At 48.0% G+C, this 140,135-nt stretch overlaps 8 protein-coding genes and 1 long non-coding RNA gene across 15 annotated transcripts; 8 read left to right on the plus strand and 1 right to left on the minus strand.

Moving 5' to 3' along the window:
* The first annotated feature begins 4,167 nt into the window (after window positions 1-4,167).
* HOXB8 (homeobox B8) lies at window positions 4,168-6,693 on the plus strand. 2 transcript variants are annotated; one of them, XM_074979299.1, is made up of 2 exons: window positions 4,168-4,988; window positions 5,573-6,693. In XM_074979299.1, the coding sequence occupies exons 1-2, from the start codon at window positions 4,568-4,570 to the stop codon at window positions 5,875-5,877; spliced, it is 726 nt and encodes a 241-aa protein (XP_074835400.1). In that variant the 5' UTR covers window positions 4,168-4,567; the 3' UTR covers window positions 5,878-6,693. The 2 variants fall into 2 exon arrangements, with proteins under 2 accessions (XP_074835400.1, XP_074835399.1); XM_074979298.1 differs by having other exon boundaries at window positions 4,174-4,988; window positions 5,570-6,693.
* A 162-nt stretch (window positions 6,694-6,855) lies between these two features.
* On the plus strand, window positions 6,856-12,178 carry HOXB7 (homeobox B7). 2 transcript variants are annotated; one of them, XM_074979178.1, is made up of 3 exons: window positions 6,856-6,967; window positions 8,182-8,471; window positions 11,268-12,178. In XM_074979178.1, exons 2-3 carry the CDS (start codon window positions 8,234-8,236, stop codon window positions 11,519-11,521), a joined length of 492 nt encoding a protein of 163 aa, XP_074835279.1. In that variant the 5' UTR covers window positions 6,856-6,967; window positions 8,182-8,233; the 3' UTR covers window positions 11,522-12,178. The 2 variants fall into 2 exon arrangements, with proteins under 2 accessions (XP_074835279.1, XP_074835278.1); XM_074979177.1 differs by lacking the exon at window positions 6,856-6,967 and having other exon boundaries at window positions 7,010-8,471.
* A 6,431-nt stretch (window positions 12,179-18,609) lies between these two features.
* On the minus strand, window positions 18,610-42,260 carry LOC142002557 (uncharacterized). The gene is made up of 2 exons (XR_012642686.1): window positions 42,122-42,260; window positions 18,610-19,103 (listed from the first exon to the last, which is right to left on the minus strand). It is a non-coding gene; the product is annotated as an uncharacterized LOC142002557 (long non-coding RNA).
* HOXB6 (homeobox B6) lies at window positions 20,115-25,205 on the plus strand. The gene is made up of 2 exons (XM_074978744.1): window positions 20,115-21,263; window positions 22,417-25,205. Exons 1-2 carry the CDS (start codon window positions 20,852-20,854, stop codon window positions 22,674-22,676), a joined length of 672 nt encoding a protein of 223 aa, XP_074834845.1. The 5' UTR covers window positions 20,115-20,851; the 3' UTR covers window positions 22,677-25,205.
* Window positions 25,242-27,847, plus strand: HOXB5 (homeobox B5). Its single transcript, XM_074978741.1, has 2 exons — window positions 25,242-26,041; window positions 26,756-27,847. The coding sequence occupies exons 1-2, from the start codon at window positions 25,486-25,488 to the stop codon at window positions 27,001-27,003; spliced, it is 804 nt and encodes a 267-aa protein (XP_074834842.1). The 5' UTR covers window positions 25,242-25,485; the 3' UTR covers window positions 27,004-27,847.
* On the plus strand, window positions 29,017-70,803 carry HOXB3 (homeobox B3). 3 transcript variants are annotated; one of them, XM_074978737.1, is made up of 4 exons: window positions 50,303-50,358; window positions 61,554-61,616; window positions 66,719-67,265; window positions 68,420-70,803. In XM_074978737.1, the coding sequence occupies exons 3-4, from the start codon at window positions 66,839-66,841 to the stop codon at window positions 69,181-69,183; spliced, it is 1,191 nt and encodes a 396-aa protein (XP_074834838.1). In that variant the 5' UTR covers window positions 50,303-50,358; window positions 61,554-61,616; window positions 66,719-66,838; the 3' UTR covers window positions 69,184-70,803. The 3 variants fall into 3 exon arrangements, with proteins under 3 accessions (XP_074834839.1, XP_074834837.1, XP_074834838.1); XM_074978738.1 differs by lacking the exons at window positions 50,303-50,358; window positions 61,554-61,616 and adding an exon at window positions 29,017-29,036; XM_074978736.1 differs by lacking the exons at window positions 50,303-50,358; window positions 61,554-61,616 and adding an exon at window positions 46,052-46,181.
* On the plus strand, window positions 41,984-46,077 carry HOXB4 (homeobox B4). 3 transcript variants are annotated; one of them, XR_012642685.1, is made up of 4 exons: window positions 41,985-42,458; window positions 43,209-43,542; window positions 45,464-45,535; window positions 45,951-46,011. XR_012642685.1 is itself a non-coding variant. In XM_074978743.1 (3 exons), exons 1-2 carry the CDS (start codon window positions 42,038-42,040, stop codon window positions 43,520-43,522), a joined length of 735 nt encoding a protein of 244 aa, XP_074834844.1. In that variant the 5' UTR covers window positions 41,984-42,037; the 3' UTR covers window positions 43,523-43,542; window positions 45,951-46,077. The 3 variants fall into 3 exon arrangements, 2 of the variants coding, with proteins under 2 accessions (XP_074834844.1, XP_074834843.1); XM_074978743.1 differs by lacking the exon at window positions 45,464-45,535 and having other exon boundaries at window positions 41,984-42,458; window positions 45,951-46,077; XM_074978742.1 differs by lacking the exons at window positions 45,464-45,535; window positions 45,951-46,011 and having other exon boundaries at window positions 42,023-42,458; window positions 43,209-43,537.
* Window positions 70,804-71,240: 437 nt separating the features above from the next.
* On the plus strand, window positions 71,241-76,480 carry HOXB2 (homeobox B2). Its single transcript, XM_074978739.1, has 3 exons — window positions 71,241-71,353; window positions 73,582-74,460; window positions 75,389-76,480. Exons 2-3 carry the CDS (start codon window positions 74,082-74,084, stop codon window positions 75,985-75,987), a joined length of 978 nt encoding a protein of 325 aa, XP_074834840.1. The 5' UTR covers window positions 71,241-71,353; window positions 73,582-74,081; the 3' UTR covers window positions 75,988-76,480.
* A 9,473-nt stretch (window positions 76,481-85,953) lies between these two features.
* HOXB1 (homeobox B1) lies at window positions 85,954-88,376 on the plus strand. Its single transcript, XM_074979083.1, has 2 exons — window positions 85,954-86,685; window positions 87,292-88,376. Exons 1-2 carry the CDS (start codon window positions 86,061-86,063, stop codon window positions 87,615-87,617), a joined length of 951 nt encoding a protein of 316 aa, XP_074835184.1. The 5' UTR covers window positions 85,954-86,060; the 3' UTR covers window positions 87,618-88,376.
* The last annotated feature ends 51,759 nt before the right edge of the window (window positions 88,377-140,135 follow it).

Raw genomic sequence — 140,135 nt, forward strand, 5'->3', positions numbered from 1 at the left:
CGCTATAAAACTTTACAGGGTATAAATTTCTGAAGGTTAAAGAACTAAAGGGCTGTAAAGCAAACAGTGCAGGAAAACTTTTCAGGAGCTCCTAAATTACTACAACTACTTGGGGATGTGAGGAAACCCAACATGTAAATAGTCTTCTCTCGGCTTCAATCACAAAGTTTTTTACGTTTTTTTTTCCCTCCTTCGAAGGGTGGGGGGGGGGGAAGGGAGTATGTTCATTCATTCTTCTTTATTCTTTCCTTGCAGATGCCGTGAAAAATCCAGCACGCTGGATGCTTCCCTTTGTTCTTTCTTCCTTAGCAGTTCCAGGCTGCCAGATTCCCCCGTCATAAACTCACAACAACAACAACACACACACAGAAGTTCTGGCGAGACGTCTGGGCTTGGGAAGCTCTTTATCTGTTTACAGCCTCAAGCCTTCCCCCTCCAGAGGAGAATGCCCAATTGTTTAGTCTCGGGTTTTGAAACAATAGTGGGTTTCAAAAGCACCCCCCCCCACACACACACACATCCTTTATTACTACTGAAAGGACAGGATGATAGGGATGCTTTGCAGACAACTCGGGGGGTTGAGTTTAATTTTATAACCACCTATATGAAAAATTTCATGAACCGTTTGCTGATTTCCAGGCTCACCCTCCGCCCCCCCCCCCCCCCCCCCGCGGCCCATAAACTTTGTCCTCCCCCGCTCCCACTGAACCCCGTCCCCTTTTTACGTCTGTCTGTACTGTGAAGGAGGATTTGAATTCAGATGGTCGCTAGATGGCGCTGTTGCTCCACGTTAAAACTCACAGGCGGGCGAGTTCTTTTAGGACTAAGGCTGTTTACTAACACCTTGATTTCGTTAGAAACAGCAAACTGCATCTTGCAGAAGAGGCTGAATAATCCTCAGAGATAAAATATAGGGTCAATTATAGCTATTTTGCCGATTTTACAGGTTGCATCTATTTTTTCCTGAGAGCGTGAATTATAGGATATCCCAAAGAAGGTAAATCTGGAATTGTGGATGCTCAGACAATTTGGGATGAAACACACATTTATTTTAAACGTACCTAAAAACAGCTATTTTGTCTTCTACCGATTTGTGATACAACAAGTTTTTAATTAGACTAAAATGAGAGATTCACATGCTCAGCACTTAGACATGAATCAAAGGGTTTTTGCTTTGCTCTTTGTTTTGTTAAGGAAACAGCGTGGTGTTTTTTTCCCTTTAAAATGGCTTATACAGTACACTTTCTCATCGGTTTATTTAAAATGGTTCACATTCATAGCCACTAATTAATTTAAAAATAACGTGTTTTATGGCTATCAGACCACTGTATTTTTCGTATATTTGCTTAAAGATTCAATTCCATTGTGGATTGCTTGCTCAACTGATATGTAAGAAAAAAATAAAAAAAGAGATTAACCAAAGCATTAAATTAGTCCAAATAGTTAATTTACCCGGTTGAAATACTCTGGAATTATTCCACTGGTCCTGCCTCAGCAACGATATAAAAGTTTGCGATCTGTACATTAATTTTTATTAGGATCTTTCTTCTCCAAATTAAGAATCGATAACTGTTAAAATAGAGCCACACGAATACATATCAGAAAGAAGAAAAACAAGGAAACGCAAGCATACAATTTTAATATAAGATTTCTTTTAAACTTTGGTATCAAAGCGTTTCTGGGGTAAATACTCTCAACAGAACCAAAACATTTATCACTTTTCAATATGTAATTTTTTTGGAGTGTAATGTAACAAAATTAGAAGGATACACTGCCAAAGTAACAGTTTTTGATAAAGAATGGAATATGTTCTTTAGAACAGGGAAACTAAAATAGCTGTAAATTGTATTTAAATATTCTAAAAACCCAATACACATTTAAATAGAAATACCTGTACAATTAGTAGAAGTCCGTTTTATACACCCAATAAAATGCAAAAAATAAAATAAAATAAAATATGGTTTCTCTAGTAAGAATTTTTTCTATACAATATCCTAATAAATCTCTCCTCTACTACCTATTTATAAATTATCCTCTCTCGCTCTCTCTCGCTCTCTCTCTTTTGTTTTTTCTAATAACAGAAACATTTTCTTTTTATCAGGAAGCAGAAGCACAATATATGAATGATTTAAGATCAGCCATTGATTTCTGATGCATTGATGAATTAGTACCACAATATGACCATAAAATTCTACTGCACTGGATAAAAATGTTAACTTCCAAGACCAACTGAACTGTCTTCTTCTCTGCCTCTATCTTTACCAACATCTATAATATGTTTTATTTTATATAAATCTATGCAACCACAAGAACATAAGTTCCTTTCCGAAAAATAATCTATTTGGGTTTTGTTTGTTGCTGAAAATAACCATCCTAATTTATCAACAATGTATCCTGAGATGTTTTGCTGTGTTTACTCAGCAATCTATCTATCTATCTATCTATCTATCAGCTTCAACAAGGAAATCACACTATTCTTAATCGACAGTAAAATCATCTAGAAAAATAAAACCTTCACTTGTTTATGAGAGAAAAAATCTTTATACTTCTTCAAACACTCTACAACCATAATTAATTGAGACTGATTTTGGATTAGGACAAAATTATCCCTATGCAAAATAGAGGAGAAGAAATATTAGGACGGTTTAAAACTTTTATTCTCTGATTCTTTCTTTCTTTCTTTTTCTTCCCTGAGTTTTTAATGTGGGTTTTTATGCAAAACAATAGAAAGAGTGACTGTCTAGCAGCATCGCTTTAACTTTTTTCTTATTAGCCTTTTGGAAGCAGATGTTTGAAAACCGCTCCCCAGTTTGAGGATGGTCAGAAAATAGCAGTGTAGTCACCTTTTGTGTGGAAATATAAGGTAGTCGGATGGAATGGAAAGCAATTTACAGGTAGGCAGGGCGGAAGGCGAGATACAGATGTACTGAAGTGTCTCTTTATGTCCTATTAAAGGTTGAAAGATTGAAAAATATGGCTGGAAGTACAAATGGGGCGTTAGGAGAGGCGAGTGATTGTCAAGAAACACTCCGAAGCGTTTAAGTTGGGAGGGTTTCGAGTAGTTATTATCTGAAATATGTTTCAGCAATATTTGCTGACTGCGCTAAATGAATTTCCGAATCTACCCCCTGTGTGTTTACATGGTGGAAAACTGCAGCGCTGGCATGTCAGGGGGCAACTTCGCTCGGTTGTTACCAAATGTCAATAAAAAGCGAAAGTCTCCCCGTCTCGTTGCCCCCCCCCCCACCGGACCCCCTCTTCTTCCCGTCGTGTGGGAAAAAAATAAAAGTTGAAGTGGGTGGGGGAGGGGGATGCGGGGCCAGACCTCAGTTAATGTCCATACGGGCTCTGTTTGGGATGCGATAAGCGAAACTATTCTTCCGTTTCCCAGCCACATCTTTAACACATCCTCTACGGTGGGAGGGAGGAGGGGGAGGTGGTGAGCGGGGCGGGGGGAGCCACAAAAAGTCAATGTTATATATGAAAAACTATAATCATTTTAATTCAATATTGACACCCCCCGACATCTCGCCATAATGCGAAAGGTTCCAATCGAACCCTCTGCTTTATAGCAGTAGAGGAAGAAACTCGTAAAATCCTAACAGCTTTTATGTAGTGCGGTATAAACAACAACAACATCCCGGGCTTTATGGCGCTTTATAGTTTGTTAAGCCGTTTACAGCCTTTTTTGAGGCTATTACAAATGCAATTCCCTTCATGTGATGGTTAAACCTTTATCAATAATAAGGAAATTGATCATTAAAATGTTAAATATGACTACCTCGTTTGTTTTAAAATATGTTTAGGATAAGAAGCTGTATGATTTGATAACTTGTATTAAAATACCAATTACATTTATAGGACCTTTTAAAACGGGTAGCAATTAAATCGTGTTCTTTTACAGTTTTCCAAAGCGACCCTGACATTTAAAAAGGCTAAAACTGCCTCGTTAAAATTTTGAAATTAACGACGGAGAGCGCCTCTCTTTAATTTTCCAACACTCCCGAAAAGTCAATCTTTTGGGTGGTCTAGGTACTTGATTTGTTGTGAGACGAGAGATATCTCATTAATGTAGGTAGTTAAACATATTTAATCCGTATATTCACCCCACCCCTCTCTCTCTCTCTCTCTCTCTCTCTCTCTCGCTCCCTCCCTCCCTCCCTCTCTCTCTCCCTCTCTGGCTTTTCCTTCTTTATTCTCTCGCACTCTTCCTTTCACAATCATGCAGTGCAGAGTCCGTGTGGAGTAAGGAGAAGCCAATAGGATGAGGTTTTGGTAATAGATGCAAATGATCATGAAAAGACACTGCAAAATATGAAACAACTCATTTGCGCCGAAGTAAATCACTGAAAACTGTTTATGAACTGGCACCTCTTCTTGGAAATGTAAAGCGAGAACTCTATAAGTGGCGATTTTTTTAGGGGGGGGGAGGCAGGATTCAGTAACATGCAGGCTTAGAGTTTTGATTACATCCTCCTTTGATATTCCTGGAAATCACAAACTGTTGTTGCTCAGCCGCTTAGCTCTGCCTGCGCTACTCGATTCCCGGGGTTAAAAAAAAATTAAAATGAGCTCTTATTTTGTCAACTCACTGTTCTCCAAATATAAAACCGGGGACTCTCTGCGCCCCAACTACTATGACTGTGGCTTTGCTCAGGATCTTGGAGGTAGACCCACAGTTGTGTACGGAGCCAGCACCGGTGGTGCCTTTCAACATCCGACTCAAATTCAGGAGTTTTACCACGGAGCATCCTCTCTCTCCAGCGCCCCTTACCAACAGAATCCCTGCGCCGTAGCGTGCCACGGGGACCCGGGCAACTTCTATGGATACGACCCATTGCAAAGACAGAGCCTGTTCAGTGCCCAGGAGTCGGACTTGGTTCAGTACACGGATTGCAAGCTCGCTTCCAGCGGCCTTGGGGAGGAGGCGGAGAACTCAGAACAGAGCCCGTCTCCTACACAGCTCTTTCCCTGGATGCGACCGCAAGGTGAGGCGAGATAGAAAGGGCAGCGAGAAGGCATTTCCTGAACCCATAAAGTATCCCCCTTCCACTGTTACTTTTTATTGCTTTAGGGGGGTAAACTTTTGCACTTGTAAATTGCTTTATAGTTTAATTGCCCTGAAGGAGACCTTTTCTTCTCCGGGCGAAGAGCCGGGCTTTCAGTGTGGGGCGCTGCCCCGAAAGTTTATGGCACTTTTATAACCTCAAAGCCCCTTCCGTGGAGGGTGGTTTTGTGGCGGTTGGGTTTGGGTTTCGCCCCAGCTCCAGCCAGCCCTGCATTCTCTGCGCTGTCTTGACTACAAAAGGGGGGGGGATTTTTTTCTTTGCAAGTGAACAATTTTTTGCTAGTGGGGCTTGTGCGCCCCCACTCCTCGCGCTTTCCTGGCTGTCCTCCCCTTTTGTAATATTACAGAGGAGTGAGCTCTGTCTGTTTCTTTCGTGCTTTAGTTTCTCTCCTCTCCTCTCCTCTGCTGCCCCCCTTCAACCTCCGCTTTCTATTCCGGAGCCTGGTTTATGTATCTTTCAACCTCCTTCTCTTCTCCCCCCCAACCTTTGCCACCCCCCAGCAGCCGCTGGACGCAGGAGGGGGAGGCAGACCTACAGCCGTTACCAAACCCTGGAGCTGGAGAAAGAATTTCTCTTTAATCCCTACCTGACCCGCAAGCGGAGGATCGAGGTGTCGCACGCGCTGGGACTGACAGAGCGGCAGGTCAAAATCTGGTTCCAGAACCGGAGGATGAAATGGAAAAAGGAAAACAACAAAGACAAGTTTCCCAGCAGCAAATGCGAGCAGGAAGAACTGGAAAAACAGAAAATGGAAAGAGCCCAGGAGGGAGACGAGGAAGGGGAAGGACAGAAGGGGGACAAGAAATAAGATTTTTAAGGACAGAGAGGCGAGCACGGAGGGTCTGCCGAGATCCTGACTTTTACATTAATGGCAGTGAATGTGGGGAGGGGGGACAATGCATAGAAAAGAGAAAAAGAAAACCTTTTATTGCTGTCACACAATATAGCTGTAAGCACCCACTTTTCCTGATTGTCCTTGGGTACAATGAACAGTATGCAAAAGAGATCCGGAGGTCTTTCGAGCCTTTTGCCAGTTATTAACTAGTGGTAGTGTATCGCAATAGCTTATGTAAAACATGACTGTGAATTCTCTCTCTCTCTCTCTCTCTCTCTCTTCTTTCTCGGGGCGGGTTAACTGCTTTCCCTGCTATAGGAGTTTATGTGAAATGACATTGTGCACTTTGGAATCATCCTCCTTTTTGTTGTGGTCAGCTGTATATAACCGGAGGTAGCTATTGAAATACCCAACAACATGAAACTGCCTATTTATGCTGTAGTTATCTCTTGCTACCATCCCCCCCACCAGCTTATGGGTTTTCTTTTGTCACTTTCCTCGCTTCTGTTCTCGGGGTTTGATTTGGGGTGGTTTGGTTTGCCTTTTTTTGGGTCACAATTTTGTCTTTTTAAGCGTCTCTTTCCTCTCCTTTAGTTAGCATGCGCACCGTGGAGCAAGTTGTAAAGTGATCCTTAGGTTTACTGTGAAAAAAAAAGAATGTATACTGTATACGTGAATTACTTTATGGGGGAGGGGGCAATGATATATTTTGTTGTTCTTTCATCACTTTGTTCTATTGTCTAAACCTGGAAGCGGCGGAAGAAAGTTACAATAAAGTTTACAAGCGCGCTTGCCGTGACATCATTCTTTCAGCCCGCTGCATTTCCTCCAGGACGACTCTGAGAGAAAGGAAGTAAAAGTCAATTGTGTCAGAATCGCAGCCTCGGCCGTCCGAGGAGGCTGAGAACTGGTGTCTGTTAAGCCTGGAGGAGGCCGTGGCTGAAGCGAGCCGGGGCCGCCGGGAAGCGGGGGGGGGGGGGGGGTCGTGCTGTTGTGGTTGTTCTTTTCTAACAGTTCATCTGCGCTGACAGATTAGGCGGCTGTGTGGAAATCCTTCCTCAAGGTAATTTTTTCTTTCCTTGCTTGCTCCCCCCGCAGCCCCAGACGGATCCCAATCACTCCGGAATGAATCACTCCCCTCTCTCATCTGCCTGCAGAATTGTCACTCGTGCTGCTGAGTGGCTGAGACGCCCTCCCTGCTTGCGCTGCCTGGTGTCTTCCCCCATGGAAAAGCGAAAGGCTGCGGCCGAGAGAGGGACTATTGCCCCTTTCCGCACTCCACGGGAAGGCGGGGGGGGGGGGGGTATCTGAAAGCAGAGAGGTGGCTGCAGCCCGACCTGCTCGTATCCCAAGTAAAGCCGGCACGGTGGAGCGAGGGAGGCAGGTTCCTCTACGGGCGAGCTGCCTGCTCCCTGCAGAGCGCTGGGAACGCGGTCCCGGCCGCTGCAATTGGCTGCCGAGAGGCTACCCAGGCCAGCCTTACCCTCTTTATTCTTTGCAGGCAGGGTAGCCAAGGGCAGCGCTGCGCGTTAGCCCACGCAGAGCACACAGGTGCATGAAGTGGGGCTTGGTTTTATTTTGCCCCCCCCGCCCCCCCAGTGTTGGCTATCAAGGAGGTGTTTGTCTTTCCGCGGGCTGGGGCAAAGGGGGGTAGAGACCCCGGAACAAAAACCATGACAAAGACAGACAAATCTTGAGGGGGGCGGGAGAGGTTGTCGACAGAATCGGGAAAGGAATAAACAGAGCTCGGGTCACGCGTGTCTCCCGGCCGAGAGAACAGAGGCTGCGATACCCCCGGCGTGTTTCTCCCCGCCCCCATCTCTTCTCTTCCTCTCAGCTGAAAACTGATTACAGATTTCTTATCGATCCCCCTCGCCCCGCCCCGCCCAGATCTCGGAGTTTTTCCCCCCCCGGCCCATAAATTATTTACCCTATTTTATAAACCCAACCGTGCTACAATTCCTCCCCCCCACAGTCGACCAGAAGCCAGTGGGGAAGCTGGCTGCCGATTGGAGAGGGCAAAATCACGTGCCCCGGAGTCACATGGTCCGGGAGGAAAAAGGGGGTCCTTTTTGGTGTAAATCTGGACTCTAATTCCGTAATATATCACGGTACCTCGTAAAACCGACACTCACACGTCCCGGCCTACAAATCACCCGGCCAAATTATGAGTTCATTGTATTATGCCAACGCTTTATTTTCTAAATATCAAGCCGCAAGCTCCGTTTTCCCATCCGGAGTCTTTCCTGAGCAAACTTCTTGCGCTTTCGCCTCCAGCCCCCAGCGAGCGGGGTATGGGTCGGCCTCCAGCGCGTCCTTTGCCCCGTCCATGCCTGGCCTGTACGCCAACGGCAGCAACGGGCCCCCCCAGCCCCCCAGCATGTACTCCTCCAGCTACGGCCTAGACACCCCGTCTTTCAACATGCACTGTTCTCCCTTCGAGCAAAACCTCTCCGTCCTGTGCCCGGGGGATGGCTCCAAGCAGGCTTGCAGCAAAACGGATCAGAGGGACTCCGACCTGCAAAGCGACAGCAGCTTCCGGATCTACCCCTGGATGCGGAGCACAGGTAAGTCGCAAGGCTCCTTCGAGAGAGGCGCCGGGGGGCGGGGGGGCGTGCGGAGCAGGAGGGGGAGGGGAGGGGAGGGGGATTGTACCCAATTCCTTTCGTGACGTTTCGCCGAAGAGGAAGCTCGCTCGCTCGCTCGCTTTCTCCCTTCCAGAGGACACCCCCCCCAGCCACCCTTCTAGCTTTAAATATTTATTGCAAGGGCTGGGGCAGCGCAGAGCTGCAGAACAGCTCCTGGCTTCTTCTGCGCGCTGCTTTTCACGGGGTTTTGTTTGCTCCCTGAGACACTCACACGCGGGGCGGGGAGGGGGCTTGTTTTCTTCTGGGTTCGCGTGTTTGATTTCCGATCGCTGGCGCTTCCCTGCTAGCCCAGCCCCGGAGCGCAGCTCAGGCCGGAAGGTTGGCACTGTTCGAACTGAGACGGCCCCGCATCACTCCACGTGCCCGTAAACCCCCGCGCTCGGAAGGGGAAAATAAACGGAGACGGGCTCTGGTACCACCGCGGCGGCGGGATTAGCTGGTCCGTCGGGGGTCGGCCCGTTCCTGCTTGTCCGCGGCCTGCTGGGGGGACTCTGCTTAGGGCTCTCATCAGCGGCAAGGGACCCAGCTGCGCTGAGCTTGTCAGACGAAGTGCCTGGACCAGCTTCCAAAAGTTGTGAGGCGCCCAGGAGGCTGCCAGAGTGAAGGACAAACTCGGTCCCTGGAAGAGTGGGGTCTGCCTCCCCGCCACGAGATAGGGAGAGGGTCTCACTAGGGCGGACGCCTACTTAGGGGCTGTAGTTAAAGCACAGAGATGTCCGTCCATTTCATCCACAAACACGCTTCCTCTCAGTGAATTAGTGCCAATTAACATTTAATGCGGACCCTTATTCATTGCGAGAGAGGGCGTTCTGGCATCCCCCTAGTTTGCTAATACACGGAATTAATTTAAAGGGTTGAGAACTATCTGGGTGAGAAGGAGTGGAAAGAGCCTGGCCACCCCTCTCTCGCGCTCTCTGTATATGTATATACAGTTATTATTTATATAATTAAATCACTTCCGATTCTTGGACGGCCTTTCTCAGGTCACCCCCCCGGAAATTTAAAATACCAGCGCTGCATTTTGGTTCTGAGTGGGGGGTTTAAAATGAAAGGTTGCTACTGCATTGGGAAGAGTGGAAAGTGCGCACATTTGGCTGTTACACCGAACTGTGACTTGGTGGATCGCCTCCCTGGCTCCGCAGCGGACTTCAGCCAGAGAAGCGGAACAAGGCTTGTGGGGGGAGCTTAGGGGAGAAAGAACTCCTGGCCAAGATGGGGGCAGCTGAAGGCAGCGCAGGGCAGGCTCTCGTGCAGGCAGGCTGATTGGTGGTCGCTGTGTTCCATTGCCTGGTCAATATTCCAGTCCCCCTTAGAGCTGAGGTGTCAAAGAGCGAACATTTCTGGTTGTGAACGCTTCACCCCGGCTTTTCCCTGCCTTCAGAGTTAAGGACCCCCTCCCAACCCGCCCCTACCCCCTTCTGATATGCGCCATTGTATAACAAGGCCAGGGGGATCCGGAGCCCGCCGGATTCCTGCGAAGACAAGCCCTCCGAGAGGCCTGTTCTGTGATGTGCAGAGCCCAAAACGAAGCCTCTACCTGCTCCTAGAGATTCCCCTCCCCCACCTTTGCCCACTGTGTAATTGGGCTTGTGGAATTTCCCCAGCGAAGAGGACACAGTGCAGTAATTCCCATTCAAGAGCAGTTTATGGCTCTGCCCTCCCGGATTTTACAACCCGCATTCCACAGAACTGCACATTTTACTTCCTCGCCTCTTTTACAGCTAGCCTGGTCCTTTCCCTGTTCCTTCCTTTGACAGCGCAGCCTTTTCTTCCTTCAAAGAGCGCGCACGGCCTCCCCTGGAATGCTTGGCAGCGATGCTGGGGGCTGCCTTGGCCAGCCTGGTTATCCTCTGAAGAGAAAGATAGAAAACCACAAACATCATGTTGCTGCGGAGTTATTTGCCATTCAGTTCCAGCAAACGGCACGAAAATGTCCTCTGGTTGCATCCCAGAGCCCTTTCACAGTCAACGAAATAACTGTGGCTCACGCTGGATGACTGCGGAGGGTTTGTTTTCGCTCGTTCCCATGCAGATAAAAATATTTCCCTTCAAAAACTTGTGGCGAGGCGGCCCCATCTTTCTGGCAGGATTTTAAAAATGCCCCACTTTCATCCCAAGGAAGCGCCACGACCCATGTTAACCACCGACTGCGCCTTGCCAGTAGACCAATGTAATGCAGAGAACATCCCCTTTAATAATTAAGACCATTGCGCAGTTCACAAACGGGCCTTAATGATGACAGCTTTAACAAAGCACGAATAATTGCGACGGTATATTTAGCAGATGCTTCTAGCTAGCTGTGGAAGGTATTTATGAATTCATTCGTTTGTTTACTTGCTTGAGCGTAGCAAGAATCTGAGGTTAAAAACTAAAAAAACCCTCATGTGTTAGTGCTCCAGTGTGAGCAGCCTTGCTGAAGTTCTTCTTCCACTCCCTAGGGCAATCTGAAAAGGGATAACCCCTTTTCCCAGGAAAATATAAACTAAATATGTGATGGGGAGCGTAAGAGACACACGTTCCTTCCAAAGAAAAAGGGCCCCATTCTTAGCTGATATAAAATTGTCAGTGCGCTGTTGAACTGACGGGGGCCCTGCAGCTGATGTGTTAAGTAGCTCTGCTATTAAAGACAATATTTAGACAATGCTTAAATAACACCCCCGCTAAAAACGCATGAAGCACCCAGCGTTTATCGGATTCTTCCTTATCGTTTCACAGGGACTGACAGGAAGAGAGGACGACAGACCTACACCAGGTACCAAACTTTGGAGCTTGAGAAGGAATTCCACTACAACCGCTACCTGACCAGGAGAAGGCGCATTGAGATCGCACACGCCTTGTGCCTGACCGAGCGGCAGATCAAGATCTGGTTCCAGAACCGGCGTATGAAGTGGAAAAAAGAAAATAAAACTGCCTGCGCCGGTCCCAACAGTCAGGAGAAACCAGAGGCTGAAGATGAGGAAGAAGACTGAGCTCAGACAGGGGACTTGAGTCCGGAGAGTTGATCCAGGAAACGGGAAAACTAAAGGACTTTATATATGAAAAATAAAATCAAACCTAGGAATGATGCATTCTCCTTCCCGACGCTGAAAAAATACTACCTATATTCCAGTCCTTTTTTTTTTGTACAATAGAATGGATAATAATATCTACCTATTAAATGTGGCTTCAGAGTCAGAATAGATACATTTTTCTATGTGGGTCTTCATCTATAGTACACGTATTTGGAAATCTCCCTGTTTGTATTGCCTCGTGTACCTTTTCGGGGGGGGTATGAAGTAATGTGGTCGTGTTAGCACTTTTAATTAGAAAATGTGATCTGAAAATCTGAAGGGAAATTATACATGGAAGTATATATACTACTCTGTACATAATATGAATTATGGCCGCTTGGGCTGTTGTCACCTTTGTGGTTCTTTTCTGGTCGGATGCTGTCTTGTCTGTGTGTATTTTTTACCTGGACCACTTCCTTGTTCAAGTCATTAGAAAAAATGAATTAATAGTGTGCTAAGTAAAGCCGTGTCTGTCAAGGTAGCAGTTTATTTAACAGCGGCGCGTTTCTTTTTCCTGGTTTGTGATTTCACCATACCAATAATAACAATAATAAAAAGCCCACCAAGAGTCTAAAACTGTCTTCAGTTCATTGCACTTGCCTCCTGTGTTTGCGCTATCATCATTCAGTTGTTTATTTCAGGATATAAAGAAAATACCCCTTTTTAATTTCCCCTGATACGGTTTTTTCTTACCCTCTAATTCGCAGCATAACAGTTGCTTGTAACATTTGAATGATATTTCTGCAGATGTTAATACTGCTCAACATTTTGCAAGCTCAAAACTCATCGTCGGGTGTAAAAAGCAATTGCCAAGGGCAGGGCTTTGCAGATTTCTCTCTCCTCTTTTACCGAATATATGCACAGAGTAATCTACAGGGGAAAGATGGGAAAGCTCAAAACAGAGAAGCAGGAAGCAGGTAGATAAGATATACCCAATAAACTATTTTGCTAGTTTTTAAAGTGCTACTTGACTGCTTTTTGTTTTGATAAATACAGTATGTGTAATATTCATGTGTGTGTCTCTCTCTGTACAGACAGACAGACAGCAGAATATGACTATTCTGACTATATTCCCGTTGCGATTTGCCCCTTTCCCAAGGATATGAAATATTTTGCCGTGGTGGGAAGGCTGTTGCTGTTTTCTCGCCCTCTCCTTTCGATTGCCTTATTGTGGACTGTAACGATTTCTTTAGCGCCGAATAACGTTTAACATCAAAGCCCACATAAAATAAAGTAAACCAATTAAACTCAGGGAACTCAGCGACACAAAACAACGGTCACTAGTTTTAAGCATTTGCGAGAATCTCTCTCTATTTCCATTTCTCTCTCGTTAACACTTCCCATGCGCGCAATCAAGGCACGTATTCTTGGAGTGAGAGACGTAGGCAGTTTCAGAAATGTGTGCGTAATAAGAGTGCGAAGAAAGCAGACCGCGTGGAATTCCGGGTAGCTGTTAAATTCTCTCTTTCTTTCATTGTCATCCGGGAGATTGAAACATGTCATAAAATATGTTTCTTTCATTTGACCCGACCCCTGCAGAACAAGAGATTCCCACTTATTTATACCTCAGCATGGGATACCGAAATAAGCCTACAAAAGCTTTTACATAGAACAATGCAACGTGTTGCTAAAAGAAATCGGGCTGGCAGCCCACCTATTACAAGTATCCAACCTTATGGCGTTTACACAGAGATCCTCCTTTGTCGGCGAACACAATAAACTAGAAATATTCAGTGTTCGAATTTTTCCTTTTTCCAATTTCCTACTCGGGCTGGTTTTCACTCGCTCGCTTTCCAGAGCGAAAACTGAGTTCCAGAAAATTCCTACTGCTCCCGAAACGTGTTCCTCTGCACTGGGATCTATTGTCCCTGGGACGTGCACCTCTGCTAGCGCCTGGCACTTCGAAATTAAGAAAGTGCGTTAAAAATATGTATTGCGCTCGATCTATTGAAGCAAATCGCATTGCTTAATAGAAAATCTTACAGCGTTGCTGGTGATTTTCACGCACAAAAATTACCTTGTGTCAGGTTTTCCAATTAACGTGGGGTTTTGTTTGCGGGGGGGGGTTGGGGGTTGGCGAATGACCCTAAATACGTAGTGGAACTTACATACATAGGTTTAGATTATGCTATGGACACAGATAACATTTCCCTTTATCTTATTGTATTCCTACATACCCTGAAGCTCGCAATTGCGAATTTTCTGTGTTACCAGAAGAATTACTAATTACACAGCTCTATAATGTTAGAATAAAACCGGGTACTTTGGCGTTGCTCAATTCTTTAAAAAAATCTTCTTTTTTTTTTCCAGCCTGATGTGTAAGGTGTTATTCGGGCACAGCTCTTAAATCCCCCACCGAGAAAAAAAATACCTTTGCCTATTCTTTTATTTTTGTTTTTTAAAAAAAGATGGCGGCTAAGAAAAAGGCTGCTGCTAAAGCCGTCATGAAGAAATGCAATAAATTCCTTGTTGTTTTATGAAAATTTACAACTTTGTGATAGAACTTTATGAGTGGCTGGGTTCTGGGATTGGCCAGAGCCGGTCATGTGGACTGCTAACCGTGAACATGAACTTTTTATGATTTCCCATGTGGCTATATTGCACCAGTCTTTGGCCGCTGCACCTTGGGTCGGATCAGTGTCCTCTGTAGGGCTCTTGCTTCTTTACATTTTTTTACTTTTGTGTATAAACTCGATAGGGCTAAAAGGAGCAGGCGGTGGGGGTTGGGGGGCAGATGCTCACACTCTCTTCCCAAAAGAGAGAGAGAGAGAGAGAGAGAGTTAAAAGATTTTTTTTTTTTTTTGCTTTTTAATTCCTGTGTTAATTTGCCTGCTGATTTTGGAGTCTCAGTAGTAATGGAGGAGAAATGGAGAATCTGTGCCGACTGGAGCCTGATATCATTTTTCAAAGAAGGAAGTTACTCCATTTTCTATGCAAATGACAGCAATGCAAGAAGCTATCACAAGTCAGACAGACAAGCGACGGCTCTCAGGTTGGGACAATATTTGTCAGCTGTAAGATAAAACAAACTCTATTTGCTTTTTAAAAAACACTTATGTCACAGAAACGGACGTCAAAAGGTAAGCGAATAATCTATATTTCTCTTCATTTTATTTATTTATTTATTTGCATTGATAGAATTTCCTCTTTGCTCCCCCCGCCCAAGAAAGGAAGGGAAGAGAAAGGAAGGAAGACTAACAGAGACTATAAGACATTATTATCACCTGGATGTAGTAGATACCTGACTTGGAAAGAAGGCTGCTTCTGGACTTCGGTGATGGTGTCTTTTCCATGCTGCCCTTAAAACAAAAAACAAAAAGCAAAAACAAAAAAAAAACCCAGCAGCCAGGCAAACCCTATGTGGGTTGTTGCCGTGGAGGTATTTTTTACCCCTCCCGAGCAGAATTATCCTGACAGTGTGCATGTCTTCACGCGAGCCCAGTAATTTGGCGAAGTTTGCATAGAAGCCAGCTGGGTTTTTCTGTTGCTCTCCGGGGTCTTTATGATGTGGGTGGTTTCTTCAAAGAGGGCAGTCCACAGCAGTCCCGGAGAATAAGGTTCGAGAAACTAGAAAACATAATCAGAATAACAGCAAGGACAGGGCTACAAAGTGACGGGTATATTTCCTTTTAAAGTGAAACCCTCAAATGAAAGAGGACGCGGTGGCAGAACAGAGAGGAGGTGGATTTCATTGCGTTCTGCGATGGCCCTGCAACTGTAACATGTCTGTGGATCTGTAGATCCCTAAATGTCGTTTATTGTTTATTTATGTCTTCCTTTTCCTCCCCTTGCTACCGTGTGGCGTGAAAATATCCTTTTATTTCCCTCTCCCCTCCTTTACACCAAATGGGTTGCTTGATTTTAAAAATACTATTCGTATGTTCCTTCTCGGCGTTTTGGGGCTATTAAAAGACACACGGCTGTTGTTTTCTGGTGCGTTTCAAAAAACTGTGGTATACGAGGCTTGTGCATGGAAAGGGACGTTGATTAAAGAATGAATTGTACCTAAGAGTTAAATACTAGAACATCTGGGAAAGGAGACTTTAAAAAGCACCTGGTTTGTCTATTCCCGAATATTGTGCGGGCAAGAGTAAATTATAGCAAGGGTGGAAATAACAAACACAGCTTGATTTTCAAAAGGTGTTCTGTGGAATGCTTATACATAACAGGAAAAAATGGGCATCTGTAGGCGTCAGCTGAAGCGGCTTTTCTTTGACCTCCACAAAGGGCGCAGAATCTTTGACTGCCGGTGTTCTTTAGAAAGGCAAACGGTCATTTTATTTCATTGAAATCATCCAAGGCCCGAACCTATTCCTGCTTTTAAATGCGGTGAGAGAAACCACTTGTAGAACCCTAGAGATCCGTGTTCCTCTAAGTGTCTTTTTAATCACTTTCCCCGGGCACCCTCTCCCTTGTGATTGTCTATGAAGTCTAACTGGTTTCTCTGGAAGCCAGGGCAGTGGCTAATTACGGAATGCCTGTCCTTTACACATCACCGCGTTGTTTAGTTTTTAAAAACGGAAGGTCTAGTTCTCAGCTCTTTTTCCCCTGTTCTAACTGGCTTTCCAGTTCATTTTATGCTGTATGCTGCCATCTACCGTCCAATGCCAGAAAACTTCGGGTTGCTTAAGTATTTCTCGGTGATTAATATCCCTTGAAAATGGTTAACAAACTCCATTTCTACTTTTTTTTTTCCCCGAGTAGTGGATGATAAACGCTCTGCACATGTGTGTCCCCCTGGAAACGAAACAGATGTCACTTCTCATTCGGGGCAGGAATCGCAGACCTGCTCCATTTTCAGTCTGAGGCCTGCTGCCTTGCCCAGTTACACAGTGTTATGGCCCAGGACTTGTCCATTCTGTATCACAAAACCAAAAGAGGAAAGAAAGCTCGTTAAGTGCTGACAGGGAACCCAGAATGGGGCTTTTAACATGAGACCCTAAATGAGAGGAGGAGACGGGAGAGTCCAGACAATTATAAAGTCCGAGACCTGCTTGAGTGGTGTGTGGGGTGCTCCTTTTGCAGTGGTCTGTGTGAGAGACAGGTCCAGCGGTGTGCTGTGCGGCGGGGGGCGGGGAGAGCTCATGGAAGAAGAGTCCCTTTAAGATACAGTAGGCTTTGAAAGGACAATGCACGCCTGTTGTTTTAAAAGCTCTCTCTGGCTCTGCCTCGTTTTCTCCTACTACCACACAGTTTCCTGGCAACTGTTTATGTCTAGACCAGTGACATTCCGCTGTACGAAAGCGAGATGCCCAGAGACTGTGTTAAAATAAATACAGAGTTTCTCCTTTTGAGTAATAACAGCCATGATTAACTTGTTCCATTCTGTAACTCGGAACTCTCTGCAGCGCTGGCCAGGCTACCTCCATGGTTCGCGCTTTGATCTCTCTTTCACCCGCGTCTCCCCCTCTTTTTAGTTTCCTCAGCAAGATTTCTTTCCCCTTCACCCTCCCCGGGTTTTCTTCAGCGGAAATCATGTAGGACGGATCCATTTTTACTCTTCCAGTGTCCTTCGCGCACCCCCCTCAACACCTTTTTCTTTTTTGTTAATTATTAGCTTCACTCTTTAATGGAACACGGGTATATTATTATTGCTTCTTTTCAAAGATCCCATTAACGAGGTTATTGCGCCCTGCACGGGAAGTCAGGTAAATTAAACTTAAATTGCTGGGAATTAAGTTTCAAATGGTTATGTGCGGAGGGAGAGAGAAATTTTTAAACACCTTCAGGGGTCATCGTTTTAAATACGCCAACAATCTACAGAAAATAATCCTCGTGGCTTTTTTTTTCGTTGCTAATAAGAATTTGAGCGAGGGTGTCCATTGCAAGCACAATCTCCTGTGCTGCTAATAGCTTCAGATGTCTAAGTACAGTAACGAGGCTTTTCAAATGTTGTCCTAGTGCTAGCTCGTTTTTATGACTGCAATAAGTCCCTGATTGGGACGGTCCCGCTGTGCTGTCACTTCAGAAGGCTGAAGAATCCCGACTCCACACGAAAAAAGAGCGACCCATTTTTTTTTTCCATTGGAACCAGCTCCAGTTAACTTTCTGCAAAGTTCTTCACTCGCTTCGCTTTTGCACAAGCCGCGCTCTGTTCTGTTTGCATTTGGAAATATTTGTGGGCTGCTTTAATCCCCTCATTTATCTGGCGCTCTCTGCTTTGTGGAGTTGGCATTTGCTGCCCAAAGAGCAGAAACCGGAGAAAGAGCCCGACTAGCGCTCTTCTAAGCTCGACAACTGCGAATGTGCAAGTTGCAAAAAAAAAAAAAAAAAAAAAAAAAAAAGTCCCTTTAGCCTCTATTTACACCCTTCCGGCAGAGGTGTCTCAGTCTGCGGGGAGAGGTGGATTCCCGGGGCTAAATGAAACATGTTGTCTATAGCAACTACACCACCTCTGGTTTCTTTTCTTTTTCACAAACCCAACCGAGGCCCAGTGCTGAATGAAGCTATGCAGGAAGACTCAGTGACTACCATGTAAACTATCCCAACAGCCGTTATGTTTAGGTCTTTGTGTTCCACTCCTCTCGCCTGCTTGCCCGTAGAAATATCCTTAGACAAAATATTTTCCACCCCCCCCCTCTGCCCACCCTCCGCACAGAGTTAACTTAAAAGTAGAGTGAGCAGCTTAGGGTATCAGCCCAGGTATCTTCCCGATAAAGACGAAGGTAACTTTTCAGAAAGCTTTTAAAACGGTATTAGAGGGACCCCCTGGAACACGAAGCACAGAATTCTACCGGTGATCGAAAGCCTGCGGAATGCGCTGGTGCCTATGACAGATGGTAAAAATGCCATCTGACAGGTCTGCCTGTGAGGATGACGAGCACCTTAGGCTCCGTGCATTCTTTTTCCAAAAGTGAGCACAAGCTTCAGTCGTGTTTTAAACCAAGTTTTTCTGTATTTTCCCCTCCCACTAAAAGCCCCTGAATATTATGGAGTGAAGCGCTATCTGCCTGTGTAAGATCCCAGTCCCAACGACCGTTCCAGTACTCAATAATAATCAATTGGCGAGAGGCGAGTTTCAATGAGTGGGTTTTATTTTTTTTTCTTTCTTTCACAATAGAAATAAAAAGGACGACAGCCAAAACAAGTTAGCTTCAGCCGCAAAGGCCGGGTAAATCGAATTGCGACCTACAGCCCCATGTTGGGAGAAACACTCTTGAACCAGACTTCGGGAGTGAGCATGTGCTCAGCTGCCATCATTAAAAAGATGTAAAGAAAACGTTTTCAGCAATTTTACTCACTCATTTAATTCTCAGGCTTTCAAGCTCCATAGCCCAGATTGCGCAGGCTGTGCTATTCATCCCAGATGTTCACGGTTTTACTCTTACACACATTTTGCGTAACTTTCGAATCAAACGTCTTTGCCTCCTGCAAAGCAGCTAACCTCGCTGCGTTCCATGGAAGGGGTTTCCCCCCTAAATCTCTCTTTTAATCTCATGTTCCCAGGCCAATAAAACAGATCTGCGCAGGTTTGGGTCCACTCCACACACAAAGGAAAACTCTGCAAGAACAAATATAATAGGTATCAGTCAGAAAGGAGGGGAGGGAAAACCCACTTCCTTTGCATGTTATTTCCTCGAATTATAAAGCTTGCTCTCCATCCAGTCTCCATTGCAGTGATGGCATAGAATAAATAGCCTTGGCTTTGCTGCTGTGAACATGAGGTTTAAAAGAAATTAGCGCCTGGGAAGGTAACAGTTTCATAAATATTTAACCCTGGTCAGGGAAAATAGATCTGAGCAGTCCTGCAGTGACCTCGTAAATGGCGTGTGATTCCAGACCAGAAGCACACACAGACGTGTATGCGTACATAGGTGTGTAGACTGTGTGCTGCACACATTTCATTGCGCAGGACAGACAGACAGACGGACAGAGACAGACAGACAGGTAGGGATGAGTTTGAAAATGTGCCTTAAACCCACCACTTGTCCATTTTATTGCTGAGGAAACCTCTGCAGACCATGACTCTTCCCCGCAGCATGGCAAAATATTTAACCCAACTATACCTTCCGCTAGGAAAATCTGAGGAGGGGGTAACTAGCTATTGCCAACCACACCTAGTTCACAGCTGGTGAATCAAAGCAGAAAGAAGGGCCGTCAATCCCTGCCCAAGTCATCTCATTTGGTCTTTCGCCCCAGTTTGCTAAAAAATAAAAATAAAAAAATAATAAAAAACCCAGGATAAGGGATTTCGAGTTTCCTCCTTGACAGGCTCAAACTTTTCTGACACCAGATGCCTGGCGGCGGGGCCAAACGCCAGGGCGGGGGGTGATACAATAGGAAAGCAGGAGTTCCGCTCACCTTCTAGGCAATCGACACGCCACATACCCCCCCCCCCCCCACCCCGATGGGTGACAGTCAATCGAGACAGGTCTTGATCGTAACCGAAGCCTGCCTTGAACTGCGAGGGGTCGGGAGTAGATTTGGTATTAACCATAAAACGCAAGAGGGCACAATTCAGTGTCTATGTCGATAGCTGTGGAAGTAGCTAGCCCGGGATCAAGGTACTACCTCGACGCCCATTCATCTCCTCCCGCTGTACCTCTTGCGGCAAATAAATACTTAGCGTCCGGTCTGATGCTGCAGGCGCGTGACACTCTTCTCTGTCGATCTCTGCTCATTAGACAAACACGAGAAATAAGTTACCAGCACCGACTCCTCTTCTCCCCACCACCTCGCTAAACCCGAGCCCCTGCAGCAAATCAGACCCGCCTCTTGGGGCAAATAAATTAAAAGTTGCTTTTCTTGGGGGTGGGGGAGAACTCGCATCACTAGGACCCCAACGCTCTGCAATCAATAACGGGCACCGCGGGTCAACTTTTTAGAATAAAGGGATTCAACTTTATGTCCATAATCCTGAAATCTGGGTCTGCGGCTGGTGTGGGGCTTTTTTAAATGATTGTTTTAAAGACTTCAAAACGCCCGGGGATTTATCTCTCGCAGATGAGACGTGGCTGGTGAAGGGGGTGCGTTTTGTTGTGGGAAAGGGAGGGAAAAGGGGGGTCGGGCGGTTTGTTCTGGGGGTCCCCAGTGCACGGCGAGCCCCTCATGGGTGCTATTTTGCAATCTCAGACTCCTGCTATTGGTCAGTCCATGATCAGATGGTTCTATTTCCTTGTGTCCTTCGCTGGCACCCAGCCATCCCCTTCAGCTAAAACCCAATCTCCGATATACTACTAATAGCTCAGGCACTTGGACTATAAAACACAACAAATCATAAAGCCCGGGAAGGACGGCTGCCTCCTCTCAATGAGTTCTTATTTTGTCAACTCTACCTTCCCGGTGAGCTTGGCCGCTGGGCAGGAGCCCTTCCTGGGACAAATCCCCTTATACGCCTCGGGATATGCGGATCCTTTAAGGCACTACCCGGCTACCTATGGAGCCAGTGGCGTCCAAGACAAGGGTTACCCTTCCTCCTCTTATTACCAGCAAGCCAACGGGGCTTACAGCCGGACCTCCGCCTGTGACTATGGGGCAGCTGGCTTTTACAGAGAGAAGGAGCCCACTTGTGCCGGCTCCAACCTGGAGGATCACGTTCCGTTTGCCCCGGACCAGCGGAAGTCAGACTGCGCCCAGCACAAAACTGTTTTCGGGGAAAGTGAGGAGCAGAAGGGTCCTACCCCCGTCTACCCCTGGATGCAGAGGATGAACTCTTGCAACAGTGAGTGCCGCTTTTTGCCCCATTTATTTATTTTCCCCTTCGCCCTCTCCCCCCCGCCCCGCCTTCTCGTATTCGCAGCAGAAAACAGGAAAAGCTTAGTTTAGCTCCAACTTCCAGCGGAGGAGTCAGGCAGCGCACGAGCCTCCAAGTTGTTCCTGCCACACACCAAAACTTTAGGGCCGTCCCGTTGGCTAACCTCCTTCTTTAACCGGATCCAGTTTAAGGGGTGGGGGAAAGTTTGGGCCCTACTTAGACAGGCACGTTTCTGTCTTTCTGTCTTTCTTTCTTTCTTTACACGCTCTAATTCGTCTGCCCCTCCGTTTCAATGATTTATCTACCTCTGCGTCCTCCGCACAAGCAGAGAGAGACCTATTCACATCCAGGACAGGATGGTTACACACACACACACCGCGTACCCCCTTTCTGGAGTTAAATAATAGGAAATAACTTAAATATTTGAAAGGAGAGCGCTGCAGTTTTAATGAAACTCACCCATAGGGAAAAGTCTGCCAAAGGAGATCCCCCCCGCGCCCCTGATGTATAGCTGGTCTAAGTGCCATCTCTACGCTCAAAAAAGTAACAGTCCTTCCATGTTTACATTCATTATTTGTTGCCTTTTAAGTTCCAAATTGATGTCCATTAGCGCAGGGACATAAAAGGTTGAATCTCCTCTAATGCGCAGAGTTGGTCTAGATCGATACACTTCATTATTGCTTAAATGCCCAGATCTATTACCGCTGCCGGTAGGGAGGAAGCACACTAAGGTGTGGGAGGGTGAGGGTGGGGGCGGGGGCGGGGGCGGGGGGGAAAGACACCTTGAGATTTTACATAATGGAATAAGGCTGATCTGGCCATTTCGCCAAGGCACTGCGGGACCTGGTACCAGTCGAACTCTTATGCAGAAATTAACAAGTCTGCCAGGCGACCTAGCAGCTCAGGGGGGTGTTACGGGGCTGCCTTTGCGAAAAGGGGCGTCCCGAGCAGTTTGCTGGAGGATTTGGAGGTAAAAGAATTTAGCGGGGAAGGCAGAGAAGGGTTCCACCACCCCAGCCACGCAACGCCCCCTCCCATGTAAGTGGCCGGCTTCTGCGGCACTGCTCTGAGCTAGAACAAACCTTCGAGTATCTCCCCACCTCTCTGTCTTGCCGAACAGGTTCCTCGTTCGGGCCAAGTGGCAGAAGAGGCCGACAAACCTACACCCGCTACCAAACCCTGGAGCTGGAGAAGGAATTCCACTTCAACCGCTACTTGACCCGCCGCCGCCGCATTGAGATCGCGCACGCACTTTGCCTGACCGAGCGGCAGATCAAAATCTGGTTCCAGAACCGGCGGATGAAGTGGAAAAAGGAGAACAAACTGCTCAACTCCACGCAGCTGAGCGCGGAGGAGGAAGAGGAGAAAGCCGCAGAGTGAAAGGGTTATCGAGGAGAGAGGGAACGTGCCAGGAGGTGGAGGGTGGGGGGAAGGGATTGGCGTGGGCAAAGCCACCCCAAGGGGTGCAGTGCTTGTAAAATAACCGAGCCAGCTGGACGGGGGCCTGCCACCAACCCACATTTGCGCGGCTGGACTCGTGTTCGGTTAATCTGTCGTGTCAAAAAATCATCTTCTAGTTGAGGTTTTTTGCTTTCTCTTCCCCCAGATATAATATAATATAAATAATAATAATATTAATAATAATAATTTGCAACTCTTACCTGTGTTTCTACCCTTGGTGTCACTGTTAGGAACCTGCTAACTCTTGTATTTAATGGAGGTGCTGCAATATATGTCATTTTGGGTGTTTATTGTCTTAATTTTGTAAAACGTTTCATGCACGACTGACTTAGAGATTTCCCTCCTCCCGGTTGTTTTCCCCCCCTCTCTTTTGGTAAATGAATCCAACCCTGGGGTCTTTGGAATTAGTTTCATTTAAAAGAACAGAGCAAACCTACTGAAGAGAGAAGTACTACCTAGAAGGGTGCAAAAGCAACAGCCACAAAATACTCTATTTTATTAATTTTTGTACGTGTTGTGTTTGTAGTTTGTCAAGGTTATGCACACGGAGTACTCTAATAAAAGCAAAGGCTGGGTCTCAGCCTGAGCCTTTTGGTATCATAAGGACGTTGTGCTGGTCTCTGCTCTTCCCGTGCAGCTGAGAGGTTGGTAGAGAAGCCGGCGGTGGCTTGGCCCTTCGTGTGACACTTGTCTTCTAATCAGGAAGGACAAGCAACTCGCGGCATACGGAAGTTACAGTTGAGAGATAAATCTGCTTTTCCCCTTTTTTGCCTAATCTTAAATGCAGGACCTTTCACCAACCATATCTCCGAGCTGACAGTCTGCATGGAGATCGCGCTATTTTATTGTTACAGTAAAAAGAGTTATGAGGGAAAGCGCTCCATATCCATAATCAATCAAAGAAGGGAAGCAAAAATAGGCTCCGCCGAAGATACGTAACGTATGTCTAGCATCTTTCAAACATCTGGCCCCTTATTTCACTTTCCAAAATCAGAGAGATGGATACTGTAAACAGAGCTCGGCTTCAGGCTTTTGTATATGTATAGTTTTAGTTGAAACTTTTTTTTTCCATGCCAGGGAATTATTTAAACCTGAAAAAAATAATCTCAGCAAACTAAGGAGGGTTAGATTGATTCACAGCTGTCTGCATTCACACAGGACACACACCTTGGCAGCGGCTCTCCTTACAGGGTCTTTTCACTTGGAGCTAGTGAAAAAGTGCTTTGAAGAACTCACAGATCTTGTCCACTTTCCTTGGGTTTTACAAATTCCAGATGAACGAAAAGAGGCGGTTTTCTCTTCGGGATGAGCAGGTTTAAAACAAAACCTTGCTCAGCTCGATTCTAACAACACTCCTGATGCTTCACGAGAGAGAAAAAATGCTTTTCAAAAGACCTCTTCCCTTCCTCTCTCCACCAAAATACCTACATATGCATCCATTTCCTCATGCCACAAGCTGTTTTAATGCCAGTCACTTTTAACATCAATTGATGCAGGAGCTCCACAGCTGTAGGACATTTACTATTATTGCCACTCTTTTCATTGCCCGTAATTATTATAATTATATGTCACTTTCAATATGGCGCATAATTTCCAATGAGTTGCAGACAAGCTTTGGAAATTCCTAAACTGCCAAGGAGGAAAAAAAACAAAAACAAAAACCCACGGTAGCGCTGAACAAAGCAAACCCTGGTCAAATTTCAGGTTTTCATTGCTACCTCATATTTCTTTCAGGTTTGCACTGGGGGGAAGAGCACTCTGCGTTATTTAAAGGGTGTGTGTGTGAAAGAGGATATTCAAGATCAAGAATATCTTAAAAACAAGATTGTTAACCAGTTTCCACGGCTGATCTCCAGTCCCCCTCGCTTTCCCCCCTCCAGAATTACAAGGTGTTACTGTGTACTTGATAATCTGATGAGAAGGTGGAGAAAGCCAAACTCTCATTGTGCCAATGAAAATAAATACATTAAATAAATAAAGCACACATGTTATTTCTTTCAGCAGGCTCCGTTTCCCCCTACGATATTGAAACACAGAAGCGCCCCTTCCCTAGGTGAACGGTCCCCCCTCGCCCCACCACAAAGACCATTATTATAAAAGAGGGGTAATCATTTAAAGAAAATAACAGCCCCATGCAAAGACCCCAGAATTAAACTAGATTGTTGACAATAATCCGAGTTGGGTCTGATCAGCATTTTTTCCCCTTCATTAGCAAAATAAAATCTGAAAGCAGATGCCCGGGTTGAAAATGGAGCGGGTACTTTTTCGAGAGGGGACGGGGGGGGGTTCTTCACAAATATATGAAGAGTGCAAATTGCTGCTAAATGCCTTTAAAAAAATATTAAGGCTGGGTCGTCAACCTCCGCGCCTGCAGAATCAGCCGGTCCCCAGTAGGTGGCGCACTCAGCCAACCTGGAACAAACTCGCTCTTCTGACTTTTTTTTTTTTTTTTTTGAAGCCTTGCATTGACTTGGGCCTAACGATTCTCAGATCGTCATTATTTGTAACCATAGAGCATGAATTACCTCTTGAGGTCATCAGTGAGAATTTACGACTGGTCAACAAAAGCACGTGATTCCCAAACGCCCCCCCACCCCCCATATTTGGCCGCATACATAGCAAAAACGAAGTACAGTGCATTGCTATAATTCATTAATACATCATAAATCGTCAAGCACCGGGTTATAACGACCACGAGCCACAAATCAAGCCCTCCAAAATAACCCAAATGAGCTCTTACTTTGTAAACTCGTTCTCAGGGCGCTATGCGAATGGCCCCGACTATCAGTTGCTAAATTATGGGACCAGCAGTTCCATGAACGGTTCTTACAGAGACTCAAGCACCATGCATCCCAGCTCTTATGGCTACAACTACAATGGGATGGACCTTAGCATCAACCGCTCAGCCTCCTCCGGCCACTTTGGGGCGGTGGGAGAGAACTCCCGCACCTTCCCAGCACCGCCGGCTCAGGAGAGCCGCTTTAGACAAGCCTCTAGCTGCTCCTTGTCCTCGCCCGAGTCCCTTCCCTGCTCCAACAGCGACAGCCATGGAGGCAAGTCCGCCCCGTCCCCCTCCGACCAGGCTACTCCTGCCAGCACCGACACAAATTTCACAGAAATAGACGAGACCAGCGCGTCTTCGGGAACCGAGGAGGGCCACCAAATAAACAGCAGCAGCAGCGCTGCCAGAGCGCAGACAGAGCCGGTCGCCACCTCCACAGCTGCGGCAGAAGGGCACACGCCACAGATCTTCCCTTGGATGAGGAAGCTTCACATTAGCCATGGTACATGTACTTTTTCTTTTATTTCCCTCCGCCCTTCTCCTCTCTCCCCTGCCTTCCTGTCCGCCCGCCGGTCCGCCTTCCCTCCCTGCCCGGCTTCAGCTCCAGCCCGGCAGGCTTCCGAGAAGAAACCCAGCCCTGGAGCGCCTTGTATGTCTGTCGCTGCGAGCTGATTTAAAACCGAGGGCTGGGCTGCCTGTGAGGCCGCGTCTTTGTCACCCCTGCTGCGAAACGCGGGGTTATTTAAAGCAGATATATAGAGAGAAAAGGTCATTGCAAACTGCGGGGGGATTTGCCGCGGGGGGCGGGTAAGTCGGGGGAGAACTGCTCGCTAAAACGGGCATTCTCTGGACAGATGGGCCCCCGACCCTTTCCTGGGGGGTGTCGGCTGGGCAATCTGCTCGTTCCAAGCTCAAAGCCACCCGCAGATCCCTGGCATCAGCAGCCCGCGGTTGGAAAAGCACAAAGGGAAGCTGGATGTTTAACGCGCGCACCCAGAGGTGGAAGGACGCGAGTTTTAGGCTGAGGAGTTAAATTGCGGTTATTGCGTTGTATATGCGGGAGCTGGGGGACAGAGGGTGTGGGGGGGGAGAATCCGCGCGTGGGGGAGGGGTGTTATTTGGAATTAACCATCCGCGATTGTCCTGGGAAGGGTAAGACCGGGCCTTGCTATTTAACCAACCCCCCCGCAACCCAAGTGTTGTCCCCATTCTCCAGACATGACTGGACCGGACGGGAAAAGGGCCAGGACGGCGTACACGCGCTACCAGACCCTAGAACTGGAGAAGGAATTTCACTTCAACAGATATCTCACGCGCAGGAGGAGGATAGAAATCGCCCACGCGCTCTGTCTCTCCGAGAGGCAAATTAAAATCTGGTTCCAAAACAGGAGGATGAAGTGGAAGAAAGATAATAAACTGAAAAGCATGAGCGTGGCCTCTGCGGGCAGCGCCTTCCAGCCGTGAATCAGAGCGAAGGAAAGAAAAAAAGGAGAAGAAATGGCGGGGGGGCGGGGGGATACAGAGTACTGTACAGTGAGGCACCTTTTTTCGGCATGTGGTTGAGATTGTAAACAACTCCCCTGGTACTGTTATCCCGGGACTGCGTTCCTGTCGTGGTCGCATTTTTTTAAGTTTATTTTTTTAATTATTATTGTCTTTTTTTTTTAAATTTCCAGATGCCCCCTCCACGCCCTTGGTGTTCTTATAAATGTTTGTGCCCGTGCTCTCTTGATGCTTTCTGGAAAACTAGCATGTCTTATGTGAGCCCTTTAAATGTTATAACTTATTTATAAATTGATAACAGAGACGGTGGTTTGTTTGGGTTATTCTACTTTCTCAGTTTACAGCTATTGGGAGGGAGGGGGGATTTTTTTCTCTGCCTAATCTGACGTCGGGATTCCTGCACTAAAACAGCAAAAAAAAAAAAATGAAAAAACAAAAACTGTAAAGAAAAAATAAACAGGAAAAATCAAAAAAAGCTCTTGTATCTTTTTGTCTTAAAATTGTCGAGTCTGTGGTTTAGTTCCCACTTCACACCCTGCTTTCTAGCCCCGGCTAAGCCTGAGACGTCTGCTCAGACGCGGGGAGACTTCACCATTAAGAGAAATGTATAAAATTGGACCAACCGCAGCGTGTTCCTGTGTCTGTAAATAGCAGGACTATTCTGGTGTGACTCCTAGACAGTTTGTAGCGGGCAGAGTGAATGCAGTGTTCTGTGTAAAAATGGCAGCTGGCAGTAGTTGGCCAATATGCTTTTTGTATTTGTTTGTAGCTTTACTTCGAGTCAAATAAACATGTCTCCTATTCACAGCAGCCTTCCGCTCGTCTTTTCTCCCCCCACGCTTACCGCGCACAGCTCGCAGCACGCGCTAACCCCGGCGGGTAACACGGCTGGCGCGGAGCTTGGGCTGTGGACGGAGCATTTAAAAAACGGGCCACGCTCTCCGAAGCCAACCACGCAAAGTTCGCGTAACAGAACCTTACTGCCGAGGAGGAAAGCCAAAGCCGCCTGCGGAGGAAATACACCCTGCGATAATCTCTAAACTTGGCTTCATCCCCTCCAAAAACATCCAAATCTCATATAAGACACAATGTTTTCCAGCAGCTAAGGCTACAGCAGGAAGTTACAAATGCTGCGCAATGTCCATCTGGCTAGCTGCGCATTTCAGGACCTGGCAGATATTACTTTTTTAAAAATAAAGCGATCTGTCTGGCTATAGGTGCGCGCTCACTCGTCTATACCCTTCTCTTCACGCCATACTCGCAGCCTCCTGTGCATGTTTTGATAGCCTAGTCTCTGGCTCGACACGTAAATAACATTTCTACAAAGAGTCACTTGCGCCGCGGACAATGTAGCTGAATCGAAGGTGGCAAACATTTCCATTTCCCTGCTCTGGGATCCTCACTAGGCACAAGACACTTCAGTTAAAGTCGCCCTGTTGGCAAAACGCTACTGACATATAATTTACAAGCTAGCTCCGTTTTTTGCTCGAAGTAAGTAAAGTTGGATCTTATAAACTTACCAAACTTAATCCCACACTGTTTAGGTACTTCTTAAAGAATAGGAGGTGAACTGTCAGCTCCCCAACCATTTGCTTGCCTTCCCTTGATATATCACTACATCTACAGACAGACATATTTACCAATAGCAAACTATAGCAAAAGTAGGTATGACATTTAGATGTCAAATGGATAGGGGTTTTATCTAGAAGTTAGATCGTAAAAATCGCCCAGACCTCAGACAGATACCCCTCACTGGCTCTCAAAAGTCACGTGAGGTCCATAAAGTTAGTTTTATGGTTTTGGGGAGTTGACAATGTACAATATATTTCACATTCTCGAGAATGTTAAGTGACACTTTAACTGCTTGGTTTGGCTTGTAAGGGGCAGAAATGGGTGAGCACTTTTCCAGATGAGATAAACCCTTGCAATTGCTGGTATCATGCTTTGCTGGTCCAGGGTTCAGTCCAGAGGACCACTAGCTTGGGCTCCTGAAAGTAAGTCCTTCTGAAATCTTATCTGATTAAACTGTTTTAAGGGTTAGATTTGCTAAAGACTGAGCGGGGTGGGGGAGGAGGGTTTCTCTCTCTTTCTCTCCAAAGCCTGATTTCTCACTTTTCAAAGGTCCAACATTCTTACACTCCCGAGATTTGATGTTTCATTAGGTCTTAGCAAAGCTTTGAGGCCCATATGCAAGCAGCGTAAACTTTGTGGAACGAGGGGAAATGGAATTCCGTAAAGATTAATTAGGATTGCATTGCAAACGCCATCCCAGCTTTTTTTTCCTGGGGGCAAATGTACTTCAGACAAACTCTGTTTTATTCTTAGATCTGTCAATGGAGACTCAGTCATTGGAGGCTCTTCAGTGAGTTTTATACTGAGCGCAGTCACGATCAAATATGGCCCAAGTTTTGGCAGTTCAAGGCGCTTTTTGTCTGGTACTATTTCTGGTTTTGCTCACTTCCTTTAAGAACTTTATTTTAAAAAAAATCCCTGAAAAATTTTAGCTTTTTCCGCGGCTGGATGTATACTAAAATAGCCCCGCTGGGCTTTTCTTTCTTTCTGTAGACCGAACCCTTACAGCTCCCTGGTTTGTTTGTACAATATGTGGACACTGGATAGCTGCCGTTATGTCTTTCTTCGGTTTGCCTGTGAGTGACTACAAAAATAGTAAAAATAATAATAATAAGAAAAGCCCACCTCAAACATGCTTCTGTTTGCATGTTTGCATAGGGTGGGTTCGATTAACTTTAAACCCAATGTATGTCGAGAAAACGCCTTCCACAGGTATCGGTTCTGCTTCATAAAGAGGGGGCAGTTCTGAAAAATTCATTACAAAGCTTTTTTTCTGTGGGAAAATAAACAAGTTATCAGAGCAGGGCGTGCAGCAGAGATGCCGGGAGTATTTACCCTCGCTGGTCCATCCGCCAGCGGTGGCAAAGTCCTGGTGAGGTGTCTATTTTCCTGCATATTTATGAGACAACAACCCAACACGCCTGTCACAAAGTCGCTTTCAGGTGTCCCTTCATTTGCACCCAAACTGGCTAAACATAACTTGGAATTATTTTTAGTTCAGAGTTTTTTCCCCTCAGTCAGGCTGATTGTTTTTCAGCACAAACAAATAGACCGATTTTATTCTTAATTTTGTTTTATTTTCTAACTCTCAGGTGTTGAAATCTGTGCGGGGGAGGGGACTCCAGATCTGCCACCCACATATGCAAGTCTGTGCCCATATCTTTTCCAAAAGTTAAAAGGGATAGGCTGTGTGTGTGTGTGGGTGGGGGGGTATTTTCTCCCCTGGTGTCCCAGAATCCTGCTGCAGCAATGAATGCTCTTTTCCCCTCTTAAGCAGAAGGCTTTTTTTTTTCTAATGGTGGAGCAACATTTGGTGGACACATGTCCGTCTCCTTCACACAGCGCGAAAGAACGCCACCCTTTCCAGCAGCGGTTTGGGGATAGTTTTTCCTTCCTCGGGCTGTTTCCCCTGCCCTTCTCCAGGTGTCCGATGTCATCTTTATTGTCACAATTTCAGCTTCTAGATTCGATCTGACCTACTTGACTGACAGTCCTGGAACTCCTACTGTTCTGAGAGGAGTCCTGACCACCGCTCCTGGGACGTTAACAAATACGACTGCAAAGAGAAACTCAAAATTCTGGCAAGGCAGACTTGCGCGGGGGAGGGGAGCCTGCTAGTTAGTTGAGTCCTTTTAATTTTTAACACTGTCTTCTGATTATCTGACCGAGGGCTGTGACTCTGTATCGGTTATTCATAAAGCCATTTGCTGGCTTCTGGACACTTGGAGGGAATGGTTTTAAAGTGGGGATTTTCCGCTCAATGCACTAGAGATTCCAGAAATCCTGTGCAGCAAGAGAAGTATTTACTGCAGGTAAAGGAAGGGTAGACGTGCTGGGGTGGTACCAGGTTACTAACCTGGATATTCTTTAACCCTCTGGTTTGTCCTGAAGTTAAGAAGTAATGTTGAGTGTTACACATTGTTAGCAGCAGTCTTGGAGTTTATAGTACCTGAATGACAAGAAAACTGAAAGGAAATATTTATTGGACAGCCTATTTGCTTTTAACTTTTTTCAAGATACAGGGATAGAATTACAGATGTGATTGCCATTGTCAGATAGATAGATAGATAGATAGGATTAATGTTTATATCTATATCTATGTCTATATATGCTATTGCCATATATATGACTTTAATCCCATCTATCTACCTAGTTATCTATTTTTGGATTAATGCCATAATCCCACATCCTGATTCGAAATGGGCAAGGGTTACACATGAGGGTTTCAGTTTTTGTATCTTATCTCAATCAAACTTTCCTTTACAATCAGGTCTACTGACCCAAAGTATACAATATATCAAAGTAAACCATCACCATTTTTAATTACATGAAATATGCAACACGTTAATGAGATGGAAAGAGCAATCAAAGACAGATAGGGTATGCAGAAAGTCCATCCACACTCAGCAAGTCCGTTTGTGCTTCCTGCATAATCCTTCCTGTCACTTGGCTGATATGAAGGAGTGTCTTTAGCCAAGGTTAAAGCTTGTATGATTTCCATTTCTATCTCAGTCAGTCATTGGTATAGTTGCAAGTAACCCCGTTTATTTCCCGAATGTCAAGTTTGTTACAAACGCCTGAAGTAGGTCTGGGGCTGGGCCTTGTCATATCACCTAACCACGTTGTAAGAATGATAGTCCCGCCATATTAAAAGCATTTCCCATTCTTCGGCCCTTTCAAAACTCCTGCCTTGTACCTACATTGCTTTTTCTGTCGCTTCCAGGATGGTTTGTTTAGGTATGAACTGTCTCCCTTGCTTCCTGGGTGTCCAGTGTGTGCGACTGGCAACCACTTTTTAGCAAGGAAGAATTCACTGGCTCGGAATCTTTCCCCTTTTCCTACACCCTGAAAAAAACAAAAAACAAACAAAAAAAAGCAAAACAAAACAAACCACCTCCCTTTGCCGGGGAGCTGAGGAAGTGTAAGCAGAGGAAACAGGAAAACAGAGCTCTGACCGTTCAGCCGGGTGAGGATTCCCATTGCATTTCTCATCCTTTCCCTGCCTCTAATGGCATACATCAGACAGTAAACAATTAGTCGGCCAGCAGCTGTAGAAGATAGAATAGAGATGAGATTTTTGCTACTAGGCCTGTGTGTTTGCGTGGGTGTGTATGTTTATTTCTCAGGGAAATGGCAATTGATTTTTAAAAGAAAACAACCCATATATTTTTATAGCTTCTCTTGAGATTCTGTCTATTTCTCTTTACAGGTTTACCACAGCTCTGTGTGTGTGTGTGGTAAAAATGTAAATGGGGGCTAGTAATAAATATTTGTCCGTCCAGCAACGTAAGGACTAGACCCAAAGCCCAGGGAAGTCACCAGAATCCAGTTGGGCCTATAAGTAGCCCATTAATTAACTCCATCCACTGCAAATGGGTTGGACATTAAAAATGGGCGCATTGCGCTACCTTTTGTTCTGTTGATGGGCAGCTTTAGAATTTGGTTCCACTCAGGAAGGATTTCCACTTAATTTGGTAAACAAAGAAAAGTGGTTTCTCCTCTTGAAATTAAAAAAAATAGTCCTCCTACCTGGCCGATTAGTGGAGGGCCTAGCGCTTGAGAATGCCCGTGTTCGTGGGCTGGGTGGGGAATGTTCAACCCCGGATTAAATAACGCAGCCGACCCCCGCCTTCATTGCCTCTCAAAAGTGACTTTTTGGACATACAGGGAATGCGCATAAGTGTATGCCTCGACATTCGCTGCATAAACAAGGCGGACAGCACACAGGAAAGCCTTATCTCCCAAAGAATCTGCTCAGCGGATCCCTCCGCTATTTAAAAGAGACACGCCAAAGGAAAAAAAATGGGCAGCGAATAAAAATTCACTGTTGAAATACCCTGGTAACCTTACCTCTGTGGTTGAGCAGTAAGTAGGAAACCCTGGCAGAAACAGCTCATAGATAGATAATATAGCAATAGAAACCGCTCAAATGCCAAAAGCAATTCAATATCACTGTGTCCTTCCAGACTACCTGGAATGTCATGGCACAGAAGTGCTGATTGTTTAAAACAAAACAAAACAAAACAAAACAAAAAAAACCCTCTAAACTCAGCGTGTTTTGTGGCTTTTTTAGCCTTTTCCTGCAGGCGTGTTTTAATTTGGCTGTAAAACGAAAACAATAGAGATGAAATAATCCTCTTTCACACTTCTTCTTAAAACCCACAAACTTAGAAACAAAATAAAACTTCCCCAAAGTAACCTAGCTGCAGATGTGTATGAGGGTCTTATTTTATTCACCAAAAAGTGATTAAAATCTGTTAAAGGATTTAATTAAGAGAATTAAATGAAAAGGAAGGGACACAAATGAGTTGGGGGGGAAGCAAAGCTATTCTAAACGATTAAATCGCCATTTTAACAGTATAATGGGGTTTGCATGCTGAAAAGAGAAATCAGAGCTCATATCTCATCAATAATTCATAGGAACCAGGGATCATTCCGAGGTCAGCAGACTAGGCAGAGCTGCTTCTATATTGGGGAGCTAAGACACCCTATCAAAATACAATAGTTATATCTCACACGTACGAGAGGGTCTGCGGGTCACCTTTTTAAGAACAACATAAACCGCTTGCTTTTTTTTGAGGCGGTGGGGGTGGGGCGGGGAAGAAAAAGCCCCGACTATGACTCACTAATCAAATATATTGGTTGTTAACACTAAAAGAGGGTTTGAGAAGAGCTATCACATTGGAGACGGGAATATTGCTCCAGTCTCGTAGGGACAACAGTTACCAGCGTGACAAATAATTCCGCCCCCCCACCCGGCAAACCACACTGGTCTTTTTGCAACTCGCCACCCTAAATTTCCCTCTCTTTATTTAAAAAAAAATACCAGCGCGTTGGAAACCAACGCTGTCTAGCCCTCTGTGCAGGGCTTAGTGAGAAGCGGGGTTAGGAAAGCCGAGCCGAAGTTCACTGTGTTTTTTTAAATGATTATTTATTTGTCATAGTCTTGTGAACACCCCCACGCACACCCACACCAAAATGATCTGCACCTACACGGGTCAACAGGAAACTAACCCCCTAGCAAAAAACATTGAACAATAGCATTTCAACGTTGCAGTGAAATTTCTCATGACTTTCCAGCGCTTTAAAAATAAAATGATTATTATCATTATTATTTAGAACGGAAGGGAGTTGCGTTACCGCATTCACGTGATAAATAGATCGCCCTACGATTAGGAAGCCCAAGAACGCTGGGGAGTTCGCAGCGGTTCTCTCCCAGCTCAGGGCTTTCACTGGAGAATAGACCTTTTTTTGAAGGGCTCCGGGAAGTTCCCATTCATGGCGATCTCTTAGCATCTTTCTGCGGCCCTGTTCAACCCCGGGCAGTTTAAAGGGGGCGCAGCCGCTTGTGGGGGTGTCTAGCCTGCGCGATGCTTCCCGGGTCCCTTTGCCTAACCAGATTTCAAGAGCCACCCTTTTCCCGGGAAGCGCCGAAAGAGTCAGGCTGGGTGAGTGTGATTGCCGCTCGCCCTCCTTTTCGATGTGCTCCTTTTTAACGCACACCCAGTCACACCTCCCCGGTACGAGCCCTTCCTGGCAAAACCAGGACTTTCCAGCTTTTAAAAAGGGGCGCCGTAGTTCACGGGGAGGGGGATCCCTTTTCTTCCTTTTTTTAAAGGTTAGAGTCGGTACAAGTCGGTGGGAAACAGGCTAGTCGGTGAAATCCTGGAGCCTGTAACGTCCCCAAGCAGCCAGCAGAGCTCGCTTCAGACCAAGTTCACAGTCATGCCGGGGTCTCGGAGTGGCTCGCCGCCTTGGCTTTTGGTCTCTGTAGGTTCTTTTGGTGCCGCCGCGAGTTCCCCTCCACCCCCACCCCGCTCCAACACAGCCCCCCCCACTTCTCTCTCAGACCTCCAGCCCCCCACAAATAACCTCAAACTCCTCTAATCCCCCAGCCCGGAGGGGAAAAAAAAATAGAACAGGCTAATTACGGCAGCCAACAACTCATCTACTCAACAGCTCACCTATTTGACATCCCATTAGGCAAATAAAACAGAAATCATTCGAAAGCAGATGAATCCATCTGGAGTCTAAGGGACATTTTTTGCTCTCTCTTTTTCTTCTAAACCCACAGAGAAAACAACGAAGTGTAAAGGGGGGGGGGGAAAGGTAATTCCGCCCGTCTATGAACCTGATGGCTTGATGTGGAGAAACACGTGCAATATATGCAAAGCCTGGAAATTTTGTCCCCCACCCCCGACAAGGAAGGAACCCAGCAATGCTACGAGCGTTTAGAAACCAGGGCAATCTTGTACAGCTTGACTTTCTGAGGACGTAGAAGGTGGCTGTGGTCTTTGGGGGGCTTGTTAGTACAGCATTAGAGCTCCAGGGGTCAAAAAGTTGAGGGTCAAAAGTTTACGCAGTGCGTGACTCAGTCTTGCGGATAGCCAGATAGACGGGATGTCAGCGTTCAAAAAAAGTGGTGGTTTGGTGAAGGGGGCGGGGTGGGGAGAGGAAGGGCCCTTTTCTTATGGGCAGAGATGAGAGAAAATGATAGCGAGGTAAGAGACGCTGAACTAGCTTAACACGCTGCCGAGAGAGAGAATGAGATTGTCATTCGCCAGTTCCGAACGCGGTAGATGGGAAGGTGGATGAATGAAACTTGGGAAAACTTTTTGTTTGTTTGTTTGTTTTAAAACAAAAGATAATCTCTGAAACGCCACAGAGAACCTACTTAAAAGAACACACGGGCAAGATCAATGTAGTAAATCCAACTACACGGAAGTCCTTCTAGTCTATTAACTATTGATAGTTAAGATCACATATGAATGCTGTTGACACGGTACATATGTGTGTATGAAATGAGACTGTGGACTGAACATTCATACTTTCCTATATACGTTCTTTCTACAGTTGTATTATACATAAATAGATATAGAAAGAATGTTCATTCTACAGTCTTTAAGCCAAGTAGCCCCCAAACTGAATTCTCTAACACTATCTAGATAAATGATGTTTATTTTTCCTTTAAAATCTTCTCAAATAGTATTTTGATTTGTGATTTTACATACACAAACCATAAATGAAAACGCTATTTTAAGAAGATGTAAAGGGGAAAATTAACGTGGTTCGGGGGGTGTAGAAGAAGTGATGGCGTTTCCACCTCAACAGCATAAAATGCACAATGCCTCCGGACAGACATACCAAATAAAACGCTGGTTAACAAACTCTTAAACGTAGCCCTACACTGAGGCTTCGTGGGAAGCGTGTCCGTTTTGCCGTTTGGTTCAGTTTAACGATCTAATTTTGCCCTTCCCTGGACTTTTCCTCTGAATCCGAAAGCACTGGGTTATATTTATTGCTAGAACTGTGAATCCATTCTGGCCACTTGCAACAATTTAATGAACTGAGACAATAAATATCTCCCTGGGCGTTTCAGTTATTGCCACACAGACGGCTGCACTTTGCCTCCCCAAACTTCAAATATTATTTTTTTATCGAGGCTGCGGGGGGAGGGGAGAAGCCTATTTTTCAATAGCCTCTAAAGCAAATGTTTGAACCGGTGTGGACCCTTTCAAAACATCGCACCTTTGCTTGTGATCTCTCTTTTTAAAGATCTGGACTGGCTAAATACTTATTACAAGATTCATTTTTTTCTTGGAAAAAAAGCTAGAGAGAGTCTTAGAGTCGTGGGAAAGATACCCTTTGCTTTGGCGGTTTGGATTTGTTCATGCAGTGGGTGAAATTTGAGAGACTGCAAAGCGTTTTGTTTGGCGTGATAAGGCGGGGGTTTAATTAATTACGATGAATTTGCTTGGTATTTATAAAATATCACTATACAAGAGCTACCGTTTAGTACTAACTTGGGCCATCCATCTCTTCGCTCTTGTAATTACCACACTTATCTCTATAGAGCAGTCATTTCAAGTGCAGGTTTATATTGCAGGTAATGGAGGAGAACTGTCATTTGTTTTCGGGATATTAGAACAAGCAGGTATAATTTCAAGGCAATAATAATAATAATAATAATAATAATAATAATAATAATAATAATAATAATAATAATATTTTCGCTTTCATCATAACGGTTAGCTTTCAGGTTAGGAATGCACATGTCTATAGCCAACTCAAACAAAAAATCCTAAGGAAAGGAAATTAAGATATTATTTGCAAGGATACTGCTAGTTCATAAACCTTGACCCATATCTGAGTGCGTGGATTTGGTTATAACACAAAAGCAGTCGAAATACTCTTAAATAAGGTGATTTCTACAAAAACAGTAGATTAAAATCTCCCGTTTTCTTTTCAGAAGACTTGTTCTGTCATTGGAACAATCACGACCCTACATTTTGTGCGTGTGTGCGAACCACAGATAGATAGATAGACAGATAGATAGATTTTAAAAAATCTTATGTAGCCTATTTTTACTCAAATATCCTGGAGAGTGTTAAGTTTTGTCCCCTTAGTAGTAATTCACACTATGACTATCATTTGTATTTGGGTACGTAAGGGATGGAAAACTGTTGCAGCTCCTTCTTTAAAACACAGATCTTGGCATTTTTTCCCCAAAAGCGTTTTAGAATAAAATCATACGCACAATTGGTCAGAAACAGACGCTTAAGATCTTCTCTGAATCGTTTGCTCATGGGGGAAACAGGAGTGGGCTGTTTCCCGTCTAATCTTCCATTCAGCCGACTTTTTTTATTATGACTTTTTTCAAAAACTGTGACCTAGATCAAGTTGCCGCTTAACAGAAATCTCGTCCTCCGGTCTCAGCTCAGCGCCTCGTGCTCTTTGGAGGAAGTCTCCGCTCATTAGGAGAAAGCCAAACGTTTGTGCTTGGGGTGGCAGAGTGCACAGGACCGGCCATTCTAATGCCTGGAGGACAGGACTCCTTTAAAAAAATCTTCAAAGGGGGATTTACAAACAGATCGACGCGCACCCAGCTCGCTTGGAATTTCGAGCCATGGAGGGAAGGGCTGAATAAAATTCTCTGCCCGGCCATTTTTCTCCAAAGTAATGACCTGGGTAAAATTCAATATGACCGAGAGAACTATGCAAGCGTATTATAGACAGGCAAGCGAAGCGCCCCCGGAGCGGGGTGAAACTCAGGTCAGAGCGTCTAACAAATATGAAAATGTTCCGGGCGCTCGGGACACGCCTCGCTGTTTAACAAAGACTGACAAAGTATGAGATTAATACGAAAACTTGCGGGTTTCCAGCCCCAAAATGCTCAGAAGGGCCTGTCGCTCGCTTCCTGCCGGTAGCGGGGGCTTGTTTGCCTTTCAAGACAATAGGGGTGACTGCTGCGGGGAGGGGGGAGATCGAAGGGGCTTTATGGGGAAATAATCCCTCTTCGGGGGCACCAGAGTCGAGCGGAACTGGGCTCCGGGGTGAGGGGATTTTCCTTGTTTGGGTCGGGGCCGGAAGCCTTTGCCAACTTGTGTGGGAGCTTCTTCGGGTCCTCTTTGGAGCTGGAGGGGGGAGGAAGGTTTCCCTTTAAAGGGACTCATTGCTGTCCCCCGCCGCACCTAGCGTGGGGGATGGGCAGGAAGGGGGTCGGTTTCAGAGGTCACGCGCCGCAACCTGTAGAACTGAAAGGTAAGAAAAGCCTTTAATGGAATCCGGGGCACAACCGGGGTGGGGAGCGGGTAAGACCCCAGATGCTCCGCTTATAAATTCGGTTTTCAAGGGAGGAGGCGATTGAGAGGAGGGGGTCAGGCAAGGGGCCGCCCAGGCAGGTCATTAAGGCCTTGTCTGGGAGGTTTTTGCCTGAGCAGGTGTCTCGCCAGATGAGCCACCCTCTGCTTTTACCTCCTTCTTTTGCAGAGCCTTAGCGGTGCCTGCCTGTCTCCCGCCCGCCGGCCTTTTATTGCACAGTCCCAATAAAGCGCGAGGCGGCTGCGAAGGGGCGAAAGGGGCAGAGGTGGCTTAGGGTGGGGTGGAGGCGGCTTGTCCCCTTTGAAATGCAGGGAGACCTCGGTGGAGTCAGATCTGTCTTTCCCAACTTCGGAACCCTTCGACGTTTTTATGAGCGGGATGGAAAGTGTGAAAACTTTTGTGTGCGTGTGTGTGTGTGTGTGAGTGTGAATGAGTGTTGTGTGTGTGTTGGGGGGCGCTGAGAGGGCCCCATCTCTTTTCTTTTTAGTTCGGGACCCGAAGCTGCGGAATGAGACTTCTGGAAAAAAATAAACAACCAGTTTTCTGGCAAACACTAGGGGAGCTGGTGCTACCCAAACCCCTTTGTCTGTCATTGCACAGGGAAATTAAAACGCGATGCTTGCGGGGGACAGGGGGCAGGCGTGGGGGTGATGCACGCAGAACAGGCCTTACCTAGTTGTTTAGGGAGGTGTAGGATTTACCGGTGTCGGTTGGGATATTGGTGCTGTTGGGGAAATTAACAAGAGCACGGAAGGAGACGGAGTTGAAATATAAAAGTCTCTTCCGAGAGGACTGGTTTGGTGCAATTGGGTTTGTTGAGGAATCAGACTTTCAGGGGGTCTAGCAGCTTGGATTCGGACTGTTGTGCTAGAAGGCGGTCTATTTCCGATCCACGGTTCCCTTCCCCAGGACAGCTGAGGTGCTGGTGGGGGGGGGGGCGCATTTATGCAGCGTGGAACACCCTTGGCCCCGAGATCTGCTTAGTTTGCAAGAAACTTTCTGTGAGCGTTAGGCGCGTGGGAGGTTGCAAAGCCTGGGTCTGTGGCAGCGGAGCTGGCTCCGAAGTGGTCTCGGTTGCGTTAGTTGGGTGGGCGTTACAGTCGGCTCACCTTTAAGCAGCCGGAAAATCTTAGCGGTACGCGATGTTGCTTCATCCTCTGCCCTAGGAGGGTCTTTTTTTTTTTTTTTTTTTTTTTTAACGCAGCGCTCTCTGAAATACATTTCGATTTGTGGGGCGGGGGGAGACAGTATTTCCGGCCAATGAAGGGGGAAATGTAGCATCTTTATGGAATCGTCTCTGACTGTGTGTTAAAATATGATTATATCTTGAGACACTCTTGGTCCCTGCTGATTTCTCTCTTCGGGATTGGTGGGTCTGCGCTGGAGGAGCATGTTCACTTGTTAATCTCTGGAGCTACTGTAATTTTAGCCGAAGTCTCGACAAGAGGCAATTCTCATTCGTTCATTAGCTAGACAGTATGAATATTTCATTGCTTTCGGAAATGAAATTCCTTTGATCTTTTTCTCGGGTTATAAAAAGAATTGCCCGTCATAAAAAAAGAACATCGAACCATCTGCCTTTACGTTCGACAGTTACTTTCATTTGCTTCTCTTTCTTCGTAATTTACTTTATATATCTATATCAAGCTTTGGGTGAGCTACAGAAACTGAACCAAAAATACCTCAAATGTTTGTCACTGTTCATCAGTGGATGATACTGAAAAGAACACATCTGGAGTGAAATAAACTACCACATTTCAATATGAAAAGAATGAACATTTGGGACTCTTGTTATGGTTTTAAATACATTACAGGACTAAAATTTTTGCAACATAGTTCGATGTGTAAATGAATGGGTAGGAGCGTCCTGTATTACTTATGTAGTCTTACAATCACCAGCATTGTGTTTCATTATTTGTTTTTTCCTCTGGAAAGTGCAAATTTTAACCCTGTTTATCCATAAATTAATTCTATTAGTAACAAAGATTTCTGTATTAAAATAAAAATAAATTAAGTCGAAGAGAATTATTACCGTTAAGTGAAGTTGGAAGATTTCTGAACAAGAAAGACGCATCTGTCTTCTATATGTACCCTGTAGATCCGAATTTGTGTAGCGGAAGTTGTGTCACAAATTCGTGTCTAGGGGAATATGTAGTTGACACAAACACTACAGTCATTCTCCCTGAAGATAAAAAAGTAGCTAAATCAAAGGATGAAAAGAAGCTCTGGCCAGAAGATCCCCTTCCAACCGAAGAGAAATGTTCGGGTGTTTACCTAGGCTCCCAGCGCCAGTACTCCTGTGGTCAACTTTATCGCCTCGCTGAACTTTTCTGTTAGTCTATAAGGTGCCACAGGACCCTTCGTTGCTGTTACGGATCCAGACTAACACGGCTACCCCTCCGATACTTGCGCTACAAATGGGTGTCAGAAGCATTACGTCACTGAGATGGGGGGGCTGTTACTTTAATCTATATAATTGCTTAAATTACACTAGATATGAGCAACCCAGCCGCACGCCGCCCTGTTCCCTGATTTTTATGAAGGGATTATTACGCGCTTCGACACCCGCTCAAGTGTGGCTTTTTAAATCACGTTTACTACACTGGGGGAGCAGACAAGTTAGTTTTCTCTCTAATTGTGCATAGAGCCCTTTATTGCGCATTCAGGGGAAGGGTTGTCTTCCACCCGGGGCTGGCAAGCGGTCGATGGACGCCCGAAGCTCAGTGTAATGCGGGAGGCTGTGTACCCCGAATTAGCTGATGAATTTTCTATCGATCCAAAGAAGCCCTATTTATCTCTGCCAGCCCCTCCGTGCAGGGGCGCGCCGCCTCGCCCACCGTCAGAACGAAATTTAAACCCCAGCCGGGGGGGTCTCCGGGGCTCAGCTGCCAGCGCGCTCATTGGGGCCCCCCTCCCGCCCCCCCATTTAGGGCAAATCGTCCATTTTTCTCTTTCCACACACCGCTAAGCCCCGACGCAGCCGGGAAGGGAGCCGCGGTTGCTACCACGGGGGACGCCGTGGGGTTCCCAACCCGGGCTGGGTAAGTACCAGGCTGCGGCATCCGGGGCCGCTCACCCCGGCGGAGCGTATGTAAATATTGGCCATTAAAAAAAAAATCCAAGAGGCGTCCGAGCCTGTGCACATTTCCTTATCCGGGACTCGCCAGGAACCTCGCCATTGGCCGCCGCTGTCACATGGACTCCCAACTTTGTTCAGTTGACAGTATGTAGGAGGGTTTAGGGACCAGGGAAACGAGCGGGGGGGATAGGAATAAATTTTAGCAATTTGGGGGGTGTGCGCGTGTGCAATTCAAAGCAATTAATGGCCATGAGCTCCTTTTTGATCAACTCCAACTATGTGGATCCCAAGTTCCCACCCTGCGAAGAATATTCTCAGAACGATTACCTTCCCAATCACTCGCCGGGATATTACAGCAGCCAGAGGCGAGAGACCCCTTTCCAGCATGAAGCGATGTACCAGCCGCGGTCAGCTTGCAACGAGCAGCCCTACGCGGCTTGTCAGGGCTCCGGCCACCAGCCAGCGGTGCTATCCCCAAGGGGTCACGTTCATCCTTCGCCCGGACTTCAGAGCCACCTCTCAGAGCCAAACCACCACTGCGAGTCGGTCACCCCCAGCCCTCCACCCTCCTGTAGCCAAAACTCTCTGAGCCAAAGCCCCTCTCGAGCTTCTTGCAAAGAGCCAGTAGTTTATCCCTGGATGAAAAAAGTCCATGTAAGCGCGGGTAAGTGAACTAAAGTGGCTTTTGCTTTATACTAACTAGCACCTCAAAGTCTGGTGGCGAGCCTATTGCACCCGTTGTAAAATAACCATTCGTGGAGATTTACGATCGCCTGTTTGCAGAGCACTATAATTACATCCTCCATAAATTTTTATGACTCTACTTGGCCAAGTGCCTTTGAAGTCTCTGTTACCATCCTTCTCCAGTTTCTTGCAGGCTACTTTTTTATGGCCGTTGAATCTTCATACGTTAAGTTTTATGCTTTTGTAATTTGTATTTAAGTGGTGGGTTGAGTAAACTTTTAGTATTTCACTGTGTGCCTGCCTTTTTCTTTTTTTCTTTCTTTCTTTCTTTCTTTCTTTCTTTCTTTCTTTCTTCGATATGTTACGAAAAAGAAAAGATTTTTATTTGGATGTACAGATGAATGTGTAGATGGATGTATAGATGGTGGTTTTAAACTACACACACACGTACGTATATATGCACTATCTGTGCTATCCAGGTCAGCCTGTGTAAAATATGGCTAGGGAGATATAAAACACACTCGGACATGGATGTACATCAAACAATCAGGCTGAAGCGAGGGGCGGGAGGTAGGTTAAAGGTGTATTTTTGGCAGACCGTGGTGCATCTTTCTGCCTCGAGGAGTTTCCCAGCAAAACAGTGGGTGACACTTTAAAAAAAATTAAAGGGGCAGCTCAGTAATTCTTTTTTTTTCTCTTCTCCTCCCCCCTCCCCTTTCTGTTTGCTCAGTAAATCCCAGTTGCGCAGGAGGAGAACCAAAACGCTCCCGGACAGCTTATACCAGGCAGCAAGTCCTGGAACTGGAGAAAGAATTCCACTATAATCGCTATCTCACGCGGAGGCGCAGGGTGGAAATAGCCCATTCCCTGTGCCTGTCCGAGCGCCAGATCAAAATATGGTTCCAGAACAGGAGGATGAAATGGAAAAAAGATCACAAATTACCCAATACCAAGATCAGGTCTAATTCTTCCAACTCTTCTGCAGGCCTGCAGATACAAGGAGGTGCTCACCCCCGAGCCAACGCACCGGCCTGTAGCCTATGACTCTTTCGTGTGTTTTGTTTGTGAGTGCGTGTGTCTGCAGCAGACACTTGATAATTTTTATATGTTCCAAAGGGCGCGAGTGGGACGTGTTTTTTATTTATAGGCGAGGAGAGAAGCTCAGCCACCAAACGAACAAAAGCCAGGGACTTGCTGTTGTGCCTGTAGATGGTAGTTTGCAAACGTGGCTCAGATGAATCCTTGTTTCATCTTTAATCACACCAAACTCTGCCCCATTTGTCATGTTTACTCTCCCGTACAAAGGAGGGGCCTTATGCTCGCTCTCAGGTCGACAACCAGCGCTCCCTCTAATAAATGAGGCTCGGTTTCTTCAGGACCAACTGAATTCTCTTTTCTTTTGCTGCCTACAAAGAGAAGGCTTCCCTCCAGCCACCAAGGGCGCGCAGCCCTACAGACCAAAGCCAAACAAGCTCCTGCTCCGCGCAGTGCGAGGAGCGGGGAAGCTGGCAAGATGTTGAATATTGTCATAGTCAGGGGCACAGCGGTGGAGGAAGAAGCGGCTGGCACCATTAAAGCAATCCCAGTGAAAACTGGGAGGTGGGGGGTGGAAAGGAGACCCGCATAAGGGAGCGTAATGAACGAACCCCCTCCACGCATTTTTTTCGTCCAGCGGGTTAATTACCTCACTTGTAAATCGGGGTGGGGGTGGGAGGGGGGCTTATTTAGTTTAGAGACTTGATCAAGTAATGCTACCGGAATTTAAAGGTTCGTGCAAGGGAGCGGCGGGAGGGAGAGCTCTTTGTACACACAGGGCGCTGCTCCATTAGGAGTCAGTCCGGTTTTGTACTGAGCATGTGAACAGGCACGGAAGGAGGCAAAACCTTCCGCTCTGGATGAAACAGGACATGGGAACTTCGGTCAGATTCCCCCCACTCACCCCCGGGTTCCAAAGGACTTGGCATTCCGAGCGGGTGTGAGTTCTCAGAACTTTTGGCATCTCCCCCCCAGTTGTTCATTGGAATTACCTCCTATTGTTCTTTGTGATGCTCATGGTAACTTGTACATAGCAGAGCGAAAGCAGGTAGAAATAAAATTTTCGTTGTGACTATAAACCGCGTGTTTTCAACTAGATTTTTTTAAATGAACTTGTGGGTTAGTTGCGTAGGGATTTCTGCCAATTATACCTCGCTAATGAAAACAGAACATGTTTGACTAGAGGCTATATCAGCCTTAAGTACTGCTAAGCCTTGCCTGTTATGATTTATTTATTCTAAGCACATATTAATATGGCAGTGTGATGTGTTCCCAAACTGGTTTCAACTGTGTTGGTCTTTAAAGCACTGCAATGTATTCGGGAATGAAAGCAGCAGTGCAGCCCTCAGGAGGGGCTGCTTCATTTTTAAAACAGCTTCTTCTCCAAGGTATTTAATACATTAATGAGTATAATTTTTGCACAGATGTTTCTCCGTGTTTGCAGGTTTTCTGTGTATTTTTATATTACAAAGGAGCTGGCTACTGCAATAGCTCAAACCCTGACAAGCAAATAGATAATCAAGAAGACAAATGGGTTCTTTCGCGAGCCACAGCTCTTGTATTAATTTTCATTTTCTTGCTCATAGAAAGTATCGAAAATACTGTTCAGGGCGAAATAACATTCCAGTTCTAAGTCAGGGTTTTAAAAAAGCGGGCTGGGGGGAAGGAGGCCTGGAAACCACACAAAAAATTGTACTTTTCGGGTGTATTTCCTATAAGAAAGCGAGTTTCGCTTATTTGTGAGGTGTTCGGGCTTTCTTCCAGCCTCCAAGGAATGAGTAAAATATCCCAAACGTTCTCAAGAACAAAGACCTGGCTTAGGAATGTTTGAAGTGACCCTTCCTACTACCAACGTAACTCAGACCTCGCAAATAAACTGCGCTCAAAAGTTGTCCCTGCCGCCCCCACATCAATCGCCCCTTATGTCTTTTATTCTGTCTTTTTTAACAGTTTGTGAGAAATATGTCTATGGTCATGTGACGCAGAGCCGCTACACTTCCTGTGCTGGAAAAATGGAGTTGTGTATGTATGGGGTGAACTTGTGCCCTTTTAAAGGCAAAAGGGGGAAAGCTTCGGAGTTTTTATTTCGATGAAGGGTAGTGGGGACTGCATCTGTTTTGGTGGCTGTTTTTCCCCCCTTTGATCTGCTTCCTCTGTAAAGGCGACGTAATTTTCAGATAGAGGCTATGCCTTTAAGGGTACCAAAAACAGTTCTTAAAAAGCATATGCTGTAAGGAATGTCACTTCTATAGAACTAAATCAAAGCTGGAAAGTATGAATAGAATTGAAGGGGGAGAAAAGAAGGTTTCTATAGGACCTGAAAGTTCACAGCCATTATAAGCAGACAGAAGCCAAGAAAAATGCGAGAATTATACAGAAAATCATTAATCACTTCTTTTCTTTAAATACTTATCCTTTCCCCATTGTTATTCAACAGCAAATGTCCGCAGACCGTCTGTTGGGAAAAAAGTACCCGGAGTCCTACAAAAATCTTCAAGGGGAGTAATAACAATAAAAAAATCTGGATCACAAAGTTGATTTTTTTTTATTTTTTTACCTTTTTTGGAAAACAAAACGGAACACACCACAACTCTCATTTGGGAAGAACCCACCCAAAGCATGAAAACCGTCTGTGGGGCATTGGAGAAAGAATGTGGAAAAGCACAAGGTAACAGAACCGGCGCTTTGGCATGCATTTGTGATGGTTTTATTGCCTCCTTCTGAGCTTAAGCTGGGGGGTGGGGGCAGCACATGGATCCTGTGCGAGATTTTCCTCCGGTTCCTTATTTTACCAAGCGGATTCCATAGAAAGGGACTGGCTAGAACCCCGGGGTTTTGCATTTTATGGTGTGAGTCCTACCCAGCCTGACTCTGGAGGGTTAATTCTGTTGTCAGGCAGAGGAGAAGCAGACAGCTAAGAAATTAACCGGGCTGTGAGCTAGGCAGCTTTGCTGTTTCAGACTATGCTCTGGGTTTGCCTTGCTGGAGCTTCGAAATCAGAGTTAAAGGGCTTTGTCCAAACGTCACGTGTGACTCTGGGCAGCTCAGTCTGGTAGATGGTTTCTTTTTCAGCGTGTCAGATGTTCCTTTGAGGAATACCAGTGTTCGCATCCCTCAGCCAAGCCAGACTTTGGTGTTTTCGTTTCTGGTGAGAATAGCTGTTCTGTGGAAGGGTTTTGGCCTTAGAGAGCGTGTTTGGGTGAGTGGTGCTTGTCTCAGCGCTGCTAGTTTCAAGACTTTTCGCATTTTTTTCCCGGGGAGGTTTGAAAGGCAACATAAACAAATAAATCCAGGCAAAATTCTGAGCTGCCTAGCCCGGGCCGCGCATAGGGTTCACCCAGAGGACACGTTTTCTGACCGATTAGCGGAGTATTATAGCCAAGGACTGACCTCTCGAACCCCTTGACCTTTCCAAGACTGGACATTGTGCTGGGTAACATTTCCAGGGTAGCGCTGGACCGGGCCAAGGCAAACTTTGCACCTCGGGGAAGAAATTGTTCAGCCACTTCGTTGTGAAAGGGGCTACGCCGGGCGAGGGGGCGGGGGGATGCGGACAGAAAGAGGTCCCGGACGAGCGGAGTTTGGGGTTGGCTCCTCTTTAACTGCTGCACCGTGCTCGCTTCACGGTCTGCTCCCCAGCAGCGGTTTAGCTCCTCGGCTCCGGGTGTGATCTGCGAGCTCCGAGGTGTCCTGTGGAAGCGACAAAGGGCCGTTGAGTTGTCAGAAGCGCAAAGCCTGTCATCAGCGCCCCGGGGAAGACCCCGAGGCTGAGTGGGCCCCCGGGGTTACACCCGCCAGGAGGGCTCCCCCCGAGGGACCCCAACGCTGCCCCTTCCAACTGGTTCTCGCTTTTCTCCAGCCCCACTCGCTCGGTTCCCGTCTCCTTTCCAGGCATCTTTTGTTCGGAGACACCCCCGCTTTCTCCACTGCGCTCCCCACAGCCCTTCGCGGCTCCCGCAAGGAAGCACTCAGGGATTTCTTTCGGGGGGGCGGGGGGGGGCTGCCAGGCGCTCAGGGAGGTTCGAGGTGCCTGTGCCTGAAACCGCCTGGCACCTTGTAAAATCGTGGCCTCCTGGGCCTGGCAAGGGCTTGAGTCCTTATCAGCGATGCCGGCGGGCATTGAGCGGCCTCGGCTACAGTCTCTCCAGGGTCTGGTGACTCCGAACCGGCAAAGGCTGGGAAACATGGCACTACCGAAGCCCCTCTGGGAGCGGCCTGACAGGGGCCCCCTCAGGGATCTGGCAGCCATCTCCTAGCATCTTTCAAGGCCTGAACGAGCTGCCGGCCTCGACCTACGGTCACATCCACGCGGGGTTCAGGGACGTTTAGGGGCAACGCCACTTCCTGGCTGGGTACAGGGCAGGCATAGCCGCGAGGAGCGCCCGTTCCCCAGGCTGCCCCGAGATACCCAGCCTAGGAGTCTCCCACTGGGGCTCTGCCTGACAGACACCTGCCTCCTTCCTGACGGGGACCCCAAAGCGCAGGGATGCTTGGCTGAGCCGAGGAGAGAGGAGTCCTTCCTGCCCCGCGCGTGGCTCGGAGCTGGACCCAAAGGGGTCTCTCCGCAGAACCACAGGAGCGGCTTTGAGAAGGGCTGCGGCGCTGAGAGAGTCCTCGCCTCAAAGCCCGAGCAAACCCGAGATAAGCCAGTAACAAGGTGCCAGGCGCGGGCCCGGCTCTGGGCGGTACGAGCACTCCCATCAGCTAGGCTAGGCTATGGCGCAGAGACGCGCAGAAAGGCTGGCTGTAAAACATTCCTCTCTCCCGGGCGCGCAGACACAGTGTGGCAAGGCGGGCTCCTTTGAACGCTGCCCTGTCAGCGAAGACGGAGCTGCAGAGCGCAGTTGGGGAGTTTCGCGGCTTCCCCCTGACAGATTTATGATCCCCAATAAAACCGGCGTGTTTAAATCCCTAAATCAATCTCCCTTCCTCGCGCTATACGCGGGCGTTTTCCCTCCGCAAGGGAAGCGGCTCCGGGGCTCGCACCTTGGCGGCCGCGGGGCTGTTTGCTGCGGCGCTTCCGAGTCTTTGAACTTTCAGCGAAAGTTGCTCTTCTGCAAATAAAAACCAAAACAAAACAAAACCACAGAACACCCGGGCCGGCTTCTTCTCTTTGTACTGCTCGGGGCGGGGTTGGCGAGCAAGTTTCGGCAGGAGCCCGTTTGCTTTTCTTTGGAAGGCCTTTGCTGAAGGAAAAAATTGGCTTTTCAGACCGAAAAAGTTCCTCTCACTCCACGGATTAGGTAGCTGCCCTGTGCCAGGGCACAGCGACACGCGCGGGGGGTGAACTCCCCCGAAGCAACTCTCTTTCCCTTCCCTGTGTTCCCCCCTCTCTGGATTGCACCTTCTCCCGGACTTCCCAGCCGGAGGTTTTATTTTTCTAAAGCACTTCCCCACTCTCTGCTCTGAAAACTCCTCCAAAGCCTCTTCGGGCGGTTTGCTTCACCACCCGTTTTTTCCCCCGCCCCAGGTTTAAATGGCTCTTTCCTCTATCAGGGCCGCTTGGATATTTTGCCCGGCTCGACCGCGGTGTACGACTTCTCGGCTTTTCCGGAAAGTGGACGGTTAAGCTCAGGTCAACGCGCACTAGACATCCAGGCCCATCTTTAGCCTACGTGTGTTACTTATGCTGTGGTACACACACATGCGTGCGCAAGCTGAGGCTCGCAAGACCGAATTCCACCTCCTTCGAGGCTTGCTGGCTACTGGGGTTCCCACCGGGCTCCTCTTTGATCGCCCTGGGCTCGTGGAGCAGCGCGTCGGGTCTATTGTTTGCGACCTTCATCCCTAGCACCTGAGGAAGATGTCAGAAAGCTCCGAGGTTGCTCATAGGCCTTAAGGAAAGACAGTGCCACAGCCACGGGCCCTTCCAGGCTCTACATGCGTGTGCGTGTGTTTGTGTCAACATCTGTAAGTATGTGGACACACACAGACGGGCGCCCATTGTTTGGTGTCAGTGAGGCATTGCCGGCTTGGCATTTCTTCCAGAGGCAGCTTCTTGCACACCCGCTACAAGCAGTTTCCTTTGTTCGCCGGCCCTTAGCAGGGCTGGGGGGTTTTGGGGGGAGGGGGATCTCAGCTCAGAGCCCAACCCTGACTTAACAATGCCGCGAAGACTCGCGAAACAATAGCGGCAGGAGCGGCGAACTCCAGCCCTTATTCTTTATTCTTCTCTGAACGTGGAGCCCTGAGCGTAACTATCATCCGCGGCGCGCGCAGCCTCACTCGGCGGCTCTTACTCAGTGCAGGGCGGTAATACAATCTCATTGAGGGGAGCAGGGAGCGTTCACGCGGGCAAACACGCAGCAGGTTTGGGGGAAAGGGTTTAATATCCAAAACTTCGAGGGGAGCGCGGCTGGGAAACTTCATGGTGCGTTCTCGGACACACGTCCGAGTGCAGCAGCGCCCGGCTCCGTGCAAAGGCTCCTCTGGCTGTGTAATAACTATGGAAATAACCAGGTAGCCGCGGAGCTCGGTAGGTCTAGAATGATACATTCAGTTCTAAACTTAGTTTTGGAGGGGGGGTGCCGTTCTCGGGGAAGGTCACAGTGGTCCTTTGAGTCTGAAACTGAGAGACCCCCTTCCCCCCTTCCAGATCACGTGATTCATTAAATAATTAATGCAGAGGTTGCAGAATAGATATGTATTCGTCAGGAACATCGCAGACATGGTCTCCTTGTGTCTGACGTGAAATTCAACTGTCCTTTAAAAAACAAGCCTATAGCAGAGGGGGGGAAGAGAGAGGGAGAGAGAGAGAGAGAGAGAGAGAGAGAGAGAGAGAGAGAAAGCGTCTGCAATAAAACAATTCTCAGGAAGACAGAAGCCACGCCGAGGGTTGCATTGTTGTGAGTAGCAGGGGCTTCCCAATTCCTAGGGTGTCTCCATGTCCATGTAAATTTATTGTTTGTTATTAATGTTATTGTCGTAAAATGTGACAGATCGCCGTCTTCATTTCCTCCCATTTCTCTTCGCAAGGCGCGATGTGTGTTTATGCCGTTGAGGCATTTCATTGATATTTTAGGAATATTCCCTCCTCTCTCTCTCTCTTTTTAAACCCCCTTTCTTGATTTATTGCAATACGCGTGTCAGCGGCAGGTCGGCTGCCATTGTGTGTGTGTGTGTGTGTGTGTGTGTCTGGGTGTGTGTTTGTGCGAGAGTTGTGCTGTTTATGGCGGGGTCCAAGACAAATCATTTCTCAAGTGAAAATGATGTGCGAGCGATGGTATTTTCGAGCGAGGCTTCCTCTCTGTCCCACTCCCTGGAGTTGATTATTTCAGACGATTTACAGTAATAGATCAGCCGCTAATATGAAAGCTCTATGGCTGGAGGTCTTAAATTACAGCATCTGTGATTACCAATTAAGGAGAGATTTGTATAAATTTGGTAAACCGGGAACGCCTCATTGGCATATAAACCTCGGAGAAGACCAAGAACTTGCTATGGAAATCAGAGCTTCGCTCTGCAGGCTTGCGCTCGTTTCTCACCATTCCCTCCCCTCTCCTTCTCTAACAAGGACTTTATTGCGCTGTCGAGGTGTGTAACATTCTTGGCTGGGGCTTTTTTGTTTCTGTGGGTTTGGGCTGGGGCTTTGTGTTTGTGTTAGGGCTGGCTCTGCCCCCCTGTACTCCACCTGGCCGGGAAATCAAATCGATCATTGCACTTGAAAATCAAAAATCCGGGAGTCGAAAGCTGCGGCGTGGGCTGGGGCTGCCTGGGATCCCCAGCAGGGAATGAAGTTACTTTGTCAGGGCAGACTAGAACAATAGGGGAGCTGTCTCGCCTTCCAAACAAACCCTACGGGTTCCCAGGTGAGGGAGAAAAGCTGTAGCCATTGTTCCGAAATCTGAGTGGTTAACCCAGCTGCTCACACCTGTGAAGTGAATTCATCCCGGCATCAGTTTTTAGGCAAAGGCACCGCTGCATTTCTTGCAGAGTTTGCTAGGCAGAAAATGTCCTTGTGAGAAAAGTTTCAGAAATTTCGATACCGAAGGACATTATGTTAGGCGCTCCGAACTCCTGCCATTCAGACCGGGGTTAATGAACAGTACGCCCATTGGAGCCAATGGCATTAAACTCGTGTACATGGCAGAAAAATCTGGAGCAGCTCAGACAAGCATAACCTGCCAAGAGGTGGTAGCTACTTCCTGGCGCTTGAGCTATAGAATATATACATATATAAAAGGCAACAATTAATTGACTTCCAGCCAACTGAGGGAGCGCGGTTAAATTAAGACTTTGGGGAGCGGAATGGTCCCCCAGAGCAGAGCTGAAAGTGAGAGACATCCTGCTACCTGCTTAGGAAGGAAGACTCAGAATTTGCATCCTGGCTAGAAGAGGGAGGGTCACACGTCAGCGTTTCCAGTTTAGAACTTGAGCAAGTTGGTTAAACCCGCGCGTGTTGAAAGGGGCGCGGGAAGTGGCATTTCTCTAGAACATGGAAGGCCCTAAAACATGCCAGTAGTCAGCACAACTGACAACAGGACTGCAGATGACATGTTCACACCGGCCTCTCAGAAAGCGAATCCAGCCCCGCTTTCCACAGTCGCTTTAGCCCTCGTCAGCCAAGTCTAACGCCGTCGTGAGCGGTGATCTTTAACTCTGTCTGCTGGGTAAACCTTTATGTAGTCAAAGTAGACCAACTCGATGACTTTCATTAAATATTAAGGGAGATCCGGGGATGGCGAACGTGCCCGGACCGCCCCATCATTCTCTGTCGAGCCTATATTAATTTAAATCTGTGGCTGCCAATTGATTTTGACCCCTTGTTTTGGTTCTTTTTTTTGGCTTGAGATTCTGAGCACGAAGAATGAGCCCGGTGAGGAAGGCTCCTGTAGTTACGGAGTTGGAGGGAGCGGAATTATTAATTTCGCTCTCATTATCATTATTATTACGGCTCCTTTGCTGTCATTAAAGCTTCACACCGTGCGCCAGGCATAAAGCTCTCGGCCAGCCCTGCGCACGAGGCGCATTCCAAGGGGTTATAAATCCCTAACAGGGGCAGCTGCTCGGCGCTGGTGCCAGGGGCATCGGGTCGGATGCCAGGAAGAGGTTTGGTGCCTGAGGGATGTGGCATGGGACAGGGTGGCAAACCCCCTGCTTTGACCCCCTTGGCTCTCCAGAAGCCCTTTCTCAATTCACCTGACATCAGACACTCTCGATCCATTACTGATCTATACCGAGAGCCCTTTGATTGAACGTGCGTGTGGGGAGGGGGAAGGTGCTCATGTCACACCGCCCTACCTCACTGCCCTGTCTTGCTATCTGGTTTCTATTGAAAGGAGAAGTAGCAGAGTGAGGCAGGCTGGTGATTTATCTGAGGCCAAGAGTTTTGGCCTCAGCTAAGCCTGGCTGCTGGATCTCAGCGCATTAGGGCTCAGCTGCTTCGGACCTGATTCGCTTCTAGGCGTAAAGTCAAAGACTTGTCAATGGGCTGTTTAAATAATCTAGGCGAAAGTTTCACACGGGTCCACCTTCCTTCCTCTCTTTCTTCCACTAGAAATCTGCCCCCGTTGTACAGAGCTGACTCTGAGCCAGAAGGGTTTCGCTCTGCCTGGGACCTTCTCCTAGAAATACGCTCTGTCCCTCCAGTTGCAAGACAATGGAAAGGGCTGCTTTTCGCCCCCATTTTGGGCAGCCATGGGAGCTGTCATTGCTCTTCTTGGTTGGTCAAACAGTAACCGCCACGACTCTTACCCCCCCCCACTTCCCTGCCGTACCTACCTCATTAAATCCCACATACCTTCCCGTCTGGGGACATTATTGGTTTATTTATCGATCAGGTAATATAACAACTTCGCTGATTAGTTCTCTCCTACAGACTAAAACAATGTGCGGATCGTTAATTTGTTTCTTGGCCATATTTCTTGATTAACTCGGTTCCACTGAATCCATCAGAAAGCAGCCGGCAGAATATTCTTCCTCGTGCTGTCGCGAGAAAGGAGATGAGTAATATTCAAAATGCTCGATGAGCTATCGATCTTGTCACTGCAATAGGTCGGCTGAAGAGGAGGGTTCCCTTCATTTCTTTGTAATGAGCCGTTCTTCCCGCCGACCCCCCTTTCAGAAGAAGTTTGATCCACCAACACTGAGAATCAATATTTACCTTATTATGTGCCCTCTCCAAAGAAATCACTTCTGACCCTTACACCCCGCCCCCCCCCCCCGGCACACACCCCATTCCTTTCCCAAAGAGGACGCTACTAAGGTGGAAAATGTAAGTCCAACGGCACCTTAGTTCATAATTTATTGCTGGCTGTAGGGAAGTGTGATGTAATAGCAAAGACATATGGAAGGCTAGAACTCTGTGGAACTGTTAAGAAAAGAGACCACTAGCTAATACAGACGAGGGTTAAACCTGCAGGCAATACATACGCCTATCCACTCAACAGCTGGAGTCTCAATACATGAGCAATGCATTTCCAATGTACAGTACCATCCCTCTTATTCCTTCCACGCCGTCCAGTTCAGCTACCCAATTTCTGTTAAAAAATAAGAGTCAGGAAATAGTCATGGGTAATAAATTTATTCCGGTTGATCAACTAAAAACAAAGGGGTTTTACAAAGCGGTTGATATTACAGCTCAGGGATTGTGAATAGAGGATGACCTTTGTTACGATAACTGGTAGCTACACCGATGGCTAGTATGTAGCCCTGTCAAATCGATTGAATTTCTTGAACACATCCCTGTTGAAAGAAAGAAAGAAGCAGAAAAAAAATTATGTCCGAAATAAGTGTCCACTGTCCAGGCCTGCTGGTGATCACCGCTCACTCCCGTACCATTCTGCGAGTACATCTCTGTTCAGAAAGGGATTGGAACGAGATTTCTATGGCTCAAAGACAAAAGGAAACGAGCCCTTTGCCTTCTGTGAACTAGGCAAAGGGTTGGCAATCAGGGTGATGTCCTTTGATGTTCCAGGGAGGGGAGGGGTTGTTTTCTTGAAGGGGCGAAGAAGCACATTTCGGCACTGGGCTGCGATTAGCCCAACCTGGTGCTAGTTCAGAGAAGCAGGACCATGAGCCAGAAGGCCTAGGTTGCTTTTCGTGTAAAGAGCGGGGTGAGGGCTAAGTCAAGAATTTTCACCCCAGAACCGTTAATATTTCGTGGTTCAATCCAGCACAAAGGACATCAGCCCTTGTTGACCGAAGTGTGCAGAGATCGGAAGGGAAGGCTAAAAATATAGTTTAATTCTCTCCGGACTCGCAACAAGGACACCCAAGGGGGCTGCCGGCTCCCAGACAGCAGTTTGTGAAGGGAGGCTCTGGCCAGCCAAAAGGCCAACTGGGCCATGACATTTCCATAGCCAACTTTGTGCTTTGGCAAAAGTCCACCCAGCCCTTCCCATCCTCCAGACATCGCCATGCGGCGATCCCGCAGGAACCGGCTCCAAAGCTCATGGGAGTCGACGGATGTCTTTCCATTGGGTCCGGGGACTCACCGCATTAGGCCAATAGGACTTCCGTGCTGGAAGGACCAGCATCTCCATGATTAAAATCAGCACAATGCAGCCGGTAAGGAGAATCCACCCTCCTTCTCCTCCCTGTGGGTGCGCCAGAGCCGCGCGGTGTCCAGCCATACCCCTCTCCGGCTTCAGGCGGGGTAGGCGTCCCTCCTCATTTTTAGGCCGGTTGACAAGCCCCTACGGGAGCATGTCCTGTTACTTCTCAGCCTCTCCCCTCCGTGATTAGACTCCAGGGGCTGACAGTCTGAGCCCGGCTGACCAGCAAGGGAAAGACTCGCTATGACACATCTCCATTGTCTTGAAACGCGCCGCGCACGGCTTCACTGTTTTTTAACCAGACATATGGAATCAATTTTGAATCTTGACGTGGAAGCCTGGCCAACCCTACTGGCCTCGACCACCAGAACCCGCTTGGTTCCCCGCTCTGCCGCACCCCCCTGGCCCTCGTGCCACATTTTAAGTCTTTATGAAGAGAAATAGCTTCTCCGGGAGGTGTCAGGGATTCCCACCCCCCACCTCCAAGGGGACAGTCCGCGCCAGACCACCACTGCCCCCTGCATCTCGGCGGGCTGGGGAATGGGGCCTTGCAGCCCTTAGGGTTGCCTTGCGCTTCTCTTCGCTCAAGGCAGTTCCGTTGGAAACGAGTGAGTCCAAAAACCCCAGCACCTTTTTTTTTGGGGGGAGGGGGGCTCGAAGGGTGGGGGAGAAATCCGTCCGACAAACCCTTCCGCAGAATCCACCGGGGCACCATCAGGTAGCTTCTTCTCTACGCTTTAATTCGCTTGCTTCATTTGCAGCAGCCGGTTCCCCCCTGCGCTCCTGCCTCCTGAAGCCCTGGGTGGCGAACGAGCACAGGTAAGAGATAAAAGGGGAGCAGGGCACGGAGCTTTGCCCGTCCCTACTCTCGGGGTTCCAGCGCGCGGACCCATAATTAATTGCTCCAAAGCCCTGACAGGCTGGAGACCTCTCCATTGGTCCGCGTGAACCAGAGCGGCCTTTCCCTGGGCACAAATTAAGGCGGATCGCTCCGAAGCAGAGCCCAGGAAGGGGAAGATGAGGCGGCGGAGGGCGGGGGGGGGGAATCTCTTGCCCGGCGCGTCCCTCCAAGTTTTCTTTTGACTGCGCGTTTCCCAGCGCGGGTTCCCAGGGACAGTTTGTTAGCACCTCTCCGCCGTTTGCAAACCAAACTACAAACGCGGCTGTGGGGGCGGGTGTTAAGCGGCAGAATGGAGGCCGCCGTGATTTATGGCCTCCCAAGTTTTGTTTACCCGAACTACACACCGGTCCCTACAAGCCCCGGTCTCCTAAGCAGCCCACGGCGGTGGTCGTGGGGTCCCTACCCCAGCCCCCTCAAACGCTGCGCTGCTTTGCCGGATGCCATTAAAACCTCTGGCTCCTTGGCTTGCTTTCCCCGCCAGCTGGCCGCTTCCCTTCGGTGGGAGAGTTCAGCATTTCGCACAAGGAGCGTGTGCTCTCATGTACCCTGCCAGCCCCACGCCCTCAGCCCTGCCGGGAGTGCCGCGCTGGCCGGGTTTAAGCCAAGGCGCCATAAGGATTTCTTGGTAAAGTCTAATTGCTCCAAGAAGCCCCGTTTCTCCGGGGAGCCAGGGAAGGAGTGTAAGTCGCTTTGGGGTGTAGGACAGGCTACTCGCAAGCGCTCTTTCCTCCCTCGCTCGGGGGTAGACTCAGAAGAGTCGGTCCCTTTGTGCAGGGCCGCTGTTTATTTTACCCCAGAGCCGCAGCCCAGCGGAGCTTGTGTGGAAGACAAAGACAAACGGAATTAATCTCGAAATTCGTTTATTTAAAAAGGGGACGGGGTTTGGCTGGGAGCCCTTTGAGCTTTAATAAGATCCCCGTTCGTGGGACAAAGGCGTAGCTATAAAAATGCCCCTGTACGTTGCATGACTGGAAAAGTTTAGGCTCAGTGTCTGAGATTTCCTGAGGCAAACTAGGCTATATTGGCAGACAGCTGCACGAGCGCCTGATTTTTTTTGCTGAAAATTGCTTTGCATTAAATTTTCTAGGCTCCAGAATTATCTTTAGTCGCCTCCAGCTAAATTTGAAATTCCTTTTTTAACTCAGCGCTTGGTCTGTTGGCGAATAAAATCCGAGGGGGGAACCACCAGGCTCGAAACCAGCGTAATTTAATTGATTTGATCATAAATCATCAACTTCATGAAGAACCAAAGTTTTCATTGAAGTAAATTGATATTAATGGACGATTTTTGAAATTCCAGCTCTCTCTGTAGAGGGAAAATAAATATCTTTGGGTGCGTCTGCAGCTCTTGGGGGGGGGGTCATCCCTGCCACCTCTCTCACGCCAGACGCATTACAAACTGGGCGCTGGGGGGTGGGTATTTTTCTTGCCTTGGTGAGGATCTGCTCTTAATTACGCAGCTGCGGGGTTTGTAAGACCAGAGGTATCAGAGATCGGCTGATTCCCGCTGGATGGTCCGTCAGGGGAGAAATGTGTTCCCCTAGAGAGTCTTATTTAAAGGATGGGCTTGTCCGGGTTGCGGGGTGTGTGTGAGAGACAGAGGGCTGGAGAGGGTGCGGTGGCGCTACTTGCGTGAAACGTCCATGGGAATAACTTCGCTGCCTTCCCAGTTACAAGTGTTTGTCCTCATTTCACTGCTCAACCCGCACCCCTCAGCGCAGATTTAAGAACCAGACCTACGGACTGCAGCTCCGGGGTGCAGCTGGGAGCCCGAGCCCCACCCCCGCAGGACACGGCGGGCCTGTTAAACATTACAGTCACCGATTCTTTCCCCGGGTATTACAAATTAACTATTTACCGCGCTGAGAGCCTGCGGTGGAGGCTCGCCTTTTGATATGCTGATGAATAAGCCAGAGCAAAGCCCCTCCCGGCATTACAGTGTTTTAGCTCAAGCGGTGATCTAGCTATATGGACCACTGGCCACGCATGCTAATGTGTCTATCTACATGCGACGCGTACACTAGGTGTGCGTAGCGTATTCTTTGTGTACGAATGAGAATGCAAACTGAGACTATATCCTAATTACACAGCAGCTATAGTAGGAGGTGTGTGTGTGTGTGTGTGTGTGTGTGTGTGTGTGTGTTACACAGTATATTTGTGGTAGACAAGGACTACACTATACTGTGATTACTAGACTCCGGGGGTAGCCGTCTGTAGCTTCACAAATAACCGGCAGCCCTGTAGCACCTTAAAGACTAACCTGCTGGTTTACTAGGGAAAGCGGTGTGGTGGCGAACAAGCTGCCGGAGTGGGTCTGTCCCACGGAAGCTCCTTACTTAATACATTTAAGGTGCTACGGGGCTGCTTAACCTTACCACCAGGCTGCCAAGGAGAGTACGTTCCCGCCGCAGCCAGTTAGCCGAGGGGCTGTACAAACAGGCAGAGACCCCGAAAGGTAACTCCTCCGACAGCCCCCCTCGGAAACGCGTGACATCAAATCCAGGCTGGGACAACGGAGCCCGAGAGCCTGTCTCCGTCCCACTCTCCCCCGGGCCGCAGCGCGCTCTTTATTCGGACTGAACGTCTCCATGGTGCAGCAGAGCCGGCCAAGCCAACAGCGCCCGGGGGCGAACCCGGAATCCGCTCGGGGGCTCAGGGGTGTGGTCGAGAAATCCTTATTTTCTCTCCAGATTTTTTTCCAAGGGCCGTGAGACCCGGGCAGCCCGGCAGAAGCCCACGCGGCCGCCCAAGGTCCAGCCCACGCAGGGGATCGCGCCGCGGCCTCAGGGCGGGCTGCCATTGTAAATCCACTCGGGTGCGCGAGGGCGCGTGGGAGGGTCACGGCTCCAGCCACCAGCCGCCCCCGCAGGCGGAGCTCTCTGCAGGGCAGCGCAGGAGCCGGCCCGCTGCAGAAGAGTCAGAGGAGGTTTTCGGTGGCGGGTGCTGGTCTGATGCTCGGAGAGCGGCACGCGCCTTCCTTAAGCCTCTCCCTCCTGCGCTCCTGGCCCTGGCCTGCGGGCGGGACGGTCGGGGTCGTGGCGCGCACCTCGCACCTCTGTTTCCCTCCTCTGCTTAGAGGACTGAACCACGAACTCAGAACCCGGCGTCTGAGGGGAACACCCGGGACGTGGGGGTGGGGCGCTGGCCACTGGGGTTTAAGTTTGGCCAGGTCATTGGAGAGGGGGATGTGGCGTGGGGGGGCCATGGAATGAAACTGGGGGGAGGGTGACGTCTCCCAGTCACGTGAGTGCCTAACTCAAGTAAGAGTTTTGGCGTGAGGGGAGGGCTCGGCTCGCTGGTCACCCACTGCCTGCACGACTCGTCTCAGCCCCAGGACCCTCCCCCGCCCCCAGCCCAATGGGAACCTACCACAGGGCAGCAAAAGGAGCGGACGGGGGATATTGGGCGACCAGGAGAAGTACAGGGGAGAAGAGGGCGGCGGGTCGGTGTGCGTGGGTGTGTGTGGGGGGTGTGTGTGTGAGCCAAACACACACCCAGCCGGGAATAGTGGGACCCGGGTCTTGCGGTTGTTTGGTGTTTAGGAGGCAATTCGAAAGCACTTCCGCTGATTGATCATTAACCAGTGAGTTATCACTCTCGCAAGCGGAGGTCCCGGGGAAGAGCGCTAATCTCTCACAGACGCTGCGCACGCGGGCTCGTTTGCACTTCTTATCCGGAGCGGGCTTCTGTTCAGACCTGGTGTGTCAGGGAGAGCGGGGGGGGGGCGTTTGGAGTCTCCCTAATTCCGCCTTCCCAACCTCAGCGTTCCTACCCCGCTCCTTGGGCTGAGGAGGTTCGTTTACTGTCTCCGGACTCACCCAGTATCGAGCTAGAACAATAATTAGTCCTGGGGCACCTTATAGGCTCACAGCTATTTTGGAGCAGGAGCTTTCGTGGGCAAAGACCCGCTTGATGCTCCAAAATCTCTATTAGTCTATAAGGCGCCACAGGACGTCTTGCTGTTCTGGAAGACACAGACTCGCAGGGCTCCCTCTCTGCCTAGCTCTCCCCTCCCGTCCTGTCTATCTACCCAGAAAGACAAACACTCCTATCAGGACTACAGCGCGTAGGCTGAGCGTACCCACAATTCACCGCTAATATCGCTTAATAACGATACATAATGCATGAGCCTATTGTTAGCAGCGGGGTAAAGAGGGGAGAAATGGAGGGGGCTGATTTTATTTTAATGCGGATCCCTCAAAATGTAGCACCCTCCCCCGCCCCCCTTCTGCTGGTTTCTCTGGAAAATCTTTCCCGGAGCCTTTATTTATTTGGTGGTGCCCCCGCTTTTTGCATTCACGCTAAAGAAATGCTGGTTTCCTGCGCGCCCCCCCCTCCTTTTGTTCACTTCCCCCATCCTTCCTCACGCCTCCTTTTTTCCAGGTCCTCCTGTGGGTGGAACTTTTACAGAGACATATTTGGTGCCCCGGGTGCACGCGCTGGGGTTTTCTTTATCTTTATTTATAATCTCCCGAGGGAATTAAACCCCAAGTAAACCCGGGAAGGTTGGGATGTAAATGGAATGGAGCCAATGCTGTGTACTAAAGCGTGTGCGCGTGTAATAATAATATTCATCGCCATAAATTATTGCTGCAGGCCGCAGAGCAGAGAGGGGTCAGCCCGACGTGTGATTTATGGGCAGGAATGTTCTCACACGGAGGGCTGGGTGCGGGAGGAGCATCGGATCTGAGATTCAGAACATCAACAGACAGAACGGAAAGGAGAGTATTAAAGCGAGGGAATGTTTCCCAAAACGAAAATAATTTTAAATGAGATTTCCCCCCTCTTTCGCTCGGAATCCAACCGTGTCAAGGGCGCAGTGATAAATCTCCACGAGGTTTTTAAAAAGGTGTAAGATGGTATCGTTAATCTTTTTATGGGGTAACTTTGGGGTAAATGTTAGCGGCATCTATCACAACACAGCTACTTTATGGGGGCTCAGTGAAGACAAGGGGCAAATGAGCTGCCTAGGAAAGGGTGCGCTGTAAATTTCAGCTTTTGTTGTCTTCCAATGAACTGGGCCGGCGGTTTCCGGAGCCCTTTCCTACCCTCTTGCCTAATCCACTCGATACGTTTAATTTTTTACAAAAGTATTTAACCCGGAATTACCAGCCTCCTTCCGCTAGAAACAATGAAAAGAGGTCACTGAGGGCTGGCGAAGTAGCTTTTTGATTATTTATTTACAAAGCGCCATCACCAGCAGGACAAAAATATGTTTACATTTCCGGGCAGATAATTTCTACTGATAATTCGTCTAAAGCAGAGCTTGAACGCCTACCACAGATAAATCATTTCTTTCAACGACTGTTTCCCAGAGGCAAGTAGCGTCCAAATGTTTGGGAGCCATACACAGAAGTCGATTACAAAAGTACATGCGTGTCGCATTATACCAATCCTTCGGCTTGATGGTATCGCTGAGTGTAAAACAACTTCGGAAAAATGCCCAAAACTCCTGTGAAATTTCTTCTTTAGTCACCTTGTTGAGAAAAACGCCTCAGCTCGAACAGTGGGTTTTTAAAAATCCATTTAATTTTTGTCCATTAGAAACGATTTCCCACCATTATCCCTTAAGAGTTCGAGCTGTAATAAACTCGATGTGCCCTGTCTTGGTGATGCAAGTTTTGTCGATTTTTCTGTTTTACAGTTCTCTTTCATTCTCATACTGCTGCGCTGTCTCATTTGTGGTGGACCAGACAACTGAGAATTGGTGAGTGCTCTTAAACCTGATGCCTGGTCATTACAAGCAAAATCTTAGAGCCGAAAACCACTATTTTTCAAAAGAGACTGCTTATTTGCCTTTCACCAGATTTACAATAGCGATCGTTGCCTTACCTTTTCTGCGAAGTATTTTCAGTTTGCTACTAGCTTGTCTGTGTCACCTGTGGTTATAATTTCGGGTGGGTGTTTTAAATGGAGAATATTTTCTGTTTTCCCTTTGAAGTGAAGCCTAAAATGACCCGGACTGGAACATTTGGTGCTGAACGTGTGAATTAAAAAAAAAAAACTTAAAGAAATATAAGCAGAAATACACGTTGATATTAAACCTCATATCTACTTACAAGACACTAAGAGTACAGAAATACAATGATCTTTGTATCATTTTGTAAATTGTCCAGTCATTTCAAAAAAAGGACCAAGTTGGTACTTCGGAGAAGTTCTTTGCAGAGTGCAGGACACCTCTGGTATTCTAGATACTCGACCACAACCCTTTGAGATCCCTTCCTCTAAAATCTATTGAGTATTTTTCCTAGTAGGGGGTCTTTTAAAATAGGATAATCCATAAGTACGCTTCGTGCGGTGTCCTGGCCGCTCTGGGAGGCTGGTGTTCCAAAACAGGAGCTCTCCCGGAGCTGCAGAGGGGTGTCCAAGTTGTTCATAAAAAGTCAGAAGGGAAAAAAAATCGTCAGTGAAAAGCCAGACGCTCTTTCTCCCAGTTCTGCCGTGGAAGCCCTCACGGCTCAGGTCTGGAAACCGAGGTTAGAACAATGGGTGGAACCTCGAGGCCCTTAGTGAGTCTGAAGCCAGCACCTTGCACGTCTCCCCCGCCAGAGCCAAGCCTTCCTTGAGCTCCGTTGCCCAGGCACGCGCCCAAGTGGACACACCTTCCACGCGGGCCCCAAGCCCTGCGGGTGCGGCCCCCTTTCCCTGGCGGGCTGCGCCTGAATTCTCCGGTCAGCACTTCGCCGAGGGGCGAGGAGAAAACCTTTGCAAGCCGGGACAATGCCCGCGGGAGGGAAAAGTGCGGACACCTACATTCCTGGCCCGGGCTCCCTCCCACACGCCCTTCGCAACGCCGGTTGCACCTTCCCCCCAACGCAGCCGGGAAGTTCCCAGCTCACCCGCCTGGCGCGAAAAGCAGCGCCCGGCTTCAGCAGCCCCGGATTAATAAAGCAGGCCGCCGCCTCCCCGGCTCGGCTCGGCGCTGGGATTTCTCCCCCGCCCCTTTAGAAGTGCAAAGCCCGCCGCCAGGTGCGGGGGGGACAGGTAGCCACCAGGCAGAGAACTTTGACACTCACACCCCAGATGAAAGCCCCCTCCCCCCTGGAAGGCTTTGAGTTGCAGCGACACAAGGGACCCGTCCTTTTGTCACCCCGCCCTGCCCCGCCCTACCCGGCCCCCCTCCTTTTCCAAGGAAGACTCAGTCCCCGGCTGAGGGATTATCCCCGCCCCCCAATGTGTATTTCATAATTATTTCATCTTCGGAGTCAAACCCAGACCAGAGAGCGGCACCAGTGCCTGGAAAACCGGTGCCCTCCCCGGGAAGCGGGGGAAGGGTCCGGCGAGGCCGGGGGGGTATTAACATACGTTGACACCTCATTGGGGAGCACGTGAATGCAAGGAAGGGCTTTGCCATCTTTCCGCCTAGGCCTCGGCCCACCACGTCTGCAATTAGCATAATTTTTCACTAGTGACGCTGCTGGGGAGGCTGGGGGCTTTGCCCGGCGCTCCCGAGCCAACCTTGATTATTATTTAAAAAAAAAAAATTCCCAGCTATACCCCCTTCCCCCGCCCCCTGCCTCCCGGACCCGGCTTATCCCCCCGATTATTTGCAACCCCAGCCCCGCCGCGCCTGGCTAAAGCTTTTCTCGCTTTTCCCTTTTCCCTTTCCCCCTCCTTCCCTTCGTCTCTCCGCCGTGGCCATTGTTATCAGTGAGCAGGGCGTACCAGCCTACAGGGCCACGAGAATCCTCAGCGTTTGGCCGTTCCGAGCCCCGAGCCTTCCCTACCCATCCTGCAGGCTGTAAAGCAACTCGCTCCTTTTCGCTGCCCAAACGGAGAGAGAGGGGGAGAGAGAGAGAGAGAGAATTTGAGCAGCCGTAACCGAAAGCGCCCGTGGCTGAGCCCCCCTCCTTTGGCTGCATTGCTGGATTTCTCTTTTTTTCTCACACACACACACACACACACACACACACTTCTGTATAGATACACACACATCTTCCTTTAAGATTTTTTAAAGGGCGAGGGTGGCCTTCCTTGCTCATTGATTGCCTTGGCGCTGGATGTGAAAAATAGATCACGCCTGCCTGTATTTTGCTCGTCAGAGACTAAGGTAAGCCGGGCTCAAAGAGGCTATCACTTTGTGAATGGCGGAGTCTATGTCCCAATGATTTATGACCATATGACTCCAATCTCGGTTCAAGAAGAGTTCACAAGCTTTAAGCTTCCTTCCACGCAGCGACTGTTTCGCAGCCTTCATCCAGGGGCCTTTCTTTCCCCCCTGCTTTTCAACTGGGGGGTTCTGCTTGGGGGGTGATGGTGGGGGGGAGGAGGGAATTTTTAGGAATGTCGCTCTATTTTCCAGGAGTATTTGCCGCAAGGCAGCCGCTGGAATTTGAGGTGCTTTCCTGCACCGGCCTATTGTTAAGCGACGTGGCGTCAGCTTTCTGATTTTAAACTGGAAAGGGGTTTATTCTTTCTTTGGCTTGGTCTGGAAGGAAAGAGCCGCTCTTCTGCTTAACCAGAGTCAGGCTGGGAATTTAGGATTTCCAACATGGAGGGAATGGCTTTAAAAAGAAATAAATAGATCCCTCCCCACCCTCCCCTCCAATCTTCCTATGGACCTTTTGGCTTAGATGCCTGTTCCTTCTTCCTCTCCGTAGTTCAGCTGTTGCTGTTGTTATTTTTTTAAAATCGCCTCTAATCTTTGGCAGTAAAAGTTCCCAGGCAGGCTGTTGTGTCTTTAATGTTGCTCTCGGTCCCACAGTGAAACTTGGGCGGGTGGAAGCATAGCAGAACTGATCCTGCCATAGTTAATTGGAACATGATAGAATCGAATATTTATTATTCTGCCTGAGATTTTTTTTTTTAAAAAAACGCACAGTCCCTTGGAGTAAATAATTAGGATTCCGGCCGTCTTCGGGAAGATAAATGACCGACGTTTGTGACGCGTTGAGAGATGAACCTACAAAAGCGAATCTCTTCCAGTCAAGCCCCAAATCAGCCAGCTTTGCTTGCGGGTGCAGAAGGCGGTACATTTATTTTAGAGAGATATTTTTTCCCGTGGCCGCTGTCCTTTTCTGACCTGCTTTCCATATGCTTCGCAGGCAGTTTAAAAGAGAGAGAGAAAAAATATATATTTTTTCTAATGGGGAAAGCCGTGTGAAAACGGGAAGGCCTTGCAAAGGTTTCTACCTCTCTGCCTGCCGAGTCAATTTCAGCCTCGCCCCCTCCCCTATTCATAATAAATGTACTGCTGTTTGCTAATGAATTCACAGCTCTTCAGCTCGGGTAGAGGAGTCTACTTTTTAATATTTATCGCTGGGAGGAAATCAAACAAGAGTGCTGCCTCCAATAATTCTCAGCAAAATGATACCAGCCTCTTTGTCGAGGAAATAAATAAATAATGTCTCCGTGGGAGCTCTCAGGCAGATTTGGGAAAGGAGGAAGGACTGAGTTTGGTGTATAAAAACTAAATCCGTTGTACATGTGTATATTGGCTCAGTGTGCGGTTTGACGTGCAGGCAGAGCTGGTTTGACATAACCACAAACACACAAAAGTCGGCGGGGGGAGGAGAGACGGGAGCGTTATTCATGGTAAAACCGTGCATTGTGTTCCAGCTTTTGTGTTTATATATATATATCGATCGCCTTGGACTTTGTTTCCAGTACCTTTCCAAAACAGATACTAGACCTGCTCAGATTAAATTTAAACGTGGATGTAAATACTAAAACAAGATCCCGCCTCGAAAAATGAGAGGAGCAATAGAGGAATCCAGGTTTTTAAGATAAGTTTGCCGCATGGTTGATCCCCAGACACCAAATTATTTCCTGATCAGTGTCCCTTCTTGTCGCTCCCCGCCCCCCCGCCGGCCCCGATCCCGCATTCAGAAAGTTCATGGTTCGGGTAAAAAGAGGTAGTCAAGGCTGTTTCGTTCCGGGTTTTGTGGAAATTTTGGGCTTGGACGAGAAAGAAACCCGAAAACAGAAGGGGAGAGGCGGGAGGATGGTGAAAAGTTAACGGGGGAGAAAACTAAAACCAAATGGCCTGGCGAGAAAATTGTTTTTGACTAAACAAACCCAACCAAAGAACAATGCAACTGCACTTGGAGGCAATTCTTGTCCAATGGCAGTCCCAGAGTCAAGATTGTAAAGGAAGGGGTTTGAGGAGTGCAAAGGTGTGTTTTCTAAACACAACCTGTGAGAGCTTCCACAGCGCAGCAAATACACCAAAACTAAAAGCAGCCGTTTGCGGTGGATGCCCCAGTAGCTGTTTACAATGTTTTCTCCAGAATTACGAAGACAACGTGCGTTACTGTGGCAGCAGCACATCAAACTTCTGGACTTGATAGAGACCATTTGCTGTTCATGCTTTAAAATCACATAACCGCGCGAAGCAGTCCTGCAATAAAGCAGCAGAACTCTATAGTATCTGCTCCTCCAAGCCTGCGTTTCTGGGCACCTCCAAGCCACCTCTCTTGCATGTTGGGGAAGTGTTTATTGCCTGGCCTGGATTGTGCTGGGGGTAAAAAGGCATGAGGGCTATTCTGGTCATGTTTGTAGTTAGCAGTTATCCGTTCTGTGCCCTTCTTCCTGTGTGAACGTGGGCATGTGACTATGTGTAGGTTCGCCTACAAAATCGCTCGTGTTTCTACATTCGTGGCACAAGCTGGTAGGGGAAAAATGCACTGACTTCCATAAACAAACTTTCAACTAGTTCCTGGGCCTGGGGAGGAGGAACGCAGGACAAATCTGTTCAAAGCATCTGCTTGCCCTGGTCTGTGGGCTCCTATTCATGTCATGTGCTTTTCAGGGCCTAAGATGGATTCATAGCCAGGCCACTATTATTGTGCGTTTCTTCTAACCTTTCAGGTCAGCTTCCAAGAGAGGACTGGAACCGGATCGTCACGTGACCTTGGGGGTGCCAATGTTCTTCCATAAGGGTCTCCAGACCCTGGTAGCCGGTAGCAATATTTCTGGGGAGTCCGGGAGATGCAGAAAACAACCTACTACGACAGTTCGACGCTGTTTGGAGGCTATTCCTACCAGGGTGCTAATGGGTTTGGTTATGATAGCCCTCAACAGCCTTTCCAGCCTGCGTCCCACGTGGAGAATGACTATCAGAGATCCTCCTGCTCCCTCCAGTCTCTCGGAAACTCTGCCCCACACGCCAAAAGTAAAGACCTGAATGGAAGCTGCATGCGCCCGAGTTTGCCCAGAGAGCATCACCAGGCCCCATCTGTTTCGCCACCCCCAAACTCTGTCACCAATAGCAACAGCAATAACCAGTCCGGGAGCAGTAAAACGGCCCCCAGCAAATCAAATCTCAGCTCCAACGCGACCCTCACCAAACAGATTTTCCCCTGGATGAAAGAATCGAGACAAAACTCCAAACAGAAAAACAGCTCCCCTAGCACAGGTATAACGCTCTGCTTCCCTAGCCGCCTCCTTGCCCGACCAGCGAGGCCATGAAGCCACCGGCCTGAGTCCTCCTGTCTGAAAGCGGAGAAATACAGGCGCTGCTACTGCTGCTCCGGGTGGAGCAGCCAAGCTATCCAGCCCCTATGCTAGCCAACCGCCCAGTGGTGCCCAACTCTTTCAATAACGCCCGCGAGATCTGGCCCATTCCGAAGATTTAGCTGCACACACACGCTCGTATATTCATTTACTGTAAGTGCCAGACCGGCGTAGCAAAAGGCACTCGGTACCCTGCACACCGCTAAAGGGGGCTGCGGCACTGAATGCATGTAGTTGCTAATAAATATGTAACCCCGCTGCAGCCCATCCATCAATATTAAAGAAATTCCATAGTCTATTACATTGCCGTCTATTTATCGAGCTGTAGCTAGCTAGAAAAAAACGCCATGCAGTTGCTCTAACACACACACATACACACAGAGGTATAATTATGAACACACAACAGATATAGAACACCATATACAATTGCACACACGTACACATACACACACGTCTGCTTATTATATATCTATAGGTAGATATAAACTACAGCATTTGTGTTCTTGATGCATATCTGGTCTATTAGTGCAATTGTAGAAGATATGCGTAACAGACAGATGAGAACTGCATCTGCGAATAAGATCATAAGTGATCGCGTATCTGTCAGGCGAGGCACACCTACCCGGTGTGTAAATACGTGTGGCTTATCGCCTCTGTTAAATACACACCCACCTTTTTACAAAACACCCTCTCGGCCTGTGAGTATCAACTATGCCCACATGAGAGCACACGCCGGCTCCCCTGCTTATATTAATTTGCTTTCCCAAACACTGGCCTCTGCCAAATGCTATTGTCTCAGAATTATCTCTTGAAAATAATCGACTCCTAAATAAATGGCCCTGGAACCCTTTTCTGCATGACATGATCAAATTTTCATAAGGCAGGGCAGCTCTGGAGAACAGAACTCTTAATAAATGACACGGTTATAGAGTGCCGGCTAATGCCAAGGGTGGGGGAGGGCTGGAGCCGCCGAGCCTGTTACTGGATTTATTAGGAACCAGGACATTCAATTGCGGCGTGTAAGTAATTATCTTTTATTTCATTTCGGGCCGGCAGAGAGCTGCAGCGGCGAGAGAAGCCCTCCGGGTTCGTCTGCCTCGAAACGCGCCCGCACCGCCTACACCAGCGCGCAGCTGGTGGAGCTGGAGAAGGAATTCCACTTCAACCGCTACCTGTGCCGGCCCCGCCGCGTGGAGATGGCCAACCTGCTCAACCTCAGCGAGCGGCAGATCAAGATCTGGTTCCAGAACCGGCGGATGAAGTACAAGAAGGACCAGAAGTCCAAAGGCGTGGGCTCCTCTTCGGGGGGCCCCTCCCCGACGGGCAGCCCGCCCCAGCCCATGCAGAGCTCGGCGGGGTTCATGAACGCCTTGCACTCCATGACTGGTAACTACGAGGCGCCCTCGCCTCCGTCCTTCAACAAGCCCCACCAGAACGCCTATGCCATCTCAGCCAGCTACCAAAACCCCATCAAGGGTTGCCCCTCCCAACAGAAGTACGCCAGCACGGCGCCCGAGTACGACCCCCACGTGTTACCAGGCAATGGCAGCACCTATGGGACCCCCAGTATGCAAGGCAGCCCTGTGTATGTCGGAGGCAGCTATGTGGATTCTATGCCTGCTTCGGGCCCCTCCCTTTACGGCCTCAATCACCTCCCCCACCACCAGTCTGGCAGCATGGACTACAACGGGGCGCAGCAGATGCCACCCAGCCAGCACCATGGACCATGTGAGACCCACCCAACCTACACAGACCTTTCCACGCACCACGCCTCTTCTCAGGGCAGAATCCAAGAGGCGCCCAAACTCACCCACCTGTGACAGAGGGGCGGAGGCAGGGTGGCTCGGGGGGAGAGCAGGACAGACTGGCGAGGAAGTTGTGGAGCTCTGAAATGGGGCCGTGGATCCGCAGCGGGATTTGGTTCAGAAACATGAGTGTTGAGCCCATGAGATATTTGTTTTGGTGGCCCATCAAGTGGAGGTTTCTGGCTCTCCCTGGGTTCACCAACCCAGATAGACGCAACTTCTTTCTGATGATTAATTCTATTTGTTTGCAAGATGCAGCTCGCAAATCCATCCATCCATCCATCCCCATACACCCTACCTCTCTTTCTTTCTCTCTCTGTCCCCATTCACCTTCTCTCTCTCTATCCCTCCTAATGCTTTAACACAAATGCTTTTGAATATATTTGGGTGTAGTGTTATGGAAATCTGGCAAGATACAAAGCCAAAACAACCTGATCTATTTTCATAAAATACCAATAATGGCCAAGGATTCCTCGGCCGTGGATAAGGATAGCATCCTGTCAACCCATCACAGCCATGCCGTTTGCCTGTCAACATCAGATTTAAAAAAAAAAAATCTAAACAGCTGCACGGAAAACTACACCCTTCAGATCCCCTCCCCACCCAAGAATATTGCCTTTTCCCTTCTAGTCTAACTCTTGAAATGAAGCACGTCTTTTCTTCTGAGCCATTCCTCCCATCCGCCACATTAGCTGAGAATATACTGATCTGCCAACATTTGGAAACAGAACCTCTCTCTCTCCTGCTCCTCACCCGGTCCCCAAATAGGTTTTGTAGCTGCAAAGATTCTGGAAATACATTTCCGCATCCAAGCTGATGTTTTAAAAATTTTAAGAGGCCGAAGAGAGGAAGAGAAAGTTGACAGGTCTGGATATTTTTAACCTTTGCCTCTTATGCAGTGATGTCTCCATTCGATTACACGGTTTTTGTTTTTAGCCTTCATTCACAAGAAGAAAGCAATGTTAAGACTGAGCAATCCTACTTCTCTTTCGACTTAACGTGAAAACAGGGTATTTTTGAACAAACGCTATGTCCTCCCAAATGAAGCAGAGGTGAATGGACCTTTGGTATTTGCTGATGCTTTCTTGTCGGGACATCTTTGTTGCACTTAGAGTTTACATTGAATGGGTATAAAACAACTTTGAAGGGCGTTAGTCCAACTCAATTGTGGCGTCTTTCAAAAGCTGTGTGTTCTGGTGAACATTCATATATATTTATTGGTTATAGCCAGTTTAAAGTATTTTCCTTTTTTTGTATTATTTATCCCCAACATTATGTATTTATATGAGAAAAAAGAATCAAATTGTACTTTTTTAGTATTTACTTGTTATAAAGGACATTGTGTTTCCTTGTCACTGTACAACGAGCTTATTTTAGTTATTGTAATTTAGAAATACCAGTAGTTTTCTGTTACCCTCGTACTTATGAATAATGTAATTAGTTCTACTGGAGGCATGAGAGCAGAACCAGACTGTAATTGTATAGCCCTGAATTAGGAGAACTATAGCTAACCCCCCTCCTACATCACTGCTCCTCTTTGGAGATCTTTCTTTGTTCCTATAGTAGGTATTTTATTTCCCTGCTGAAGGGTTGTCTGTTGAACCATTCTTGAATAAACTTTCTGTTATCAATTTTGATCTTGTCCTATTAATCGGCTCTAAAAGCAAAGATAGAATAAAGACAAAGTAGTCAAAACACAAGCTTAAACATGCCCGAGACTAAAGACAGGGAGATGGGTGTCTGGAGCTTTCCCTCCGTGGCACATATCTCCCCCTCCGGTTAGCATCCTATTTGTTTTACAGAGCAGATTCTAAACCATTGGCACGTTCCTAGACTGCAATATTTAATCGCAAAGTTAATAGCAAGACGCTCTGTCTCCTGGGAACCCTGCTTAACATTCTCCCAAGCAGACTAAAGTTCAGAGTCCCCTTTTGGCTTACAAAGGGATCACGTGTCTTCCGACCGGCACAGCCAATGGGCCTAAAATGAAAACAAAGGAAAAATGATTAATCATACAAAAAGGGATTTTAATACCGGAGTGAAATTAAACCACTAGAAGCGGCAGAAGGATAAAACCTGGGAGCTGAGAGGGAGAAGGGGAAGGCAATCTGACGAGCAGCAGCGAAAACAAAGCTAAGATAACGCTGGCTGAGGCTGGACGATTTGTCTTTCATGCGCCAAAGCCGTAAGCAAACTTGGGTTCCAAGCGGGGAGGTTCAATAAAAGTTCTTTGATGCTGGAATTGGATACGAACCCCAAACGCCCCTTTCCTTTGGCTGGAGCAAAGCGAGAAAGTGAGCCCGAAATCCTGACGCTGTTATTGAAAAAAGGTGGAAAGGCGCCGAGCACGAACCTCCTTCTGATTGGAAACAGGGGCTGAAATTTACTAATTGGCGGTGTGGCCTGTCTGGGCGTACAGCCTTCTCGGTCAGATCACACACTCACCCACCCAGTCTGTCCATAGGGCGGAATGAGGTGATTTTAAATTCCTTCCACCGGTGATCTCTTTCTAACATGTGAAATGCCCCCTTAGTCATTAGCGCCTTTGTGCGATAAGGAATAATAATTAACCACCTCAACAAGGGAGGAAGAATCCTGCTTGTCAGGACTGTAAGAGGATAATAGTCACCACCATCGGGAGCAATTTTAAGATTCGATGATGTTATAATTTTAAAGCACAGGCGTAGGGAAGTTTTCATCGGGATCTGGGCAGCTAAGGATATTCGAGGTGGTTTTTTTTTTGTTTTGTTTTGTTTTTGCGGGGAGGGAACTACTGGAATATAATTTTCTGGGTGCTGTAACAGAATTGAAAATAGCGAGCGCCATATAGTTCGATTTTGTATCCGGAAATACTCCGGACGAGTTTCAAAAGAAGGAAAAGTGAATCCAGCATCAGCTCATATTTCCTGGCTCTTACCGCTGTTGCCTCTTTTGTTTCACTTCCTCTGCAGCCTGCCGTGTTCTCGGTTTATTTTGCACATAATTGTATTAAATAAGACGACTTGGTTTTGGTTTGAAAAAAGTTTGCACTTATCTTTAATGTCCAGTATCCATGTAAGGTAGCTTTCTCAGTAAGAAAGTAAAAAAATTAATACTACGTGAAATAAAGAGCAAAAATATCCCCTCCCAGCAGGTTTATATCTGTAATTTTCATATGAGTAAGGAAAAAGCAAATAAATTAAAGAAGTTATCATCACTTGCCAAATTGTTTCAACATACCATCCGTTTCCCGGGCAGCAGAGAATATTATTCTATTGTATCATTAAAAGTAAGATTCAAATAAAGCCAATGTTTAAATGGTTTTGATTTGAATCTGTTTTGATTTGCCTGTTGTTTTTTGTTGCTTTACCTTGTGTCCTGATCTCAGCAGAAATCTAACCAAACAAGTACGAACTTTTTGAAAAAATGCTCTTTCAACAGTAAGTCCAAGTCGGGATTGCAGCCATCTAGTTTTTCGCTGTTTTATTTTCCTCTCCCTTTTCCTGGACTGCACTTCGGCGGGGCTGTAGATTTATGTGTTTCTCTTTAAATGCTTACCACCCACACGGATGTTTTAGCTGACAAAAGTTTCTAGGCTTTACTGCCGGGAGGACTGCAGTTCGCCAGCCCTACTTTCCTACAAGATGCGGGAAAACAGAGTTTAAACAAACAAACTGAAAACATTCTAAACTGCTAAGATGCCGTATGTTTTGTCTACTTCCCCCCTAGTTTCTCGTTGTCTAATCTTTCTTATTTCTCTAGGTTAAAGTGTTCCAATATTTCCTCTCCCAATAACTGTAATGAAAGCCAAATTTCTCTGGGAAGTTGGTAAGGCCCAGCTGTCAAAGGCTTTCGAACAAAAGATTGATGGTTTCTCTCGGTTTTGTGTGCGTGTGCCTGTGTGTGAAGCTGTTACTCTAGACGAAACAAAGTTCTTACTGGGGAAGGACTTTCAATTTTATTAATTGTATTTAAACTATCAAAGTGAAGCTGTTCAGGGAAAATAAATCTGACTTTACAGATTATCAGAGACGTTAAAAAGTCCCGCTCCATCTTTGCACCAAAGTTTAAAGCATCCATCCATTAAGTCTCACTTAGGAGCAGTGGACTAAGTGCAATTTTTGAAAGGTAATTTAATAAGCTAAGATTTTTTCTAGTCCACTTTCGAGGCTTGCTTAATGACTTCAGAGATGTTGGAAGGAACATCTGACCGCCCTAAAGATGAACCTCTCAACTCAACTTTCCTACCGACCTGAACTTTTTAAAAATCCCAGCTGCAGAGACTGGTAAATCTGCGACTCCAACGGGCCTAGTTTTAGGCTTGTGTTTCCCCACCTCTTCGTGAACCTACCCTACCTCTGCCTCAACTTGGGAAAGTTCTTTTCTATGCCTGATTTCAACCATTGTCAAAACTTTTTTTTTTCTTTTTTATAGCGAGTTCGCTTCTCAATTGCCCCTGTCTTGCAGAATGTGCTCATCAGCCATTCTGGGCCCAGGCAGGGAAGGAGTTAAAAAGACAAATTCGATCATCCCACCCATCTCTGCCTTACAGGCCCTTCCACTTCTGCAGCATCTGGAGACACACCTTCCAAACGCCAGCGCCCACGTCCTTCTGAACGGGGGCAAAGGATGCGTCCTAAGAAGCATTTTATTTTCATCTACTAAAGAAAATAATGCCTTCTGTTTTGCAGCAGGCCCCCCCTGCCATTGGCCGAGGCTGGTCATGTGACCAGGAATTGGCTGCAGTTTCGCCCCAGTCTCCAGTTTAATAGAGCAAGGTCCCCATACGCCTGTATTATCTGCAATATAACAATTATAAAAGCCTGGGAATCGTCATCATAACCATAACAATAAAAAAACCTGGGGCCCTAAGACTTCCTCCCTCCTCCTCTTCCTTTTTCCCCTCCCTTTTCCACTGGGCCCTGGAAAAAGCCATGAATTTTGAATGTGAGAGGGAGATCGGGTTTATAAATAGCCAGCCTTCGCTCGCCGAGTGCCTGACGTCTCTTCCCGCTGTCCTGGAGACATTTCAAACTTCATCAATCAAGGAGTCGACATTAATTCCACCTCCTTTTGAGCAAACCGTCCTCAGCCTGAATCCTTGTTCCAGCAGCCAGGCGAGACCAAGAAGCCAAAAACCAGCAGCTCATGGCCTGGCCCAGCAGCGCCCGAGCCCGTTGGGCCCTTTGGCTGCAGAATTTCCCTGGATGAAAGAGAAGAAATCGGCCAAGAAAACGACTCAGGCTTCATCTTCCTCCTCCTCTTCGCCATCCTCTTCCTCCTTCCCGGGGTCTGCGGCTGCATCTCCTGCAGGTCTGTACAATGTCGGGTGGGGGTGGGGTGCTATTTCTTGGGCTCGGAGAGGATTCAGATAGTGAACCTGCTGGCATCATTCAGCCCCTCATCCACTCCCCACCCCCAGCCCTGAAACGGCGTTACGCAGTAAAATGCACCGGGCGCAGCCTGATTTTGGGGTTCCCCTTCCCACGCCGGGGCACATCAAAGAGAGAACCCTTGCTGGTTCTGAATCTCTCTCCCAAGGAATAAAGCTACAAGCCACAGCAGCTGCCCTTGGAATCGGAAGCCAAATTCTAGCACGCCAGGACTCCAGCAAGCCTGGAGATGACCCCCCCTTTACAGCTTTCGGGGGTGGGGGTGGGGGTGTTGCTGATGCTTTTGTGTATGTGCTTGTGATGGAGGAGCGAGACAGAGCCTGCCCTGGCGGTACCCATTAGAAACCTGGGGGCTGGGAGGGGAGGCCGTAGCCAGCCCAAGATCGCAGCGCCCTTTTCCCCAGGTCTCAAGAGAATCTTCTTCCCAAGAATCGAGGCTGTGTTTTCTCTGGGGTCCCAAAGGGCAGAACCTTTTTCCGTGTGTCGGGAGGGAGCCTGTGATCTTCCCTCCTCCCTTGTGCGTGTCTGTAAGGGCGAGCCAGGTAGATTCAGCCACAAGGCGATGATAACGCCGGGCTCTGGCTCTGTAGCCTCTGCCCTTTGCGTTGGGTTTCCAGACTGCTGACAGCAGCTCTGCCAGGGGGAAGAGGTGCTCTCCTTCCCCCGTGGGTGGGGACCTTGAAGTGATTTGGGGAGGGGGTGAATCTTGGTTTCTCCTGGGGCAGCTTGACTCTGCCGCGTGTTGAGCCCAGTTCCGCCGGCCCTGGAACGGGCAGCTCACGGGGGTCATTCCAACCTGCTCTCTCTCTTTCCCCCTTTTTCCAACGTGCGGCGGTGTGTGTGTGAAGACACCCAGGGGCTGCCAGAGACCGGCGCGGGCGGCGCCCGGCGGCTCCGCACAGCCTACACCAACACTCAGCTCCTGGAGCTGGAGAAGGAATTCCACTTCAACAAATACCTGTGCAGGCCGCGGCGGGTGGAGATCGCGGCGCTGCTGGACCTGAGCGAAAGGCAGGTCAAGGTGTGGTTCCAGAACCGCCGGATGAAGCACAAGCGGCAGACCCAGCACCACGAGCCCTCGGAAGGGGACCTGGGCTACCCCCAGCTGGAGGAGTGCAGCGACGAGGCGGAGGAGACCTCCCCGTTCGGCCAAGCCCTGGAGACCCCCTGCCCCTTTCCGGCCAAAACCCACGAGGCGCCCAGCGCTCCGCAGCCGCCCAGCCCCGGGTACTCGACGCCCACCGCCGAGCCCGGGGCCGCGCGCCGCGAGGACAATGCCTTGCCGGGAAGGCAGGACTCCCCTTTGCTGCCGGATCTGAGCATCTTCGCGGCGGACTGCCCCCTCCAGGGCTCCCTGCAGAGCCCGGTCCCCTTCTCGGAGGAAGAGCTGGACTTTTTCACGAGCACCTTGTGCACTATAGACCTGCAACAGCTGAATTTCCAATAACCGCTCCCCGCCGCGCTGGGTCTCTCTGCCCCACGCCCCACCGCCACTCGGAGCCCCGTCTTCCTTAGCCCCTTAACACGCCTGCTAACGCGGACTCTAGATGCCAGGCCTGGCCAGCCCTTTCAGCAGCTGTTTCCATTGAACGGCTCTGCGGTGTTTGCTAAATCCAGGTATTTAACGACCCTTTTATTTTCTCTCCTATTTATTGAAAAGAAATAGGCAACCAGTCCTCACACGCGCCGGCAAGCTCCTTAGGAAGCCGCAGCCCACCCCGGGGAAACATCTGCAACTCGTCCCCGTGACTGTCTCAGGAATCCGAAGGAAATTTTTAGATTTCTTAATGAAAAAGAAATAATAACAAAAATCCCGGAGGAACTTTGCTTCCTCTTTTTTAAGTTTTAGATGTAGATTATTTATTCAAATCCTTTAATAGTAAATGGCAAATTATTTATTGTACATTATTTTCATAGATTAAATAAATGTCTTTATAAAACGAAAACAAGTCGTTACCCTTTTTCTATTTCTTCTTTGAGAGCATTGTTCTGTTCTCCCCGTCCCCCGCAAATTAAAATCTCCCCGTGCTTTGTTTGCCCTGCCTGGCGGCTTTTAGCTTTGCGTCTAAACTGGGAGGGTGAGAAGAGGAAGAAAGGTGAGCTCACAAATAACGTTTTTGTAGAAAGCAGGTCCTCAGGGAGGGGACACGGTATTCATTAAACTTTCGCGTTCGATTTCCCTGGGCTGGGATTTCCCCCCCCCCCCCCCCACATAGAACAAAGCATTTGCTTCAAGTTTCAACATTTATGCTGCTGATTTTTGCCCAAGGCACCTGGTGCTCTTCTAGCGAACATGTTGGGAAATAAAAGTCGTTTGCAGAGAAATATCAATTCACAGATCCCAAAGTTTAAAACCTCAGCGCTGCCAAAACACCCTCCAGGACCGCCAACAGGTACAGAGGCTCGGCGCGCTCTGATTTTTGCAGGGTAGAAGTTTGCGGTAAATATTCCCCGTCTCCGGCGGTGTTGGCAGCACAACAATGAGAACCCCGCAGACAAAAGGCAGCGGCCTGACGCCCCCAGTCCTTCACTCCTCGGCCTTTGGAGAAGGAAAAGCGCCATTCTACACCGGGGGAGGGGGAGGAGAGAGGACACTGTGCCTGGAGCCAAGCAACGCTCCGCAGACGCCTCTGACTGCAAACGCTGCCCCGCGTTGAGTGGTAGAAAGGGAAGGGAGGGACGCGGCACCTACAAGTGGGGGAATTAAGCTGAGCGGAACCAGAACCCCCCCCCCGCACCTCAGCCGCAGCTGGGGAGTTCTGATGGCAGTTTGCGCTGCTCTGGCCGGGCTGGCGCCTCCTCGCGGGATCGCGCTCTTCCGACCTGCGCTTGTAACCCCGGCCAGGTCTCAGAGGTGGCTGCGGGCCTGCCAGGACCGAACAAGGGCCAGTGGGAGACTCCGTCGCGGCGCCCCCCCCCCCAGCCCAATAAATCATGGCCCGTCTTTGCTGAGCCGCTGGGCCTCCCCCGGCAGCGCAGACATTTGGCGGCGGGGGTGTGAAGGCCGCAGTGAGAGCCAGGCGGCGGCGTGGGAGGGGGCTGGAAGGGGCCCGTCTTTCTTCCCGGGCTGCTTAAAATGGCGCAGGAATGCGCGGCCGGGCAAGGCAGAGCGGCAGCCATGACAGAGGCTCTTCCACCCGAGGCAGTCCCGGGATCGGAGCCTCACACGCCTGTGCTAGCAACCGAGAGCGCATCCCCGGCTGGGCAGGGGCCCCTCCGGGGCGAGTCTCACCCAGGGAGCGGCCTGCGGAGGGGAGCGGCGCTCTGCCTCCCTGGCTGAGGGGCCCAGTCGTTATTCCTGCTCCCCAGGGGCGGAAGGTTTGAGTCACAAAGGGACAAACAGTGAGAACGTCCCCCCCCGCCCCGCGTCTCTTCCCCGGGAATCGAAGCGCCCCGCTCCTGGGAGTCACAGGGCAGGAGGCGAGGCGGAAACACGGTCCCCGCTTTGGGAGGGGCGGGGGAGAAGGAGCCCAGTGTCCGGAGGCCGCTCTTGGGAAAGGCGGGGCCCTTCCAGGGCCAGGTTCACACGGACCGCGGGCGGAAGAACGGCCGGGGGTTCCCACGCCAAAGGCTGCTCCAGTGCGGCGGCCCGGGGCAGGAGGGGAGAAATGCAAACAAGCGGCGGCCTCTTCCTTCGCTAATGCCCCCGGTAAACACGGGGCCCGCGCCTAGCGCCCTTCCCCTCCGCTCCCGGCCACTCCTGCCCGCCGGGAAAGGCCCGACGCCCCGCGGAACCCGAGCCCCCCAGAAGGCTGTTCATTGTCTTCCCGTTTGTGTAATGTCGCCGGCGTCTGGCGCGCTCCCAACTACAGCGCGGGCTTATCAAAGGCCCTTTGTGCAGCTGCCTGGCCTGTCCCCCCGCCCTCGCAGCCCCGCACACAACGTCGCAGGGCGCGGTGCGGGGAATTCGGCGGTTGGATACCTCCGAGTCAGGGTCACGAAGTGCGTGGAAGGGGCGCGCGTCCAACACAGCGCAACTGTCCCTGGTCTAAAAGTACTCCACGCGCGCGCACGCACACGCACACACAAGCGCGCGCACACGCACACACACACACACACACACACTCTCCCGCTTTGCCAATGCAAACCTGACACCTTATCGATACAAATCTCTACCCACGGCCAGACCGCGGACCGTAATGACTTCCCCCGGTTGCGGCGGGTCTGGAAAACATGCCAGTCACAGCCAGCAATCAATTCCTCGCCCGCGGAAAGTGACTTAATAAATGGGCCCTCGCCGGTTATGACCCCCCCCGCACGGCCACCCCTTCTGATTTGTCCTAATTAGCACGCCCGAAATGTCGGAGGCAAGAAGAGACCGTTCAATGCAGTCTAAGGGATCGAACGGCTGTGAGACTCCGTCGTTAGCTCAGCCGGTCTCTACCTCCTTCCAAGGGCCGAACACGCGGAGGACGTGCGTGGTTTTGGAAACCTCACCTGTTCTCCGCGAGTGGAGGGCACCATGAACCAGGCCTGCCCCAGCCTCTCGCAACACCCAGCCACGTGGCTAGCGATGATCAACCCAGAAGTGTGCGTGCGCCACGCGCTCCCGCGCGGGATCCACGCGCCTGGGACATTTACCTCCTGCTGACCTGCTCTGGGCATCTGGTTCCTGAAGCTCTGCCCCAGGCTCTAAAGATGTTGGGCGGGAGATTCCGGCCCTGGGAAGCGCCAGGCAGACACACTATGGACCTAACTGTGCATCACAAGAGCAACAAGACTCTGCCACGACCGCCCCTTGGGAAATTACCGCAGACTTCCTCTGAGCTCTTCGCACCACAACGCCTAGAAAATCTCTCGTGAGCCCACCACTTCCATCATGGTATTTCCTTCGCACCAGCTCAGTCTCAAACTATCCGTGCTTGTATGCACCACCACACCGACCTGCGCCGCTGTATTGGCCCCTCCTCCTAGTCGCCATAGTGCCTGGAGTTTAAGGGCATGCCTATACTGCAGGGCTATTCGCAAACGCCGGCTTCTTGTGGCGTCATTGTTCGAAAGTGAGTTACTCTGGAGTGAGTTACTTTGGAGTAAGTTACTCCGGAGTTATCTTTCCAAAATAAGCTGCTCCAGAATAACACACCGACACTACGAGCAAGCCCCAAATTAAGCGAAAGGTATTCTGAGCTAGTGTGTCCACACCCAGTAGAGCCTATTTCGTGTGAGAGCTCCTGAAAGCATGTAAAAACGCTAGGAACTTGCAACCAGTGTTCTATCTCGACAGAGAAGCATTATTTTGAAATAATTTATTCTGGAACAGCTTATTTTGAAACAGCCCCTATCCCTGGCTACGTCTACACAAGAGGGTTCTTCTGGCAAAATCAGTCTTTTGTAAGAAACACCCATGAACCATCTATATGCACAATGTGCTTTCTCGACAGACTGCAGACAAAACTTGGCTCATCCGCCAGCAGTCATGAGCCATTCCGTCCCTCTGCACCGTGTGCACGCACCCTTATGCCCAACCCACCTCTCGCTTCTCCCTCTCCGTGGTACTTGACTACAAGACCCAGACAATGGAAAAGGGCATTAAGCTAAGTAGCACCTGAACCAAACGCGCCAAGTAAGGATGTGATAGGGCGGTAAATTCCTTTTAAATCCGTGTCGCAATTCTGGATGGACCCGATGCAACCCCCGCCCCACCCCACCAGGAAATATCCGATTACAGGTCCGGGTTCAAGAGAAACCAATTCCTAGGGCCCTGTTCTGCAAGGTGCTGAGCGGTAGTTGCAGATGCAGTGGGCCGTGCTCACTGGCCAGTTGGGTTACTCCTACTCAGATCCGTGAAACGTCCCCTTCTGGGGGGCACTCACCAGTGAGGGGTGAGGTCTGCACGGTTCTTTAGGATCACAGATTCTCGTGTTTCCAGAGGACTCTCCTGCACTAGGCACCGCACACGACGTAGCGAGATGCCCAATGCTTCTGCCCCCAAGAGTGGTACAACTGACCGGACAAGGGTGGGAGGGGAAACAGAGGGACGGAGGGATGCAGTGACGCGCCAAAGGTCACACCGAAGGTCAGTGGCAGAAGAGAAACTTAACGTCCCAGTCGTCTTCTCTCCACGGGACTACGGTCTGGTTCACCTGAGTATCAGATTCTGCCCCACAGGTTGTAAATGGAAACCATTAACACAGACTCCTACCTGCCCCTCCTTGACTCTTAACTCGGCCCCGCTGCCATTTCAAACTAATTTTTGGCAGCAGGTCGGAAGCCCCGGGTTTTGAGTGCCCAGGCCGTTCGTAGGGAGGCACCTGAGTATGGATTTGCAGGCGCAGCGTGAGGCTCCTAGTGCGAATGTATCTGCTGCTGAAAACAGGCGAAACTGCAGCCACCTCTTTGGCGTTGTGTTACATCAGCACAACAGCGGCAAAGGCGAGAACATCACACCGAATAGAGCCAGAATGTCTCAACCTTCCCGCCAAACGTGGCATCCCTAGAAATCCTCTGGTCTGAATTCAGAGCCCAGACCTGCACCTGGTGCTTTACTGAGCCCAGCAGGTAAGACTTAAACTGTGTTAAACTTCTTCACTCGGAGGTTGCAGGTAACACCATGTTTCATTGGGAGTGTAATTAATAATTAGTGCTTAACCACTGGCGCTTGAGTCTCATTCTCCATCAGGGAGAGTTCGGGTATCAGGACTGGATTTTTCGAAGACAGACTCCAGCTCCCACCCGACTGACTTTGCCAGAGACCTGTGCTATAGGGGGAGTCGGACTAAATTCCCAGTGGCCCTGTCTGGTACCGGACCCTGTGAACAGCGGTGCTGAGAGGTTTTCGCCAGTATTTCCTTGGCTCACAGTCTCTGCAGTGGTCCCCCTGCCCTTTTTGGACCCAGGTATGGCAAACAGAGGAGGGGATGTAAAATTCACTAACCAAATACCCAAACTTTTTCAAATGGCCAAATAAAATATTTGTGTGCCACTGCCTTAAAGCCGCACAGTCATCATTCGTGTTCCTTGCACATCAAACAGGGGAGAAGCCCACCGGGACGCTTCCAGGCAAGGAGCCAGGGGAACAACCATTCTCTGCTAATCCTTACACTGGACTTAGCTTCCAAGTGTCCAGGAACCTTGCAAATGTTGGACTCAGGCCCCGTTTCACATGGAGTCTTTTAAAAGGCTTTGCTAGAGAACTTGCTTGCTTGCTTGTATCAAATATGCCAACCAAACTACTTAAACTGTCGTAGGAAAGGGCTTCCTTATTTTCAGATCAAAACTTAATGGCTGTCTCTCCACCAGAAGCATATGTGGACAGAAGTGACTGTTGGAAGGGATTTCCCAGCAAAATTTCTGTTGACAGATTGCTTCTGCACGTAAAAGCAGATCAAAAGAGCAATCAGCTTTGTGGACAGCGAGCAACCAGACTGCCCAGCCCCCTCTCGACAGAACGGCTGACTGGAAGCTCTGCAAACAGGGCTGCAGGGGGAACTGAAAGTCCCGTCTGTCAACAAACGGGCCCCAGACCATCCACACCGGTGTTTTGTCAAAGGAGCCCTGTCGAGAGAGACGTTATATCTGAACAGGGAGAGGTATAATGCTGCTAACGGATGTGTCGGGCGCTGTCAACAAACTGTCAACAAAGTGCATTTTGTGTGAAGACACTCCGTGGTTTTGCTCCACAAAAGCCCAGTTTTGCTGGGAAAAGCGTCTCCTGCCCACATGGCTGGAGAGGTATAACGCTGCCGGAGGATATGCCGAGTTTTGCTGACAGACTGTAGACAAAGCACATTTTGTGCGTAGATGCTCCATGAGCTTTTCGAACAAAAGCTCAGTTTTGCAGGAAAAACTCTCTGCTGTAGAGGTAGCCAAGAGGTGTCAAGGGACCCCTCTCTGCGCCTGGCCGGGGTGTGTGTCTAATGGTGGAAAAGTTTTTTAGTAAGACCTTTCAGAAAGGCTGGGAAAGTATAAGGATAGAGGCGGGGGAGGGGGGAAACTGAGGCTTCTTTCGGGTTGGATTCCTTTTCCAGACTCTTCTTACACTGCAGCTGCTGGGGTTGTTTACATGGGAGACCCAGCCAATGGCTAGGCACAGATGAACTCCGCCCCCCCCACCGCCTTCCTGCACGCACATTAGAATATTACCCATTGGAACCATTGCGCGTGCATTTCTGGCTCGCTCTGTCTGTCTGCTTGTGATGGGCCACTGGGTTTCACTGGTGGCAAACTGCAATACGTGCCCCTCAAATAGAGCCTAGATTTAGGATTAGTCACTAGCCCTGGAGAAATAAGAAACCTGCAGGCCCGGATGAATAAATAAGTATAAAATTCAGATCAGGGAGAGAAAAAAAAAGTCCCTTCGGTGGAATATTCAATGCTTAAAGGGGGAATAACAAAAAGGATCCACATCAGGCAAAACAAGGGGGTCTAGGCCAGCAAGTACCAGTCAGGTGAGTAACCGACCTGCAGTTCTCCGGGTCCCTTTCGAGCTTCTCCCCCCACCACGAAGGGAAGAACTAAAACGCTCACAATTCCCCAGCCGATACGTGTGTTTTAATCCCCTCACGGGACAGCAGCATGTGACAGACCTTGTGCTTTAGCGCCAGGACTCATTACAGACGCGACTGCCGCACTGAATGCCCAAGTGAAAATGAAGCAACACGTATAATTAAAGGGTGACGAGTAATTCGAGATTCCGGGGCGGGGTGGGGGCAGAAACGGGATGGAACAAACCGCGGCCTTCCCGGATGGGGTCCTGGGCTTTGGGAGCCCCACAATGTTTGGGTCAAGAAGTCGCTGCCCCTCATACGCGCTGCGAGCCCCGGAGGTTTTGTTGTATAGTTACCACTGCGGAGACGTTTCCTTCCTGTGCCGGAGGGCCCCACCTCTTCTCCACGAGGGGTGGGAGCAACAAGCTCAATCATAGTCATCCCGGGTGAACAAAGCGCGCGAGTATCTGGACAAGGAAATGGCTTTAGGCTCTCAAGTCCCGTGGGAACTCCCCGCTGGAGAACCGCGTGGGACCCGCTTGGACTGGGAGGGGCCTCACTTGACTTCCAGGGGGGCCGCGGCGTGGGAGTGACAGCCGCTGGGGAGGCGCTTTTCCCCCGTGGCAACCCAAATCCCAGCTTAGGACCGGGACGTTTTAACCCGGGCTCCTTTGATTTGCCCCCAGCAATGGAGCCGGGGCCTCGTGCACCCTGCGCGCGTGGGCTCCAGAGAGCAGCTAAGAAAGCGGAGTGACCCCTTCTTCTGGGGCGCCGGTGCCGAGGGTAACAGACGGCAGCAGATGGCGAGCGGCCATGGAGGGCCCAAGGGTGGGGGGTGGGCGGGAGAGAAATGAGGATGCAACTTCCCCTTTGTCTTAAAGAAAAGTCCCGCCTCCCCCCGCACCTCCTCGGGCTCGTCTGGAGAAGAACCTGCCGGAGGGAAGGCTGGGGGGAGCCCTCGTCTGCGCTGCCCCGTTGTGGAAAGGGCAAGAACTAAACGCGTTTGACTGTGTCCAGGCCGTAGCTTGAGGGCACCCAGGAGGCCTTCTAAAGCCTTCCCCGCCCCTGGCCCCGCTAGCCGGCTCCCACGGAGGCAAAGTCCAGCTCGCAGGTCCGGCACGTGGTTGAGCTTTCCCGGAGGGAGGCCGCGTGGGATTCCTGGGTTCATTCTGTGCAGCCCAGAGCCTGGCTCCCGGCCCTTCCCGCCAGGGCTGCAACCGAGAGACCTGCGCGAGGCAACTTTGGTGCTGTGCGTTACACGAGATAAAACCTGCCTGTCTTAGGGCGGGAATGGGACAGCGGAAAACGATCAGAGCAATTCCCTACGCCCGGCTCAGGGACGGGCCACGCCGATGCCCTACACGGAAAAATAAGGCGCGACCTCTTTTCAGTATTACTTAAACATAACAAACTCATTTCCTCCCCCTGCTCCCTGCCCACCTCCAGCTCCCGGTCATCTCATGCAGAAAACCAGGCCTGGGTTTGACGTCAGAAAGGCGCCTCACGTGCTCGGCGGCCTGGGTTTCGCTCGTTAGTTTGCTGGTGTGTTAGCCAGCAAGAGGACATCTCACAAGCAGTCCTGTTGCCACCTGGAAGACTGCCAGCTGTTTCCCGTTAGTCGCGAGTTCTCTGGGCAAGGCCCCCCCCCAGGCGATCGGAGCAGACAATTAGAATCCCGGACTGAGAGGGGGCGCGGGGCAGCGCACGTGTAACTCAACGATCCAGCTTAGCTGAGCCCTGGGGAGCAACGGGAGCCACAAACAAAACCGAGGCAAGGCCCGGCACTTGTTCACATGCCTTTTACGTTACCCGGAGAAATGCGCCGGGCTAAAGCGCTCCACGTGCCGCTGGAGGCCTTAGAGGAGAAGAGACCCGATCCCGTCGCCTCTCCTCCCTGGGAGAAACGCGGCAGCAGCTGACCCCTAGACCAAGACCCTGTAAGTGGCTCTTAACGTGAACCTTTGGCCTGAAAACTCCTGCTTCTTCCGAAGAGCTGAGCAACCAGTAACTATCCTGACAAGTAACAAATGACTGTGGGCGTCATATTGTTGGATGCTCTTGTGTCCCATGGGCTAACAAGTAAATAAATGTTGGCTGCCCGCGTTTGCATTCGGTGAGAGTGGAGTCTGCCTTTCCCCTTTGCACCCACCCACGAGTCGGCGGGTGCCGCAAAATGACCTAAATATAATAAACGAACCAGATTCATCCCAAATTACGAAAAAAAGTTAGCTCAACATTCCGGCTTTCACGAAACCCTTTCGAAAGGACCGTCTCCTTTCGCCATGACCAGCCCGCTGGGAATACTCAATTCCATTTTTTTTTCGTTTTACTACAACGTGTCCTGCGATGCTTCCCCCACAAAAGATATTCTCCCCTCCAGCTTGATTTCCCCAGCTCACTCGACTGTTGGGTGAATTAAAACCTGTCACCCGCACTGGTCCCAGGCGCACAGGGAGCGGAACAAGATTAAAACACGGAGGGGTGGGCAGACTTTTTCTAGCCTTTTTTCCCCCCAATCCCAGCAAACTCCAAAGAGGTTCATGCCACTTTGCAGAGAAAGTTGGAAAATGAAGAAAAGAGTTGAGAAAGTAGCGCGTCCAGCCTACCTCTGTCTGCGCCTCTCTGATGGAACTGGGTTTGGGGAAACGCTTCTTTTTATTGGGGGGAGTTCTGATGAAATGGGGTACACCTTCTAACTCGGGGCCCTTCTGAACACTTAAAACAGCCTTGAATAACCCTCCCCCCGCGCGTCCTCCCTTCTCTCTTTTAAAGTCTTTGAGGAAAGATTTTGACATATACGTGTTGTTATCAGATTGATGGGCAGGGTTTGATTGAAGTTCCTTTGTCATGCAAATGTCTGGGCCTTGATGGATGAGAGCAGATTTCTGACAAACTTCAGGAGGTCTTCGCTCATTGGCTTGGTGGTGAACCACGTGGTCCCACCCCCCCTCCCCACCCCTCTTTCGGAAGGCTCTGGGGGTTCGAAGGCTGACGATGCAGGGGTGGAAGGTTTACGGCTTTGACATACTACCTAAAGGTTGTAGGGCAGGCGGGATCCCCCCAAAACAGGTTGACCCTCCTCCATCAGTGGCAGATGGACAATACTAGGATGAACTCCTTCCTAGAGTATGCAATTTGTAACCGTGGGACCAGCGCTTACTCACCCAAGGGCTACCATCACTTAGAGCAAGGGACAACCTCCTTCCCTGCGTGCGCAGGTACCCCCACCACTGACAGTCTGAATGGAGATGGACGCTTTGTAGTGGCAGGGAGCGCCTCCGTGCCAAGCCATCCGGCCCAGCAGAACCCAGGCTACCACCAGCCCCACCCTTCAGGGCTGGGCCTCCCCTTCTCGGGCTCTGCACCAGCAGGGTACCCACCCCAAGCCTGCAACCCCGGCTACGGGCATCACCAGCTCTACCTCAGCCAGCAGGAAACGGATGGCGTGTACTTCCAGGCACCAGGGTCCTCTGCCACGGCGGGATCCACCCTCAGCTCTGCCTCAGAGGGGTACTGCGCTGCAGTGCCAGGGCCGGGACAGCACCCGGCCCACCCCTATGGCCAGGAGCAGCACGGCTACTTGCAGGGGGCTTACGGGCAACTTTCCTCTGCTTTAAACCAGGACAGATCCCCCGCCTGCCCCTCTGAGCTGCGCCCCTGCACCAGCCTGGCGCCAACCTTCGACTGGATGAAAGTAAGGAGGAATCCCCCCAAAACAGGTGAGTGAGACGGCATGAGGGTCTCTTCGCTGGAGAGAGGTGGCGGGGCCTGTTCTTCCTACGCGGGGAGACGGCCTTGCCGGGGCTGGCTGTGCAGGGGGAGCCTGGGCCCCCTCCCCCAAGCCACAAGGAAGGAGGGAGGGAGGGACGGAGCTCGCATCAACCCCCTAGCTGCAGTGCAGGTGGCCAGAGGTTCCGGGAGCGCGCAGGGACCCGTGCCTGGCTGAGTTTCCCTTGTAGGCCCAGAGCGAGTTAACTCTCCTCCTGACTTCCTGCCCCTCCAGCGCTTTCCCCGGTGGTTCGGCCTCCCCCCACCGGCTCCCCCAAACCCAGCGTCCCCCTCCCCCACCCACCCCCCCAGGGCCGCTGCAGGGCGCCACCGGCAGCGCGCGCAAAAGGGCTCGTTCGGGAGGGAGGGAGCCGGTGCCCAGTTCAGCCCGGAGGGACCTTCCAGTGCCCTGGGGGTGGCCCCGATGCTGACGCAGGGAGTGTGGCTGGGGCCGGCCCGAGGGACCGGAGGAGCTTCGCTTATCACGTGCGAACCCTCCCGGTGGCCCTCGCGCCTGGCGCTGGGCAGCTGCTTCCTCTGCCTTTGCTCTTTCGCAGCGAAAGCGTCGGACTACGGCCTGGTGGGGCCGCCCAGCGCCGTGCGCACCAACTTCAGCACGCGGCAGCTGACGGAGCTGGAGAAGGAGTTCCACTTCAACAAGTACCTCACCCGGGCCCGCCGCGTGGAGGTCGCCGCCGCCTTGGACCTCAACGAAACCCAGGTCAAGATCTGGTTCCAGAACCGGCGGATGAAGCAGAAGAAGCGGGAGAAGGAGGGCCTGGCCCCCGCCGCCGCCGCCCGGGCCGCCAAGGACGCCGGCGAAGCCTCGGACCAGTCGCATTTCACCTCCCCTGAGGCCTCGCCCAGTTCCGTCTCCTCCTGAACGGCCCCGGCCGCCTCCCCGCAGCGGCAGCACCGCCGGGCGCGCTCCCAGCAGGCGCCCGGCTGGCGGGACCCGTCGCCGGCCCGTCCACACTGGCGGCTGGCGCACACCCCGCTCCACTGCCCGGGGCCGCCCGCGGGCCCCGCTCTGCGGGAGTCCTGCCCGGCTCTGGGGCGCCCCCTCCCCCCCTCCCGTGCTCTCAGGGACCCTTCCGCGCCCGGCTTGGGAATTGCACTTTCAGCCCGAAACCCCCGCTCGGGAGGAGCCGAGCCCGGCGGCTGCGTGGGGCGCTGTGGCCTCTCCCCACGGGCTCGCGCCCCTTTCACACCTTCTGCAGCCCGGCCCGACACCGCCGCCGACTCCCTTCGCCCTCGTTTTGCACTGTCGCGGGCCCGAGGCTGCCAGCCCCGGGCGGGGAGTTTGGGGTTAGGGGCTGCTGAGAGCGGGGCACTGTGCGGCCCGGGAGCGTTCGGCCCCGCGCCGGGTGACGCTGGTATTTATGGCCTGTCCCGCGGCTTTGCCTGCGCCAGGAAAGTCCATCCCCGCCCCTGCCCCCCAGCCCAGCCCAGCCGCAGCCAAACGCCGCTTAGGGACGGGAAGCCCCGTGTGGTTGCTGCCCCGTCCGCGCAGGTTTGCTGGCAACGCCGAGAACTCGGAGGCTCGTCGGGGCCGTTCGAAGAGTTCAGCTGGAGAAAAGCCCCTTCGCCTTTCCCTCGCCCGCGCCCCGCTCCTGCTCTGGCACAAAACTACCTCACGCGAATAAAGTTTACTTTGGCATAGCCTAGTCCTCGTGCTTCTTAGTGACCTGGGCATCTCCCGCCCCAAGCCAGGGGGCTGGGTGTGATGGGCCGGCAAGGCCAGGCCGGGCCGGGCGCGCGGCAGGTTTCCGGAAGCGACCGAGCCGTTCCAAGCGGAGGCCCGATCCGGCTTCCCTTTGAATCAAGGGCAAAACTCCCCTTGGCGTGGACAGGTGCAGGATCGGGCCCCGGAGAGATCTTGCCGCTTGTAAGGGCAAACGTTCAAAGCAAAGACGCCCCCCCCACACCCTTCCAGACGGATCCAGTACCAGGCCAAGGGCCTCAGAAGTAAAGTCAAGGGGGATATTTCCCCTCCCTCACCCAGCCCGGCCCCCCATTGCGGACGCCGAGCGAGGACGGCTGGATCCCCCTTCCAGCGCTGAACTCTGAGCATCACCGCCCCACCTTGCGCACAAGCCGCTGCCACGTTCCCCGTTGTGCGCAGGGCCCCACGTTTGTTTGAATTTACCCTATAATCTTAATCGTTTGGAGGATGAGAGAGAGGCAGGGGAGGGGACCTCTAGCTCTGACCTTCTTACCTCCAAACGCCTCTGGGATTTCAAACGAGTAAACAGACAAGCTGCCGGAGAAGCTATTGTCCGACGCCACTGAAATGTGCAAACTTTTCGGGGACGGGGGTAGGGAGGGGGAAAAGAAACGTGCCAAAGTACCGGTTGTAAACTAAATGTATGGATTTACCTATCTCGATTCCTTCAGCAACGGTCCCCACTGTTGTTAAGCACGGCCCCCACCTCTGTTCAGAACACAAACGTTCCCTTCTCCTGGCAGGGCCCAGCCTCTTCTCGAAGGGATCGTGGGAAATACATCTTTGCTTGGCTCTGCAGAAGTTTTCGGAAGTTGAGGGAGACTAGAAACAGGGCTGGGGAAAAGAAACCCCCTTAGAAGTAACATATTGTATAGCTTCTCCTTTGATGGGGGGAGTCCGAGAGGGAGGGGTCTAGACGCTTTGATAACTCGTTTGATTGAGGAAACTGTGTTTGAAACTACCCGATTCAAGCAAGATCTTTCTGATCTCAATGTGTCCGGGAGGGGACCACCCCCCACCCCCAGGTCTCTGGACCTTGCATCTGTTCCTAAAGGAAGATGTAATAGGATGAGTTCCATGTGCCCACGGGCTGGCAGGTGAGAATGCAGGCCAGCACTGGGCCGGATGGGGTCCTGTCCAGGGCGGAGAGGCTGAGCAGAAAGGGCCGAGGTTCACTGATGTGGCAGGATGTCGGGCACAACAAAAGCCTCCAAACCTCGCATTTAAAACTCAAAGGCAACCCCCGGAAGAAACCCTAACGCCTGTGCTGATGCCGCCCTTACATATGTAAACCCTGTCAGATCTATTCCCGTTTCTGGGAGGATCCCTTTCGTTCCCCATCCCCCCTTCAGTCTCACACGGGCTTTACAAAAATCACCAGGCACATTGCTTCCGGCTTTATGCTCAGATTTCTCACCCTTCCTCGTGTGGGTTTCTTCTGGAAGTCAACAGACAGAAACTCTCCGTTGTGAACGAGAAAACATCACAAAAAGACAGAGTTAGTTAGAAAGAAAGAAAGAAAGATGTGCTATTTTATATTAAATTACATACATCTCATATGTTTGTATTATAATCACACAAGTAACATATATAGGTAGAGGTTTATCTTATCTGTATGTAACCATGTGCATCTGTGTATACTTTCTTACAAATATGTCTATAAGCATATTATTGACAGATGCACACCCTTGTTAATATATATGTACATACAGTATACACTTGCATTTCATATGTATACATCCATCTAAAGCAAACTCTTTCATATCCAGGAGCCCTGGGGCCTGCAGGTATTCAAATATTCTGGATAACAGAGAGATACACCTAGCAATGGATAAAACTAAAGAAAAATAAGATTAGATATTAAGAAACAAAATATACGCTGAGTACTTTATTTATCAACAACAGTAGTATTGTTCACTGTGAACTTATACTGTATTTCCTGTATTTATTTGTATTTACTTTCACTATACTGTACTTATGGAAAATGTAACAATAATTTATTTATGGTTAAAATGCCAGTTATTTGAGAGTTCTGGATGATAGAATGTCAGTTAAGAAAGAGTTTACTGTATTTATCTGTGGCACATCTGGCTTGATAGCTTTTGTGAGCAGAAAAATCACTTCAGTGTCAATGCAAACATATATATATATATATATATATATATATATATATATGTAACATATAAACACACAACAGCTATCTAGCTATCTATCTAATCTAACAGAGATTTATTATCCCAAAGACAGGACATTTCCCAGATTTTTTTTAAAACTTGTAAATTATTTATGACAACAGCAATTGCTTGAGCTATGTCTCTTCTGTGAGAGGAGATGTTAGTCAAGGATATTGAGCAGGCTCCTGTCTTCTAGCCATGCTCAGAGATAACAGACCTGTAGAGAAGGCCAAGAACCCTGGCCCTTCTTGGCAGATATTTCAGGGCCATCTGTTCCTTACCCCTTGGTGTGAAATTTTTCTTCTCTCCCTAAAGCATTTGTTCTCACAATGTGAGGCCTTTTGATCTCAGAAAAGCACATTCTATTTTTAAAAAAGAAAGAAAAGAAATGTGAGGATTTTCTTACTTTCCACTCCATTTCGCTCTGTTATTAACTGTCTCTCCAGAGCTGATGGGGCTGGAGCTGTGAAAGCCTTCTGAAGCTCACTAGCCTGTCAGGGGAACCTTGACTTAATAACAATAACATGGATCTGAAAAGAGAAATATCCTTCCTAACGCAGAGCCTCTGATACCCTTCAAATGAGGAGATGAAAGTTGTGAGCAGTTTTATGTTTATCCAGGAGTCACATTTCACACAGCAAGAACACAGGACAGGAAAAAACAAACAAACAAACAAACAAAAAAACCCAACCAAACAAGAGGCATACACACTCTTTCTTGGAAAAGCGAGCTTTTTCATTATTTCCTCAAGCAAATCAGATTTGATCCCTTGTTTATTTTCACTTTGTGTAACACACACCATGATTCCAACAGGCAGCCATCTATCAAAAAGTGAGCCATCATCCTTAAAAATGTGCTTAATTTAACTTGAAGCGTGCTGCCCAAGACAATTGACTCCCCAAGTTCTTCCAGTGCTCCGCGAAATAAGGGTGGGCTTGCACGATGGAGAAGACAAGAGAGCCGGGTTCCCTCTGTGTTTTCCATCCAGGGAGAGAATACAGTTTGTCCTGTGCACTGAGGCATGTGCAGATGTGCACCACCAGTGGAAACACATACTGTTGGCTTTGGGCACTCTGCTAATCAACTGGGTGGTACCTGAATCTCCCCTGGGTGGCTGCCCAGTCGCTCAGCTTCTAGGGAACGCTGGCAGAGAGACAAGCTTTGGAGCTTACACAGAGCTCTTTTCCAGGTCTTGGAAATGAAGTAATTCTCCAACACTCTGGAACCAGCAGGGCTACAACAACACTGCCTTCATCTTCAAAATTTAGCATCTACTTACATGCTTGGCTGAACTAAGGCCCAAGACGGCCCATTTATTTTCCCTTCGTGCTTTTTAATCAAAACAAACTCAAGTCGCAGTAAGAAAATTATACAAGGTATTTGGACCACTCAAGGAACCTGAGAGGTCTAGGTGAGATACCTGTTTGAAGGAATGTGCAACCCCATTTCTCCAGAATTTGACTGCAAGCCAATGTCTGAGCTCCCCATTTATGTTCATAGTACTTTCGGGCTAGATCCTGGAATAAAATGGGTGCCTGCAGAGGTGTTGGACCATAATGGTGGTGCTGAAAGCCATTGAACCAAACTGCAAACCTCATGTATAACAAAAACCACTTCATGACAGGGCAGGGAGGTGTGGTGGCGCCCTTTGCTTCCTTACTTCCAGTGCCTATGGCTCTCTGCATGCTCACTGGTGTACCTGGGCAGATCTTCGTGCAGAATATAGCCCCATACCCACAAATAATCTCAAACTCTTTGGTAACATGGGATTCAATGTTACACTTTCCAGAAGGTGTCACCACATTAGTGCTTTCAGCAAAAAACACTGAGGGGTCTTGTGGCACCGTAAAGATTTGGGCATCAGCTTTCGTGGGTTGGAGCCCAGATAAGTGTGTTCATCTTTATGGTGCTGCAGGACTTCTTGTAGTTTTTATTTAATGAAATGGAATCCTAACCTGTCCCATTCAGTGTTCTGATTGGGCCTAGAGATGCCCTCAAAGATCATTGGCCTATTGTGCTCACCACAGGGTGAGAAAACTTTTCATGTTGGGCTCCACTTTTCATCCTTGCAATTGGCATGGGCCCCTCAACCTGTCTAATGTCATCCAAACCAATGGAAATTTCATTCATGTTCATATGGGAAAAACAAAACCTTTTTGGCACGTGTAAGAAATAAGCCTGTAGAACATCAAAACTTTATTAATGGGCCTATAAATGTGAATACACAGACACAAAAACAGTCACATATTTCAACATTTTTAATGAAATGGTGAGCCTGAGACCCAGTAGCTCTTCATGCTGCACCTCTGCCCCTACAAAATGTCACTCCCCCAGGGGCTTGCCCCCCATTTTGTGCACCCCTATGCTAGGTGCTGTAGGCATAGAACTAAAAAGATGGTCCTGTCCTTGAGGAGTTTGTCATCTCACCTGTGGTAAAAGATGCAGGATTGGGACCTTTGCACACGTGTCACAACCCCTGGACATAAAGCTGGAGACTCTTTCATCTGCAAGGACATACTCTGTCACTGAGCTGCACTGCCTCACCCTATTTAAGGTGAGATGATCACTCTTCAGTGAACCCTCACTGCTCCCCAGCCTCCCCACCCAAGCCAAATCAAGCCCCAGAGCTGATAATTTTCAAGGTTGCTTCACTCTTTTAAACAGAGCAGCAGAAATGTAGCACTTTAAAGACTAACAAAATTATTTATTCAGTGATGAGCTTTCGTGGGACAGACCCGGACTGATCTGAAGAAGCGGGTCTGTCCCATGAAAGCTCATCACTGAATGAATCATTGTTAGTCTTTAAAGTGCTACATTTTGGCTGCTTTGTTCTGTTGGAGTACAGACAAACACGGCTTCTTCTCTGTTACTCTTTTTAAGCAGGTGAGCTGCAGCCTGGGGAGTCAGCTCAGAAGGAGGGGACAGAACAGGAGAAGTGCACAAAACATTTCCCTACTCTTCAGAAGCCTCACCTACCCCTTCAGTTTACATGGGCTGACAGCTTCATTTCAAGCTCAGCCTTCACATGTGCTTGTTCAATATTTATTCAGGCTGATGGGTTTGCCCAGAGCTAGCCTCCATCAGCTTTGCCCTGCCAGCTCCCCTTCCCCTCAGGCCTAGGTTCACAGAAAGTTCAGCCTGAAATGAATTCGCCAAAGGATGGGCCCAGCCTGTCCCGAGGACCAGAGATGAGGTCAAGCCTGGGTCTCTGTGCTTCACTAGAGCTATGCAAGGCCCAGCACTCAGCACTCCAGGCAAGAGGTCTGCTTTGAAAAATTATTTCGGGTTAAAAAAGAAAAGCACTGACTGGGTAAGAAGAGAACACCAAACATAGGCGAGGTTGGCTTTCAGTGCACAGTGCAGAGGTCAAGCCTTCAGGGAAGGCAAGAACAGTTCACAAACATTAACCATGCCTGGAAGTTGGTCTGATACAGGAGGTGTAATCTTGTAAACTTAATAAAACGTATCTATTTCAGTGGGAGGAAAAGGGGAATTTTATTTTATTTTATTTTTAAACTTAAAAGTAACATCTGTTTCAAGCAGGGTATTTCTGGCTGAAGCAGTAAAGGGTGATACAACTTTGTGTCATGGTAAATGTCAACCCTTGTCAATTTCTTTTTAATCTCTGGGTATGAAAAAATGTTCTGGACCACAAATCAAATGTGGCAAGTGCAAAAATAAAAAATAAAGGAAAAGGTAAGATGAGCATTTATGTACTATTCATGGGGGCTTATTGGGTCCAAATTCTCCAAAGAGGACAATACGCAATTTTCAAAAGTATCTAATCCCAAGACTCATTGGCTGAGGTCTCTCTGCAGGGCTTGGTGGCTCATTCCCAGGTGAAATAGAGACATAGATTTAGGGGTCCTATTTTCAAAAGTCACTTAGGGGTTTTAGGAGCTTAAGTACTATTGATCTAGAAGGATAAGGAGGAACTTGTGTGCCTGAGCTCATTTTGAATATGGGCTCTTTTTGAAAATTTTAACACAAGGCCAGATTTTCAAAAAGGCTCTGGCCCCTGGCTGCTTGCATTGTGACTCTTGGGGCTAGATTTTCAAAAGAGCTGAGCATGCTGGCCCTGCTACCACAGCTGTTTGGAAAATGCAGCTACTCGTTTTGGTGCTTCCATGGGCTCAGTGGAAGCAGAAATCATCATGGTTAGACACTCGTACTAAGAGTACCTGTGGATTATATGTATTTGGGAAGCTGGGAATTCACTTAGAGAATTTATTCCACAAGAGAGGTCAATCTAAGTGTGTGTGTGTGTGTGTGTATGGGGGGCAAATGAAGCAAACAGCACACAATAACAACTGTGAGACAATTATCCCCTTGTCCCCCAGAAGAGGGAAAAATTGCTATTAGATTCCATGACAGGACTCATCCATTAGTCTGGTGCAAGTTACGAGGACAAATCAGAGAAATCGGAAACAATTTGCTGGGGAACTGAGGACTGGATGATGCCATTGTTAACTGAGCCTCTTTCAGAGGGCTCTGGTTTTGAATTGGAAACTTGCATAGTTGTTCTGGAGAGCTCGGTTGGTTTGCAGGGAGGGGAGGTGAGGGGAGGGGAGACAGGATACCTGTTCTTTGTGCTACATACATGTCTGTGTGAGGTGACAAGCTGTAGGCACTTAGGAAATGGAGGAGAGAGTCCCCCCCCGCATCAACCCACTACTGAGAGCCTGATCTGAAGTCTAATGAAGACTTGCCTTGATTTGGGTGGGCGCTTAGCTCAGAGGGCAGTCATCTCTTAGGACAACCTGAAGCTGCAGATGGAGTTTATATTACATTTTCCAAGGAAAAGGACAGACTTGGGCTGCATAGGAGTTCCACCTTTCTATGGGACCCCATTCCTTCATGAGGTCTCACCTGTGTGCGCCGGGGCCATTCCAAAGGCAGGGAGGCCCATTCCTACTGCTGTCCCCACCACTCTCCCTTTTCAAGTTGATGCCGTGGCTAAAACCAAGTTGCCTGGGAATGCTGAGCTTGGATTTATTCACCGGTCACCTGGTCAACCCCTCTTTAAATTAGTCTCGGAGGGGCAGTAGCCCTGTTAGTCTATAGCTTCCCCAAAAAAACAATCAGTCCTGTAGCACCTCCAAGACCAGAGGTGGAAAAAGTACCCAAGAAGTTACTTGTGTAAAAGTACAATGGGGGGGTGTACTTAAATACAAATCACCACTGTCCCTCTGGAAAACGACTTGAAAAAAAGTACACATATGCACACAGACGTCACATCGAGATTGTCCTCAGGTGTCCAGAAGCGAAAGCAGACGCACTTCTACTCAAGTAACTTCGTGGGTACTTTTTCCACATCTGTTAGGACTAACACTTCTGTTTATTAGGTAATTAGCTTTTGTGGGTAAGATCCACTTCCCCCAATAACTTAATTAATTACAATGAAGTCTCCTGCCAGTCCTGGCTGGCCAGAAACTCTTCAGCTACCAGCTTCCGGAAGGGAGCTTTAAAGATTCTCCCTCTCACCTGGCCCCCCTGAGCAGCAGGTTCCCAGGGAGGGTGACATAGACCACAGAAGGCTCCACACACCAAGGGCAGCTCTATGTTTAACACCAGGGCAATGAGATAGACGTTCAAACCCTTTGCCTCTTTTTCACAGAATCACAGGGCTGGAAGGGACCTCAGGAGGTCATCTAGTCCAGCCCCCTGCTTCAAGCAGGATCAACCCCCACTAAGTCTTTTTGAGCTGCACGCGCCAGGAAAATGGGTTTTAAATAGCCCCCGAGCTAATCCCACCAGATTCCTCCAGCCCCTTCCTGGCTATTCCATTTCGGGGGTTCTCGGGTTTCTGAGGGTTAAACAGACACACCCAGGACAGAAATCAAGGCAGAGGACGGGCCCCACCTGCGGCCGCTCTCCTTCGGGCGGAAGTGAATTCCGGGAAAAGCTCTTTGGATTTCCTCGTGCTGATCGATTCAGCAGCAGGATCCTCTCGCTGCTCGCGAGCCGCTCTGCCCCGCGGGCTCGGGCTCGGGCTCGGGCTCATCGCGGCAATAAGATACTAAGAAGAAACGTGACAATCGGGCCGGCTCCGAGGCACGCAGCCGCTGTTCTAGCTCAGGAATGCCCCCAGGCACCCCAAATAAAGGCTTCTCCCTCAACAGAAAGGGGGTTAACCTCGTGTTTACTTACTGGATGTGCGGGGAGGCGGGGCTGAGCCAGTTCGTGTCACTGCCGCTGCTACCTATTGCTCGGAGACACCAGGAAAATCCCCAGTTTACCTGCAGGTCCTGGGACGAACGGAGCCCGTTAGCTGGTGCCCGGCTGCTCTGTCTGCCCAGCCAATGCGCTAAACCCCAAGCCGCGTATAGGGCGCACCAGCTCCCGAAACAAAAACGCTCTAGGCTGGGGGAGGAAATGTGCGTTTGGAAATCCCACGGGCCGAGCCGGTTCTGGAGGAGTACGAGACAGGCGGGTTTCTAACTCGCAGGGGAGCCAGGGCTCGAGAACCCTTCCGAGGAGAAGTTTGGCAGTCAGAGCAAACTGCCCTTGGTGAATAACAAGCGGCCTTGGGGCACCTCTGCAGCTAACCAGTGTATTGGGTGATGAGCTTTCCTGGGCAAAGCGCACTTCCTCCCAGCGGCAAACCGGATCCAGGGTTTCCATGGGGGAAACTAGAGCTACCTGGGTCTGGCAGGTGCTTCCAAGGGCTGTTCGGGTTTCTTCGGAGTGCGTTACCGGGGGAGAAACTCTTCTCAGGCGCACTAGCAGTTCTTAGGGGAAATCTCCCTCAACGCAGCCCTGTGGGAACGAAAGAGCTAATTTGAGCAACAAGTGAATAACAGACACGCAGAACAGCGCGGGGGGGAAGCGTCCCCCTTAGCGCTTTAATAGGAAAGAGGTCGGGTTATTAAAGGTCGGATTTTCGCTTCTCAACAGAACCGCTAGAAAACCTAGTACCTCCGCAAAGGAAGCTGATAAGCGAACGCCAGCACGGCTGGGCAGCCGCCTCGAGCTTTAGCTCGAGCGAACGCGTTCTGCCCACTCCCCTCTCCTGGTCCCAGCGCGAGCTGCCCCAGGGGAACGTGGCTTGGAACTGACATGACACTAAGTGCCCGGAGTTTAGTTGGTAGGTAAGGAGCTTTCTTGGGGGAGACCCGCTGCCTCAGAGGATGAAGCTGAAGCGGTGGGTCTCACCCACGAAAACTCATTACCTAATTACAACCATTGTTCGTCTGTCAGGTGCTAGAGGACAGCTTGGGGGCGAGGTGAAGCTACAGCCGAAGGCAGCTGCCCCTCTGAGGCTCTGCCCCATTTTTAGCTATTTCGTTTTTAAACAGGAGAGATTTACGGGGCTATATGGAGGGCGGGTGGAAATCGCGCTGCCGTCGATGGGCTTATTGCAGTCAAGTTTTGTCCCTAGTCGCCTTCCCCTTTAATTTATTACTTTATGCGCTTCGAATGGGAGGATAATGTTATTTTATATATTAAACATTGCCATGAATTATCTCGTAATACGAGTCAGAAGTCGCTGGGCCATTAGTCTTTCGGTTAGCTCGCAAAGGGTGAACGCGTGAGGGAAGAGACGCTTATCAGCATCAATTTCCGCTTTCCTTTTGTCCATTTGCTTTAGCATAAGGCTTTCCCCTTGCCACCCCTCCCCGTTTTATTGTATTATTTCTTTGCATTAATTCACTATTAGTTTTAATTAATGGATTTGCCGAGGCTTCCCTGCAATGGGGAGGAACCCGCCAGCAAAAGGAGAGAGAACCCCGCTTTGATGAATGACGCCCGGGCTGTAAAACCGTCCCCAGAGCTACAAATTATTGTAATATGCCTCTTGCATGATCTATCGCGATTTTATGAAGCTGGGAGGGCCGGCGGGGACTCGGTTATGGAGCTGGGTTTCCTCCGCAGGTAAAGCAGCCTGGCAGGGAGGGTATTTGGCAAGGGCACGTTAGCAGTCCAGGGACAGCACTGCAGTTTGCCAAGCGCATAGCGCAAGGACCGGGCATAACCCGCTCCTGGAAGAATTCCCTGCTGTCCATCGACGAATGTTTGGCGCAAAAATTTAGATTCCTGCCGAAGACCAGGGGAGGGGAAGCAGCCAGCCAGGAGAAAGCCAGGCTCCCTACTCCTTCGCCTGCATTGCTTTTCCCTCAGAAGCTCTGGAGACGAGGGCCTTGATCTGCTAGCACATGATAGGGGACCTGTCCCCACTTCTGGTTAGCTGAAGGTATAACTCCAGTGTTGCTCCTCCCCCAATTCTTGTTGACAGAGAAAAACCCTCAGGCCCAGGTTAGGTGGCACCTTAAACTCTAAATAGCTGGCCCCTACGAGATCCAGTTAGCACAACTCATGAGCTGCAAATCTAGTCGCTCCACCTCGCTGGAGCGCTGTTTCCATTAGGATAACTGCTGTGGCTCCATGTTACAGGCTGAATTCACCCTAGGCCTCTCCTGGTATACACGAGCCCTAACTGTTCAAGTAAAGACATGTTCCAAAGGACACCTCACTCCCAGCTAAATAGATCTTGAGTTTACCAAGATATACCCACATGCAGAATGTATGCACTGCACCTATTCCCATTGAGGTGAGAGCCCAAAGTGATGCACAGGCGAAAATCTTCACCGCTTTGTTCAGCAACAAGATGAGAGGTAAGCACAAGCAATAGAGAGACCTGGGCAGTTAGACTAAGAAGAGAAAATACTCTCTCTGCCCCCATGTGTAGACTGTGGCACTTACTGCTACAGGAAGCCATTGGCAGCAAGAGTCAAAGATTGTTCATCTTTCTTTCTTTCTTATATGCTGACATGGAAAACAAATTTTACTAGTTAATATTTTAAAGCACATATTTGAAGGGTGAAAAACCTTTTTATGCCAGGGTTCAAACCAATCTCTAATTAGGACAAGATCATCACAGATTGACAGATTATGCCAATCTGCCCTCTTTTGAAAAGGCTTTTTCACCTAACTCTGAAGCTTCGGGTGCTGGCCTCTGTCATAGACAGGGCAGTGAACGTGACACACCACAGGTCTGATCCAATCTGGCAGATTCTTATTGGTACAATAAGCACCTAAAAACACCAAAGATCCATCTGTACTTCCAGACCAGCAAGAAAGACTCAGGAGGGTCATGAGCACATGGGGAAACACGCTCAGAACTATGTGGAGAGACATGATGTTTTGGTGGCTTGGAAACCTGACTGGCTATTAAGTGGGGCTTGTTGGTTTAAAAAGTTTTGCATAAAAAGGTCAGGACTTACAGTATTTATTTACAATGATTTTAAAGAAATGTCTTCCAGTGTGGGGAGATATACTGTATTAATGGCCTTTTTAGGTCAACAACTCACCCTGCGGAGAAACAATCAAAGCAGCAGAGAACAGCTGAATTTATCCATAAACATACTTATTCACTAGATTCAAACTATTTACCAACCTCCTCAAATGGACTTATACCCCTCCTCCCATTACCACAGCAGCTGAGCACATAAACAGGCCTTGTGAACAGGAGTTTAAGATTCAAGTCATGAGCCTGGACCTATGTCAGCCACTCTAATATATAAACTTAAGGCTTATTTCAGAGGGCAATGGCATAGAGCTGAAGTCAATGGGAACCTTGCCTGTCAGTTCAGAGAAGTGTGTCCCCAAACAGCTTTCTTCTTTCTTCTTGAGTAAATGGAGGGTTTGTGAGAGATGGTAGGCCCGGAGCATGAACTCTGTTCATTCATAAAAACAGGGAGTGGCAGTGAACATTTCTGCCACCCTGACCTGCACTGGGCCTTCCGTGCTTGATTTCAAGGAGCAGGAGCATTGGTGATTCATCTGATCACCAGCTTCTCTGCCCCACATGACCCTAGCAACTGTACTGAGACTTACTGTGCTCATTTCCTATAGCCATCAAACAGGTATAAGACAAAGTTAACTTTCAGTCACCACCAGCTGAGAATGGATTCAAACAGGTGACATGGCAAAAATTATTCCCCTTAAACCTCTCATCATAGGACAAGAAGAAAGGGGCTTAAATTGTGACAAGAGAGGTTTAAGGTGGACATTAGGAAAAACTTCCTGCCGTAGCAGTTAAAAACTGGAATCGGTTGCCTAGGAAGGTTTGTGGAACTTCCAACATTGGAGATTTTTTAAGAGCAGGTTAGACAGACACCTGTCAGGGATGATCTAGATAGTGCTTGGTCCTGCCATGAGGGTAGGGGACTGCACTTGATTCCCTCTTGGGGTTCCTTCCAGTTCTAGTGTTCTATGATTATTATTCCTCCATCCCCACAAACTATCCCTCTGGGTTTCCAAGCTACAAAAATCACATGATCCAAGTCCCTCTGCCCATCTCCCTCTGAGGTGCTGAAGAGTCCAAACCAGAGGACCAAATCCACCCCTCCACTGGAATTACAGCAGGAGATAATTCGGTCCCAAGAAAACAGCAATTTCCCATTTTTCTCACTGGCCAATTTTCATGCTGTGAATGAGACAAACCCAAACCAGCCGCTGGCTGATTCAGTATCTCTTGGCCCTTTGAACACAAGAACCACTTGACCCTTTTGCATAAACTCTCATGAGCCTCCATGACATACAGTGAACTGTGGGCAGTGGGGGAAGGTGATATCACTCAGGCCTAGGGCTCACCTGTTGATTGGCTGGAGGGTGCCTTGCCAGAGAGTGGAGTGGGCTTATCGGGAGGCTGCACAGCCAGACACTAACAGCACCTGACAGCAAGGCCAGCCTGTGAAACAAGACCAAGATAAATGAAGTATCACTCATCCCCACCAATGTGGCCCAGACAGAAACCAGGTGGGGGCCAGAGAGCCTGCCCCTTCTGTAAACAATCTTCTGTCTCAGCTGCAACAGCTTTAGGCTGAGATGCTGGATTAAGGGACGAATTGTCGCATGGGCCAGAAAGCTAAAGGGCAGCCGTGATAATGCACTGATGGCAAAAGGTGCTTCAGGGAATGGAGCCATTACTCAAGAGTGGCTCATTTGACCTGGCAGGAGAACATGTGATATCTAAACAGTCCTGCTCATTCTGATGCTCTCAGAAACCTCAGCAGCTAAATATTTGATGACCTCGCATGATAATGTTTATTTTCCCTTCTACCCACCTGTGCAGGCTGAGAGCGGGGAGTACTGTGGATAGAGGACTGACACAGAGCCTTTTAAAATAAGTGCTGTGAAAGGTGTGCTGAATATGCTGTAAGGGCCAGTCTTACGCTTGGTAATAAGTGGGATGCGACTTCACAGGTCTTTCCTTCAGCTGAATTCTAGGGGCCTTTTGTTCTCATTTCAGCTAAACCCATGTCAACCATGAGGCATGCAGCTGACAATGGAGCTGAACCAGTGTGAGACCTGCATCCAAGCCCTGGAGAACTGGGTCTGTTGCTCCATTCTTGCTCTTGGTGCAGGGATGGAAGGAGAAGGGTCAAAAGTGAGTTTAAGCTAGCTTTGATCACGCCATATTTTGGGGTTGATACAACACCCTGCCTGTCTCCCAGTGTAATTTAGAGCAGTTCCATGAACCCTGTAGCTCGCTTCAGTGGTCCAGAGCCTCAGTTGGGGTCAGTCAGCTAAACTTAATCAATAGAGCTATGCTGATTGACCCCAGCTGAGAAGAGGGACCAAGGTGTTCAGCATGCTGAATAAGAGCCACACGATTGCCCAGTTGCTGCCATTCTGTGCTTGCCACCTTCCATCCACTTGAGCAGTGTGAGACAAGATTTGCTTACACCAGAGGAGAGGCACATCTTTGAAGCCTTGTTCTCTGTAATCCTAAATTAAGAGGCTTCCTTCAGTACCTAGTACCATTATCCATCAGTGACAGAACAACTTAGAATGGTATGACCAATACCTTGGTAAAAATCCTCCAACTTCTGCTGAACGTTCCTACTGAACCCATTTTGACTTTTCAAACTTGCCTTTTTTAATTGGCATAATCAGGTAATTGTTAATGTCAAGCCATTTTCCACCTGTAGGACCTGAGATGGAAAGCGCATTTAGGCAGAGTTCTCTTTGGAATATCCAGCCTGTGGTACTTGGTACCTGATTCTAGTGTGAAATTACTCACAGCTTTTTTTTAGCTGGCATTTACATTCAGCAAAACAGGAAATTTTCTTTTCTCCTTAGAAACTGATATATCTATGTTGAGCTATTTCCCTTCCCTGTAGAGACTGACATTGTGAACTAAAGTTCTGGCTAAGTGATGTCTAGTGGTTATTTATGGGAGCCAGAACTCCTGTGTTTTCTTACTGATTCTGCCACTGACTCACTGTGCAGCAAAGGGCAAATCCCATTCCCAGCTGTTTGCCTCAGTTTCTCCATTGGTAACGTGTGTCATAAAGCCTGTACTTCACAGAGCTTTTGTGCTGGTTAATTAACATTTGCAAACTTCTTTGAAATCCTGGGCTGAAGGTGTTATAGAAAGGCCACTTTGCATCTAATGGTAGAAATCTCAATTTTGCCAGCTATCACTTTCTAACGAAAGCTCTTGCTCTGAAAGTGATCAGTTTGACTATTATAGAAACACCCTTGCTTGCGAAAGTTCAGGTGAAATACGTATGGAAGCTGGAACGGTGGGGACTATAACTATGTTTAAAATGTTATCTGTTCTTTCTCAAACATGTCTTTTCAGCCTCAGGTATTTGCACTCTGATAACCTTTTGGTCCCAGTGGTGGTAGAGACTTCATGCTTTGTATTTCTAAACTGATAAGAAATTGAAAGATGGTGAGACTCCTAGGAACATTATGAACCACGCACCCCTCCCTGCCTTTCTTTGGACATTGCACATCTCAAACCATTGCATTTTTGGAAAGTATTGTACAAAATTCTCCTTTACCTCCAGGATCGCGAGACAGATGATGAATCTATGAGAAGGACGTGATGGAGAAGGAGAGAAATGCACTGTTCTTGTTATCCAAGGATATGCAGCTGTTCTCCCTTGATCCTTTTATCTGAAGCCCATTCAGATTTCTTGTTATTGCTGGATCAAGGAGAATTTTTATCTGCCTGGGATCCTCTGCACATGATTTTTTTTTAAATTAAACTCCTCTCTGTGGTGATATAAAGAGAAGTTTTCTGGAATCCATTAGGATTTTCCAGACAAAGAGCACATTTGGGATGTTTTAAAATAAGCTGTTGGGAATGGGCTTTTTCATGTCATATTAGCACTCTCATGACATTGAATGCAAGAAGCCAAAAATCAGACACAGGTTGAAACTTTCTAGTCTGGTACTCTCTGATCCATCTGCATCCCTAATACGACATGATTTTAGTTAACTGGACAACTGCTTATCATTGGTGTGGCCAAGTTTCCCATGGTCCCATAAAGTTTGTTTACAGCCACGAGTCCTGGTTCTCAGCGTTCTGTGCTGTTATTTAGCTCTAGTTTACCCCTAAATGTCTTGTAATTTCCCAGTAAACAATGGAAATGTTGGTAATGCTGCTAGACAATATTGACCCCCCCGCACATGGCTTGGCAATTTCTCTTGTTTGGCACTGATCAGATTCCGAGGGTGCTGGACTAAGGAAGTTCAACCTGTACTGTGGGAAATCTGAGAGAACTGGGTAGCATGATAGGAAGATATGTGGTGTGAATGGTTTAACTTAGCCACCTTTCTAGCATGAAAATGAAGGCTCTAATTGTTCTTAGCACACACATGAGATGAGTCTGGGGTCTCAACTTCAACAGGCATTAGTCACCCACTTCCACCTCACAATGTAATGATATACTTGGATGCTGCTAAGGCTCTGTTCTTATGAAGCTCATTATACTATCCAGTAGCATTCCCTGGAAGCTGAGTACTTGGGCAGAGAGGTTCAGGCGTCACCCAGTTGATTTGCAGAGCACCCACAGCCAGAAGCATGTGTTTCTGCTGGTGCTGCACATCTGCACTTCTCTTGGTGCACAAAACTTATTCCACATATGGATGGAAAAAATTACAGGGAACACTACAAGCTGGGTCAGGATTCAGGTAAAGAGGTGGGGAACAGGGGCTGGACTAGTTCTTCAGCAATGCAATCACTTTCTGAGCTGGCATGGGGCAGACCTGGAAGAATAGGGGATGCTGTTGTACAGGGCTGATGCACTAGAAGCAACACATCAGCTGGATTCCTGAAGCTGGGGTTGCAGCACTGATGTAGGTCCAGCCTCAGATGCATTCACTGGTGTAATGGTGGCACTGGCAAAGATCATGTCTCTCCTTGCTTGTGCTCAGAGCTATCATTCTCTCCTTTTTCTGACTGATTATTCCCAACTACTAATTATTTCAAACAAGGAGCAAGAGGAGGATTCACACTGAAAACTAGAGTCCCTTCTGCAGCGTGACACTGCTGCTAATAGGCACTCCAGGACTCACCTGGCTCCTCAAAGGCCTCAGCCAAGGAGGAAGTGGCAACAGTCAATGCATGGATCTTGGGGTTTCCTACCATTACCCCCCACTGTAGTGTCTAGCTGCCCTGCGTTACAGTCAAGACCCACAACCAAGACCTTTGAGGGCTGTGTAATAGCAGGAGTTCCTCTTTTTATGGGCTCACAACTCTGCTTGGAACTGCGGTGGCTGAGGGGGATGTTTTTCATTTTCTTATAAAAAAGATTAATCATTGGTAAAGACATGAATGAATTGTTTGAATGACTTTTGTTGTTGGTAGAAGCTTTGGGGTGTCCATGGGACTGTCGTTCTGGGCGATGTTTACACTGGAGCAGGAGGTGTAATATTTGCCTGGGGTAGCCACACCCATGTGAACACTGATCATGCCAGCGCACTAGAGTCAGCAGTGTAACTATGGCTGCATGGGCACCAGGCTGGGCTAGTCACTCTCAGTCCCTACTCACGATTTCATGAGGATGGCCAGTCCTTGCATTAGAGCAGGGTGGGGAACCTACAGCCTGCAGGCTGGATCCCAACTCCAGCTTACTTTGATCTAGCAGTGCAGGCCAGTGCTTGTGCTCCAGCTCCACAGCAAGTCTCTGAGCTTTGGCGCCCCCCTGTGGGGCTGGAGCACCAGCAGAGTCACCTTTACCCATATGGAAAATATTCAGTGCATAGGGCACCCGAAAATTTGGGGCATCGCTGGGTCTTAATGTCCACACATCTTTTCCTATCCCTGTTCTCTGGCTCTGCTTACTCCAGGGAGGATCTAGTTAACTTAAAAATGAGAGATCCTGACTGATCTGTTAGCAGAACCCTGCATCCAGGAAAGAGACAGTTGAGTGGAAATGAAGCCATTTAACAGGCATTTGCCCCAGGTCTAAGTTGCCAGTTTCTGAATGTCCTGCATTAGTCGATAGGACTTTAGTTTAAAATTAAAAATATTTCATCAGAGTGCTCTGAAAATTATAAAATCACATCTCTGAAAAATCGTCATCACCAGGTCACAGTGCCAAGTGTGGGGTCACAGTTTACTAGAACTGCATAGGGCCCAATAAAGCCTATGGACTGCCCTAAGTGTGAATTGCTGGGGGAAGCCATGTGAATGTAGGTGGTCTGGGGGTTTTTTTGTTCTACTTTTCAGTGAGGTTTGGGGGATTGGATTTTGTTTTGCTTCTCACTTGTATGTGGCCTCTGACTGATTTCTTCCAATGGTCAGAAGCCCCCAAATGGAAAAAGGTTCACTACCCCTATAATACAGGTGACCAGATGCCCTGATATTACCACGATCATCCCAATATTAGAGACTGTGTCTAACATATTCAACTATTACCCCTCCCCCCAAAAAAGTTTCCTGATTTTTCACACTTGCAATCTGGTCACCTTTGGCTGCAATCACAGCTATGTTGCTATTTTTAGCATGTTAACTCTATCAGAGCTAGTGTGAGTATGTCCACATGAGCTGGAAATGACACTTGCCCAGCTCATGGCCAGACATACCTTTAGGATAGAAAGGGTTTTGCAAAGAAGAAGGTTTTGCATGGATCCCCAGAGATACTCAGACACTGGATTCTCCTCTGGAAGTTTACCCCATCCAACCTGACAGCACGGCATGCTGACAGGATATAGAATTTGTTTTTGGAACACCTGATTCTGCAGACAAGGCACAGATAAACAGCGACAGCTCCTCTTAATAAACGCAGCAGCAGCTCCAGATAAACTGTCGCCACTTAGGTCATTCCCAGCTCCCATCTCTCCCTGATGAGGAAGTATCTCCAAGTTTGTTGAAAACAGATTTTTTTTTTCCTCCCCAACCCTGAAAATAGAAACCTGAGCGGCAATCCCTGCCTCTGCTTTCAAGCAAAGAAACAGAAATGAAGAGGTAACTTCCACCAAGCGTATCCATCCAGCCTTAGGATTCATGGGCCCTGACTGACCCAAACTGTGATAACTTGTGAATGTCTCAAGTCTTTAAAGTGCATGTCTGCTCTGAAAGTGACCTGTACAAATACCACCAAAGTCCCTACATTTATTGCCTCCTGCTGGTATTCAAATCTGTGAAAAGATCCCCTCACCACTACCAGTCACCAAACTCCAGTGAAGGACACAGGGTCAAACTGCCTAATCATAACCACTAGTGCTGCAGAGTCTGTAACTGGAATTGAAGTATCTGGTAATCAGTCTCACCCACTCTTGCAATACCTAGGCTCCTGCTTGTGTGCAACATGTAGGGACCAGAATAGCTTTCAACTTGCTTTCTTTTGGGTGCATTATCTTTGCCATGCTACAAAGAGGACAAAACCGTTAAGTCAGCAGATATCACTATGAATATACCTAGGGGCCAACTGCATCTCTGATTTAACTTCACACTGACTTCACCAGTTACACCAGGGATGATTTTAGCCTATCGGACAGAACCCTTGGGAAAGATTTCCCTATTACTAAATATTTATTAATAGTAGGCTCCTCTGCTTCACCCATCACTGTGGTGTATGAGTGTTTATACTTTAAGCTATAAGCAAATATGGAAAGGTCCCTTCCAGTTCTAGTCATCCATGATTCTAAGAGACAAAATCTTTGAAAGCCTCTTTAAAGATCTCAGCTCATGCATGTCCATGCAGCACTCCAAAGCTGCCAAAAACCTTTTCCTCAGCAAGCTCTTTGCTTGGCATAAACCCTAAGGAGAACTCTCAACATAGGTGTCACCTGTCTTAGTTTTCCAAAGTTCTGTGTTGTACTTCAGTGCTAAATTCTATGAGGCAGGATCCATCTTTGTGTTCTGCATACAAAATCCAGGCCTGGTCGCTAGTTGGTGCTGCTCTGTGCTACCCCAATACAAATTAGAACAATAAATATTCATCATAACAATCAGGAAATTTGGAGGTGTTATCTCCTGACATGACAGGAACTCCTGTGCATTCTACAAGTTAAAGCATTTGACATTTGAAAAACACAAAAACAGTAAGAAGTCCTGTGGCACCTTATAGACAAACAGATTTTCTGACAAAGTGGGTCTTTGCCCACAAAAGCTTATGCTCTAAAATATCTGTTAGTTTATGAGGCGCCACAGGACTTCTTGTTGTTTTTGCAGATACAGACTAACATGGCTACCCCTCTGATACTTGAAACACACACACACACACACACACACACACAGAGTTCAGATCTGACATTTTTGGACCAAAATCAAGGAAACTGAACTGACCACATTTAAAACCCTCATCTGCTTAAAGAGCCTGAGTGACTGGTTCCCATCGACACTAAGGGGTCCTTACATAAATTACTTTTACACTTGCTTGAAAGTACTTTTGCCTTGCCAGAGCAGTGTAAAAAGGGCTTAAATGAAAATCAGACCATCATGTGAACGTTACTCTTGTCTGCAAATATTTGCCAAGCTTTTGGTCCCTTTCAAACATCTGCAGACAAGAGAAAACTTAGGGAGCTAAGAACATTTTTTTTTAATCCACATCAAGGTTTTGCTAAGCTTCCTGGTGACTGTAAAGCTTTTTGGCCAGCGAGTGCATTTCTTTGGATGGCATCACAAGGAAATATGAAACTGAGCAGAGATTAAAGCAAGGGTGGATTTTTTTTTTTAAATGTGAGGCCTGGAAAACTGCAATCTGATGGAAATTCTCCAGAGCCCTGTTTTTTTAGGTCATTTATTAAATATCTCAGCTATTCCACTTCTTACTTTAAGGGAAGCTTACCTCATTATACCCCATTATTCACCCAAGGGCAATAGAATTATGCCCATTTCTACCAGCTCTGGAACTGCCCATCTAAAAAGGCACACTGGTCTACTGTACTGTAGCATACACTTCAGAGCCATAAGGTTTTGCTATTTCTGACGATCAGCCTTCATCAAGGGTTTAACGCTCCTGGCAGCTTTGGTTATGTCGTCGTTGGTTTAGTCAGCGGTTCTTCTTCTTGTATGGTTCGCCCTTCACTTTGATTCTCTCCTGTCTCAAGTGCACTGATGTCAGAGTGTTTGGGGCCAGCAGTCCTTCTTTGGGCTCCTCCTTACAGGGCCAAGAAAGCCATAGTGGCAGGAGCCCCCTGATAATATTGGAGTAGGAGAAAGTTCCATAATCTCGATGGGGTTGCCACCCACCCTAAAGGAAATCCATAGGACAGTCTTTGTAGGGTCAATTCTAGGTTTTTGTGCAGCACTTCAGACTTTCTCTCCTTCAGCCAAGTTCTGTCTCAAGCCCCAGAACCAGGTTATTTTAAAAATGAGTCTGCTGACTACCCATCAGCTGCCTCATGACCTCCCTCCAGCTCCATCTCTGATTTGGTGGGTGCCTTCGTCTATGCAGAGGATGTGAGTCTGGGCAACCAAAGGAGCCAGGAGCTATGCCCCTATTCCCTCAGCTGAGTGGCTTTCTGGAGCATCTCTAACTGAGCAAGAGAAGAAATTACAAAGTAGGTATATAAGAGCAGGAAAGCCCTGTAAACCAGTGAGGGGCAACCTGAGCAAAGAGGGCTGCATGCAGCCCATTGGAGTTCCATGTGGGGCCTGCAAGACATTTTGTTACCATTGCCCATGCTCAGGGTTGCAAGATTCTGCTGGTTTCTGCTCTTGTAGGTTTTTTTCCTGTTGGTATTATTAAAGTAACGCACCCGTAAAGCAAAGGCTCGTGAAGTGAGATGGGTGCTGATTGCTCACAACATGGTGAGAGCCGTGAGCTCCCTCTGCAGCCAATCACAGCACTGCTACAGCTCAATTCTAGGGATGCCAGTGCATTGAGCAAAATTACTCTACACTGGGAAACCATCTTGGTTAGGACAATCCTGGGGCCCACTGAGATGAAGGAGGACCCATTACCGCTTTAAACAATGCAAAGAGCCTGTCCTGCTAAAATCTTACTGGCCTCTTCCTTTTCCTCTTCATCTCACAACCCAGCACACCTCATGCCAGGTAAGGCTGATCCTAGGCTTGTGCCCTAGGCACTAGCTCCAGGAATGCACATCCCCAGTCCCTGCATGGTCCTACACTCAGCTGGGATTCTCCCAAGATGCCCTGCAGATGACTGGAAAGGGGAGAGGGATTCAGAAAAGGATTTAGGACTCTAGCTCCCACTGAATACCTTAGTGACTCCCCCATAGCACCTAATTCTACTGAGCTCTTTTGAAAACCTCAGGCACTGTGCCATTTGTCATCACCTCCTTCAGAAAAACTAGGAGCCTTCAAGCATTTCACCCCTGGCAGTGTTCCCCGTAAACTGAGCACTTGGGCAGTGGCCCTGGAGAGATTCAGGTGCTGCCCAGCTGATTAGCAGAGCACCCACAGCCACCCACGGAGGGCAGCATGTATTTGTAGTGGTGGTGCACATCTGCACATGGCCTGGTGCACATAACAAAATTTATTCTGCCCATGGATGAAAAAAATTAGAAGGAACCCTAGTCCCTGGTCCCACCCTTCTGTCCGGTATGGAGATAATGCAAACCCATGCCTGGTGAGAGGTGCACTACAGAGCTGTCCAGAGGGCTTCAAAGCATGCACTCTTTTTAAATGAAACCCATAGAGCTCCTGGCCACAAGGGGACATTTTTGCCAGAGCCCCAGCACCAGCAATCTCATCTCATGCTGATGAAAGGGGATGCCGCCCATTCAACAGAAGCACCCACATGAGCTGCTATGCAGCCTTCATCCCAGCAAACTATAAATCCTCTGCTAAGGAAAAAAAAGTCCCATCACCTGTAAATCTCCAGATGTGTTGAGTGAGACAGTGAAAAGAGGCATTAAATTAAATCAGAAAATGTATGTGTCACTGCAGACGAGGGCCTGCCCGTCTGTCAGTCAGCCTGCTGGGTGTCTCCAGCCTTTACAAATGTTTGCTGAAGATGTCTGCTCACAGCTTTTAATTCAGAAATGGAAATGAGGCGAAGGGCTGTGATTTTAAATGTCTTTGCAGTCTTTCAAAAGGGTAAAGTTTCTTCTCTCCACACTCCCTGCCGTGTGTGTGTGTGTGTGTGTGTGTGTGTGTGTGTGTGTGTACACTCTCTTTGGAAAGTTTAAAAAAAAGCCTCACAATGCACAGACGTTTCAGAGGTGAAACTGACCAGCTGGCACTTGATTTATGAAGTGCTGAAAAACATCTCTGAAGCTGTCATTTATCTTAAAGCTCTCAGCCTAAATAAACAAAGAGCCCCTCCCTAATTATAGTTACAGCAGAAATACACTCCAGAGCCTAATCGCCAATGTCTAAAGAAAGCATCCTCCCTACATCCAGCCCACAGATGCACTCTAGTGGATCAACCCCTAAAACCAAGGCTTCAGAGATTCTGCCAGCCAGGTCTTCCCTGTATGCACCGGAAAGAAAAAAAAAATCCAGAGCAACAGAGCCATCTCTGTTATCCTGAGGAACTGCACATAATAGCAAAGAAAGTTTGCCCTATCATCTTCCTTGTATCCTTTCCAAGCAACTTGGTTATTTGTTTTCTTCCATCCTCAGGACTGTGCCAGTTTTGGTGGCTGTATCTTTTTACATTGCCTCTTCCCCAGCCTCTCCTGGCTTATGGGAATTTCTGCTTCTGTTTAGCATATTATAGACATACAGAAGAAATGCAGTCTAATCTCACATGGCTGGATGTCCTAGGATTTGGGGTGTCTTTAAAATCACCTAAGAGCTCCTTCAGTTTTAGGGTGAAAATCCACTCTAGAGGAATTCATCTTGCTCTGTGGGAAGTCTGTGACTGTAGTCCAGTTCTTTCTATAGTGGCCTTAATACAAACCTTTTAGAGAGATACAAAGAAAGAAAATCTTCCATCATTTCTTCGGGGCCCGATCCTCCTCTTGCTTCTACCCTCATAAAGCAGAGTTAATTTCTCTGAAGTAAGTAGGCCATGTCCTCCTCACTGGATGCTAATTGTCATGGCGCCATTGAGGTGTCATGGCATCACAGATTATGGATCCAGAAGGGTCCACTGTAGTCTGACCTTATTCATAACAAAGGACTTTGGTGAATTAATTTCAGGGAAGCAGACTTGATGTATAATCTATTTGGGAAAACTCTGAACACTGAGGAGATCCCATAAGACTGTAGACATGGCTACTTTATCAAGTTACCAATGAAAGGCAACCTGAAGGAATGCAAGAAGGGCATTATGTTATTGTCTATTCCAGGAAAAGTGTTCAATGGGATTCTCTTGGAGAGAATGAAGACAGAAATTAATAGACAGCTCAGGGAAGAACAGGCCAGTTTACGAAGTGAGAGATCCTGTACTGACCAAATAGCAACTCTCAGAGTGATCATAGGAGAGTTGCTTGAGTGGAACTCCCCCCACGTACATAATCTTCATAGACTTTGCAAAAGCCTTCAGCAGCATTGATAGAGACACTTTGTAGAAACTGCCACAATACTGTGGCATCCCATTCAAAAATTATTAATCTGATCCATTCAATGTACTAGCCCTCAACATGCCAAGTTGTTCACAATGGTGTCTTCACAGAAATCTTCAGCATACTCTCAGGAGTGTGACAAGGGTGCCTGTTGTCACTTTTCCTGTTCTTGATCACAATGGACTGGATTCTGAGCAGATAAACAGATGGCCAGCAACGGGACATTCAGTGGACACTTTTCAAACAGCTAGAGGACATTGATTTTGCTGATGGTGTTGCCCTCCTTTCACACCAACATGAAAGCATGGAAGAAAAGATCACAACACTAGACAAAACTGCCTCAATAACTGGACTGAGCATTAACAAGGGAAAGGTCAAGGCAATGAGGATCAATCAGTCCAACACCACCACCCTGGAAGATGTGGAGCAGTTCACCTACCTGGGGAGTATTATGGGCAGAGATGGAGGAACACAGAAGGTTATCAGTGCCAGGATACGGAAAGCAACACCTACATTCAAGACTCTTTGTCCTATATAGAATTCACAAATAATACCTGTGAAGACCACACTGTGAATCTTCAACACAAATGTAAGAGTGTGCTCTTGTATGGATGTGAGACCTGGCGCACTAAAAAAATCTTCAAATCACAAGCTACAGACATTCATAAACAGATGCCTGAAGTACATCCTTCGCCTTATATGGCAAGACTGTCACAAATGAGGAGCTCTGGAACAGAGCAGGACAAGAACTGCTTCATGTTCAAATCAGGAGAAAAAAGTGAGGATGACTAGGCCACACTCTCAGAAAACCATCATCCAGCATAGCCTGTCAAGCCCTGAAATGGAACCCACAAGGAAAACACAAAAAAGGAAGACTTCAGACAATGTGGAGAAGATTTACTGAGACTGAAGGACAACAACTGACGTATTCCTGGAGCCACCTAGAAGCTTTGTCCTAAGACAGAGTGAAGTGGAGGATACGTGTAGATGACCTATGCTTCACTTGGAGTACTAGGGTTTAAGTAAGTCAAGACTTGAGTTTAGCCTTGAACCTCAGGGCCTTGTGTACAAACTGCCAACTTTTGACAAGCCCTTTCCCATGTGAAGCTGATAAAACCTTATACAGGGCTTTTGGCTCACTAGACAAAATAGGTCACTACTATCATCTCCATTCTACAAATGGTGTAGACTGAGGCAAAGAGAGGGGAATTGACTTGCGTAAAATCACCTGGCAGATTAGAGCTGGGGATAGAAACTACATCTTCTGGAGTCTAGTCATGCACGCTGCCTCTCCATAAGGCTACCTGGGGAGGTGAAAAACCATCCAGAGAAATATCAGAAGAGCCGAAATCACAAAGTAAGAAGAAAGTCAGCTTATTCTGCAATGAACCTGAGCATTTTGAGAGTCTCACGTCTGCTTTGGACTAGCTACAGAAGAGGGATCTGAATGCCTACAAATTAGGGTGAGAGAGGAGACAAGGGAAAGCACCCTCAGCTTCTTGCCAAGGAGTGGGTACTGTACTCCCATTGCCCATATCTTTAACACTTGACAGGGGAAGAAATCACGTGCTTTGTATGAAACAGGCCATAGATGGGTCACCTATACTTAGTGATTTTCATAGTTACTTATTAGTACCATGGTTTTGCTTCATGTCCTTAATCAGATACAGGGCCTTGTTGTGCCATACAAGACCCAGGGGACCCTAACTCCAGTTGCATATCATTATTCCAATGGACAAAGGGTATTACAAATTGAACTGGAGATATTTTGCTCTGCGGCTGTATAAACTGATTAGAATCAGTGTTCCGAACGGGTAAACATTGGTTCATTTAGGAGACTGGTACTGAGATAAGGAGGCCCCCTCAGAAGATTTTCCCTCTCTAGTAAATTGAATCAAGTCAGATCCAGGTTGATAATGAGTCCAAGTGATGACCCTCTGACCCATATCAGATGAAATGAGCTGGTGGTCTTAATCCAGCGTACAGCTGCAATGATCCCTCTCATCTTTTCCATACAGCTGTGTGTTTTTTCCATCCATGTACAAAATAAATGTTGTCATGTGTCTCCAGGTATATGCAGATGTGCACCACCCATAGAAACACAGGCTGCTGGCTGTAGGCACTCTGCTTATCAGTTGGGTGGCCCTTGAATCTTTCCTGAGCACCTGCACAAATGCTCAGCTTACAGGGAACCCTGAACAGAGCAAGGAACGTAAAATCTTTGTGGCTGTACTCGTCTTTGCAGACAACATGAGCCCAGAAGCCAAGGACAGAACAGGCTCCAGAGGCTATTCTCTCACTCAGGGCGGGGTATCATTTCTCTTTATAGGTGCAGTCCTCTGCACCAGGTTTGGTGATGCCCAGATGGGGTTCAAGCAAAGTCATCCCATCCATAGGCAGGGCAAGGACTCACTGCTTCCAACCACACCAAACCCGAGGCCACCCTGGATGCTGCATCCCCCAGAAGTGTTGGGCCCCCCAAAGCACAGGGCTTGGGGTGCCTGCCCCAGTCTGTCCTATGCATGGGATGGTTCTGAAAATATAAGCCCAAATGTTGGTGGAGCTGCACTGACGTTCTTGAATATTGGAGGAGCACGGGCACCAAGGACCTATAGAACCAGGTGCCCATGGCAGGAGTGCATCAGCAGGATAGTAAAGGCAAGCTTACTTTACCCACACTTATATTGGAGCTTCGGTGCTTGAATAAAAACATCCAGTCTCTGGGGCTGTGGAGCTAACATGGGAGCTAACCACAGTATTAAACTATTTTAAAAATAAAGATGGAAAGGCAGATCATGCCCTGGAACCATTCTTAAGTGAGAGCCAGGCCAAGTGATAGATAATGAGACCCATTACCTTAGAAGAAACATGCAGACCTGGGACTTGCCTCTATATATTGTATAATGATAGTAAGATGCCATTCTCTTCCCAGGCCAAAATCCCATGATCCAGCAAACCTGCATTTTGGGTGTACACAATCTGACAGCATCACTGGGATCTCTCAGAACATCCCCATGCTCTCCTGTTCCTGCTCAGATTGAATATGTTCTTATCCAAGCCTGCATGGTCTGCTTTTAGGGCCAGTCCAAAAAATGCTTCTCCTCCCCCAGCAAACACACATCAGCCTCCCACCCCGTAAGCTGACTTTCTCCCATCTGTACGCCTTTCAGCTCCTCGGTGTATCAACATTGCTAACTTTCCACGTCTTTGATCAATGCAGAGCTGCTTTGTATCTTCTGCAGAATTTGTAAATCAGATAATCCCGTATCTAACTGATAAGTGAGTGAGACCAGATGAGCCAGATGCACCAAGAGAGAGACAGTCTTGGGGATCTCACATGCCTGGAATCTGGATTTCTGGCTGCACCGGAAGATAACTGATAGTTTTGTTGTTTATTTGAATAAGAATTTTTGGTTCTGAATATGTTCACTGATGGGCATTACTGTATGTGTGTTTGAGGGAGGGGAATAAGGGATATTTCATTGGATATGGTGAATTTAAACTGTGTTAAAATTAGAGGTTGTCATTTTCCGTTGCAGGGTTTTCACCTGGCCCTGCCAGCAGGCTAGGGGGCTTTGCAGGAGTATGCTATCTGGGCCTAGCAGCAATGTACAGGCCATCAATTTAAAGTAAGGTAGCATGAGCTGCTTCCCTATTCTAGGGAGCATCCTGCTTTGTTTGTCTGGTATTGGGTTCTTGTGGCATCATTCTGAATTCTAAGAAATAAAGTCATGTTACAATGCAACCTTCCAAAAAACATGTTCAAGTTTTTATCTAACTTCTCTATGCATGTGCCACAAACATCACAATCGGGATGGAATAAATTCACACAGCTGCAGAATTTATGGGCTCTTGTGGTGTCTTTTGGTCCTTTGTGGAAAATATATTGTCCTGCTAATAGTAAAATCAGGCCTGGCGATTGTGAAGGAGAAAAGTTAACATGACATGGCTGGGGGAAGAAAGGAAGGAAGGAAGTTACATCATATTTCCTGTAGCTGTTCAAGGTGAAGTCTAGTCTAACTATTGTTGCTCAGAGGAGAGAAAGAGACTGTTTCTCTTCATCCAGAAGAACCAGTTATCCTGAGTGTGATAAAAAGTGCAACCAGCTGAAATCTATTTGGCTTCTTCTCCAGTTGTGAGCCATTTATAGTTATGACCAGGTCTGGCCAGAAAGGAAGGCAACACGGGCCATTTGCCCAGGCAGTGGTATAAATGACAGCTCAGGCCCTAAATATTTCCACTGCTTTTGAAACATTGTAGGGGATATGAGTGGAACAGAATTCGAAGTCAGGGCATCTCTCCACCACGCAAACTTCCTTCAAGTGCGTGCCAAGTATTCCTCTACTGGAAGCCTCCAAGAGCTTTCCATTATATCAAACAGGTGCTGAGCTCTTCCTGGAGGCTGACTCAGTCGCTACACGAAATCTGTAATGCAGAACACTTGTGTGTTGACAGGCCATAGAGTAGCAATTTTCAGATTTTCAGGCTCACTACAAAAATCCAACCTAATTGTCATCTGATTCTGTAGATAGATTGGCTGAATGTGAGGCTTTTCCTAGCAAGGGCTGTGCGTGTTAATTACATGTTTTTCTGACTTGAAAGATCTGCATCTCTCAGTAACTTCTTTGCATTCCTTTTGTTCTCTAGAAACCTCATCCTCTCTCCTGCCCTAATATTTATTCATGGGGATTCTTGCTTTCAGAGACTTTAGAAGCAGCTGTTCCAGGTCTGATGGAATTCACTCAGCAGCAGAGATGTCTTTTCATCTGCTCATTGCAGCCAGCTTCACCATCAACCAGCATCTGCTTCCCTGGACAAGACTCCAACTCCAGCAGCATTAATATGCATTTTGTGGAGTGCAGAGAACACATGTGCAGCACAAGGGCAAATGCATAGGCACTGGCACACACCTGTGTGCACAGAACATCTGGCACCAAGACCCCACAAGATTAACATGGAAGAGAAATGAAACACCGGGACAGGACACAGGCTAACACACATAAATATACTCTCAGCCCCTTGGGCCAAATTCACTCTTGGTTTAACTTCAGTGAGTGACTGGTGGGGGTGGAATTGTGTGCTGGTGAATCAGTTTAAGTGAATGCAAATAAGTTTAAGTTGTACAACGTGATGGTGAGTATGCTGCCATTGCTTTATCTGACACCTTCGTGCATGCTTGTGATGGGTGTTTTCCCTTTTACATTCCAGGCCCCTCTTTCTGTCTCTGTGATGAGTAAATGTCATTTAATAATACTAATACCTCCGGCTGATATTATACTTTTCATCAGTAGAGCTACAAACTGTATGAATATAATTATTCTCATTTCATAGATGAGGAAACTGAGTCACAGAAAAGTGAAGTGACTTGGCCAAAATCACTCAGCAGATAGAGCTGGGAACAGAACCATCTCTACAGCAGCCCCACCCAATGATTGTTCCACTGAACCACATTGCATCACTGCTTAATTACGCTCTGCCACTCTATTGTTTACATCATCCTTTATGTCATTTTGTTGTATCACATCTCCCACTGGAGACACATATTGAACATAGAGTGAAGGATACATTACCTAGGTAAGAAAGAATATGTTAGAATGTTAATTACAATTACATCATTGGAAATTGACAGTTAGTCCACTGATGACAATTCAGTTACACCAAGTGTCAAACCAATGTAAGTGAGATTAGAATGAGTGCATGTAACAGAATATTAAGAAAGACCTCTATCTTCACAGAGTCTATCAGAAGAGAACTATATTAAGAATTCCTTAATAAATATGATTTATAGTTCTATCAGTATCAAGGAATTCTATGTCTTATCTTTCTGATTCTCTTAAAGCATTGATCAGGTACAACCACAAGCATTTTGTTGTAGAATACATGGCTCTTAGTACAGGCTAGTGCTTTTGTTTTTTTAATTAAAAAAACCCATCAAGGTGTGTGTTTTATGTAATGATGATGGTTGCATTTAATGCACTTGCTTTTTATGTTTTTTTTTCCTCAATCATTTAAGTGAACTGTTAACATGTTGTGACGAAACTGAAATAATTCCATTTAAATCAAATTATTACAACCAAAGGACATAAAGACATACTTACGCACAAAATGGTTTTCCCATCCCATGGGAATTTTTCAGATTTAAAAAAAAAATCTCATCCCGAATCAGGGAAAAATGTCAATCTCAAACTTTTCTGAATTGACAAACTAGAAAAATTTCAGTTTGGGCCAATTGAAATATTTTTTTTGATAATTTCAAAATGTGTTGTTTCAGCATTAGAAAGACCAGGTGCATGAGGTAATGTCTTTTATTGGACCAACTTCTGTTGGTGAGACAAGCTTCTGAGCTACACAGAGCTTTTATTCAGTGTCAAAAGCATATTTTACAGCTTATTAACTCAACTGGGAGAAAATACCCCCTTCCTTCAAATACAGCACTGAGTTAGTTATAATAAAAATAAAGGACTTTTATTAATAATAGGACATAGATTAAGTGATGCCAAGTAAAAGAAATAAGAATAGAGGTGGTTACAAGCAAATAAGAGTGAAAACATGCACCTGAAGTCTGAAATTTAACCAGCAAACTAAAAGCTGTGCTCACACTGGTTGAGGAGGATGTGAACACCAAAGATTTTAACAAGGTTCATCCAAGAACTAGATAAATTCATGAAGGCTTGGTCCATCAGAGAATATCAGCCAGGATAGGTAGGCATGGTATCCCTAGCCTCTATTTGTCAGAGATTGGAAAGGGATGTCAGGAGAGAGATTGCTTTGGTGATTACTGTACTGTTCACTCCTTCTGGGACACCTGGGATTGGCCACTGTCAAAAGACAGGATACTGGGCTAGATGGACTTTTGGTCTGACCCAGTATGACTGTTCTTATGTTCTCTCACCTGCCAGTCTACTTCCCAGCCCCTGGCTAACATTCTGTCAGTTCTGTGGCACCTTATAGACAAACAGATATTTTGGAGCATAAGCTTTCGTGGGCAAAGACCTGCTTCATCAGATGCATCTGATGAAGCGGGTCTTTGCCCACAAAAGCTTATGCTCCAAAATATCTGTTAGTCTATAAGGTGCCACAGGACTTCTCGTTGTTCTTGAAGATACAGACTAACACAGCTACCTTTTTGATTCTGTCAGTTGGAACCTTCCATAGAAGCACTAAGTGCTGGTTCCCCCCATCTTCCTATGGAAAAATTCTTTGCCTAAGCAGGTTTCTCATCTATATTCAGTTTCCCGAAACTTCAGCCTTCCCATAGCTGAAGGACCCATCTTTCACAGCTTGCAATAGCGCTGGCCCAATGAATCTATGTAGTGATGGATGCCAAAGGTGACTTCTGATTTGTTTGATATCTTCCATAGTTCAGTGACCTTTGTTTCAAGAGGCCAAACGACCACATGGTGTTTTTTCCCTCTCTGTGGGCTCCTCAGCTCCCTGACAATTTGAATGTAAATGGGATTTCCCTTGCTTTTGGCTACACATTGCTTAATTTCACCAGAAACAGGTTAATAGCTATGATGTTTCCCTCAGTCTTGGGAAAGATCTGTTTCTCTCTTTGTTTCGACACAGACTATAAAGCCTGACATCAGAGTATCAATTAGGACCCTTTTTCTTTTTTCTACTTTAAATTTGGCAAATATTCCAAATGGAAAGACAGTTTGAGTCAACAAAAATGAAACTTCCCTAGCTAAAAGGGTCACAACAGGATATTTCAATAATTTCAAAACATTTGTCCAAGTTGGGAGATTCATTGAAGCTGCCCCAGTTTCACAAACAGCTTTGTTTTTGATGAATTGTCATTTGCTGATTCAAAAACTGTTTGTTGAAGACTAGTTCTACATCAATATGTGATAACAGTGCACTGTATATTGTACTTTTCATACTACATGCAACAGAACATTCTACCTTCTGTATGTCAAATACATGGAAAGCACAGAGTATGTCAGCAGAAGATTTTGGGCTAAAAGGTTCAAATTTTAATATCTAAAGTTTGGTATCATTGTTTATTTATTTTGTCTAGAGCAGTGATGGACAAACTGGGCTAGTGAGTGAGCCATATTAACAGCTCTCCTTCATCTCAGTGGGCCACAAGATTGTCCTAACCAAGACGGACTCCCAGGATAGCGTAGATTTGCTTACTGTGCTGGTCTACCTAGAATTTGCAGCTGTGTCAACTGAACTGTAGCAGCGCTGTGATTGGCTGCAGAAGGAGCGCATGACTCTCACAGTCAGTGTTGCATGCATCTCATTTCTCATGTCCTTGCTTTATGTGAGTGTCATGTTAGTAATATTGGTATGAAGAAAACGCTGCAGATAAACATTAGCAGAACCTGGCAATCCTGTGCATGGCCAATAGTGAATAAAATGTCTTCCGTGCTGCACATAGAGCCCTGATGGGTTGCATGTGGGTTGCAGGTTGTCCATGATTAGTCTGAAGACACTACCCAACACTGGATCCTCATTGTATTATGCATTGTACAAGCACATAATACAAGACTGTCCCTACCACAAAGAGGTTACAGTCTAAACACGCAAGATATAATAAGGCAGGAGAACGGTGTTCTATGTATATCTAGGGTACTGTGGTTGGGTTTAACCCTCATAACTAGCAACGCAAGGGCAAGAATGCCAACTAGTCATGCTCTGCACCTGGTAGGAGTCATGCAGCACTGGGGGGCTCCAGCATTGGAGTCGTGCTGCTATGAGCTCGTGGTGGGAGGTGGAGGTGGGAAGTGAGGTGGCTTCAGTTGGTAGGATACTGGGGCACTGGGCCAGGGTCAGGCCGAGAAGGCTGGGGTCACATGGCTCCAGGGGTTGACCTGGGGTTGTAGTGGCGAGGAAGTTCCACAGGTTGACTGTGTGGTGTGTGAAGAAACACTTTTTTGTTTGTTAAAAACCTGCTGTCTATAAATTTCACTGGCTATCCCCTGATTCTTATGTTGTGTGAGGGAGTAAATAACTTTTCCCCCTTTACTTTCTCCACACCCTTCATGATTTCATAGACCTCGGTCATATCCTCCCATCGACCCCTCAGGTGAGACATGGTCCTTGAGTGAGCTGTGCTGATGCAAATCATTCGTGAGGATTATTTGTTATTATTAAGAGGTGCCAACAGAATTTTACCAAAGACTTGCTGGTCCTCTGAGAGCCCTGCTAGGGATGAGCTTTCCCTCAGAACTCATGGATTTTTATAGTAGGTGCATGTGGAGGAGATCTTCAGAGGTCCAGGGCAGGTACCCTGCCTAGCCTGCTGGGCTCTCCATCTGGATGTGTCAGAGAGCATCGGGGAGGTGCGATGCTGGAGACAAATGCAATGGAGAGAGAGCAATGCTTCTCTATCCTGTCACTCTGTCATTAAGGCTCTTATGAGGGACCATAGAGTAGAGAGGTGCTGTTGTGGGGGGAGTGGGCTGGGATGGGATGGTGAGACAAGAGAAAGACATGTGTGTTGTGGGGAAAATGACAGAGCATTGGAGAGATGAAGGGGTTGGTAAATCACTGCCAAGGGGAAAGCTCCATCAAACACAAGGCCGGTTCCATAAATCAGCTGGTAATTAGGTGCGAAGAGAAAGCTTTAAACATCCTCATCAAATTGATTAATACCTCTTGCAGCTCAGGACAGATGTAGATGGTGTTTATGAACAACAGCAAGTGGACAAGGCAGAGTTAGGGGCCGGGGAAAAGGGGGCTGAGAGGAGACATGACCATGGAGTGAGGACAGAAGCTCAAGCTACCCTTTGCAGGGACTGGGGTTTTCTGCTGTTGCTACTAGCCTCCTGGCCACAGGACAGCCAACAGCTTCTGTGGGCCCTTGGGCAAGGTGTGCAGAGGGGTTCAGCTCTGTGCACCCAGAAGGTGTGGGGCCAGATACAGCCAGCCCTCAGGCTGCCTGAGCAGGGGCGCTGGGCTTCTCCTCCTCCCTGTCCTCAGAGCTGCACAGAGAGTGAGGAGTGGCAGTCCAGTGGTGATTTAAAGGGCCCAGGGACCAGCCACTGCAGCGGTAGCCAGGCACTTCAGGCATCTTAGAATCTCCAGACCAGGGAGAAATTTCCCCCTTTGCCCCACTCCCCGCAGTTGGCTGGCTTGCCTGGCAATGAACTCGCTAATGTTAGTAACAGCCCAAGGGCAAGGCAAACCCTTCTTCAAGAGCATAAGAGCAGCCACACTGGGGCAGACCAATGGTGTGTTGAGGGGTATTGTAATTACTAGCTGTGTAAAATATGTTAAGGTTGATAAGGGTTATGAGCTATCCGGATGCTTGTGCCTATCATGAGGAAGAGACTCCATCTTAAAAAGAGGGAGTCCATCTTGGAACTCAGGGTCAGGGACTGAGCCAGTCCTAACTGGATTTTCCCGCCAAAACCTGACTGAGAATTCCATTACCTCAGGAAGGTGCATAATTCTGCACACGGCACTAATTTGTGCCCACAGCACTAAGGCTGTTGTACATGGCCAGAGACTATTTTAGTACCTGGCTCTTGAGTGGGGGCCAGAGCTCTCTATTCCATCTGAGGAACATTTGGATGTGGCTGTTCCATCTAAGAGAGGTGTAATTGCTCCCCTCTGCACTTCTATCTGCACCGGGCCATCATAGCTGTACCACCGAAAGAGGAGACAGAGCATCTTCGTTGGGATCTCCCTGGAGTTCCTCCCCAAGAGCTTAAAATTAGCTTAAGGGTTGCAGGTCCCAGGCTTCAGCTACACAGCATCCAAAGTATAAACTTTTTTATTTTCCTTTCTAGGGTTCTTCCTCTTTCCAATTAAATGGGTACTTGGGCCTAGGCTTCATGCCTTTTGTATGCAACCCCGGCATTTAGTGATATGTTTATGATCAAATGCTCATTATTGCCTGATTGTTTGATTGTTCTCATAACCATTTTTCTAACTGCTGTAATTTAACCTTGTGATACATTTTGTGAATTTACTTAGAGTGTTTCTTTCATTATTTATGCTACCCTGGGAGTGGGGAACACAGTGGAATTATTCAGCCAGTGATAGATATGGGAAGACAGGGGTTCCTACATCTTTTGAAACAATGATTGCCTGACCTTTCCCCTTTCCACTTACACTCTCCCTTAGTTGCCTCTGTCCCCTGGGTAACAGATCCATTTAGCCCAGCATCCTGCCTCTGATGGGCCAATGTCAGTCCAATGAAGGAAAGAACAGGACAGGGGACTATTAACTGATCCATCCCCCGATGTCCAGTTGCAGCTTCTGGCAGTCAGAGGTTTAGGGACATCCTGCCTTGCATCCCAGAGCATCTTGGCTACTAGCCATGAATGGATCTCTCCTCCAGGAACTCATTTAATTCTTTATCAAGTCCCAGTTATACATTTGGCCTTTGCGACATCCTCTGGCAACACGTTCTGCAGGCTGATGGCACGGTGTAAGAATAAGTACATCCTTTGGTTTGGTCTAAACCTGCTGCCTCTGAATTTCATTGGGTGACACCTAGTTCTTGTGTTTGGCAAATAACACTTCCCTGGTCACTTTCTGCCCACCCATCACATATTTTATTCACCTCTCCCATATTTCCCCCTTTGCTGTCTCTTTTCTGAGTTGACCAGACCCAGTCATTTTTGTTGCCCTTCTCCACACTTCGTCCCATGTGAATAGATCCTTTCTGGGCCACCAGAACTGCACTTATTCAGAAGCTGATCCATAGAATCCTAGAACTGGAAGGGACCCCCCCACCACACAGAGAACTTAGACCTGGATAAACACACACACACACACACACACACTTAGGCCTGGATAAACAACTTTATGGAAGTAACATTGTAAGAAAATCTGGCATCCACAACCTCTCTACCTAAGTAGCAAAGATAAAGTTTTGGGAACAAAGCAGGGAATTCACTGAACACTGTGCAACTCCAGAGCACCCTCTGTATTTTACTAGGAGATTCTCTGGCCCAGCAGGGCTGTGATCCCGGTAGAATCTGGGACCCTCTAGTCCCGCCAGGGATTTTTCGACAAAAGGTTGTGCTTCACACAGAGGTGTCCCAGCTGGTGGGAAACAATACCTAACCTCTCAGCCCCTAGGAGTCAGATGTATGACTTGTTCTGCATGTGTCAGCGAATAATTCAGGAGTGAAGGAGCTATAAGAACCTGATTCTGAGGGTCTACCAAACATTCATGCCTTATTTCCAGTCAAAGTAAAAGGCTTTGTTTTGTTTTTTAAATAATGCCACTGCCTAGCCCTTAATTAGAACATTTCCACGGACGATGGTCAACTGCTTCATGAAGGATGCTGGCAGCATTTTCCTGTTTTATAGAGGGGGAAACCAAGGCAAAGAGTGATGAGGCATCTGGGTCACAGTCGCTGAGCCACAGAGGCAGAATTTGAGCCCACACCTCTGTAAATTCAGTGGCTTATCCAGTAGGCCCCATGGCCTCCCTTCACTTAATGGGTAGGTGGGTCCTGACTTTTACAAGACAGGGCTGTTTGTTTCAGTGTTACAGTGTTACGAGGGGGTGGACAAGCCCTGAAAAAATCACCAAAACAGTTATTAGGTAATTTATGTCTAGTCCCTTTTCACTACAGTGTGTTATTCCAAACTGGAAGCATGACTGGTCTACTGACTAGCAAGAAACAGACCACAGGAAGAAGCTCCTTGCAGACACAGGCTGAAAATGCCCCTTTTCATGAGGCTCTTTGACCTTTCTGGGTTAATCAGGGATAATCTTGTCAGCCAAAGTCCTTTCCCCTGCTTCTCTGGGGCAGAAACTGGATGGGACCCTGCTTGCCCACGGGTCCCATACATGTGATATACATGCTCCTGTAATCTCCACCGCCAGTTCTGCTCCCTCAACAACAACTAGGAGACCTTGAAGTCATCCCAGCTGAACCATGGGGGTGCCCCAAAGGATGTACCACTGACACTGATGCTATCCTTCTGTCCACCGTGAAGGAGGGGGAGGGGAAAAGCCAGCTCTTCAGAGTTATTCTAGCTCATATAACAACTCACCACATATGACAGATAAGTCAATAAATTCAAGAAGTGAAGACATTTGGGTGTTAAACTTACGGCATTCTCAGACAAGGGGAGATGGGTTCTGGTGCCTACTCTGTCAGTTACGCTGTATGCTAGAATTTCATGCCTTCCAACCCAAGAAGAGGCAGAGAAATTGGGATGATTTCTTCAGATGTAGCATCTCTCCCACCCACTTCAATGTCCTGCCTCAGCCAGGGAAAAGCATCTGCTCCTTAGCTGGAGCCAGTCATCCCTGAAGCAGACAATAAATGCTCTCAAGGTAAAAATAAATCAATTGAAAGTAGCGACGCCGAGGGTAAAAAAAATCCATGCCCTGCCACTTGGATATTTGAAGCAACATTTTCTGCAATGATTTAAAGCCATATAAACATAGGCATCACTTCTTATTTTTGAATTGATTCTTTCCTTCCACTTAGTAAAGATTTCATGAGTTGAACCTGCTCCTATGGTCCTGAAAGGCCTTTGGATTCAATGAGATCAGGGTTTGGCCTTGTTGAGGGCATGAGCTGCCTTTTTTCTTTTGTACTTGTACTGTGCACGGCCACAATCCAAATAAACAATATTCAGTAATAATTAACTACACCTCTTCCCCTTCCCCTTAAATAGGGGACACATTAGTAGGTAGAGTCTATTGGTCTTGATGATTTTTGCTGCTTCTCTCCCCCACCCAAAACCATCGGGCATGGGGCAGTTTCTAGATATCAGGAATCTGAATCCAAAATAATCCCAGGGCCTGTACACTCACAGCTAAAAATGACCAGCAGGCCAAATAAACTCTGTTGAGCAAATGTGTCAGAGAGGATCCCAGGAACCATTGTGATGGAGCCAATCAATGGTCCACCTCATCCTATTCCTCATTTCCAGCAGTGACTGGGACAGGAGGGTTTATTAGAATGGCTAATTGTTTTTATTGATCCTGCTCCCAGAGTGTGCTGGGGGCCTCGCAGACAAGATGGAATAAAGACAAGTCCCAGCCCCAAAGGACCTACAATTTAAATAGACCAAGTAGAGGATAGGGGAAAGAGATATCATGTACAAAACAATTGGCACCTTTCTCTCTCCCCTCCTGCCCTCCATCTCTGGCTTAACTCTCCCCCACATGCCCTTCCTTCCTCATTCTCCTTCTACACCACAGGTCTTGGATTACAAAGGCAGGTACAAGAGATTCCATGATGAGCAATGAGCAGGGGATGGGTCACTCGATGATTCCCTGTTCTGTTCATACCCTCTGGGGCACCTGGCATTGGCCATAGTCAGAAGACAGGACACTGGGCTGGATGAACTCTTCGTCTGACCTAGTGAGGCTGTTCTTATGCACCTGAGTGGCTATTTCATATCCCTTCCCTTCACGTGAACTGAATTTTATTCAATAGGTTTCAAACTTCTTAATAAAAAATAAAGCCTGGGGAGTGGTCCTCCTGACACTGGTTTTACATCAACCTTACTCCATGGGGCTTAGTTGAGATACTCCCCCCATACCCTGTGGAAGGGAGGGGACAGTCAGGTTTATATTACACATGGGAGTCTTTGAGTAAGAGCTGCAAAGCAGTTCTCCATCACTTTCCTTCTGCCCTCTCTAAAAGCGTCTGGATACAATTGGCTAGCAAGCTTCCCGGGTCACACCCTCAACTGCTGTAAACTGTCATCACTCTGTGGACTATGCAGATTCAAACATGTATAGGATCCTGCCCCAAAGTTCCTGCAGTGCTGATTCCATAGCATGAGCAAAACTCCTGGTACCCCCCACACCCAATTTAACTGCACAATCTGGGTCCCCTACAGCGAACAGCACAGTCCCATTCAGTGTTCCTGTAAGCGGGCACTTAAGCAGACACCCAGGAGAGATTCAAGCACTGCTCAGCTGATTAGCAGAGCACCCAGAGCCAGTAGCCTGTGTTTCTACTGGTGGTGCACATCGGCACATGCCATGGGGCATAGAACAACATTTATTCTGCCCATGTATGGAAAAAATTAGTGGGAACCCTGGTTCCATTCCCTGGAGATGCAACCATGGGTAACACAATGGTTTTGAACTCTGGAAAGGGAGTGAAAAGTTTTCTCCAGTGCCCTGGACAGCAAAGTCCAGCTCCCCAGGGTCCTACTATGGATTGTTCCCCTGCTGGAGTGACAGCACAATGGACAAGCTACTTTGTACCCCTTTCCGCCCTGTCACTGAGCTGTAACTGTTGAGGATGGGGCTATTCTCAGAGACCTGTCTTTGCCCCCTTCCTCTAACCCTCTTTGTGGGCTCAGCCCAGGAAACAGTTCATGAACCCTACTTGTGAATGAGGAAGAGCTGCCTGCACTTGTTGTGAGGGGACGAGACAGGAATTGGGCCTGTTCCCAGTGGCCCTTTCGGCTGGTCTGGAGGAAGGTGGATGCGGACGGCACAGAAAAGGCCATAAACATTTGTTCACAACAAGGGGCCTGGCCCTACAAGATGCTGATCACCTTAAGACCCGTGAGTCCTGGATCTCCCTTGTCTGTGCCCTACCCCAGGGTGAGAAGGGTCAGGCCTGGAGACTTCAGGGTCAGTTGTAGGAACTCAGCCTTAGTCTAGGGTTGCCAGGTGTTTGATTTTTGATAGGACCATCTGGCCAAAAAGGGACCATGGCAAATCCAGTTAGGCTGCTAGAAGTCCAGTTGGCATAGGGCTGGCAGCCTCCCCTCCTGGCTCTGCACTGCTTTCCAGAAGCACCTGGCATGTTCCTCTGGTTCCTAGGTATAGGGATGGCCACAGGGCCTCTGCAAGCTGCTCCTGCCCTGAGCACCCACTCCTCAGCTCCCGTTGGCCAGGAGCCCTGGCCAATGGGAGCTGTGGGGGAGCCAGAGGGACACGCTGGTGGCTTCCCAGGAGTAGCCTGAGGTCAGTGCCCTCTGCACCCCAACTCCCTTCCACACTCTGAACCTCTCAGTCCCAGCCCTGAGCCTCCTGCACCCTACCCCTTCCCACATTCTGAACCTCTCAGCAACAGCCCAGAGCCCGTCTTGCACCTCAATACTCTTATCCTTAGCCCCACCCAGAGACTCCCTCTGTACACCCAATCACTCAATCCTGGTTCTACCCCACAGCCTGCACCCCCAGCTGGAGCTCTCACCTCATCCTGTTCCCCAGCCCGCTGACTTAGTCTGCAGCTCCCTTCTGCACCCTGAACACCTTATTTCTGGCCCCACACCAGAGCCCTCACCCCCTCCTGCACCCCACCCCCTTGTTCTAACCTGGTGAAAATGAGTGAGCAAGGGAGGAGAGAAGGAGTGAGTGGGGGCAAGGCCTCAGAGAAGGGGTGAGCTCTTCAGAAAGGGGAGGAATCTCAGGGAAGGAGACAGGGTAAGGGTGTTTGGTTTTCTATAATTAGGAAGTTGGCAACCTTACCTGAGTCCCAGATCCTCAAAGAAACATAGGCTTCTCACTCCCACTGGAGTCAATCTACATATCTTTGAGGATCTAAGTGGTAGCACCTTCTTTTAGGGCCCAAATCTGTGATCAACAATTCATTCCATCATTCCACCACTATGCCCTCAGCCACTGACACTTGTAGCAAAAGGGGCCCAATCACTGCCTGGGTCTCCAAAGCACTACTGTATATGACTGAAAGCCTGCACATGCAAAGTTCTTCTTTTCTGCATCACAGCAGAAAAGATTAAGATGTTGAACTTGTCAGAGAAACTTTCAACAACAGTGTCCTTCTTGCGGTTTTTCTACACCATGGCCAACAAAATGACATCTCCTTCCGTGGCCCAGGGCTACGGAACTCCACCCAGTTGTTGCTCTCTTCAATTTTCCTATGCTAAAGCTTATCAGGCACAATAACAAGCCATTGCATGAATGGCAGTTATGACACCAGTGCAAATGACAAGCCACCAGCCTGCACCTTCAAGATTCCCCTGCAAGGATTGCAACATCTGGAGCCCATTTGGCTGGAAGTGGTGACAATTTCCAATACGCATGAATGCGAGATCTTGCCTAGTTCATTTTCTGTAAGCATAATTCAAGTTGTCTGTCCCTCTGGCAGGCTTCTGACATCCAGAGGTCACCCACATAGAAACAAACAACAGCTACAGGTTACTTAATAAGCCCATTATAAAGTCAACCTGGTTCATTCATAGTAATTCAGTTGGTTATTTCCTCCCCACCCCCTACCAAGCCCTTTTTGGCTGGGTTATTGGTTCTCCAGGCCATGAGCACTTTGGTCTTTAGCTAATGAGGACATTGCCATGGAGATTCTGGGATATCAAGTAACATCCATAGCTCAACATGCAGACCCTGATCCAATGCCCATTGAAGTCATTAGTAAGACTTCTGTGACTGGCTTGGTGCTTTGTATCAGGCCCAGATCAAGTATTGGAGAATCAGGTCCAGGGAGATGGATTTTCTTGGGTACCTGAGCTGTTGGAGTCTAGTCCTGCATTGGAACATTTGGGACACCACAAAGGCACCTAAACCAGGTATTTGGGTCCCTCCCAGAAGGTGTGAGAACCTCCCCAAGGAAGTGTCAGAGAAGTGCCCATTTTGTCTATTATCAGAGAGGTAGCCGTGTTAGTCTGTAGCTTTGAGAACAACAAGAAGTCTTGTGGCACCTTATAGACTAACAGATATTTTGGAGCATAAGCTTTCGTGGGCAAAGACCCGCTTCATCAGATGCATGTTATGCTTTTTAATTGCACTTAGAAAGAGCATCTTAGTGCCTTTCACTAAAGAACTTCCAGGGAGTTTGTGGAGCTGCCAGCCAGAAAGTATGAAGCATGGTGCTCTGTCTTTGACTCTCAAAACACATTGTAGATATGCATGAATGAAGCCTCACACTCCCTTATGCAGCAGGGAAATGTCACATCACTTCACTGACAGGGAAATGGATACAGCGAGGTGAAATGACTTGCTCATTGCCAGTGGCAAGACAATTTCAGAGCTGAGAACAACCCAGTCTGGAGACTGAGTCACAGTCTTCACACTGTCCTTTTTCTCTCATCCTGCTCTGAAGCATCTAGTGCTGGGCCAAATACTGGACCAGATGGGTCTGATCCACTCTGGCCATTACTAGGCTGTTGTAGCAATCTTCTGTTCCTTTGCCTACTGCCGAGGTACCCATTGGCTTGTGTCTAATCCCAAATGGAATCCATTCTGCAAAACATCCAACTTTCAGATTTTAGGGGTTCGTTGACTGACATTTTTGACTGTTGGCATCACAAAAGTCTCCTTCCGGTCTCAGATATTCTGGTGTAAATCCCTTGACATCAGTGTAGTCACTCTAGGCTAATACTACAGGCTGAACATCTCTCCTTTGGCACCCTCAGGACCTGACGGGTGCCGAACAAGAGAATTTGCCAGACCACAGGCAGGCAGTATTGTCTAGCACAATACCAATATTTCCACTGCTTACTAGGTTCTTAGAAGACATTTGGGGTAAATTACAGCTAAATAACAGCACAGAACACTGAGAACCAGGACTGATGACTGTAAACAAACTTTATGGAACCATGGGAAACTTGGCCACAACCATGAGAAGTGATTGTCTGTGTAACTAAAATCTTGCTGCATTATGGATGTTGCCAGACTAGAGAGGTTTAACCGTATCCATCCATACAATATGCAACTCCAAAAGGCACCCAAAAAAATTAAGGCACCCCTGGGTCTCAGTGTCCGCCCACTCATCTCTTCCTATCCCTATTCCATGGCTTCACTTTTTCCAGAGAGGATCCAGAAAACTTAATAGTGAAAAAGCTGCCAGACATATTAGCAGAACTCATGAAAGGGTTCTGTCATGGTCAATCTTCCAGAGTTTGATTTAGTGTGCCTCGTAGGGGCACACTAAATCAAACTCACAGGCATCCCCATTGCTGATGCGGTTGCAAAAAAAACAGACATGATTCTGGGATGCATTAACAGGTGTGTTGTAAACAAGACACGAGAAGTCATTTTTCTGCTCTACTCTGTGCTGGTTAGGCCCCAGCTGGAGTATTGTGTCCAGTTCTGGGCGCTGCATTTCAAGAAAGATGTGGCGAAATTGGATAGAGTCCAGAAAAGAGCAACAAGAACGATCAAAGGTCTAGAGAACATGACTTATGAAGAAAGGCTGAAAGAACTGAGCTTGTTTAGTTTGGAAAAAAGAAGATTGAGGGGTGATATGATAGCAGTTTTCAGGTATCCAAAATGGTGTCATAAGGAGGAGGGAGAAAACTTATTTTTCTTGGCCTCTGAGGATGGAATGAGAAGCAATGGGCTTAAACTGCAGCAAAGGAGGTTTAGGTTGGACATTAGGAAAAAGTTCCTAACTGTCAGGGTGGTCAAACACTGGAATAAATTGCCTAGGGAGGTTCTGGAATCTCCATCTCTGGAGATATTTAAGAGCAGGTTAGATAAGTGTCTATCAGGGATGGTCTAGACAGTACTTGTTCCTGCCATGAGGTCAGGGGGCTGGACACGATGACCTCTCAAGGTCCCTTCCAGTCCTAGCATTCTATGATTCTATGATTGGCCTTGGTAGTCCTGCCCCTCATGAGGAATAACAGAAGCTGACAGGAGTATTTGCTCCCATTGACCTCCCACAGTGGAGATAGTGCAGAAGTTCGAAATCCGCTACGTCGACTCCAGCTATGTAATTAACATAGCTGGGTTGCATATCTTAATTTGACCTTCTACTTTAGTTTAGACCTGACCAAAGAACCATTCAAGCAGCTGTGAAGCCTTTTAACAGGCATTTGCCAGCCCCAGGGTACATACTGTCAGTTTCTGAATGTGCTGAAAGTCTGTGGGATTTTGGTTTAAATTTTGATTTAAAAATATTTCATTAGTGTGTCACGGAACATTATAAAATCACATCTCTAAAATATATTCCCCACCCCAGCTTCCATCAGGCACAAGGGCACCAGTTTAATGGTACTGCATAGGACCCTATGAAGTCTAAGGATGTGTCAGTGAGAACATGGCTGGACCCACGAGCTCATCCTTTTCCCCTTCTCCTCCACTCCCTCTGGAAATGCTCCTGCTGTACCTGTTGCTGAAGAAACTCAGCTCTGGTATATGTTGAGCCTTTCCTCACTGCTAGCGAATGAGCCTCTTTTAGTCTGATTCCAGAGAGAGGCGCGTTGCGGCTTCTCACAGGCACTCTCCCCGGATGGTTATCAAAGGCTGTTCATCAGCCTTCAGGCTGCCTGGCAGATGTAACTGAGCATGGCTTTCTGCTTCAGAATTTAACTTACAGCACCTGAGGTAGGGACTTCAGAGGGAGTTTCTTTCTTGCCCAGTTAAAATGACAAATTGGTACATGAGTGTTTAATGAAAGATGCTGGAAACGTCCATGAAGATCAGAAAAATCACCTCTTGGAGCTGACAGGCAGGCCATCTGCATTCCTGCATTCCTATTAATTCCCTAACAATAAACGACAGGAGAGCCTAGAGGGTTAAAAGCTTAATTCAATCTCCCAGATTCTTTCCAGGGGCTGTCTGCATGTTGAATTAGAAAGGCATCTATAAAACCGTTATTTGCACACCAGATTTTTCATGCAGCTGCGTGCGCCAAGTATCAATCACACCCCTCACAGACAGGGCGTCACGAGGCATCATGTGGCCCTGCGGAGACTAATGATGTGCCTGCACGTGACATCTGCCACATCCATGAGATGACATCATACCTATTACACATCATGTGACTGTACCCACAGGTCATATGACTGGACTTGACTTGACTTAGACACCTTGATGATTTAGTAATAGCTCCTCCCGAACTGTGATACTGGAATCAAGGATTCATCTACGAAGTAATTAGCAAAAGGGGATTAAAGCATCAGAATTCAGGCCCCATATCAACTTTGAAGAAGTTTATGGCCAGGTTCGGATCTGAATTCATCTTCACAGCTTAGATGTATCTTTGTAATGGGTGTGATGCAGGAGCCCTGGCTAAGTGACTTGGGTCCTAACACTAGCAGGGAGCTCCGGACCCAGTGTACAGCTCCCATAGAAGGAAAGCAGCAGACAAGGTGGGGAGACAGGCCCATACACAGAAATTTCTGGAGGGGTGTGCTTGTGTTGTAAATGTGGACAGCAATATTGTTAAATATAAAGGAGTTCAAAATAGTCTTGCAATGAGTGTGCGTAAGAGAGGTTAATGAAAAATTTCAGTGAAAACAGTGATCAGTAAAATGACTGTTATAACATACTAAAAATGTATACAGCAATAAAGGTTTTATAGAAGTTACCTTCTGAGATCTTGTTTTAAAGGACAGTGAAAAACAATATCCCTTTATCCCCCTCCCTTTCCTGTTACTAGCGGCCAAGGGCATCCTGGGAAATGTAGTTCCTTCCCTGTTGCAAGGCCAGCTCTTTTGGTAGGGAGCTGGCCAAGGAACTACAGCTCCCAGGGTGCCTTGGATTCTCCCATCATGCCCGGCAGGCTGCCCCTGCACAGGGCAGCAGGGAGAATGGGAGAGGAACTGGACATAGAGCAGGGTGTGTTCACACCTCAAAATTTTGAGGAGTAAAAGAACTTTGAGTAGCACAGGCACTTCCAAGTGCCCGTGGCTACATGCATGCTGGCACTTCGAAGTTTGAAGCTTTGAAGTTGCTGTGGGGGAGAATTAGCCTAATGAAGTGCTGTGTATTCACAGCAGCACTTCATTAGTAATCTCCCATCACCCTGATTAACATGCCCCCATGGAAGTTAGGGGCAAGTGTAGACAAGCTCACTGAGTTGTACCATGTCAGCTATTCAAGTGTAGTTAAAGCAGTACAGTTCCCCTAGCTCATAAGCACTTATAAAGGTATAAATGTGCAGGTACTGGAATAGCTAGACCTGCTTGGGATGGGGCATAAGGACATTCATGTCAGGGTCACTGGGTCCATACTGCAGGCTGTAACATGACTGTACCAGCAAAAGGAATCCCACCACTAACTGATACGATTACAACAGTACAAAAACTGGCTGCAGACCAGATCTCAGAGACAGGGCTTAACTAAAGCACCAGTTAAAGCCTCACCTGTGGGCATCAAACTTTAGGGAAGTTTAAGCCATTCATTCTCTCTGTGCCTCAGCTGGGGATGATGATGATTTTGTTCCCCCACTCTGCCTCTTTAGTGTCCATTGCAAATTCTTCCCGGCAGAGCAAGTTTCTTGCTAGGTGCTCTATACCTGTATAACACAATGGAGCCCTGATCTTAGCTGAGAACACTAGGCAGCTCTGTAATGAAACTAATCAACAGTATGCTCAGAGGCACCTCGAGGTCCAGTGTCTTGAACTGAGTCTGTTCTTATTGTAAGCAAAGTTGGAATGCTGAATAAATCCCTGCTTCTCTTCTTCCATTCATTTCAGCCCCTCCTTCCATCCATCCTACCTTCCTTCCTTCCAATTTAGATTAGAATCTGCTTCCTGGTTCGCAATTTGGGTCGATGTCTAAACATTAATGTTAAACCAGATTAAGGTAGATGGTTAATTTAAAGTGGAATGGCTATTCTGGAATATATCCATGTGTGGACACTCTTACTCTGCAATAATAGCACCTTTTTTCTCCTGGATTAGCTTAATCCACTTCCAAAGTATTCCAGTTTAGCTATTCTGGAATAATTCATGTGTAGATAAATCCTATTACTTTGGCATTAATTTCTTTGATGGACTATAGCAGACAAGGGGCCTGCAGGCTCATGTGGGATAGGAGGACAAATATTCATATCAAAGCACGTTGCTTTCAGTGCTGATTTTTAAAGATGCAGTGGGGTACAAGGATAAAGGCTTAAAACTTGGAAAAGCTTTGTGCCCATTAACTAAGTTAGCAATTTGTTGCTAGTGAGCAGGAAGCTTTGCTGGAAACCTGTGGACACTGCTACTGGAGGAAGAAGTCTGTGTATTTTAAGTTCCCAGCCAGCTGCAGCATACAGGAGCTACTGCAGAGAGGGCTGAATTGTGTTCTGACTTGGTTCACTCACTAAGGTGTTCATACCTGCCACCATGTGGGAAATGATGACATTATATTGCCATGACGGACAGCTTTCTATGTGCTTTGGCTCTGCTGAAGCCATCAGTCATACGCTGTCTGCCTTGTTGAGATCCTTCCTCCTCACTGGAAATGCAGCAGTTCCTACCTGCTCAACAAATCCATGGGATGGAGATTGCAGCAGGGCAGCTTGTTTCCCAAGCCAAACACAGAGGGAGGCAGGGAACCTAAATGTCCAAGAGTGAAGCCTTTAAGCATGTTCTCAGATCCAGAGTCCACCCCCAACCCCATGTCCTGAGAAGCCAGGCAGAATGGTGTCCAGGGGAACAAAGCGAAAGAAATCCCTTCTTTGTAGCCTCTACAGGCACTGCCTGGGGATGTACTACAGTCGGATAAGTGAGAGTGGCGTATGCAGGGTTTTTAGGCCATTGTCCGTGGGATTATGTGCAGCAGCACCTGGGGCTTGACAGGGCATTTCACAGGGAACATGCGCCCCATGTAGTCCCCTAGGTAGTCCAGCTCAGTTTTGCTGCTGCTGTGGGGGAAAAGGTTGGATCTCTTCCTAAGCCAGGGCTAAGGTTGTCAATAGATTCTATCCCTTGAAAACAACAGCATGAGCAATGAAAAGTGACTGCCTTTTTTTTTAATATTTAAAAATCTGGAAATTTCACACTCAGAATAAACAACCCCTGAAAGCACAGAAATTAGAGCACTCAACTAAACCCCAGAAATTCTTGAAATTTGAGTATTAGCCTGCTAAATCCAGGGTTGTAAGCTCAATCCTTGAGGGGGCCATTTAGGGATCTGGGGCAAATAGATTGTGGGTGGAAAGGATGGTGCTTGGTCCTGCCAAAAGGGCAGGGGACTGGTCTCAATGACCTCCCGAGGTACCTTACAGCTCTATGAGATGAGTAACCCAACATCAACCTTACTCTGTCCCCAGGCATGATTTTAAACAGGCAGGGTCACCAAGGAGGAGGCTTGTTAAAGGAGCAGCTACCCTGGGACCCAGTGATTTAAAAGGGCCCTGGACTCCTGGCTGCCACCACCTCTTTCTCAGCAGCTGTTGGGCACAGCACCTCAGACTCTTTAAATTGCCACCAGAGCCCTACACAGTGAAGCACCCTGCCCCTGGCAGCACTGAAGAGCTGGTTGGAGCAGGCTAATCCCTGGCTCTGACCCTTCCACCTGAGGACACTCCCTCTCTGGGGGGCCTGGAGCTGGCTTTCTCTGGGGCCTGGCGAAGTCTCTCATCAGCCCTGTATACAGATACGCTGCATTCTCTAGACATACCATGGAGTCCTCCTAGATTTGAGTGGGGAGGGGAACACAGCCAAATTAATTCGCTGCATTTTCCAAAGGCCCCCATTTCCATTAATAAACCTTATGGAGAATCTCTCAATCCAGCTAAATTTGTTAGGAAATATTTGCAAAAAGGGAAATTCTCTGACTGATCTAAGTGATGTATGGCCTGAGAAAGGCTAAACTTAGGCCAAGAAAGTCTTTTTGGACAGGGGCCATACACAAGAGAAATTTCAGCTGATTGGGTTAGTCTTAGAATGGGTAGAAGGAACGGGAAACAGTTAAAATCAGGCTCATTTCACCATGTGAGTTAAAACCTTAACTGGGGAAAAACAATTTCTCTATTAGCTCCCGATCTAAACTTCCAATACATTTCAATGGGTGTTAGACTAAACTCAATTGCACCAACACACCAGAACATCAAATACATGCATCTTGGGATAGAATGCCTGTATTTGGGTGGTTCTTCCTATGAATCTCTGAACTGGGCTCCTCTTCTCTAATGGAGAGGGAAAACTCTGAACATCACTAACTCCAGCAGCATTTGTTAGAGATATAGAAGAGTCTTGTGCTTGAAGCCAATGTGCTGCGCCACAGATTTTTTTCCCCCATGACTAAGATATTGAATTCTGGTGGGAATAATTTCCTCCATCTCTGTGCAGAACAGAGCTCTGATAGATGCAAAGACCATGTGTACCAGAGGGCTTTCTGGAAAAAAATTCCCAAGTGCAGCCCTGCCTGTGACGGCAAAATTGTTTAATGTGAATAAAGCTCCTGAGGCCCTGAGATATTTAACATCATGTCATTTGGATTTGTTCTGAGCAGGTTTATATGCTGAGGTGAAAGTCAGCAGGTGTGCCCCAGTGCATTGCTCTGGCAAGAACTGTCTGAGCTGTGGCAAAAGCCAGCAGGGAACTGTTTAAAGAACTAGCAAGGATCGAAGTTGCAATAGGATAGTAGCTAGTTATTTTTACCCCTGATTATAGGGTACTTAACACACTGAAGGCCACCAACAGCTTTGCCTTCCCTAGTTCCCCTAACATAGTTACTGTTAATGGAGGGCATCAGTGGGGAATTTTGTCCAATTTCTTTGTCTGACCAGTGGGGGAAGGCTTACATCCCTGAGTGCTATTTATTGGTGTAGTTGTAATCATGTTGGTTCCAGCCTTGAAGACAATGTCTATGTGGTTCAAAAGCTTCTCTGTCCCCAGTAGAAGATGGTCCAGTAAAAGTTAGTGTCACCCATCTGGTCATTTATCAGACTGGGGGATAATTGTGCCCCTACTTCTCAGCCAGTTGCAGTAATGGACATGTGTTTTATAAAAGCCCAGGAGGCAGTCTTGAATCCAAAGATTGGTACCCTAAAATTTTCAACAGCTTTCCCTACAGTGCAAACTCAGAGATGTTGGAATGTGTGAATGGCATATGGGAATATAGAAATCATCTTTGCCAAGGCCTTGTGCTTGCTAACCTTGTCCCAGTGTTGAAGAAGATGGATGGCGCCCTGTGGCATTAACATGTGGAAAAGGCTAATATTTCATCCGAGTGTTCAGCCTGTAGAAAGGGGAGCTCTGGCCCACTGGCTCCCAGGTGTGGACATCTCGAATAAAGCTTTACTTAAATAATTTACATTTGAAATATTTCTCTGGCTCCTTTTGTCGGGGCCCATTCATCTCTTGGTGCAGAACTGTACCTTTGCCAACATGTCTGAGCCAGGAAGTGTGAACGATTCAGAAGAAAAATGGAAGGCCTTTCCAAGGCTGAGAAAGAAGCAAAACATTTGGGCCGCTTTTGTTGACAGGTATGGGCAAGCAAATAATATTTAGCCAAACAAATTCCTCCTTCGACACCAATGGACTTAGAAGGGGATTTGGCTGAAGACTTACAGGACCAAATCCCCAGCTGGTCCTGCTCAGCATAGCTCTAGTGAAGGCAATGGACTATATGAATCTGGACCATGAAGTGCAATAAGTGTGCACAGTTCATAAAAACATGAAGGAAGACAAGATCACTTCCCCAAGCAGCATATGCTCCAAGCGCTGAAGTCCCCACTCAGGTTTTGTTCAGTGCTAGTGCACACTTTTTGGTAACTTTGCCTGGTCCTCAGGATTTGGCCATCAAATGAGATGTGGAATGAAGCAAACCTTTCTGGATACAGAGTTGACAACAACAGCAGGAGGAAGCGAGTTTTAAGGGCAGATTTGAAAGCCACATGGACTTAGCACATAGCACAGAGGCATGAGTGAGAGGAGAAAGGTCTTGGTTAGGAAAGAGGACACAAAGGAGTATACTTTTATGCTACAGAGAAGATCGCGCCTGCCATGATTGATTTCAGAGTTGGATTTAGCACACCCAGTGGAGACATGTGGAATCATATTTACAAGGAATCTCCATCCACTGTGGTACTCCTGCCCCCTGTTAGCAGTAAGGGAAACTGATGGGAATGCAGGCTCCCATTAAACTTTCCTTTGGCCAGGTCTACACTAGACCTGAAAGTCAGTCCTAGATATGCAATTCCAGCTAAGGCAATTGTGTACTGGGAATCAACTTATCTACAATTGACTTACCTGGCTATCCTCACAGAGGGAGGTTGATGGGAGAAACTCTCCCATCAACCTCCCTTGTTCCTCATGATATTGAGGAGTACAGGTGTCATCTGTTGACCTCAGATAATTCAATTTCATGAGTCCCCACTAGGTGCAAGAAATCGAATCCCAGAAGATCAACCCTGACTGGGTCAATCTGCTGGATAGTGAAGACAGACCCGTAGTGGAGATGACATGGAAGCCTGAACTAAGGTACTTCAACTCTAGCTGTGTAAATAACATAGCTGGAATTGCCTACCTTAATTCAGCCTTCCCCTGTTATGTTGACCTGCCCCAAGGAGCACAGGAATGGGAACAGAGGAGTGAGGGCAGAGACTTGGAGGTGGAGCTGTGGTTGGGTGACCAGATAGAAAGTGCGAAAAATCCAAAGGGGCCAGGGAAATAGGTGCCAATATAAGAAAAAAGGCCAAAATATTGGGACTGTCCCTATAAAATCCAGACATCTGGCTGTGGGATGATGCTGTATAGAAATACTGGGGCTCCAAACAACTACAATCCCAGGGGATGCTAATGGGAGGAGACAGGCCTGGGATGAATGGGGATAAGTGTTAGTGCCAGACTAAGCGCTGTCTGACACCTGACTAATACTGTGAGCATCTGTCTTAGTACATCTCTGTGACTGCAACCCTGACTGGCAGCAGCTCTGAGATTCCAGCACAGTGCCTCCCATGCATCTGCAGCAGCCATTGCCAGTTCTGTCCTGTGGCACCTTCTCCCATTCCATTACCAGAGTCCTTCCACAGCTCTGCCAATGCATCTTAATCCAGCCCTGCAACATCACTGCCATTCCAGTCCTGGGGCTCCCCCTTACTCCTCTGAGCCTGCCAAGCATGCTGAACTAGTGCACTGCATTGCTGGTTTTTTTTTTTATGATACAGACAGATGTTCGCTTGAGAGTAGAGTCTTGAACGTCTGTCCTGTGAAGCCAGAGGAGCATCTGCCCAGCCCCACTGTTATTGCTTATCCAAGCTGTATATATCTTGTTGTATGTTTTGTGAGATTTGTT

The sequence above is a fragment of the Carettochelys insculpta genome, chromosome 28 (assembly GCF_033958435.1).
Source record: "Carettochelys insculpta isolate YL-2023 chromosome 28, ASM3395843v1, whole genome shotgun sequence".
Taxonomy (NCBI): Eukaryota; Metazoa; Chordata; order Testudines; family Carettochelyidae; genus Carettochelys; species Carettochelys insculpta.

Bases quoted from the DNA above. Each gene is read 5' to 3' on its own strand.
- HOXB8 (XM_074979298.1), top strand. From the start codon at position 4,568: ATGAGCTCTTATTTTGTCAACTCACTGTTCTCCAAATATAAAACCGGG. The intron at 4,989-5,569 runs GTGAGGCGAGAT...GCCACCCCCCAG, and splicing joins TCCCTGGATGCGACCGCAAG to CAGCCGCTGGACGCAGGAGG.
- HOXB7 (XM_074979177.1), top strand. From the start codon at position 8,072: ATGAGTTCATTGTATTATGCCAACGCTTTATTTTCTAAATATCAAGCC. The intron at 8,472-11,267 runs GTAAGTCGCAAG...ATCGTTTCACAG, and splicing joins CCCCTGGATGCGGAGCACAG to GGACTGACAGGAAGAGAGGA.
- HOXB6 (XM_074978744.1), top strand. From the start codon at position 20,852: ATGAGTTCTTATTTTGTCAACTCTACCTTCCCGGTGAGCTTGGCCGCT. The intron at 21,264-22,416 runs GTGAGTGCCGCT...CTTGCCGAACAG, and splicing joins GAGGATGAACTCTTGCAACA to GTTCCTCGTTCGGGCCAAGT.
- HOXB5 (XM_074978741.1), top strand. From the start codon at position 25,486: ATGAGCTCTTACTTTGTAAACTCGTTCTCAGGGCGCTATGCGAATGGC. The intron at 26,042-26,755 runs GTACATGTACTT...CCCATTCTCCAG, and splicing joins GAAGCTTCACATTAGCCATG to ACATGACTGGACCGGACGGG.
- HOXB4 (XM_074978743.1), top strand. From the start codon at position 42,038: ATGGCCATGAGCTCCTTTTTGATCAACTCCAACTATGTGGATCCCAAG. The intron at 42,459-43,208 runs GTAAGTGAACTA...CTGTTTGCTCAG, and splicing joins AAAAGTCCATGTAAGCGCGG to TAAATCCCAGTTGCGCAGGA.
- HOXB3 (XM_074978738.1), top strand. From the start codon at position 66,839: ATGCAGAAAACAACCTACTACGACAGTTCGACGCTGTTTGGAGGCTAT. The intron at 67,266-68,419 runs GTATAACGCTCT...TCGGGCCGGCAG, and splicing joins AAACAGCTCCCCTAGCACAG to AGAGCTGCAGCGGCGAGAGA.
- HOXB2 (XM_074978739.1), top strand. From the start codon at position 74,082: ATGAATTTTGAATGTGAGAGGGAGATCGGGTTTATAAATAGCCAGCCT. The intron at 74,461-75,388 runs GTCTGTACAATG...GTGTGTGTGAAG, and splicing joins TGCGGCTGCATCTCCTGCAG to ACACCCAGGGGCTGCCAGAG.
- HOXB1 (XM_074979083.1), top strand. From the start codon at position 86,061: ATGGACAATACTAGGATGAACTCCTTCCTAGAGTATGCAATTTGTAAC. The intron at 86,686-87,291 runs GTGAGTGAGACG...GCTCTTTCGCAG, and splicing joins GAGGAATCCCCCCAAAACAG to CGAAAGCGTCGGACTACGGC.